General features: G+C 43.5%; 2 protein-coding genes and 1 pseudogene across 14 annotated transcripts in view; 2 read left to right on the forward strand and 1 right to left on the reverse strand.

The window, feature by feature from the left end:
* Positions 1-32,732: 32,732 nt before the first annotated feature.
* Positions 32,733-33,191, forward strand: LOC129023465 (small ribosomal subunit protein eS17-like; annotated as a pseudogene).
* A 3,172-nt stretch (positions 33,192-36,363) lies between these two features.
* On the forward strand, positions 36,364-107,155 carry SLC5A1 (solute carrier family 5 member 1). 2 transcript variants are annotated; one of them, XM_054470195.2, is made up of 15 exons: positions 36,364-36,669; positions 43,113-43,184; positions 61,193-61,297; positions 62,204-62,263; positions 62,730-62,834; positions 76,243-76,348; positions 77,455-77,535; positions 78,840-79,060; positions 79,301-79,436; positions 80,623-80,730; positions 85,958-86,108; positions 93,523-93,691; positions 96,190-96,405; positions 98,952-99,057; positions 104,124-107,155. In XM_054470195.2, exons 1-15 carry the CDS (start codon positions 36,535-36,537, stop codon positions 104,345-104,347), a joined length of 1,995 nt encoding a protein of 664 aa, XP_054326170.1. In that variant the 5' UTR covers positions 36,364-36,534; the 3' UTR covers positions 104,348-107,155. The 2 variants fall into 2 exon arrangements, with proteins under 2 accessions (XP_054326170.1, XP_054326171.1); XM_054470196.2 differs by lacking the exons at positions 36,364-36,669; positions 43,113-43,184 and adding an exon at positions 53,592-53,675 and having other exon boundaries at positions 104,124-107,122.
* A 23,169-nt stretch (positions 107,156-130,324) lies between these two features.
* C23H22orf42 (chromosome 23 C22orf42 homolog) overlaps positions 130,325-144,179 on the reverse strand; it is a 24,129-nt gene continuing 10,274 nt past the window's right edge. For 3 of the 12 annotated variants that reach the window (XM_054470107.2, XM_054470104.2, XM_054470105.2), the window contains one exon: positions 137,298-139,468. The gene's annotated coding sequence lies outside the window, so the exon portion shown is untranslated. Of the gene's footprint in view, positions 131,076-132,252; positions 133,165-134,599; positions 135,017-137,297; positions 139,469-140,269; positions 140,528-143,794; positions 144,152-144,179 lie in introns of those variants that run through there. The other 9 variants (XM_054470102.1, XM_054470112.1, XM_054470103.2 and 6 more) reach the window with 7 other exon arrangements.

Here is a 144,179-nt window from a genome sequence, read left to right on the forward strand (position 1 = left end):
CTACTATGCCTCGCTAATTTTTTTTTCTTTTTGTAGAGATGGGGAGATGGGGTCTTGCTATGTTGCTCAGGCTGGTCTTGAACTCCTAGCTTAATGATCCTCCCACATTGGACTCCCAAAGTGTTGGGATTATATGTGTGAGCCACTGCACTCAGGCTTCACACTTACATACTCTTAAACACTTCAAAATTCTTCAAATCTGTGTTGTTATTGTGAGGTAGACCTAGAAGTCTCAAATGCTTGACCTCATGATCTGCCCACCTCTGCCTCCCAAAGTGCTAGGATTACATGCTTGAGCCACCATGCCCGGCCATGCTAACATGATACTTAATGGTGTTCTTATAAGATCAGGAACAATACAAGGATGCCCACTCTTGCCACGTCTATTCAACAGAATACTGGAAGTCCTATGGAAGTCCTGGCCAGAGCAATTAGGAAAGAAAAATAAATAAAAGCTATCCAATTCAGAAAGGTAGGAATTAAATTCTCTGTTTACAGATAACATGATCTTATATATATAAAATCCTAATGACCCCACCAAAAAACTATTAGAACTAATAAATTTAGTAAGTTGCAGGATGTAAAATCAACATATAAAACTTAGTAGCATTTCTATAAGCTAACAATGAACTATCTGAAAAACTGATAAAACTGTCCCATTTACAATTGCTACAAAAAACAAAACACTAATAAATTTAACCAAGGAGGTGAAATATCTGTACACTAAAAACTATAACATTTAAGTGTTCTCACCACAAAAAATTAAATATATAAGACAATGGATATGTTGACTAACCTGATTTAGCTGTTCCACAATGTGTGTGTGTGTATGTGTGTGTATATATATGTATATATATATCAAACAACATGTTATACACCATAAATACATACAATTTCTATCGTCAATTAAATCAATAAATGAATAAATAAATAATCATAAAGACCAGAAGATATTGGAATAACATTTTCCTTTTTTTGAGATGTACTCTTCCTCTGTCTCCCAAGCTGGAGTGCAGTGGCACTATCTTGGCTCACTGCAACCTCCACCTCTCAGTTTCAAGTGATTCTCCTGTCTCAGCCTCCCAAGTAGCTGGGATTACAGGTGCACACCACTAGTAGAGACAGGATTTCACCATGTTGGCCAGGCTGTCTCAAACTCCTGTCCTCAATGATCTGCCCGCTTTGGCCTCCCAAAGTGTTGGGATTACAGGCGTGAGCCACCACACCCAGCTAGAATAACATTTTAAATGGATGAAAAAAAGGAACCACCAATTCAGATTTTTTTAAATAAAGATAGGGTCTCACTATGTTGCCCAGGCTGGTCTCAAACTCTTGGTCTCAAGCGATCCTCCTGCCTCAGCTTTCCAAAGTGCTGAGATTACAGGCATAAGCCACCATGCCCAGCCAACCCACAATTTTATATCCAGTAAAAATATTATTCAGGAAGAAGGTGAAATAAATATATGCTCAAGCTACGGAAAAGTTACAGAAATTTGCCAGCAGACAGATGCTTGGCTCACTGCAACCTCCGCCTCCTGGTTTCAAGTGATTCTCATGTCTCAGACTCTGAGCAGCTGGGATTACAGACGTGTGCCACCACACTCGGATAATTTTTTTGTATTTTTAGTAGAAACGGGGTTTTGCCATATTGCTGGGATTACAGGCGTGACACCTGGACAACAGAGCAAGACTTCGTCTCAAAAAAATTTGTATATATGACTTTTGTATATATATAAAATATATCTGTATATGTAAAATTATAAATTGTCTAGGGAGTTGCAATGTATATATATTTAACACAGATTACACCTATAATATAAAAGAAAAAGAGTAGATAAATCTATATGGTGGTAAGTTTTCTATCCTTTACTAAAATAAAACAGACTGTGAAAAGTATGGTATGTATATTATAATATCTAGAAAATTCAACATAAAAAAAGATATCAATTCTCCCAAATTCTCCCAAAAACATTACCTATAGATTTAATGCACTTCCTCCAACATTTTATATAGACAAAAATAACCTCATTCAAAAATTTATAGACACAGACCCTAGAATAGCTAAAACCAAACAAAACAAAAAACCAGTCTTGAAAGAGAACAAAGTGGGAAGAAACACTCTACCTGATATGAAGGCCTAACTATATAGCTAAGTAATCAAGGGGGTGTGGTACTGGCAGAGGTATAGTGTAGAGATTAATGTAACATAACAGACAACCTGAAAATAGGCCCACATAAATATGCCCAATTGATTTTTGACAATGGTGCAAAAGAAGGAAAGATAGCCTTTTACACCTCTTCAACAGATGGTGCTGGAGGAAATAATAAGCTATTACAACAAGGTTACAGAATACAAGGTTAATATACAAAAAGTTAATCACTTTCTTATATACCAGAAAACAAGTAAAATTTAAAATTAAACACATAATACCAATTTATATCAGCACCCCAAAATGAAATACTTAGGTATAAATCTAACAAATTATGTACCAAGAACTGTATGAGGAAAAGGACAAAACTCTGAAGAAAGAAGAACTAAATAAATAGAAAGACTCAATATTGTCAAGATGTCCAATTCTTCTAAGCTTGATCTATAGATTCAATGCAATCTCAATCAAAACCCAGCAAGTTATTTTGGGCTATCAACAAACTGATTTTAAATTTTATATGTAGACAAAAAACCTAGAATAGCTAACATAATATTGAAGATGAAGCGGACTGGCACTATAAAGCCATAGTAAACAAAACAGTATAGTGTCATGTGCTTCCACTTATATGCATTTTTAAAGCACTAAAAACTGGGTGAGCACAGTGGCTCACGCCTGTAATCCCAGCACTTTGGGAGACCGAGGCAGGCAGATCACTTGAGGCCAGGAGTTCAAGACCAGCCTGGCCAATGTGGTGAAACTCTGTCTCTACTAAAAATACAAAAACTAGTCGGGCATGGTGGCGTCCCGAGTAGTCCCAGCTAGTCGGGAGGCTGAGGCATGAGAATCGCTTGAACCCCGGAGGCGGAGGTTGGAGTGAGCCGAGATAGTGCCACTGCACTCCAACCTGGGCAACAGAGTGAGACTCTGTCTCCATAAATACATAAATAAAGCACCAAAAACTTTATCAATGTGTGTATGTGTTTTATGGATAGACAAAGACAGAAATAGAAGGTTCATGGGTGCAAACATATGTAGAAATGCAGTATAAAATGACCATAGGGATGATAACTGGTAACTTCAAGATAATAGTTACCTCCAGAGAGGGAGAAAGAAAAGTTCAAAAGCAGAATGTTAATTAAAGCTATACAGTGGAATTAATTGTTAAAAAGGGCAGAGAGATCTAAACTAAAAGGCACACACAAATAAGTAAAATACAAGGAGTGTGATAATGTCAGAACAGATGAAAACAGAGACAAAGAGAGAGAATAATGGACCTGAGAAGCTCCAGGAAGATTTCTTGGAGGGGGCAGCTTGGAACTGAGCCTTGAAGGTGGGTAGGATTTCCGAAGGCTGAAATTGGATGAGGGAGAGGTGAGCAATGGCACAGAGATGTGGACAGAGGCAATTGGAGAACACCAGGTCATACCAGCTAAGGTGAAGGTGGGAAGAAAAGCAGGTGAAGGGGTCCTCCCATGGGTAAGAGGAGTGTTACACTCTTTTTTGCTGGAAGGCTTCCCAGAAGGTATTATGAGCAACCTGAAGGCCAAGACTCAACTTTTCATGACCCCATTGCACATATGATAGTACTTTACATATACATATACCAAACATCATAAAAGGATTGAATGAAAGCAATGTCATCTAAGGGGAAAGAGGAGTTTAGGATTCCTAGAGTCTTGTAATAGAGTCTGATTGCAATAACCAGATTATTGTCTCTATTGTGCCTCTTACAAAGAACTCATAAGAGGGAACCTAGGGTGTAGCAGAAAGATGTGGGAAGTCCATACCTATAAAGCTGGGGTTAGGATTTTGAGCCCCGCCCTTTCTAGTGTAACACACTGCCATGATCTTAGAAGCACTGCAAGGAAACAAAATTATTTGTAACTGTTTGAAATCTCATAGAACTTGAGATAGGATAGTCAGTTACATCATCTATTAAAATTGTGGGCCGGGTCCAAGGCTCCCAGCATCTTGGGAGGCTGAAGCGGGAGGATTGTTTGAACCCAGGAGTTCAAGGGCAGCCTGAGCAACATAGTGAGAACTCATCTCTACAAAAAATTTTTAAAAATGAGCCAGGTGTGGTGACATACACCTGTAGTCCTAGCTACTCGGGAGGCTGAGGTGGGAAGATCACTTGAGCTGGGGAGGTTGAGGCTGCAGTGAGCCGAAATCATGCCACTGCACAGCCTGGTTAGTGGAGTGAGACCCTGTCTCCAACCAACCAACCAACCAACCAACCAACAAACAAAAACTAAAAAGAAAAAGAAGGCTGGGTGTGGTGGTTCATACCTGTAATCCCAGCACTTTGGGAGGCTGAGGTGGGTGGATCACCTGAGGTCGGGAGTTCAAGACCATCCTGACCAACATGGAGAAACCCCGTCTCTACTAAAAAAAAAAAAAAAAAATACAAAATTAGCCGGGCAAGGTGGCGTATGCCTGTAATCCCAGCTACTCAGGAGACTGAGGCAGGAGAATCACTTGAACCTGGGAGGTGGAGGTTGCAGTGAGTCGAGATTGTGCTATTGCACTCCAGCCTGGGCAACAAGAGTGAAACTCCATCTCAAAAAAAAAAAAAAGAACTGCTTTTGTCATATCCTATAAATTTTGGTATGCTGTGTTTCCATTTGCATTTGCCTGAAAGTTTCCCCTTTATTTGAGCCATTGATTGTTCAGAAACATATTATTTAATTTCCATGTATTTGTGAATTTTCTGAAATTCTGTTATTGATTACTAGTTTCATACCTCTCTGGCCAGAAAAGATACATATTTGATAGGATTTTAATCTTAAATTTGTTAAAACTTTTCTTATGACCTAGCATGTGCTCTATCCTGAAGAATGTTCTATGTGCACTTCAGAAGAATGTGTATTCTATTGCAGATGGGTGGAACATTGTGTACATTTCTATTAGGTACTTTAGGTATATAGTGTTGTTCAAGTCTAGTGTTTCCTTATTGATTTTCTGTCTGGGTAACCTATCCATTATTGAAGGTGAGGTACTGAAGTCTCCTACATATTGTTGCATTGCTGTCTATTTTTCCCTTCAGATCCCTTAATGCTTCTATCTAGGTACTGTGATGTTGGGCACATATATATTTATAATTGCTGTATCTTCCTACTGAGTTGATACTGTTGTCATTGTATAACGACCTACTTTGTCACTTGTGACAGTTTATTTGTTTTTTAGATGGAGTCTTGCTCTCTCACCCAGGCTGGAGTGCAGTGGCATGATCTCAGCTCACTGCAACCTCTGCCTCCAGGGTTCAAGTGATTCTCCTGCCTCAGCCTCCCGAGTAGCTGGGATTATAGGTGCCTGCCACCATGCCCGGCCAAATTTCGTATTTTTAGTAGAGATAGGGTTTCACCATCTTGGCCAGGCTGGCACAAACTCCTGACCTCAGGCGATCCTCCTGCCTCAGTGTCCCAAAGTGCTGGGATTACAGGCATGAGCCGCTTGTGACAGTTTTTGACTTAAAAGTCTATTGTGTCTAATATCAGTTCCCACAGTTGATCTCTTTTGGCTACCATTTGCATGGGTTTTTTTCCATCTCCTCGATTTTAACCTGTATGCTCTTATATCTAAAATGAAACTCTTGTAGATAGCACTTAGTTGAATCTTGTTTTGTTTTTTTAAGTCCATTCAGCCACTATATGTCTTTTGATTGGTGAGTTTAATTCATTTACATTTAAAAGTAATTATTGTTAGGTAAGGACTTCTGCTGTCATTTTCTTGTTTTCCATTTTGTAGATTCTTTGTTTCTTCTCTCTTTCTTTGTGATTTGATGATTTTTTTGGTAGTGATATGCTTTGATTATTTTCTCTCAATATTTTGTGTATCTGTTGTAGGTTTTTTGTGTTTACACTGAAGCTTGCATAAAATATAGTTATAACAGTTTATTTTAAAGCTGACAAAGTTTTTTTTTTTTTTTTGAGCCAGAGTCTTGCTCTGTCGCCCAGGCTGGAGTGCAGTGGCGTGATCTCGGCTCACTGCAACGTCTGCCTCCCAGGTTCAAGCAATTCTCCTGCCTCAGCCTCCCGAGTGGCTGGGATTACAGGCGCCTGCCACCATGCCTGGCTAATTTTTATATTTTTAGTAGAGACAGGGTTTCACCATGTTGGCCAGGCTGGTCTTGAACTCCTGACCTCAAGTGATCTGCCTGCCTCGGCCTCCCAAAGTGCTGGGATTACAGGCATGAGCCACCGTGCCCGGCTGACAAAGTTATTTTTATTCCCTTTTTAATTTTTATACTAGAGTTAGAAATAATTTATACATCACCATTACTTTATTATGTTATTATGTTTTTGACCATATATTTACCTTTACTAGCAAGTTTTGTACTTTCATATGCTTTCATGTTGATGTTTAGCATTTTTTCATTTCAACTTGAAAAACTTTATTTAGTACTTCCTATAAGGCAAGTCTAGTGGTGTTTAACCCTCTCAGTTTTTGTTTGTCTTTCCTTCATTTTTATAGGACAGTTTTGCTGGGTATGGTATTCTTGGTTGGTAGGTTTTTTTTTTTTCCCCCAGCACCTTTTATTTTTGTTGTTGTTGTTTTGAGACAGGGTCTTACTCTGTTGCCTAGGCTGCAGTGCAGTTGTGTGATCATGGCTCGCTGAAGCCTTGATGAAGGCTTGACTTCCTGGGCTCAGGTGATTTTCCCACCTCAGCCTCCTCAACATCTGGGACTACCGGCATGCACCACCACATCCAGCTAATTTTTGTATGTAGATATGGGGTCTCACTATGTTTCCCAGGCTGATTTTGAACTCCTAGTTTCAAGCAATCCTCCCATCTTGGCCTCGTAAAGTGCTGGGACTACAGATGTGAGCCACTGCACCCAGCCAGCACTTTGAATATGTTATCTCACTCTATTATGGCCTGCAAGGTTTATGCTGAGACATACTGACAGTCTCACGGGGATTTCTTTTTATGTGAAGAGTCACATTTATCTTGCTGCTTTCAAAATTACCTCTTTGTCTTTGAGTTTTGACAATACAATTATAATGTATCTTGATGTAGAACTCTTTAGGTTTAACTTATTTGGAGAATTTGGGCTTCATAAATCTGGATGTCAATTTTCCCCAGATTTGGGATTTTTTCAGTGATCATTTCTTTAAATAAGCTTTTATGCTTATTTCTCTTCTCTTTTTGGAGGTGCCATAATGCACACATTGGTTCCCTTGATGTTATCCCACAAGTTTCACAGGGTTTCTTTACTCATTTTCATTCCTTTTTTTTGTTCCTTTGGATAATTTCAAATGACCTGTCTCCAAGTTTGCTGATTCTTTCTTTTGTTTGATTAAGTCTGCTCTTGCTGCTCTCTATTGGATTTTTCAATTCATTCATTGTATTCTTTTTTTTTGAGACAGAGTCTCACTCTGTTGCAAAGGCTGGGACTGCAGTGGTGTGATCACTCCAGCCTCGACCTGCTGGGCTCAAGTGATCCTCCCACCTCAGCCTCCCAAGTAGCTGGGACTACAGGTGTGTGCCACCACACTCAGCTAATTAAAAAAATTTTGGGGGCCAGGCACGGTGGCTCATGCCTATAATCCCAGCACTTTGGGAGGCCGAGGTGGGCAGATCACCTGAGGTCAGGAGTTTGAGATCAGCCTGACCAACACGGAGAAAACTGGTCTCTACTGAAAATACAAAATTAGCCGAGTCTGGTGGTGCACACTTGTAATCTCAGCTACTCAGGAGGCTGAGGCAGGAGAATTGCTTGAACCCGGGGTCGGGGGTGGAGGCTGCAGTGAGCTGAGATCGTGGCATTGCACTCCAGCCTGGGCAACAAGAGCAAAACTCCGTCTCAAAAAAATAAAATTTGTGTGTGTGTGTGTAGATGAGATTTCACTCTGTTGCCCAGGCTGATCTGAAACTCCTCAGCTCAAGTGATCTTCTTGCCTTGGCCCCCCACAGTGCTGTGATTACAGGCATGAGCCACTCACTGTGCCAGGCCCATTTTTAAATAAAATTTAATAACAAGGAAAATCTTCATTAAAAAGTGCTGAGTAACAAAAACAGGCTACGAAACTACATGTATACACTTTGATCCCCAAATATGTATACTTGGTGTGTGTGTATGTACAAACAATAACATAAGTAAAACCTGTGAGGAAAATTATTAGTAGTGTTTACTTGGATGCTAGATAACTTAAAAATACTTTTCAATAATATTCATACTCCACACCACATAGAAACACTCAGGATAGTTTGAAATAAGTCAACATAGAAAAAGCAGAGATGAGGCCAGGCATGGTGGCTCACGCCTGTAATCCCAGCACTTTGGGAGGCCGAGGTGGGCAGATCACCTGAGGTTGGGAGTTCGAGACCAGCCTGGCTAACATGGCGAAACCCCATCTCTACTAAAAATACAAAATTAACTGGATGTGGTAGTGCTCATCTGTAATCCCAGCTACTTGGAAGGCTGGGGCAGGAGAACGGCTTGAACTCAGGAGGCGGAGGTTGCAGTGAGCCGAGATCCCGCCATTGCATTCCAGCCTGGGCGACAGAGTGAGACCACGTCTCAAAAAAAAAAGAAAAAGCAGAGATGAGATACAAAGTTAGAACAGGGAATTTTGACATTTTGGGTTTCTGGGTCCAGTCACATACAAATTCACCCCCATCACCCTTTTGCACAATTTTGTTGAGTATGCAAATATGTTACCCACACTTGGCTTTTTGTTTTGTTTATCCTTATGTAGGTTTAAACTGAGTTTCTATCACTTGAATTAAACTTGTGTAATTTTGAACCATCAAGTTTGTGGTGATTTGTTACGGCAGCGTAGAAAACTAATGCACCTGCCCGCCCTCCAGTTTCCCCTCACTTCCTTCTTGGAGCAGCGGGATGTTCAAGATGCTGCTTTTGCATTTGTGAATCACGATGTGGACTGTGATTGAGACCTGGTTTACTCTTTAGGACTATACACAACACTAGAACAATTAAAAAATGGAAAAAATGAACCAGATCTTCTGGTTAGATCATTTTGGATTGCATGATGCACATAATTCAGGTAAATTTTTTCATCAAGTAGAATGAGTTTTTTTTTTAAAGGAAGCAGCTAAATTAATACTGAATTGACAAAAGTTCACTATTTTTATACAATTTAATATTTTTACTTTCAATATGATTATTTCTAAATGTGATTTATTTGTTTTTCATCAGATGAATCACATTTATGCTCACTTAAAAATTTTATCCTTACTGGAATTGCTTATTTTTACCCTAAATTTAGTGATTGCTTCTGTTTCATGCCAGGTGTTCTGTGGATGGAATCTGAGGCCAGCTAGCTCAAAAACCAACCTCAAAAATCCTGTGGTCCCAACTGTTGGTGGGGAGTGGCCGGGGCTAAGGTGGGGGGATCACTTGAGCCCAGGAGGTGGAGGTTGTAGTAAGCCAAGATCGCGCCACTGCACTCAGCCTGGGTGACAGAGCAAGACCCAGTCTCAAAAAAAAAAAGAAGTAGGGGTGCAAAATGAACAAGAAAAACATAGTCCCGGCCAGATGCGGTGGCTCACGCCTATAATCCCAGCACTTTGGGAGGCCACGGCAGGTGGATCACCTGAGGTCAGGAGTTTGAGACCAGCCTGGCCAACATGGTGAAACCCCGTCCCTACTAAAAATACAAAAATTAGCCAGGCATGGTGACGGGCACCTGTAATCTCAGCTACTTGGGAGGCTGAGGCAGGAGAATTGCTGGAACCTGGGAGGTGGAGGTTGCAGTGAGCTGAGATTGTGCCATTGCACTCTAGCCCGGGCCGACAACAGCAAAACTCCATCTCAAACAAACAAACAAACAAACTATAATCCCTGCCTTTCAGGAGCTTAAAAACCCAAGCACGTACTTAATGGTCATGGGTTTTTTTTTTTGAGATGGAGTCTCGCTCTGTCACCCAGGCTGGAGTGCAATGGCATGGTCTCAGCTCACTGCAACCTCTGCCTCCCTGGTTCAAGTGATTCTCCTGACTCAGCCTCCCGAGTAGCTGGAATTATAGGTGCCCACCACCATGCCTGGCTAATTTTTGTATTTTTAGTAGAGACAGGGTTTCACCATGTTGGCCAGGCTGGTCTCGAACTGCAGACCTCATGATCCGCCGGCCTCGGCCTCCCAAAGTGCTGGAATTACAGGTGTGAGCCACTGCACCCAGCCATGGGGGGTTTTCCTTCGAGGATGAGAAAAATGTTTTAGATGGAGATGGCAGTTTCACAGCACTGTGAGTGTGCTAAGTGCCACTGTTCAGTTTACAATGGTTAGTTTTATGTTATGTGCATTTCACCTCTTTTTTTTTTTTTTTTTTTTGAGACAGAGTTTTGCTGTGTCACCCAGGCTGGAGTGCAGTATCATGATCTTGGTTCGTTGCAACCTCTGCCTTCCAGGTTCCAGTGATCCTCCTACCTCAGCCTCCTGAGTAGCTGGGACTCACCTCATTTTTATAAACAAATAAATAAAACATGCACACAGCACTGGACCAGGAGATGACCAAAATTAAATTCCCCACCCACGTAACTTCTTCCCAACCTGTTGACTGGCCCTAAAAGTTTCATGGGCTTCATTCATTGTTCAACGTGTCATTTAAAAAGGATTAAAAAGTGAATTTATTTCACCATCAAAAGAACACTCTCCCATCTAATGGCTAAGCCTGATAATTCTGCATTGAGAAACTCATTCATTCATTCATTCATTCATTTATTCAGAATATCCACTCTGCCAGGCACTGGGGTTGCAGACTTGAGTACAACACCATCTCTGCTTCAGGGGCCCTCTCGGTCAATCAGGGAAAGTTTACATGTGACATGCACACACGGTTCCCCGTGCAGGAATGCTTCCCTCTTACCCTTTGCTAGGCAAACTCTTGCAATCCTTTAATCTCAGCTTGAGAGCTTGAGTGTCTTCCGAGACACTTCCTAACCTGCACTACACCCCTAACCTAGATATCTCAAAGATCCCTGTTCTCATCCTTCCTAAACTTCTCCTAATTTTCAATTCACATGTATTTGTGTAACTATACTTTTAATATCTATGCTCCCCACTAAACTATAAGCTTCATGAGGACAGTGCCAGGCTATCTTAGCCATCACTGTGCCTAACACTGGGCTAGCACATAATAGATGCTGAATAAATATTAGCTGTGTGAATAAATGAATTAAAATAATGAACATAAACCACTATAATGTGATAAATGCTGTGATAGTGAGGCAAGGTGAGGCAGAACATGCTGAACTTGTTTAACATGTCTTGCTGAAGGAGGTAGAGAGAGAGGCAAAAGAGACAACCATTAAGAGAGAATATTTGCACTGAGTCTTAAGGGGTAAGTAGGAGTTTCTGAGTCAACACAGTTGGGAAAAGGTATGAAGATGTCAGAGCATGTGATATACGTATTCAGAGAACTGGAAGTGCTTGTGGTCTGCATGGCTGGGCAGAACAGCAGGAGATAAGGCCAGAGATGTGGGTAGAAACTGAACCACCAGGGAGGTTGGGCAGTTTGCTAAGCATACTGGAATTCATCCCATCGATCACTGAGGAGTGAGCCAGAAAAGCAAAGGTTTCTAATCTAAGACTCATGGATGGACCCCCTCAGAGGGGGTTTCAGACGTTCATTTACCCCTAAAACTGTATGCACAATTGTCATATTTGTGTTTTCTTGCAAAGAGGGCCCATGGTTTCTATTAGATTCTCAGAAAGATCAGTGACCCCAAAATAGGTTAAGAACAACCACCAGCCAGGCACAGTGGCTCACACCTGTAATCCCAGAACTTTGGGAGGCAGAGGTAGGCAGATCGTTTGAGCCCAGGAATTCGAGACCAGCCTGGGCAACATAGTGAAACCCACCTCTACAAAAAATACAAAAATGAGCCATGTGTGGTGGCACACACCTGTAGTCCTAGCTACTCAGGAGGCTGAGGTGGGAGGACCATTTGAGCCCAGGAGGTAGAGGCTGCAGTGAGCTGTGATCATGCCACCACCACCTTCCTTGGGCATCCTAATTAGAAAATCCCACCCCCACCCCAGTCTGTGACTTTCATAGTACTCATAACAAAATATAAATGTATTGTTTATTTATTTGCTTACTTGTTTATTGTCTGTCCTCTCCACTGTAAGACAAGCTCTGTGAAGTCTAGGACTTTTTCTTATTCACTGCTCTATTTCCAGTGCCTAGCACACATGGCGTGGAACTTACAGAAGCTCAATAAATCCTTGTTGACAATAAATCTTATTGTAGGTATTTTTTTTCATTCTGGTAAAATACACATAACATAAAATTTACCTTCATAACCATCAAGTATCCACTTCAGTGGTATTAAATACATTCATACTGTTGTGCTACCATCTCCACCACCCATCCACAGAACTCCCTTCATCTCACAAAATGGAAACTCTGTACCGTTTAAACAATACATATTAAAACAATAACTCCCCAATCTCCCACCCCCGCCCTGCCCCAGTTGCCCCTGGTAACCACCATTCTACTTTCTATCTCTATGAATCTGACTAACTCTAGATACCTATTATAAATGGAATCACATAGTATTTGTTCTTTTGTCACTGGCTTATTTCACTTTGCATAATGTCCTCAAGGTTCATCCATGTTTTTTTTTTTTTTTTTTGAGATGGAGTCTCACTCTGTCGCCCAGGCTGGAGTGCAGTGGCGTGGTCTTGGCTCATTGCAAGCTCCGCCTCCCGGGTTCACGCCGTTCTCCTGCCTCAGCCTCTTGAGTAGCTGGGACTACAGGCACCTGCCACCACGCCCAGCTAATTTTTTGTATTTTTCGTACAGACGGGGTTTCAACGTGTTAGCCAGGATGGTCTCGATCTCCTGACTTCGTGATCTGCCCGCCTCTGCCTCCCAAAGTGCTGGGATTACAGGCATGAGCCACTGCGTCCGGCATCCATGTTAAAGCATGTGTCCAAATTTCCTTCCTTTTGAAGGCTGAATAATATTCCATTGTATGTATATACCACATTTTGCTTATCTATTCACCTGTTGATGGACAATTGGGTTGCTTTCACCTTTTGGCTACTGTGAATAATGCTGCTATGAATATGGGTGCATAGGGATTTTTAGTCCTTTTTGAAAGCAAGCTAATCACAGAATTGGTGGGTGGATGGACAGATAACATGGTTACATGGATGGATGATAAATGAATTGATGGGTAGGTGGTTGGATGGATGGATGGATGGGTAGATGAATAATAGATGGATAGATAAATGAAAGCACTCCAAACCGAGAATTAGGAGAGCTGTTTCCTGTCCTGGTTGTGATACTTTTCACATGTGTGACACACCAGGCATCAGAGATACTGTGAGGTAACAGTGATCCCATTGTAACAATGGCAGTAGTAGTGAGTTAAAAGGGGTTTCAAAATATTTATAAAGATGAGTAACTCTGTGATAATTCATGATCACAGTTGTCATGTGTCAGTAAAAGGATTGTGTACTAGGACTTAAGGTATTGCTGACTAAGGAGAATGGGGTTTCCCTGTGTGATAACCCTGGGAAAGAAGAGAGTGACTCATGTTGGGTAAAACCACATTGAGTACCAAATATAGAACAATTGGAACATTAGTCAAAAGAACATAAACAGTATCAATGAAAATTCAGGAGCTTGCGCCACAGAGGATACTGGCAGTGAATGAGTACAAATGCCAAAGAAGCTTGTATAAATGAAGAGTGCAGAGAGAGGAGATCTTGAGGATATTGAGCTCTGTGCTGAACTGGCCCACAGGATTTGCTCAAACATAGTCTCACCATCCATGGCAACTATAAGAACCAATCTCAACAGAAAAAGGAAAGAAAGCATAAAACTCATATCGAAGGAAATACAAATGGCACACAAACATATTGAAATATACCAAATCTCTCTCTAATAAGATAAACACAATCAAAACTACAGTGAGATACTATTTTTTACTTACTAGACTGGAAAAGATCATTAACAAATTCATGACACATTACGTTGTGAGAGGAAACATGTACTCTCACACATCACTGTGGGGAGCATCAATTGGTACCACTTGTAACAGTAATCTGAGAACATCTATCAAAATTATATCAAGAGAATGAGAAGATAAGCCACAAAGTGGGAGAAAATATTTGCAAAATATGTACCTGACAAATGACTGTTATCCAAAATATGCAAAAAACCTCTTAAAACTTAACAATAAGAACATTAACAACCTAATTTAAAAATGAGCAAAAATCTGAATGTCTAGACACCTCACCAAAGAAGATATATAGATGGCAAATAAACATATGGCGAGATGCTCGATGTTATGTAATTAGAGAACTACAAATTAAAACAAAAATGAGATGCCACTATACACCTATTAGAATGGCCCAAATCTAAAACTTGACAACACCAAATGTTGGCAAGGATGTAGAACAACAGGAACTCTCATTCACTGTGAGAATGCAAGATGGTACAGCTACTTTGAATAAAAGTGTGGCAGTTCCTTACAAAGCTAAACACAGTCTTTCTATGCATACAATCCAGCAATCGTGCTCCTTAGTAAATGAGTTAAAAACTTATGTCCACACAAAAACCTGCACATAAATATTTATAGCAGTGTTATTCATAATTGCCAAAACTTGAAGCAACCAAAATGCAAAATGTCCTTCAGCAGGTGAGTGGATAAATGTACTATGGTATATCCATACAACAGAATATCATTCAGTGCTAAAAAGAAATGGTCTATTAAGCCACGAAAAAGCATGGAAGAACCTTAAATGCATATTACTAGGTGAAAAAAGCAAACTGGAAAAGGCTACATACTACATCATTCCAACTATATGACATTCTGGAAGATACAAAACTACAGAGGCAGTAAAAAGATCAGTAGTTGCTAGGGGCTAAGTAGGGAGGATGGGGTGAATAGACAGAACACAGAGGATTTTTAGGGAAGAAAAGCTACATTGTGTATGATTCTATAATGATGAATGCATGTCATTGTACATTTGTCAAAACTCATAAAATGTACAACAGCAAGAGTGAACCCTAATCTAAACTACGGACTTTGGGTGATAACGAAGTGTAAATGTAGATTTATCAATTGTCAAAGGTACCACACTAGTGTTGGATGATAGTGGGAGAGGCAGGGCATGGGGTCGTCAGGGGTATATGGGAACTCTTTTTACTTTCCACTCAATCTTGCTCTGAACCTAAAACTGCTCTAAAAGAATAAAGTTCATTTTTTAACAATTATACATTCACATATCCTTTGACCTAACTATTTTACTTCTAAGAATGTATGCTACAGGCTGGACATGGTGGCTCATGCCTGTTATCCCAGCACTTTGGGAAGCCAAGGCGGATGGATCTCCTGAGGTCAGGAGTTTGAGATCAGCCTGGCCAACATGGTGAAACCCCATCTCTACTAAAAATACAAAAATTAGCCCGGTGCGGTGGTGTGTGCCTGTAGTCCCAGCTACATTGGAGGCTGAGGCAGGAGAATCACTTGAACCTGGGAGGTGGAGGTTGCCCTGAGCCAAGATTGTGCCACTGCACTCTAGCCTGGGCGATAAGAACAAAACTCCATCTCAAAAAAAAAAAAAAAAAAAAAAAAAGCAATTTATGCTATAGATTGGCTCATGTAAGGGCAAAATGACCTATACTCAAAGTTATTTATTACGGCACTATTTGTAATTGAAAAAGATTAGAAACAATATAAGTATCCATCCATAAAGCACTAGTATATATTCTAATACATCCATTTAATTGAATAATACTATCCAGCTATTTTTAAAAAGGAAAACTCTTGTGTATTGATATGGATTGATCTCAAAGATAGTTTGTTGGATTCAAAAAGTAAAGTGTGGCCAGGCGCAGTGGCTCACGCCTGCAATCCCAGCACTTTGGGAGGCTGAGGCGGGCCAATCACCTGAGGACAGGAGTTCAAGAATAGCCTGGCTAATATGGCGAAACCACGTCTCTACTAAAAATACAAAAATTAGCCAGGCGTGGTGGTATGCACCTATAGTCCCAGCTACTTGGAAGGCTGAGGCAGGAGAATTGCTTGAACCCAGGAGGCAGAGGTGGCAGTGAGCTGAGATTGCGCCACTGCACTCCGGCCTGGGTGACAGAGCACGACTCCGTCTCAAAAAAAAAAAAGTTAAGTGTGCAAAGCAACATATAGTATGCTAACATTAGTGTAGAACATGAGGAGGTAGAGGGAGAATATAAGTACATACTTGCTTATATGTACATTTAAAAATCTCTTGAATACACAAGAAATTGACAAAATTGATTGCCTTCAGGGAAAAAATTTGGATGACTGAGAGGCTTTCTCTCTATATATGCCTATGTACCTTACGAACCACGTGAATGTATTATTTACTGCATCAATAGATGGTAGGAGGAACGGAGGGGAAAAATGATAAAAAGGAAAAGAAGAAGAACGAACACAACTCTAGGATCACTGGCTATCCAAGCAGTAAGGGACCTTACTTACAAGCAATCTTCTAGCTTGACTCCATAATACATTCACTGACTCCACAAATACATCTTGAGTGACTCATATATGCCTGACACTTCCAGGTGCTATAGATAGCAAGATGCAAATGTATAGGGGTAAACAATCTAATGGAGAAAGACCTTACAGTTTATCAGTAAGAAACTGAAGCCCAGAGGAAGAACAGGCCTTGGCCAAGATAACCAGAGACTTGGTGGGAGAGCTAGGGCTGAAACCCAGGTCTACAGTCTGTGATTTTATTACCTATTCTGGGCTTAAAGTACAGCAAAGGAAATGGACTTGATAATGCAGTCAATGTTTATGAGCATAATGATAACTGAACCACAAAACTGGCTTTCCTCTCCTACATCTACTTTCTAATCATCATAGTCACAGCCAATGGAAAGACCTTTCAGTACTAATTAACACTATTTCATCCTCTATCTACAGAAACTATTATTTAGGAGTCACTATAAATAAATACGCATGCACACACACCTTTCTGAATGATGGTTCATCTATCCCTGCTGAGACACGAAAAATGGTAAGACAAAGCATTAAGGCAGATACTCAGAGAATGATCTTCTGTTTGGGAATAGGGAAAAGAACCGAATCCACTGTCAACTGTCTCTGATCCCTGGCATTTTCTAAGGGTCTTAGTCAAACTCCTCAACAGGGTTTTTCCAAGTTTGGGAAATCTTACCAGGAAGTAAGAAAAGAAAAGAGAAGTGTCATTCTCATTACCTTGAATGACAAAGAGCAACAATCAACAGCCTAGGGCGTAGCCTAATGTATCCAATTAACTTTGATTTCAGTATTACATAATACACATGAAAATGGAATCATATACACACAAACACATATATAAACACTCCTATAAATATATGCCCACTTAGACACATACACAAATATCAACTCCAAAACAGAATAAAAGTCTGAGATGATGAAAAGCCGTCAGTTCTAAAGCCATGATTATCTAAAATATGAAATCATAAAATCTCTGTCTTTGGAGTGATTCTATTATTGGAGAAGGGGCTGCCGATTGAACTCCAGCTTCAAATTGGCTCTAATGGGTAGGGGTAAAGAGGAATAGATCCTTGCTGAGATATCAGTTGCTGATGGGAGAGAGAAGATGATTCAGGGTTGTGCTTGAAAAGAGCAAAGAAGTCAAATTGAGATTTTTTTTATATGGACTTAGGCTGTAAGTCCCAGCACAGGGCCTTTTTTTCCCCCCTTTTTCTTAGAGATAGGGTATGGCTCTGTCACCCAGGCTAGAGTGCAGTGGCACAATCATAGCTCACTGCAGGCTCAAACTCCCAGGTACAAGTGATCCTCCCACCTCAGCCCCCCAAGTAGCTGGGACTGCAGGTGTGTGCCACCATGCCCACCTAATTTTTTTATTTTTTACTTTTTGTAGAGACAGTCTTGCTATGTTGCCCAGTCTGGTCTTGAATTCATGGCCTCAAGCAATCCTCCTGCCTTGGCCTCCCAAAGTGCTGGGATTACAGGCATGAGCCACTGCGCTCAGCCAAGCCTCATTTTTAATGGAAGACCACTTCTTCCATTGGCAAATGGGCAAGGCCCATTTTCTCTGCTTTCCAAACAGAAGTCATCCTGGGTCTCAGTTTAATCTCTTGTTTTGACTCATCCTGAGTCACTCACTGCTTGCTTCCCACTCCTAGTCCTTGAGAAAGCACCTGGTCTGCAATGGCTTCCTTCAGTGCAAAGTATACTCCAAAGTCATTGTTCCATGTGAAAAGGCTATGGGTTCTATGGGGCAAAGGCCTCTTTAAACTGCAACTGTTATTAACATTGTGATTACCCCCATATATGCCTGATATGGGAGAACTGCCTGTACTTCTTGAGCACAGGTAGCTGCTGGTGAGGGGCCTTGAGGGCCAGTTCCTTTAATACCTGAGTCAGGTTTTGGATTTCCACAACCTCCAAGAATAACAGACTCTTCACACATAAAAGGGTTAAGCGCATTCAACCAATCCCCTCATTCTGCAGTGAGGAAACTGAGACCCAAGGAGTAAGAGTGACTTGTCCACGTTTATGCCCTGGTCTCTGAGTTCCTAATCCAATGCTCTGCCATCTCGAAAAACATTGTTCATCATGCCTGTAATCCTAGCACTTTGGGAGGTCGAGCTGGGCAGATCACTTGAGCCCAGGAGTTCGAGACCAGCCTGGGCAACATAGTGAGACCTCATCTCTATTTTATCAAAAATAAAAATAAAAGAAAACATTGTTAAAAAAAAAAAAACTCCTGCAATTTCTTCTAAATTTTAACCTACATCTACCCTATGACTCAGCCTTTCCACTCCTAAGTATTTACTCGGGAAAAATGAAAACATATATCCACAAAAGACTTGTACACCAATATTCATAGTAGTTTTATTCGAAGTAGCCAGAAACTAGACACAACCCAAATGTTCATTAGCAGGTAAGTGGACAAACAAAATGTAGTGTATCAACTCAATAGAATACTACTCATCAATTAAAAAACAGAACAAGCTACTGATGCATACAATGTGGATGAATCTCATAGATACTGAATTGAGAAAATAAGTCAAACATAAAAGAGTACACACTGTATTATTCTATTTACATGCAGCTCTATAACAGGCAAAACTAATTAGTCTACGGTGATAGAAAACAGAGTAGTTGTGGGAGTCAGGAGAGGGATGATTGGCTGCAAAGGGGTATGAGAGAACTTTCTAGGGTTCTGTCAATGTTCTACATCTTGACTGAGATGGTGGTTATGTGGCTATATTTGTCAAAACTCACCAAACTGGGTATGGTGGTTCATGCCTGTAATCCCAGTACTTTGGGACGTTGAGGCAGGCGGATCACCTGAGCTCAGGAGTTCAAGACCAGCCTGGACAACATGGAAAAACCCCACCTCTACAAAAAAATACAAAAAAGTAGCCAGGCATGGTGGTGTGCGCCTCTGGTCCCAGCTATTTGAGAGGCTGAGGTGGGAGAATCAATTGAGCCCGGGAGACCAAGGCTGCAGTGAGCCATGATCACACCACTGCACTCCAACCTGGGTGACAGAGGGAGACCCTGTCTCAAACAACAACAACAACAACAACAAAACCCACAAAACTATATATTGAGGAAAACATTCTTGTGTATTGATAACTGCCTCATTTTTTATCCAGTGGCCACTAGTATTCCATGGTATACATGTGCAATAATTGATTGTGACATTTACCTACATATGGGCATTCAGGTTGTCTCCAGGTATTTTGTTTTGTTTTGTTTTTTTTGAGAAAGAGTCTCCCTCTGTTGCCCAGGCTGGAGTGCAGTGGCATGACCAAGGCTCACTGCAGCCTGGACCTCCTGGGCTCAAATGATCCTCCCACCTCTGCCTCCCCAGTAGCTGAGACTACAGGCACATGGCCACCAGTCCCAGCTAATTTTTTAATTTATGGTAGAGATGAGTCTATGTTGCCCAGGCTGGTCTCAAACTCCTCGGCTCAAGCGATCCTCTTAACTCGGCCTCCCCAGGTGTTCTTCGAGAAGAATGACAACTCTGTTGGTGAAAATACATGTGAACTAAATTGCAGTGAACTGAACTGAACCAAACTGAAACGTGGACAGTACCAGGTTGGCAAATATTTAAAATGATTCTTTAAAAATCACACAAAAATATGCTAGCATCACTAATCATTAGGGAAATGTGAATCATAACCACAATTAGATACCTTTTTACACCCACTAGGATGGCTATTTAAAAAAAAAACAAACAGAAAACAACAAGTGTTAGTGAGCATGTGGAAAAGTTAGAACGCTTGTATGCTGCTGGTGAGATTGTAAAATGGTGCAACCACTGGAAAACAGTATGGCAGTTCCTTGAAAAATTAAAAATAGAACTACTATAGTATCCAGCAATTCTACTTCTGGGTATATATACTCAAAAGAATTGAAAGCAGGAACTCAAACAGATGTTTGTATACCCATATTCAAGATAGCATTATTCACAATAGCCAAGAGATGGAAATAATCCAAATGTCCATTGACAGGTGAACGGCTAAACAAATGTGGTATATACATACAATAGAATATTAGCCTTAAAAAGGAAGGAAATTCAGATACTACAACATGGATGAACCTTAAGGATATTAGGCCCAGTGAAATAAGCCAGACACAAAAAGACAATTTTTTTTTTTTTGAGACGGAGTCTCACTCTGTTGCCAGGCTGGAGTGCAGTGGCAAGGTCTTGGCTCACTGCAACCTCCACTTCCCAGGTTCAAGTGATTCTCCTGCCTCAGCCTCCCGAGTAGCTGGGATTACAGGCACCCACCACCACACCCAGCTAATTTTTTGTATTTTTAGTGGAGATGGGGTTTCAACATGTTGGCCAGGCTGGTCTCAAACTCCTGACCTCGTGATCTGCCCGCCTCAGCCTCCCAAAGTGCTGGGATTACAGGCATGAGCCACTGCACCCAGCGTAAAAAAAAAAAAAGACAAATTGGTATGATTCCACTTATATAAGATACCTAGAACAGGCAAATTCATAGAGACAGAAAGTCAAATAGTGGTTACCAGGGACTGAGGGGAGGGGAGAACAGAGAGTTATTGCTTAATGGGTACAGAGTCTCAATTTAGAATGATGGAAAAGTTCTGTACATAGATACTGATGATGATTGCACAACAATGTGTATGTACTTAATACCACTGAATTTTAAAATGGTTAGAATAGTAAATTTTATCTTATATATATTCTACCACAATAAAAAAAATTCCATCAAAATGAGTGTCATCTGGGACAGTCACCCCACAGGGCAGTTTGATGACATATATCAGTCTTAAAAATAATCAAGCCCTTTGATTAACATTCTGTACTAGGAATTTCTCATAAGAAAACAGATGAGTGTTAGAGGAACATTCATCTCAGCAATATCTACAGTAATACCTCTAGCTGCCCTAAATGTCCCAAAATACAGAATTTATTAAGTAAATATAAATATATCAATATGCTAGAATAATTTGTGGTCATTTAAAAATATGTTGTAGATCTACAAAATTCAATGCACAGTGCAATCCAGTTTTGCAAATATGTGATGCTTATTATTAATGTATGTAATATATAGCTATATTATATTTTATATATTTGTTTCTTTGTTTTTTGAGACGGAGTCTTGCTCTGTTGCCCAGGCTGAAGTGCAATGGCGCAATCTTGGCTCACAGCAACCTCTGCCTTCTGGGTTCAAGCTATTCTCATGTCTCTGTCCCCGAGTAGCTGGGATTACACGCACCCACCACCGCGCCCGGCTAATTTTTGTATTTTTAATAGAGAGACGGGGTTTCGCCATGTTGGTCAGGTTGGTCTCAAACTCCTGATCTCAGGTGATCCGCTTGCCTCGGCCTCCCAAAGTGCTGGGATTACAGGCATGAGCCACTGTGCCCGGCACTTTATTTTATATATTTTAAAGTCTGAAAGAACATATATTCCAAATGTTAACAGTGACAATTTCTCAAATGTGGCTTTAAGAATAAGACTTTCAGCCAGGCATGGTGGCTCACACCTGTAATCCTAGCACTTTGGGAGGCCAAGGCAAAATTGTTTGAGGCCAGTTGTTCAAGACCAGCCTGGAACATAGCAAGACCCCATAAAATTTTTTAAAAGAATAAAACTTTTTTATTTTTGGCTTATCTATATTGCCTTCTTGGGTTTTTTTCCAAATAGAATAATATATTTCAGGCATAATTAGAAAAAAACAAGTGAATTTGGGCAGAACTCATATCTAACCGTTCTTTATAATGCTGGATGTCAAAGAGGCTATCTGTGAAACAACAGGTGACTCTACTGGCAAGTTTTGCTTTAGTTTGTTTTTTTCTTTTTTCTTTTTTTTTCATTCAACAAGAGGGTAACTTGACATTTGGCTTACCAGTTCAAGGCTGCAATTTTTATAATGCATTATACAGAGATGTACACCTCCATAGTATAGGTGTAGATGGGAGATGACAGTAGCAGGTGATTTTGTATTCTGAGTTTAATGCGTTTAGCAGTATCATCTTCTTCTTTTTTTTAGAGAGAGAGATGGGGTCTCACTCTGTCACCCAGGCTGGAGTGCAGTGGCAGGATAGTAACTCACTGCAGCCTCGAGCTCACCTGTAATCCCAGCTACTTGAGGGTTGCTCAAGTAATCCTCCCATTTCAGCCTCCTGAGTAGCTGGGATTACAGGTGTGTACACTGCTCCTAGCATTATCTTTGAAGAACCAAGAAAGGCTTTACAGAGGAAGCAACAGTAAAATGTACATTTAATATATAAAGCCTTTCTGACATGACAGAATGAATGCATGGGCAAAGGCAGGGGAACCTGAATGGTCCAGTCTGGATGGACATTTACTATATATTCATACAATTCAATAAACAGTTATTGGACATCTAAGTGCCACACATGCTCCTCTAGGCACTAGAGGTACAGCAGTGAAGAAAACAGTCCCTATTCTGATTCTAATTGTGAAAGATAGGTTTTAAAAAGCAAGCAAATGAGAACATGATATGTCCGGCAATAATAAGTGTTAGGAAGGAAAATAAAGCAGAATAAGGAGGTAAAGAGGGCCAGGAAGAAGAAAGGTGACCAAGGAGGGTCTTTCCTGATGGTGTCAAAGGAAAGAGGAATTAATTGAGCCACATGGATTTCTGGGAGAAAGGCCTCCTAGATAAAAGAGCAAGTACAAAGGCCCCTGAGGGCGAAGCATGAAGGGAATGAGAATGAAGGTTGGAGAGACAGACCTAGGACTGTGTGATTAAAGTCCTTGGATGCCAATTAATCTAGCCATAGGAGTTCTTCCAGGAATATAAAGACCAGAACACTGGACTAGGAATCAAGATTTCTGGAATTAAGTTCTGAGTCTGCTACTAACTTGCTTCGTGTCCTTGGACAAGTCACTTCAAGTCCCTGGGACTCAGTTTCCCCATGCATAAAGTGCCAGCAATCATCTTTACTTATCTTCAGGTGAGGCTCAAAGAAAGGTGAAAGATGTGGAAGAGTTTAGAATGTGTGCCGTTCTCTTCAAGGGGGAAGGAGTATGACTGTTATGCCCATACAAGGGCTGGGAGAACAAGGGACCCTCACCATGTGGAAGGAAGCACTCTAAAAGGAAGGTATTAAACAAGGGAGCTGGCTATCCTAAAACTGGGAAAAAAAAGAGGTATCTTGGGTACCCTGAAAATCACTTTGGAGCCCCCTCCCAGGGTCAGGCAGTATGAGAGGGACTGTCTTTGGAAACCTCCTTCCAAAAAAATGCCTACATGACCTGAAGGTGACTTGAAGCTCTCTCAACTGGCCACTTTGTGTTTGTGAGTGTGTGTGTGTGTGTGTGGGGGTGTGTGTGTGTGTGTGTGTGGGTGTGTGTGTGTTAAGGGACAGTCAGAGCCAGGACAAGTCCAAAGTGGTGAGGGAAGGAAACAGAGTATACAGGACACTGGAGCAGGTCCAGGTAAGAAGGTGAAGTTCCGGACTTTGCACCAAACCTTCTCTCCCTTAGACCAAAGCAATGGTTCTCTAAGAGACCATTGTTAGAAGAAGAATAAAAGAGCTATCATTAATCAATTCCTTGCTAGCATTTATACAGCACTGCAGGAAGTGCTTTGCACACATTATCTCCTTTAATCCTCACAATACCCCTATGACATAGGTGCTGTCATCCTCAGTTTGTTGATAAGGAAACTGAGATTTAGAGAGATTAAGTAACTCGCCCAAGATCGCACAGCTAATGAAGGACATAACTAGATTTTGAACCCATTGCTCATAAATGCACATTAAAAATGTGCGTTGGCCAGGTGTGGTGGCTCATGCCTATAATCCCAGCACTTTGGGAGGCTGAGGTGGGTGGATCACTTGAGGTTAGGAGGTTGAGGCAGCAGTGAGTGGTGTTCACACTCCAGCCTGGGCTACAAAGTGAGACATGTGTATGTGTGTGTGTGTGTGTGTATGTATATGTGTATATTTTTTACATATATACGTATATATTTATTTATATATGTGAATATATTTACATATATTTTTTCAGACAGGGTGTCACTCTGTACATACACATACATATACATATACACATACATATACACACATATGTGTATATATATGCCCAGAGAGGGTGTCCTTGGGGAAAGAAAGAATAAAGAAACATCTGAGAAAGAACTCAAAACTCTGGCTTCCAGTCCTTGTTTCACCTGACTCACTGTGTCACCCTAACAAGTCCCTTCCCCTCTCTGCTTCTCAGCAACCTGCCTCCACCATCTTCCTAATTCCTCAGCCCATTGGCCTTTAAGCTTCTGGGATTCCTGCATCATGCTACTGGGGCCTCTTGCCACATCTCCAGCTGTATCAGACTCAGGTTCTGGATGGAACCTGAAGCCTTGATGGCCTGTGGGTGGAGGAACTGAGAGGAGACTCCGGGGAGTTGTCTAGATTTCTGACACTTTAGATCTTTCTCTGTGACCTTTTGCAAGTCCCATAACTTGAGCCTTATTGACTAGTGGGTTGGTACTTTGAGAAGTCAAGAAGCCACACACTCCCCTCTCCGGAGGTACACAATTTAGGCAATAATCTAAGTCATGCCAACATACCTCTGCTGCAAAAAATGCTTAAGGGAGCAGAGTAGCTAACACGGTTATTGTAGTTTCCTGACTATCCATGTGTAACAATATACACGGATACTCAGCTACCTCACAGAGGAGCTCAGAATCAGCTCACCACCCCAAGGAAGCCAGCTGGTCTGCACTTCCAAAATCTGCTTGCCTCAGTCACAACTTGCTCAGCATCTTTTGAAGACCAGGAAATTAGAGAGTACTTTGAACATAATCCCTGGAAAAGCCGCTAAACATGGCATAACTCATCCCCTACCTTTCACAAGTGGGACGGGGAGGCCCAGGGAGGCCATGTGACTCAGCTGGAATCAGAACTCAGGCCTTCTGACCCCATGCTGTTTCTTTGGCTCTTGCACGCGTTTCATCCCTTAGCCAATTTCTGGACCCCATGGAGTATTCCTTTGGAATGCTTCTTCTAGGCCAGGCCACATCATCCCTCCCTGGATTACTGCAACAGTCTCTTCTGGTCTCCCTCCTCCAAGTCTCTCCTTCCTTCACTCCATCCGGCATAATGAGCCATGTCACTCTCTGACCCAAAATTGTCAGGGGCTCCCCACATCCACTGAAGAAAACCCAAAGGCCCCAGCCTGACATTCAAGGTCCTCTACCACCTGGTGCCAACCTGTTTCTGGCTTCCCATCCCCCCACCTCCTCTCCTCACACATCCTTAGTCCAGCTCAGCTGGACTGGTTGCTGTTCCCAGGATCTCCCTTCTCCTGAATTTCATCAGTGCTGTTTCTTCCAATGAGTTTGCAGGACTACCTTGCCCACTGCCCCATCTGCCACCTTTACCTGTCCGAATCCTACTTGGCTTGGTTCAAATGCCCTCTCACCCCATTAAACTTCCTCACACTCCACTCCCAAAGGAAGAAATTGCTCCCTTCTCTGGACCCTCAAAGCACTATTCTGACCCTATTATGGGTGGATCTATATTAGGCCTTAGTATTTATGTACCTGTTTCCTCACCTAGCAGGATGCATTAGCAAAATACATAAACAACTGGTCTGTATGCTTCCCATAGGCCCAGTATGGTGCCTTTTGCTCACTGATTCATTCTTTCTTTCAGCAACAATTTCTTGAACAGAGGCTGGATGTGTTGCCTCACACCTATAATCTCAGAGTTTTGGGAGGCCACGGCAGCAGAATTGCCTGAGGACAGGAGTTTAAGACCAGTCTGAGCAAGATAGCAAGACCCCATCTCTCCAAAAACTTTTAAAAATTAGCCAGACATGGTGGTGCACACTTGCAGCCTCAGCTACTTGGGAGGCTGAGGCAGGAGGATCACTTGAGCCCAGTAATTCAAGACTACAGTGAGCTATGATCATGCCACTGCACTTTGGCCTGGGCAACACAGCAAGACCCTGTCTCTAAAAAATAAAAATAATAATTATTGAAGAGAGTTTTGGAGTCTGATAGACCTAAGTATGAGTCTAAGCTCTCTCACTTGTTAGTAGTATAAGTTTGAACAAATTAACCATTCTAAGACTTAGTTTTCTCCTCTGTAAAACAGGGGTCACAGTATCTATTTCACAAATTTATTGTAATGACTAATGATATAACATATGCACTGTGCTAAGCATATACCATGTTATCTCATTAGTATGTAATAGTATGAATAGTATTAACTACTAATATTGGCTTATTAATTGGATAATATTATCTCATTAGCATGTAATAGTATTAATAGTATTAACTATTACATATTGGCTTACTAATTGGATAACATAACAATCCAATTAATAAGCCAATATTACTAATAAATAATCATGCTCCTACTATGTGCCTGGAATTTCGAAGGGGCAAACTGGAAGAGCCAAACAGAAGGCACAACATAAGGAGCACAGAGGCAAGTTGGAGCACCACTGTACCCTGAAAACAGCTGGTGCTTGATAAGTTATTTGCCAAAGGAGAGGGAACCTGTGGTGGAAAGCAGAGCCCCCCGGGAGTCTCTGCCACTGTCATGACCTGTGACCTTGAGTAAGCCTCACCTCTTTCCTGGGCTCAGTGTCCTCAGATGATCCACTCATCTGCCCCAGTTCCGTAATTCCAAGACATAGGAAGTAACACTGGGCCTTTGGATGATGTTCCTTCATTCATCCAACTCAGGCAGGAGCATGTTTTTACCTGCTCAATTCAGGAGTTTGGCCTACAGAGGCTGGTACCACCCTCTGAAGAGGTCACACCTGTCTCTGAAGCAAGAAACACTAATCACTCTACAAGGTCCTGCCCCGTCATCCAGGCTGGAGTACAGTGATGCCATCATAACTCACTGCAGTTTCTAACTCCTGAGCTCAAGTGATCCTTCTGTCTCAGCCCCCTGAGTGCTGGGATTACAAGTGTGAGCCACTGTGCCTGGCCTGGTTTTTGTGTTTCTGGAATCCCAGCCTCACTGGCATGTTGACTGAAGCATGGTCAGCTGGCAGTGTGGGGGATGAGGCTCGCAGGTGAGTGCCGTGGTGAGGTCCTCAGCAGTGCCTGCAGGCCTGTGGGCCACCTCCTCTCAGGAGCTGCTTCTCTGCCTCATCTTACATTGCAGAGGGAGCTGAGTTCCATGGGGTAACAGTCACACTGAGACATGGCTCTCAGAGAGCCGACTTCTGCAGGTGCTGAGTGACATCTAACCTTCCCACTCCACCTGCTCTCATCCTGGGCTCTGAGTTTTCAGAAAACCAAGGTGTTTGGCAGACGATGATGCCTACATTACACTGCTGACTTTTGCCTGCATTTGTTATAATTAATGACTCACTGAAATGCCTCTCACTTTCGTACAGCTGGGTCCAAGTGTCAAACTGGAGGTGAAGTGGGAGAAGGGCTAGAGGGATGCTGGCTTTGGAGTAGCCTTAGAATCGGGACTAAGGCTTCACTTCTCCTTGCTGTATTCCCTCCTCTTCCTCCTCTCTGCACTAGTGGTACAGGCTTTGGTACAGGGAGTTGAGCGCCAGCTTGGCCATTTACCAGCCGAGGGATTTCGGTCAAGTAACTTAACCCTTTTGAGTCTCAGTGCTCTTGTCGGTAAAATGGGGATAGCAATAGGGTCATTGTGAAGACTGAAGCTGTACCACTTGTCACAAGACACAGTTCATATTCTTTTTTGTGTCTGTCTCCTGCTCTGTGAGGTCAGGGCCCCAGCTCAAGACTCCATCTTTTAGTCTAGATAAGGTGACAATAATAAGAAAGATAAAAGTGAATCATTTTATTGAGCATTAAATATGTGCTTGTCAGTGTGCTGAAACATTTTGCATATGCTCTCTCATTTATCTTAGATGTTATTATCTCCATTTTGCAAATGAGGTCCCTAGAAGTTAGATAATGTATTGTGAGGTTACCTAGATAATGAGAGGGTGAGCCAGAATTGCAGCCAAGTGTGCCCAACTGTGAAGCCCCTGCTGAGTCTACTCGGTGATGAGTGTCCAGGAAGAAGCTTGCTTCTCTACCAGAAATGATCATGTTCCCACTTTGTGCTTTTAGAAATGGTGGTGAGCAATAGAAAATGTCATCCCTGGGCCTGGCAGATATAGCAGGGGATGAAACTTAGGATGAAGTAAGGTTGACGTGCAACTATCCAGGGCTTATTGTCCCCAGTGAAACAGAGAATAGATGGAGGCCCAGAGAGCTTCAGGAGCCTGGTTAGAGTCAGAATTGGCACCAGGATCCTTCTTAAGAGACAAGTTGGTCAAATTCTGCCAAATTTGACAGGTGTGGAGATAGTTTCAGAGAGGGAAATGACTTGCCTAAGGCCAGAGGAACTGGCTCTTGAACCCAGGCCCCCGACTTCCAGCCAACACATTCTTCCTGTTGCCCCAGATTGAGGACAGTGTTGAGGCAGTTCCCTGTGAAGGGCTCTGGGGAAGGTAGGCTGGGTGTCTTGCAGCTTCTTACCCCATGGCTCCTCTCTGAAGCCAGTCTGGGATTTGAGGTCTAGAGGATAAGGCAGTTCCAGTAACCTGGGTTCTGGTTCCAATCCAAAGCTGACATGCATGGCAGGCACTAAGTAAGCCTCTATTACGTCAGATTTGATCTCCAAATTTGATCTGAGTAGAGGTGATACTCAGAGAACATAAAGGACTTGCCTAAAGTCACTCAGCATGTCAGGGGTTGAGCTGGGGCTCAGATCCACCAGAGGTCAACCTCTTATTGACTTCAGCTTTAGAGGAAGGGTCAGGAGCTCTTTGTCTCTTTCAGATTTCCATCCTCCCTCTTCACTGCCCCCATGCCTAGACATCAGCTCCCAAGGGTAACCTGAGGCCAGCTCAGTAGTTTCATTTTCTGGCCCCTCTCTTTACCTGGTAACTTTTCGGCTGTTACCCCTGGGCCTGGATTCACCCCCTCCAGCAGCTCCTTCCCCCACTTCAAAGCATCTCCAATTCTGCTTTCTCCAGCAAATCCTTCCCCATTCAGATGTCTGATTGTAATAGCCTGAATAATGGCTACTCAAGGATATCAAGTCCTAATCCCTGGTACCTGTAAATGCTACTGTATTTTGAAAAAGAATCTTTGCAAATGTGGTTAAACTAAGATTTTTTTTTTTTTTTTTGTCACATGGAGTCTCATTCTGTTGCCCAGGCTGGAGTGCAATGGCGTGATCTCGGCTGACTGCAACCTCCACCTCCCGGGTTCAAGTGATTCTCCTGCCTCAGCTTCCAGAGTAGCTGGATTCCAGGCACCTGCCACCACGCCCGGCTAACTTTTGTATTTTTAGTAGAGATGGGGTTTTGCCATGCTGGCCAGGCTAGTCTCAAACTCCCGACCTCAGGCGATCCGCCTGCTCTGGCCTCCCAAAATGCTGGGATTACAGGTGTGAGCCACCGTGCCCGGCCTAAACTAAGAATCTTGAGATAAGGAGAGATCATCCTGGATTATCTAGATGGGCCCTAAATGCCAACAAAACTGGCTTTATAAAGGAAAGGCAGAGAGAGACAGACAGACACAGAGAAGACGGTGATGTGAAGATAGAGGCAGATTGTGACTCCACTCATATGAGGTACCTGGAATGGTCAAATTCAGAGAGGCAGAAAGTAGAACAGTGGCTTCCAGGGGCTTGGAGGAGGGGGAATGGGAAGTAAGCATTTAACAGGTACAGAGTTTCAGTTGGGGAAGTTTTGGAGATGGATGATGGTGGTGGTTGCTCAACATTGTGAGTGTACTTAATGCTACTGAACTGTACACTTAAAAATGGTTATTATGGTAACTTTTATGTTATGTTTACCCACCAGCCCCCACAGAGACAAAGATTGGAGTGATATGGTACAAGCCAAGGCATGCTGGCAGCCACTAGAAACTGGCAAGGAAGGATTGTCCCCTAGAACCTCAGTAGTGTGGTTCTGCTAACACCTTGCTTTCAGCCCAGTGAAACTGATTTCATACTTTTGCCTTCCAGAACTATGAGAGAATAAATTTGTGTTGTTTTATGCCGCTGAGTTGATGGTAATGTGTTACAGCAGCCACAGGAAACAAATATAGCTGTGTACTACCTAACAACGTTTCCGTCAATGATGGACCATACATGCAACAGTGATCTCATAAGATTATAATGGAGCCGAAAAATTCCTGACATTGTAGCTGTCATAGTATGGCAGCACGACACATTTCTCACATGTTTGTAGTGATGATGCTGGTGTAAACAAACCTATCGTACTGCCAGTCGTATAAAAGTATTAGAAAAATGTGGAACCAGCCCAAATGTCCATCAACCAACGAGTGTATAAAGAAATTGTGGTATATATATATATATATATATATATATATATATATGATGGAATACTACTCAGCCATAAAAAGGAACAAATTAATAGCATTCACAGCAACCTGGATGGAATTGGAGACTATTATTCTAAGTGAAGTAACTCAGGAATAGAAAACCAAACATCGTATGTTCTCACTCATAAGTGGGAGCTAAGCTATGAGAATGCAAAGGCATAGGAAAGATACAATGGACTTTGGGGACACAGGAGAAAGATGGGGAGAGGGGTGAGCAATAAAATACTACAAATTGGGTTCAGTGTATACTGCTCAGGTGATGGGTGTACCAAAATCTCACAAATCACCAATAAAGAACATACTTATGTAACCAAATACCACCTGTTCTTCAAAAACCTATGGAAATATAAAAAAGTGCATTTGCACATTAAAAAAGTATAACACATAGAATTATCTATAGTATATAACACTTGATAATGGTAACCAATGACTATGTTACTGATTTATGTATTTAGTATGCTTTTTTCATTGTTTTATAGTATACTCCACTTATAAAAAAACAGTTAACTGTAAAACAGCCTCAGGTAGGTCCTTCAGAATGTATTTCAGAAGAAGGCATTGTTACCATAGGAGATGACAGCTCCTTGTTTGTTATTGCCCCTGAAGACCTTTCAGTGGGGCAAGATGTGGAGGTGATTCTGACCTTGTGTAGACCAAGGGTAATGTGTATGTTTGTGTCTTCGTTTTTAACAAAAAGTTGAAAATGTAAAAAAAAAATTTAATAGAAAAAAAGCTTATAGAATAAGGATATAAAGAAAGAAAATATTTTTGTACAGTGGTACAATGTGTTGTGTTTTAAGCTAACTTATTACAGAAGAGTCAAAAAGTAAAACAAAAGATTTGTACAGTTAAAAAGTTATAGTAAATTAAGTTTATTATTCAAGAAGAAAAAGTATTTTAAAAATAAACTTAGTGAACCTAGGTGTCCAGTATTTGTAAAGTCTACAGTAGTGCATAGTACTGTCTTAGACCACATTCACTCACCATTCGCTTACTGACTCACCCAGAGCAGCTTCCAGTCCTACAAGCTCCATTCATGGTCAGTGCCCTATACAAGTGTACCATTTTTATTTATTTATTTTTTTGATACAGGGTCTTGCCCAGGCTGAAGTGCAGTGGTGTGATCATGGCTCATGGCAGCCACGACCTCCCAGGCTCCCTCCCTCCCTCCCTTCCTTCACACCACCATGCCTAGCTAGTTTTCCTTCCTTCCTTCCTTCTTTCTTTCCTTCCTTCCTTTTCTTTTTCTTTCTCTCTCTTTCTTTCTTTCCTTTCTTTCTCTCTCTCTCTCTTTCTTTCTTTTTATTTCTCAGAGACGGGGTTTCACCATGTTGCCCAGGCTAGTCTTAAACTCCTGGGCTCAAACAGTCCTCCCACCTTGGCCTCCCAAACTGTTGGGATTGCAGGCATGAGTCACTGCTCCTGGCTCCATTTATTATCTTTTATACTGTATTTTTACTGTAACTTTTCTGTGTTTACATACACAAATCATTACCATCGTGTTATAGTTGCCTACAGTATTCACTACGGTAACATGCTGTACAGGTTTGTAGCCCAGGAGCAACAGGCTAGACCATACAGCCTAGGTGTGTAGGCTATCCCATCTAGTTTGGGTAAAGACACTCTATGATGTTCCCACAAGGATGAAACTTCTTATGACGCATTTCTCAGAACATATCCTGTTGTTAAGTGACATATGACTGTATGCTAATCGATAGCCTGCTTCTCTGGGCTTTCCACAACTGAACTCCCAATGAGAAAAAGGGAAAGAGCTCTTTTACCAAGGACCCGCCAACATGTGCCGCGTTCGCACCAAAACCGTGAAGAACGCGGCCCGGGTCATCATAGAAAAGTATACACACGCCTGGGCAACGACTTCCACACGAACAAGCGCGTGTGCAAGGAGATCGCCATTATCCCCAGCAAGAAGCTCCGCAACAAGATAGCAGGCTATGTCACGCATCTGATGAAGCGGATTCAGAGAGGCCCAGTAAGAGGTATCTCCATCAAGCTGCAGGAGAAGGAGAGCGAAAGGAAAGACAATTATGTTCCTGAGGTCTCAGCCTTGGATCAGGAGATAATTGAAGTAGATCCTGACACTAAGGAAATGCTGAAGCTTTTGGACTTCGGCAATCTGTCCAACCTGCAGGTCATTCAGCCTACAGTTGGGATGAATTTCAAAACGCCTCAGGGACCTGTTTGAATTTTTTTCTGCAGTGCTGTATTATTTTCAATAAATATGGCACAACAACAAAAAAAAAAAGGGAAAGAAGAAAAAATTATAGCAGCTCTCTTCATCCCTCATCTTTGCTGGTGTCTCATTGTCAATGAGGCCCCTTCACACCCATCATTTGAGAGAGTCATTGTGTCAATGCTGTATTACAGATGTTCAAAGGGAGGGTTGCAAATGCCCAGTGAGCTGTCAGTGGTCTACTCCTTGTTGGTAGCTGAGCTGAGAATCAAACTAGCCAAGTAGGTTCTCTCTTCAGCCCCTTTTTTCCCAAAACTCACAGACTCTGCACCTAGGCTGTTGATTTCTTTGTGTGACGAGAGTTCAGGAGCTGGCCATTCCACTGTGGGGTCCTTTGCCAAGAAGCACAGTTTAGCCAGTGAGAGGTGGACATTGTACCATTGGGTCTTCTGGGCAGAAGCTCCCAGGATGGTAGGAGAGGTGGAACCCCCAAGGGTCCTGGACAGATGAGTGTGGAGGGAGGAAGAAGAGACAGGACAGTTCCCACTTAGTGATGAGTCCTTACCCTGCATAATGCTGGGTTCTCCCTGCCATCTGTAGACACTAGTGACCTCAGAGTCATTTGAATATTTGTTCTTTTTCTGACAGTCAGGTATGGCTGTGTCTCTGTGGGCATCTCTTTTTAAATGTGGAACTCTCGTCTGACCACTGATTGTAAACCTATGTATACTTGGATAGGAAGGGGGCTGCTTCCTGCTCTCAGCTCTCTTTCCTTATCAGCCTCATCTTTCCTATGGCCTGAGTGTCTGGCTGGCTTTTTTCTTTCTTGGGTGTTCTGCTAACAAGGTCCCCTTTAGTGACCAGATCCTGGTTTTGATTGGCACCAATGAGGGCAAGAGAGAGTCCAACAGGATCCTACCAGTGAGCAGTGACCCAGCAGCTGAGGCCAGCTGCATGGGAGCAGGTGGGCATCACACTGTGTTCTCCTAGAAGCATCCATTCAGGGGAAATCGGGCTTGAAGTGTCCCTTTAGAAGAGACCAATAAGGAAGAGAGATGGCAAAAGGGCCTCAGGCAGCCTGGGGAATGACTGTAGTAGGCAGTTTCTTACAGGTGACATGCTTTTTATATATGTTTATTTGTAGCCCCAGCTAGTCCCTCCCTAAATATTGTAACCCCTTCCCTACTCCTCATGCTTGTCATCTCCTGGAATGTCCCTCACTCCCACCTTACTTGGCCTATTCCTCCTTTTCTTTCAGGTCCCTGTTCAAACCAGAGCTTTCACAGATCTTACTCGAACCTCACCTTATCCCCAGGTCAAATTCCTTGGTAGGCATTTGGGGTATTAGTATTTCTCCTTCAAAGCATGTGTCACAATGGTAATTTCACAGGTAGTTGTCTCATCTTTGATGCTGATCTATCTCTGTCATTGGTCAGGAAGCTCTGTGAGGGCAAGAGCTGTGTGAGTCTTTTCATAGCTGTATTCCAGGGTCGGTACATATAATCTGGCACATAGAAGCTTCTCTTTTGTTGTAAGAATAAATGAATGAATGAATAGATGCATTTTCTGACCTCTACCTGGGCACCATCCTTTCCTTTCTTTTCCCATTTATGTTTGGCTCTACTAAAAGATCAAAGAATGACTCTGTCCCTCCTTTGAAGTCCTTTAGTACTTCCAGTTCTCTCTCCTGCTCGCTTCACTTTCTATGCCTTGTGCTTTTGGAACTTGGCATGGTCTGGCTGCCTGCACCTGCACCTGGGTTCAGGGCTGGACTTTTCCTGTGGGTGGGTTCACTTCTAGACTAGAACAGAAGCTTCCTAAGGGCAGGGACTCTTCCTGGGATACATCCAGGTGAAAAAACTTGGCTGAATGCAGGAATGAATGAACACAGGCAAAAGGCGAGTTGCTCCAAGCTGCAGCTGACAGCTGAGCTCTAAGTCTTGGGAGGCATCCACAGCAGAGAGCCCCTGCTTTCAGGTTCCTTGGAAGAATTCCTGCTTCCTTTGGGCAGGCATTATACTGGCCCCAGGACATAGCCTTATATAGTTTGCAGTCCTGGGGGATGTGTGGGGGAAATGGGGAAGACCTGTGGGGATGCTGTCCAAATAATGATTCTTTGTCTGCAGCTTCAGTGGGAAGAACAGGTGCTGATACAGAAGGAGAGGAGGCAGACCTCTGAAGCATTGAGGGCAAAGGAACAAGATGCTCACATTTAGGCAGTGGGTGGTTGTCTAGCAGTGGGCAGGGAGGGCCTGAGGCAGACCAGAGCCTTGGCAGGGTTTCTGTGGTCCTCCGCCTCCCTGCACCTCCCCATCAGAGCAAGGCCCCCCTCTTTGGGAACAGCCACTTTTGGCTGCTCTGTGGCCTCTAGAGCCAGCCCCTGAGAATATCCTGCAACCCTCCCTCTGAACCCTGGCATGGGCTGCAGGGCCAGCTCTGCTGCTGGTTTCCTGTATGACCTTGGGCAAGTCATGCCTCCTCTCTTGGTCATCTCTGTTCTGAGCCCTGGCTTGCGGTTTAGACGTGTTTCCAGATGGGTGAGCTGAGTCCCCAGGAAGGTCAGGGTTTGATGAACTCCTTGGAAAGGGTTCTCTAGTATCTTCCCTTCTGCTGCCTCTGGAGGGCCCTGCATCAATACTGGGAGAGGGACAGGGCAAGGAAATAGCTCCCGGTGAGATCCCTTCCCCCAGTCTCAGTTTCTTCCTCTTTACAGTGGGGGTAACAGTGGACCTGGGGGCTGCAGGCTGTGGAGGGGGAGTCAGGAATGTGGGTGGGTGGGTGGCTGTCCTTGTGGCCAAGAGATTAGGATTGTGCTGGTTTTTTTCCAGTGACACCCAGCAACTCTCTGTCCAATCAAGGATGTTCTCCAGGGAGAACAAGACTTGACTGATTCTTCAGAAGAGTGCTGCACCCATTTTACAAGCGGACAAGCCAAGTCCTTAGAAGGCATGGGACTGGTCCAAGGATGGGTGGCAGGTGATCTGAAGCCTCTAGGCCCCTAGCCCCAGGTGGCCTGTTCCCTCAATGGAGCCACTCCAGCTCTGGCAAGGGCAGGTGCGGTGGCGCTGCTGGTGCCTGCTGTGGGAGTACAGTGGGCCTTTGTGCCATGCGGGCACCACCCCCTGGCTGGCCCCTCCCTATTCGCAGGACAGCTCTTACCTGCCGGGCCGCCGCCCCAGCCAACAGCTCAGCCGGGTGCTCCTTCCTGGGCTCCACGCCCGGAGCTGTTTCCCGACGGTGCAGCCGCAAGGCATCGCAGGGGCCCCGCGCTACTGCCCTGCTCCCTCAAAGTCCCAGGTCCCCTCCCCCGGTGCTGATCATTAACCAGGAGGCCGTATAAGGAGCTAGCGGCCCTGGCGACAGGGAGGGACGCAACGCTGCCACCATGGACAGTAGCACATGGAGCCCCACGACCACCGCGGTCACCCGGCCTGTTGAGACCCACGAGCTCATTCGCAATGCAGCCGATATCTCCGTCATCGTTATCTACTTCGTGGTAGTGATGGCCGTCGGACTGTGGGTATGCAGCGGGTCCTGGGATGCGGATGGGGAGCGTGCGCATGGAGGAGGAGCAACGGCCTCGCTGAGCTGCAAGCGGCAGTAGGCTTAAGTGTCGGTGGAGGGGAGAGGAAATGACTTGGAAGCACTTTAGGAGCACTCAGAGGCACAGCATTAAGGCAGGAGGGCAAGCAAGGATGAGCAGAAGTGAGAAGGGTGCCCAGGACAGCCTGCCAGGAAGGACCAAGGAGGATACTTGAGCCTGTGAGCAGAGAAGGAAGGTGGGGGTTTGAAGAGACCGCTGGAAAGTGTAAGGGGCAGGGAAGCGGCTGCTTAGAGCTACAGGGAGGGCTCTGGGGCTTGGGAGATGAGCCTCTAGCAGGTAACTACTGTCCTACCTTTTAGTCATCCAGTTTCAGATGGGAAAGAAATGGTGTGGAGTGGGAAAGCCACAGCCTCTGCCAGCCCCAGAGATGGGGATGCTGAGGTGGCAGACAGCGGGATGCTGACCATGCCCCCCTCCTGGGAGAGACTAACCCAGAGGCCTTGTGCATGAGGATCCCAGGGGCTGGAGCAAGTTAGAGATGAGAAAGATGGGTGGAAAAGGAGGAGGAGGAGGAGGAAGACCTGGGGGTGACTTGGCACTGGGGAGAGGGAAGTGTGTGTCTCCTTTTGGGACACTGGGGACACAACAAACCAGAGAAACTTGTTCTCAGCCACCTGGAACATGGACATTTCACTTATGACAGACTGTGGCACGCCCAACAACTAGAGGAGGAGATGTTTGAAAAGTGTGCAGGACCGACTGTGGTGGCTCACTCCTGTAATCCTAGCATTTCGAGAGTCCAAGGTGGGAGGATTGCTTGAGTCCAGGAGTTCGAGATCAGCCTGGGCAACATAGTGAGACTCTGTCTCTACAACAAATAAAAAAATTATTAAAAAAATATTTAAAAAGTTTGCAGATGTTCCAGCCACTCTCGTGATTGTTGTGGAGGTAGAGGTGATAAGCCCAGGGAGGCTGCTGTACTAGCTGATGATTGTGTTGAACTCTTTTGACTTAGAGGAGAGGGAGGTAGGCATGAATACTTCTGTGGACACAGAGCTTTTCCAGGGACAAAAGGAAGTGTCTTTTTTTTTTTTTTTTTTTTTTCCCTTCCCCAAAGGAATTGTAGAAACTAGATGTGGCAGAATGCCTCCCAAGAGTCACATGGGGTCAGTATGGCTGACTTTTCCTCAATACTCTCAGCTTCCCAGACATAGTGGAAACTGACCAACTAGGAACCAGTATACTCAAGTTCACTACTGGCTTTCACATGGTTCAAATCATGCAACGTTGGGTAACTTCCCTCAGCCTCCAGTTTACTCAACTTTAAAATAGGTACACTCTTATCTATTCTAATGACTCCCCCATGGTTGTGGTGAGGATACGCAGAGGTGAATCTGAAAGCTGTTTATGGACTCTAGGATTAAAAAAAACTACTATTGTCATTTACCTTCAATGGTATGATCTGGGCTCTGAACAATGTTTATCCTTTTAAGTAAAATGGGCAGCAGTGGTCAGGTGGGTAGTGTATTTTTACAAAAGCCACAAGACAGGGAAGGCCAGAATGCTAATCCCCGTTTTACAGAAGAGGAAATTGAAGCCTCATGTGGTTGTGATTTGCCTAAGGTTACAATAGATGAAATTGTTCCTGAAACTCAGATCTCTTGACTCCTGATTTTTTATGGTACCAGGCACTCTGCCACTGTGACTGACTTCCTCCTCGCACTCCACCCCAGCTTATAAGTGCTGGAGCCAAGGTGTGAGCCCATCATCTGCTGGCTATACAGTACTGCGTGTTTCCCGGACAATCTCTGATAATATCGGTTCTCTTAACCAATCTCATTTTAGCCCTGCCAGTCCAGTAGGTGTTTATACTTTTTAAATGGTGTTTACATGTTTCAAGTATCTGTGAATCAGTATCACTTGTCCTGCTAAATGCTACTTAATAGCCTGTTTAGTATTTGTCTATGTTTAATCTTCCCCCATTAGACAGTGCCTCTGGACCCTGGTCATTTAATGCGTTGGATTTCTTCCAGTTTATCCTCCTCTGTCTGCTATTAAAGTGGCAAGAGTGGCTTGATTCAGGGGTGGCCATTCTGACTGCTTCACAATCTCTGGGCTGCACAGGCAGAATGGTCCAGGCCCATTGTGTTTCTTCAACTTAGAAAAGACCCACACAGTCAATGTCCCTCTGTCACCTTCTCCATGTCTTCCAACATTATTTGGTTCTGTTTTGTTCTTTTACAATTCTGCCTCCTCCAATCATATTTTAGGATTTGGCTCCTTACTTCTTCAGAGTTAATTTCCATTTTTCTTTCACCACTTATCAGTTTGTTTCTTAGGGAATTTTATATCCTTTTAAGCTGGATCTCTGACCTTATTCTTCCTGGAAGGGTTCATCAAGCTATCCTGAAATCCCCTCAAGCCAGGGGTTGTTCAACTATGGCCCATGGGCCAAATCTGTCTCACAGCCTGTTTTCGTATGGTCCATAAGCCAAGAATGGTTTTTACACTTCTCAAGGGTTGTGAAAAAGAAATAATGACACAAAATATAAAGAATTTGCAGCAGAGACCCTGTATATTCCACAAAGCCTCAGTATTTACCATCAGGCCCTTTTTCTTTAAAGAAAAAAATTTACTGACCCGTCTTATGCAGTCATTTGAACTGATAGCATCATTGAATGATTGAATTGGAATGGTCCTTAGGGGAGCCCAACCTTTCTGTTTTACAGATGAGGATCAGAGAGGGGGACCAGAAGTCATTCAGACGAATCAGTCCCAGAGCTGGGACAAGAATCAATGTCTTATGATGCCAAAGCCAATGCTCTTTCCACTGTTCTACCTTTCCCACTCCCCAAGACACTTGTCTTTCTGGGAATACTCTCTCCATGGTCCTTACTATCATTGCATTGTTGTGACAGTGTCCTGGTGGTGGTGGTGCTGAATTCCTTTGCTCTTTTTTTTTTTTTTAAGTTGATGTTTTTCTTTAGATCATTTGACAAAATCATCTTGACTAGCTGTCAACAGCCTTCACCTGAACACTTTCAGTAGAAACTTTCCCAAGTGGCTTTATTTCCATCTCTGGACAGCTCTGACAGAGAGGATATTCCTTTTTGGCTCTGGGCTCAGACCTGATGTCCTGGAACTTCTCTCATTTTGTCTGGTTGTGTCCTATGTGGGTCACACCAAGCATCACGTCTGTCCCACTTTACATTTCAGAAGACAACAGGCCACATTTGAGGCTTCTCTTCTCCAGGCCCAACATCCTCAGGTTCTTAAGCTGTTCCTCATCTGGACAGAGGCCTAAAGTTCTTCCTTTCTGCTCAATGATATTTGTATTCCGTGGAGATAGAACCCAAGTAAACCCCAAACCACAACATTGTAGGTCAGTAATTGTCCTTCTTTTACCCCAGCAGCTTGGAGTTGTGAGTTCATTCTCTTCTAGTTGTAGAGTGGACAGGTGAATGTTAACACTGTGGTTTAAGTGGTGTCTGGAACTTTAAAGTTCTCCTTTGAGCATCTCGTGCTCACAGAACAATGATTTTCTGTGCACAAAGCATTATGCCCAAAGCATTATGTGAAATTAAAAATTTGTAATATGGTGACACAAAGTAAAAAAAAATTGTAATGGCTGTGAACAAGGCATAAGTGAAGTCATCTGGGTGTTCACAGACTTTCTTTTGGAGAAGGGAGGAGGCTGTAGGGAAGGAGGAGGTTTCCATGGGGGAGTGTCAGGTAGGGTTTCATGGGGGAAGTGGATTTTGAGGGGCCTTGAAGGATGAATAGGTAGAGTCTGGGCTTGCATAGATGAGGGGATGAAAATTCCAGAGAAGAAAAGACTTGGTGCATACACACCTCTCTTCACCTTTTGTCCATCCCCATCATCTTTCCTGAATTATTTCAGCTCCCCACTCTAGTCTCTGCCCTCATATTCTTCCTCTAAGCTCTTCATTTCTGAGACCAACTGGGGATATCAATCTTCTTCAACTTCACAGTGACCTTCAGAATGGCTTTCTTTGGTCAGTTGCTACAGACTGGGTCCTTGGGAATTTTTTCTGTTTTGGCCCTTAGCTACCTTTTCTGATTCTTAGGTCTCTTGCTATTCCCAAAAAAACTACTACAGAGGACTTCACAGTATCTCCTATGGGAGGAAGAACTCTGCCAGGAGTCCAGAAGGACCCAAGCCATGCTCTCTCGGGTACTGCCCAGCACATGGGGGTGCTCAAGAAATCTATGTTGACTGATGGGACACAATAATGGCCCTGCTTCCTAAAGGACTAAGTTCAATACATCGTTGCAGACTGAGCACCTAGCAAAATGTTATCTGTCTCAGGCATGTTTGATGAATAAATTACAAGTGTCTAAGTGCCTGAGATGTCACCATCAGGGGTTAATGCCTTTGCAATAGTGATTTGGAATAGTGATGCTTTTTAGCCTCAGTGGTCACCTATGAAAATGCAGACATCGGCTGGGCGTGGTGGCTCATGCCTATAATCCCAGCGCTTTCGGAAGCCGAGGCGGGCAGATCACCTGAGATCAGGAGTTCAAGATCAGCCTGGACAACATGGCAAAACCCTGTCTCTACAAAAATTAGCCAGGCGTGGTGGTGTGTGCCTGTACTCCCATCTACTCGGGAGGCTGAGGCATGAGAATTGCTTGAACCCAGGAGGCAGAGGTTGCAGTGAGCTGAGACTGCACCACTGCACTCCAGCCTGAGCAACAGAATGAGACTCCATGTAAAAAAAAAAAAAAAAAAAAAAAGGTGCCACCTCTGACAGGGTTAAGTCACTATCAGCTACTAACATTATTAGCAAGTGTCCGCTGAGAGAAGCCAATCATAGAAGAAGAGGGAAGATGGCCAGGGGCCAGGAACAGAGGCGCTGACCCCATTTTCTGCTGGAGGACTGGCCCTGGGTCTGAGCTGGACCAGAAATAATCCGAAGGTTTAGAGGCAACATCCCAAGGGATCTGTGGGAGGAGCTGGTCATCATATATTGAAGATACATGTCATTTTTCTCCTCATGAACCCTCAGTGGCTCCCTACTGCCTATGCAATAAAGTCTGCACTTTTTAGCCTGGCGTTTGAGAGTGGGTGTTCTGCCCCACTTCTCACCACTCTCTCCATTCAAATGCCTCTGCCAGGCTCACCAGGTAACACTGTTCGCCATTCTCTCCTTCTCCACGCTGGGTGAGGTTCCACCTCTAGATCTGCTGTTCCTGGAATCTTACCACATTCCTCCCTCTTCTCTATTAAAATTCCACTCTTTCTTCCATCAAGATTTGCTGAAATACTGCTCTCTCTGTAAGCCTTTCCTGGCTCCCTGGTCTGACAGAGTCCTCTCCTTCCCCTATACTAATACAATAGTCATGATATATTGGCTAGGTGCGGTGGCTCACTCCTATAATCCCAGCACTTTGGGGGGCCAAGGCGGGCAGATCACGTGAGGTCAGGAGTTTGAGACCAGCCTGGCCAATATGGTGAAACCTGTCTCTACTAAAAATACAAAAATTAGCTGGGCGTAGTAGCTCATGCCTGTAGTCCCAGCTACTCAGGAGGCTGAGGCACAAGAATTGCTTGAACCCAGGAGGCAGAGAGAGGTTGCAGTGAGCCAAGATCATGCCACTGCACTCCAGCCTGGGTGACTTGAGTGAGACTCTGTCTAAAAAAAAAAAAAATATATATATATATATATATATATATATATATATATGATGATTCCAGCAACCTGCTACCTATACCCTCAGAGAGGAAAGACTTGAATTTGTCTGGTCTTTTAATTAATATTTAGTACAAATGCCTTGCATTCTTAGAGCATTTTTTCACTTTTCTGGTAACAAAGATATAATTCACATCCCATGTGGTACTTTTTAAAACTATGCTATTTCTTTTTCTTTTTTTTTTTTTTTTTGAGATGGGTGTTGCTATGTTGCCCAGGTTGGTCTTGAATTCCTGGGCTCAAATGATTCTCCCACCTCAGCCTCCTGAGTAGCTGGGATTATAGGCACATGCCACCATGTGGCTGTAATCCCAGCTACTCAGAAGGCTAAAATAAATATAGCATTCATTAGGCACCTCAATATGCTTGTAAGAAAGGCATAAAAAGTTCCATTCCCGCCGTTTAACAGACAAGCAAGCAGATCCAGGTGGAGTGACTTGCTGGAAGCGATACTGGAAGCTAATTTCGCACTAGCTCTAGAGTAAGCTGTATGTATCTTCTGAGCTTCAGTTTCCTTGTCTGTCAAATGTAGGTTCCTGGCTCCTTCATCTAAGTCTTTTGAGGCTGCAGGGGAAGAAGGAATGTGAAAGTGTTTCAGAAAGTGGAGTGGGTAGAAGAAGGTGCACATATGGGGAGGTATGTCCTTTTGGTTGGCAAGGGCACTCTTCTAGTTTTCGATTACATTTTTGACCCTTTTCTCCTCAGGCTATGTTTTCCACCAATCGTGGGACCGTTGGAGGCTTCTTCCTGGCAGGCCGAAGTATGGTGTGGTGGCCGGTAAGTTTTCTCTGAAATGCTATTTGCATAACTGCTTAACTGATACTCCCTTTAGGAACTCATTTTCTTCTTGGCTTTGGGTGGTGATGATTCTAGGATTCAAGGATCCCAACCAGATACTTGACAGTGAGTCTCATGCTCATCGGGTCTCCTGGGCACCCTTAATCTCTTGTAGTAAGGGAATAGCCTTTAAATAAATCACCCTTAGAGTCCTTCAATAAAATACAAAGTTGGTTCAAAGCCTATCATTGGTCCATAAATCCATAACCAGAATATCAGTTCTCAAATGCGCTGGCCCAAGGAACGTTATCACAGGGGTCAGAGGCTCTCCACTGCTGACATCTCACTTGCCCTTTGCCCCTCCATCTGCCTTTATCCCAGTAGCTTTGTGACATAGGAAGAGTGGGCAGCAGAGAAGCTTCTGGAAGAAGGAACAACTTGTATTGACCTGGGTTGATATACCTGAGACAGAGAGGGTTTGGGTTGTCACCCACAAGAAAAGTAGGAGAAAATCAGAGCTCATAAAGTCTGAAAACATATTGGATAGAGGAGAGACTGGTTTTGGGCATTCCTGGGGTTTAGGGGGCTTTGAAAGGAGTGGTTATGACCTGAAACAGGTGAAGATTCAGAAACTCTGGAAACAGACTCTGTTACTGAAAACTGAATGAGGCCCAGAGAGAAAAACAGTTTGTGTGTTGGCTTGAGGATAGAAGCAAGGGACAATCAGAGGAAAGGAGCAAGGACTCCAGGATTGAAATTACAAGAAGAGTCAGTTTACGTAGGGATCCGGGCTGGGAGGTCCCCGGAAGCCTGAGTCATGCTTGAGGCAAGCCAAGGCAACTCATCTGAGTAACATGAAACCATGAAACTGTACCTTATGTAATTGTGGGCTGGTTGGTGGCCCAGGATTCCCTTTTTATGTGGCACCAGGGTTTGCCACGTTTCACTCACAGCTGTCTGTGTGGAGATGCGACAGTAGGAAAGCTGTGAAGCTCAGGCGCTGAGCTTCAAAGGGGAATTCCCCACTCTTTGGCTATTGGCAGCAGAAATTACACCGAGAAGTGAGGCCCCAGGTACACAGCCCAGTGAGAGACTCTTGTTTTGGAAGAGAGTTTGATCACACCTACCAGGACTACTGGCAGAGCCAGCTCCACGGGAGCAGCTCCCTTAGATTCAGAAAGAAAAATTCCAAAGGGCAGGGAGTGGGAACTGCACAAGGAGCCACAGGATTTGGCTTGTTCCAGCTTTGTGACATTGGGCAATTCATTAATCTCTGAGTCTCTGAGAGTCTCCTCTATAATGTGGAGCTGGTCAGATAAGGAATCTCAAAGGCTCTTCCAGGACTAAAATTCTAAGTTTCAGCTAGGCACAATGACTCACACCTGCAATCCAGGCATTTTGGGAGGCAGAAGTGAGAGAATTGCTTGAGCCCAGGAGTTCAAGACCAGCCTGGGCAACATAGCAAGATCTTATCTCTACAGAAAAATTAAAAACTAGCTGGGCGTGGTGGTGTGCACCTGTAGTCCTAGCTACTTGGAAGGCTGAGGTGGGAGGATCGCTTGATCTGGGAAGGGGAAGGCTGCAGTGAGCCATGATTGCATTACTGCCTTCCAGCCTGGGGGACAGAGTGAGACCCTGTTTCAAACAACAACAACAACAACAACAACAACAACAACAACAACAAAAACCCCAAAAAAACAAAAATAACAAGAACAAAAATCCCAAACCCAACAACAACAAAATAGTTGACAAACTTTTTCTGTAAAGGGCCAGATAGTAAATATTTTGGCTTTGCTGCTATGCAATCTCCGTCAGAACTACTCCACTCTGCTGTTGTAACACAAAAACATCCAAGGAAAATGGATGAATGAATGGATGTGGCTGACTTTATTTGCAAAAATAGGTGGAGGGCCAGATTTGTTGTTTTGAGGACACACACACACACAGTCTCAGAACAGAGCCTGGCACACATTAAACCCTCGGGTTTAGCTCTTGTTCTTCTTTGCAATTGAAACCTATTGAAGGACTGTCATATCACTTATCTGATTGAATCCTCAATGATCTAGTGAGGTAAGTAGAGTGAAGATGATGATTAACCCCATGGGTTGCCCACGTTTACACAAGATAATGATAGAGCTAAGACTTCCTCTGATCTTCTGGTTATTCAGGTCTCTTTCTCCTTGTCTTTTGAGATGGAAATTTATGAGGCCAATTGGTGTGGCCTGAAGATTGGTCTGAAAACCAAGAAATTATTTCATCTGGGGCCGACCAGAGACCCTGATGAAAATTTTCCCTGAAGAAAGAGGACAGGTTCTCAAACTTCAAGTCCTCTTGGGTAAAATATATCTGATTTTATCTTTATGTTTCTAAAACCTAATGATCAGATCAAAGTCCAGCCACTTATGATGTCACCAGCGGGGCCAAAGGGTGTCTTAGAAAAACCTGGTAGTCCCAATACATGGGTGGGGAGCTCATGAATTGGAGAGGAAGAGAGGGAACCAGGCAACTGGACATGAGAGAGGCAGGGATGCACTCCAGGAAGAAGTGAGAAGGAAAGATAAGTACTTGACTCTTCATAAGCCTGGGGGAAGAAATTCCTGCCTCTTCTGGCCCAGGTCCATTTGGCCCTCTCTTCCTGCTCTACTTGCTTTTTACCTGCATGTGCTCTTATTTATCCCAGTGCCCTGTGATGAGAGCTAGGCCTACGCTTTTCTTAATTTTTTTTAGGCCTCACAACACCAAGGCCTTGCACTGCAAGAAGGCACTTGACAAATATGGGCTGAATTAAAGAGAAAAGAGGGAGAAAAGGGACATGTCCCCAGACCCTCATGCTGGTCCCCCTTGGTGGTGTCACCTGAGGCCTGAGTCTATATTCTGGCCTCTGGTGCAGGAGCCACACAGTATAGACAGTGGTAAGAATTCAGGAGGTTACGAGGGTGCTGGGTCTAAGTCAAAGCCTGCCTCCAGCAGTGCTCCAAATTTCTGTTTTTAGGCACAGAGAAAAATTGTTGTTGTTTAGGCTCATGGGAGTAAAACTGGAAAAGCAAGCCCTAATCAGAGTTCCCAATTTCAGCCCACACTGGACTTCTTGGTAAAGTTTGGTGTGGCTATGTTTCCTCACTCTCAGGCCATTTGTTTTCTCAGTTTGAGTCGAGGTTTTGCGAAACTTGGCAGTTCCCCATTGGCATATTTTGGGTGGGAGCTTCTAGGTTATCACAGCAGTGTCTGCTTTGCTCTCTCTTCTTCCTCCTTCTTATTTTTCCTCCCTTTTCTTCTCTTCCTATTACTCATTCTCCTTTTCCTATTCCTCCACCTTCTCTTCCTCCTTTTTATTCTCCTCCTCCTTTTCTTTCCCTCCTTCCCTTTCTTCCTTCTCTTTCCCCTCTCTTCTCTTTTCCTCTTTCTCTCCCCTTCATCCTTCTCTCTTTTTTTTTGGTGGAACCACTTCCCTCCCATTCTTCATAGCTTAGTCTCTCCTCTAAGGAGCTTCTCTGATTAATACACAGCCACTCACCACTCCATGTATTCTTGGTGTTTCTAGGCATCAATTGATTGATGTGTAACCAAGTCCCTGCCATCTAGTTAGTACCTAAGCATCTGGCTTCTCCTTTCTCACTGACTACCTTCCCAGAATTTTCTCTTCTTTTCTTTTGGATGCTTTTAGCAGCTTTATTCATAATGCCAAAACCTGGAAGTAACCAAGATGTCCTTCAGGAGGTGAATGGTTAGGTAAACGGTGATACATTCAGACAATGGAATATTATTCATATAAGATACAATAAGTCTTTCTGAGTTTGTCTTCAAAGGGTTTAGCCTATTAACTTCCTTATCCTTTGTTCTCAGACTCAACTTTCTTTTTCTTCCTTGCCCCTAGTTACTGTAAACAGCCTACCCCCTTCCCGTCAGCTCTAATCAATAACTCACATCTGTTCCCTTGGTTACCTGTACTCATTGTTCCCCCAAAAACTGCACATCTCACACAGTCCACCTCTGTATCTCACGTCCCCCCTCCCCTTTTATATTTAGAAAAATATATACAAGTAGCCAATGGGGTCAGCTCAGATTGTGCGGTCCGACCCCAGCCCATGGGGGGTGACACAGAGATAGGGACTGTATTAAGGATAAAAACCCCCTGGTCTCCTTTGTTCTCTATGCTCTTGCCATCTTGATTGATGCAAGTGGCACCCTTCTGCAGAAGTAAATTGCCTTGCTGAGAAAATTAAACTTTTGCCTGAGTGCTGGTTTTACTTCGCGGCACCAAGCATTTATTCCTAAAGCGTTTTATATCCAACATTCAGCACTAAAAAGACACGAGCAGCCGAGCGGGGTGGCTCACACCTATAATCCCAGCACTTTGGGAGGCAGAGGCAGGGGGATTACCTGAGGTCAGGAGTTCCAGATCAGCCTGGTCAACATGGCGAAACCTCTTCTCTACTAAAAATACAAAAAAATTAGCCAGGCGTGGTGGTACGTGCCTGTAATCCCAGCTACCCAAGGGGCTGAGGCAAGAGAATTTCTTGAACCTTGCAGTGTTGTAGGAGTTATTAAGAAATTATTTGGCTGGGCACGGTGGCTCATGCCTGTAATCCCAGCACTTTGGGGGGCCGAGACAGGCGGATAAAGAGGTCAGGAAATCGAGACCATCCTGGCTAACACGGTGAAACTCTGTCTCTACTAAAAATACAAAAAATTAGCCGGCCTGGTGGCGGGCACGCCGATAGTCCCAGCTACTCGGAAGGCTGAGTCAGGAGAATGGCCAGAATTTTCTAACAGATTAGTGCTTGTGTAGACAGAGAAAAAAAATACTTTTTTTTGTAATCTGTATTTCTGATTGGTAGAAGTCGGAAGAGGCAGAAAGGTGGTGAAACTATCAGTTAAAATGAATTCTTTGTATTATTCATATTAGAAATATATCTGGGATTAAATTAGTTAATACATGTAAATCTCTTAGGACACTATATAGTTAATGCTATCTGAGGGATGCCTATCATGATTATCATCATTATAATTGTTTCTCGGCTGGGTGCGGTGGCTCACGCCAGTAATCCCAGCACTTTGGCAGGCCGAGGCGGGCAGATCGCCTGGATTGGGAGTTCGAGACTGGCCTGGCCAACATGATGAAACCCCGTCTCTACTAAAATTACAAAAATTAGCTGGGCGAGGTGGCAGGTGCCTGTAATCCCAGCTACTTGGGAGGCTGAGGTAGGAGAATAGCTTGAACCCGGGAGATGGAGGTTGCAGTGAGCTGAGATCGCAGCATTGCTTGGGCAACAGAGCAAGATTCCATCTAAAAAAAATAAAATAGTAATTGTTTCTCATCTCCAGCTTCTCCTCCTTAAGCTGTGAATTGAATCATTCATCTATTTATGTAGTATTATTCTCTCATTCCACAACTGCATGTTGATACCTACTATGTGCCAGATGCTATGTAGGTGCTGGTATATATCCGTGTGCATGTGTGTGTGTATGTCCCTCACATTCTTACAAAATATATGTAAAATTATCAATAATAGTTAAGTGCTCAGAAGAAAGTGTATTTGAGTCAAGGGTGAGGTTCAGTGGGAGGGAGAAGGGTCTTCCTTATTCAACACAGGCTCAAAGAGGGCCTTTCTGAGGATTGAGCATTCAGGTTGAGCCTTGAATGATCAGAAGGAGCCAGCCATGTGAAGATTCTGGGATGAGTAACCCAAGTGGAAGGAACAGAATGGCCAAAGGCCCTGATGTAGGAAGAAGCTTGGGATATTTGAAAAACTGAAAGGGGGCCAGTGTGGGGTAGAGATGGTATATATATTTATTTATTTGAGATAGGGTCTCACTCTGTTCCCCAGTCTGGAGTGCAGTGGTGCAATCTTGGCTCACTGCAACCTCCACCTTCCAGGTTCAAGCAATTCTCCTGCCTCAGCCTCCCTAGTAGCTAGGATTACAGGCTTGTGCTACCAAGCCTGGCTAATTTTTTTGTATTTTTAGTAGAGACGGGGTTTCACCTTGTTGGCCAGGCTGGTCTTGAACTCCTGGCCTCATGTGATTTGCCCACCTTGGCCTCCCAAAGTGCTGGGATTACAGGTGTGAGCCACTGTACCCGGCCAAGATGGTATATTTAGATCAGGTGCTTTGAGTGAGTGACCCTGAATTGCTGGTGATTCCAAAGATAGGCTCATCTCGATGAGAGGATGGATTGGTCTTCAGCCTCCTTAACCTCTAAATGCCATGGAAGACCTCACCTGGCTTTTGTGCCAAAAACTGGTGGGAAAATGTCAGTGGTTTCCTGATTTCTTGCCCCTTTGTTTCTTTGGGCAAGGAGAGAAGTTCATGAAGGTAATGAGTGAAAGAGGACCATTGTCCATGGGAATAGGAGTTGGCCGAGTAAATAGAGACTGTGATGACTCTGGAACAAAGCCTGTGCCTAAATATTTACTAGAGTCTCAGAAATAAAATACTCTGAATATAGGAGCTCCATCTGATTTTCTGTCCCAATCCAGGAAGTGTGATCCTTGAGATGGCAATGGTCCAAGGTTAAATCTTTTCAAACTTCCTCTGTGAAAAGAGAGCTTACTAAGAGAGACACTAATCATGATTAAAGACAAGTTCCTGAGAGGGTGAAGAAGGAATATGAAAACATGACACAGATGAGCACATGCCATTCCTGAGTTTACAGTGGGATGGGTAAGAGGTTCTCACCCCACTGTACCCCTTCAGGGACATTCAGAAGGGAATGTCCTGGGAAAAACCAGAAAGTCAGTGTGTGCCACAGCCTCTCCCTGTGCCCCTGGGACTTGAGTCACCTTTGGCTATAAGACCTTGGGCAAGTCACTTCAATCTTCTGATCCTTATTCTCATCTGTAAATGAAGATCAGAATAATACCAACCTCACAAAACTGCAGTGGGCATTAAATAAGAAAAAGCAAACGAAATACATGGTCCAACCCTTGGCCCAAAGGTGGTGCTTACAGCTTTTACAGAAATTTACAGAAATTACAGTAAGCATTCTCCTCTCCCTTTCTTATTCTCCCAGGATGGGGCTCTCAAATTGTGCTACCCAGACCAGCAGCATCAGCAAGACCTGCACTCTTGTTAGAAATGCAAAATTTCTAGCCTCAAACCAGACCTACTGAATCACAAACGCTAGGAAATGGGGCCCAGTAATCTGCGTGTATTTTTTTGTTGTTTGTTTGTTTGTTTGTTTTTTGAGACACAGTCTTGCTCTGTGGGAGTGCAGTGACATGACCATAGCTCATTATAGCCTTGATCTCCTGGGCTCAAACGATCCTCCCACCTTAGCTTTCTGAGTACCTGGGACTACAGGTGCGTGTCACCACGCCTGGCTAATTTTTGATTTTTAGTAGAGGTGAGGTCTCGCTATGTTGTACAGCCTGGTCTCGAACTCCCGAGCTCAAGCAATCTTCCCCCTTTGGCCTCCCAAAGTGCTGGGACTATAGGTGTGAGCCACCATGCCTGACCAGTCTGTTTTAAGTCCTCCAGGTGATTCTGATTAGGGTTGCCAGATTTAGCAAATAAAAATACAGGATGCCCAGTTAAATCTGAATTTCAGGCAAACAATACATACTTTTCTGTCTTTTTTTTTTTTTAGCATAAGTATGTCCCATGCAATATTCGGGACGTACTTATGCTACAAATGTATAATGAATATATTATCTGTGAATCTGCATATTCAAGATAGGCAGACTTAACTGTGTATCTTGTATTCTGATTATGTTAAAGTTTAAGGACCACTATTGGAGGATATCCCAATGGAGGAGTCCAGCACAGCCTAGAGAAGGCATGGAGAAGAGGCCTTGGGATCTCCTGATATCCCTTAAAGAGAAGGACAAAAGCAGGGAGCAGGAAGCCATCTCCAGAATTCTGGACATTCTGGGTCTTAGATGGTTCATTAACAAAGAAAAAGGTTTCCTGAAATTAGCTGAGTGCATTTTCCATTTGGGCTATGATGACCTTGTTTCCTCAAGGAGAAAATGATGACTCTGTTTCTTTCAGGAAATTCAGGGTGATCTATAAAAACATGGGCTGTGTAAAAGCATCAATATTTCTTCAGAATAGCATGTCTTTGTGGAGCAAAATTTTCTTAAATTTTGTCACATCATTAAAGTCCAGTAACACCCTTTAGGGTAGGCCAAAAAAGATTCTTATCCTTGGTTTATAGTGTAAGAGACTGAGGCTAAAAGCAGTAAAGTGACTGCCTCAAGGTCACATAATTTGCTATGGCGGAACCAGGATTAGAAGCAGGTTGGAAAGTTCACAGTGTGCTTTGAAGGAGTGGAGGAAAAAGATGTCCATGCCATTTAATTGTACTTTCAAGTATGATTATTGATACAGGATCCTTTTTAAAAATCCCCTGGCTACCTCTAATTGTGAAGCCAGTTGTCCATTGCCCTGGGCAATTCTTTTCATTGTTTTCTGAGATATGATCTCACTCTGTTGCCCAAGCTGGAGTGCAGTGGTGTGATCACAGCTCATCAAAGCCTAGACCTCCTGGGCTCAAAGGATCCTCCTACCTCAGCCTCCCAAGTAGCTGGGACTACAGACAGTGCCACTGCACCCAGTTAATTATTTATTTTTTTGTAGAGATGGGGTCTCACTATGTTGCCCAGGCAGGTCTCAAACTCCTGGATTCAAGTGATCCTCCTGCCACGGCCTCCCAAGGTGCTGGCATTACAGGCGTAAGCTACTGCACCCATCCCCCAGGACAATTCTTGATGCCTGGATTTGTGATCCTGAGTGTGCAGATGCAGCCTTACTGTCCTTAGGATGTGAAAGTAAAGATAAAATTAATGTGTAAACGTGAATCACTTTCTTCCTCTGGGCTACAATTTTATTTTCATTGGAAAATTACAAGGTCAGCTGTGATCATTTCCAAGGTAATTCCAGCTCTAACATCACATGAGCTGGGTTAAGATGTCAATTTTCTATTTCCAGGCACACAAAACATAACTGTAGTTAGCACTCAGTGACATTTTCACATCTTTTTCTACATCCCCCCAAAAAACACATAACTTACATGCCTACTTTGCTTTCAGTCCTCAGGCTCTGCTAGTGAATCTGAGACAGCTCTGGAATTGTCGTTCCTTATTCTTAAAGATTTTAAAGGATTGTGTTCTGATTATAAAATTATACAAACCCCTTGTGAAAAAACTGGAAAAGTATTTTAAAAATGCACTCATTGTTTTGTCTTCCCAAGATAATCATTGTTAAATTTGGATATATTTATGTATACACAGGTACACACACACATACACACACACATATACACACCTATGCATATATTTAAACATTTTGGGGCTCATATTGTATATAGGTTTGTATTTCCTCATGTCATAACAAATTCTTCAAAGCTATAATTTTAATGGCTGCACAATATTCCATCATATGGCTGGGTGCAGTGGCTCATGCCTATAATCCTAGCACTTTGGGAAGCCAAGCTGGGAGGAAAGCTTGAGGTCAGGAGTTCGAGACCAGCCTAGTCAATATAGCGAGATCCCATCTCTACAAAAATTTTTTAAAAATTCCATCATAAATATGAACTTGAATTTATCCAATTGTTTTTCTATTGTTGGGCCCTTACGTGGTTTCCAACATTCCTCTGTTGTAAATGACATAGCAATGAACATACTAATGAAATCCTTATATCTAAGTCTTTGTCTGCATCTCTGATAATTTGCTTAAAACCGAGTCCTAAAAATACGGTCATATAAGTGGAAGGAGACAAACTTTTAAATGATTTTAATGTGTACCAACCAACAACTTTCCAGAAAAATGGTATCAATTTACATCTCTACCAGAAATATGTGGGAGAGCCTATTTACTTGCCAACACCAAGTATTTAACATTTTAAAAAAAAAGCCTATTTGATGGACTAACCTGTAAGGTCAGTTCCCCTTATGGTCTTGTTCTTATGAACACCGAGCTTGTGGGTTGCCAGACTGACATTTCACAGAGCCACTTCATAGTCTCCAGTATACCCTGCTGTTCTTATGGGCCCTGGGTAGGCCTGGCAGGCTAGGTTTATTGCCTCTTCTTCAGGAGAGAGTGGTCCTTGGCATGTCCCTGAGAAGAGTCCTGACTCCATGCCCCAGTGGGAACAAATGCAACTCTCAGACATTTGGTTGCTATGGTTTCTGTTGTTTCCCCAAGTGGAACATTCAAGGATTTGATATCACTTACTCACTCAGCAGATCTTTACTGAGTCCTTGCCGTGTGCAAAGAATGTCCTCTGTTAAGTGGAAGCAGGACTGGATTGCAGAGAGCCTGGAGTGCCTGAAATTCCTCTTCTGAATTCATGCCACAGCTGAGAGGCAGAGGTTACAGTGAGCCGAGATCATGCCACTGCACTCCTGCCTGGGCGACAGAAAAAGACTCTGTCTCAAAAGTGGGCTCTTTGAAGGCTAGAAGGTATTTGGGGCAGCAGACTTGTGTGGAAGCAGTTATCAAAGTGGGGATGTGACACGCACTAGGAGAGGGGAACAGACAACACGTGAGGTAAGAGATTGGAGGGTGGAGATCGGCTCTGGATGGTGTCAGTGGAGAGGGACTGGGCTTTATTTTGCAGACGAGGGAAGTGTTTTTATAGACAGAGCTTGATGAAGAGGGCATTCCAGGAAAAAGGAAAATGTCATAAACAAAAGCAGGAGGCAGGAAAGCACAAAGCACATCTTGGAAATTGAGCCAGTGTGGTTTTGCCAGAGTGGAGGGGACATGGCAGGGCATGGCAGGGCTGCTGAGATTGGAGAAGGTGGAGCTGACTTTATTGCAGACAGCCTGGAGTGCCTGTAATTCCTCTTCTGAATTTCATGCCACAGCTGAGAGGTTGAAAAGTGCTCTGGTCAACAACCTTTGTTGTCTCTGGTGGTTGAGATCACCTCTGAGAACTCTCACAATCCCATCTCTTGAGGAGATAAATTGTTTGTGGAATGATTTCCCACTGAGCTTTTGAGTGGCTTCAGTGGATTTCCAGTCGAAATGTCTTTGCTTTCATAACTTTGCTGCGGCCTGATGGTATCCTGGAAGTCTTGATTCTACCAAGCCTTCCAGTTCCAGGGTCTCCCTGGTGAGATCAGTCAAAGTTTCTTTCACTCCATGGTCTATATGTTGGCATGTGGTTGAAGTGAAAATGCCGCCCACTGGGCAGCACAGGTGCCATGGTAATCTATATCTATATCTATATCTATATCTATATCTATATCTATATCTATATCTATCTCTATCTATCTATCTATCTATCTATCTATATATATGTATTTTTTTTTAAGAGATGGAACTTTGCTCTTGTTGCCTAGGCTGGAGTCCAATGGCGCGATCTCGGCTCACTGCAACCTCTGCCTCCCAGGCTCAAGCGATTCTCCTGCCTCAGCCTCCTGAGTAGCTGGGATTACAGGCACCTACCACCACATCCGGCTAATTTTTTTGTATTTTTAGTAGAGATGGGGTTTCACCATGTTGACCATATCTGGTCTTGAACTCCTGACCTCAGGTCATCTGTCTGGCTCATCCTCCCAAAGTGCTGGGATTATAGGTGTGAGCCACCGTGGTGCCCAGCGGGTAACAGATCTTTAAAACTCTGGCAGTTAAGCAGCGGATTTTGGAGAGAGCCTCTTTCACTTTTTGTCCTCCAGATCTTAGCATTTTTTTGGGGGGACACGGTCTTATTCTGTCCCCCAGATTGTAGTGCAGCAGCATGATCACACTCACTGCAACCTTGAATTACTGGGCTCAAGCGATCCTCCCACCTCAGCCTTCCAAGTAGCTAGGACTACAGGTACATCCCACCATGCTCAGCTAGTTTTTAATTTTTTTGTAGAGACGGGGTCTCGCTATGTTACCCAGGCTGGTCTTGAACTCTTGGCCTCAAGTGGTCCTCTCACCTCAACCTCCCAAAGTGTTGGTATTGCAGGCCTGAGACACCACACCACCAGGCCAGATTTTAGCATTCTAATTGTATAGTTACAGACTGCATCCCTGCTTCCAAAGAGCGATGAAAACAAGTTTAAGGAGGAAACAGTGGCTTTCAATACACTCTAGGGCAGGCTTCTTGAACTTTGTTGGGCATAAGAATCACCCGAAGAGCTTATTACTCTGATTTCAATAGGTCTGGGTGGGCCATTAAATAGAGTAACACCTGTCTTTGGTTCGAGAGACAGATGCAATTCCTGCCAGCTTCTGACTTCTAACATTAATTGTCAGTAGCGGCTGGCTGCGGTGGCTCATGCCTGTAATCCCAGCACTTTGGGAGGCTGAGGCGGGCAGATTACCTGAGGTCAGGAGTTCAAGACCAGCCTAGCCAATATGGTCAAAACCTGTCTCTACTAAAATTAGCTGATCATGCTGGCGTGCAGCTGTAGTCCCAGCTACTTGGGAAAATGAGTCAGGAGAATCGCTTCAGCCTGGGATGGGGAGGTTGCAGTGAGCTGAGATCATGTCACTGCACTCTAGCCTGGGCGACAGAGTGAGACTCTGTCTAAAAAAAAAAAAAAAGTCAGTAGGGAGAAATGATTTTGCCTGATGTTTTTGGTTTAGGTAGTTTTCCCTTTAGAGGAGGCACAAGGGGGAAACATTAAATTTGTGCCAAACCCTGGAGGGACTGAAGTAAAAAGAATTTAAGTGATAGAGCCACTGTCTTGTTAAGGCAAACCAAATTGGTCTTTTCAGGAATCTAAACTGCAACTGGAGGAAATCTGTTCTTGCTGAATGTTCCAAATAACAGAGAGGCAGATTCTTTAATAGTGATGGCAATTAGAGGGACTGGCCTAGGTCCTCCGTACTGCCAAGAACTCATGGCTGAGTGACAGGTTTCAAAGAGGATTTGAAGGTGGATGATGTTAAAATCTTACGGGAGGGGCAGCTTGCTTCATTCTGGATGGCTGATGTTTGGAATAGTCTATTCAGGTCGGAGGTCCACTTTGGGGACAGAGATGGGGCTCAGGGCAGCAGAGAACAACAATGGTGATGAGAATCAAGTCCATTGTCGATGAGGAACAGACACATGAGAAGAGGAACAGACACATGAGAAGAGGAACAGACACATGAGAAGTCTGGGGAAAATTTAAGCAGAGAAACCATCCCTGTCCTCAGATATTGGAAGGGCTAACTTGTGGAAGAGAGATTTGACTTGTTCTGTTGCACTATGAAGGGTGGAAGCAGGACTGATGGGTAGACTTCAGCTCAAATAAAGAATGACTTTTTAACAACTAGAGTTGTTCTACCACAGATTCAGCTGCATTGTAAGGTAGCGAGTTCTCTGTCACTAGAGGTATGCATTAAGAACTGACCATCACTTGGGAGGTGTTGCAAAGGGGACTTAAGCTGTGGCATCCACAGACCCATTCCACTCTGAAAGATTCAATGATTGGTTAATTTTTCCATACAACTCCCCTCCCACCAACCTTCCAGGATAGGACATCTAGGTAGTAAAATGTGATTATGAATTCCCTAAAATCAAAAGAATAAATAGGCTTTCTGCATTTTGTGATGTGACATTATGTTATTTTCCCAATTCCCATGCTCTCAGACATGTTGGGTTTGGTCAGACTCAGTTCATCTTGCACAACAAGCAGCAAAAGTATCCACATACTTGTAGTGGTCTTTCGAGTCCCATCAGAGGGTGAGGAGGGTTGGTAAAGTAGTGAGAGGTGAGGTCAAGTTGGGGAAATTTTAGATAAAGTCTGGAATCCTGAATTCACAGGAACATGGGGGAGAAATTCTAGAGAAGGACGTGATGATTCACGGCACTGGGTCACTCCCTGCATGGGAGTGGTGCCCATTCTCAAATGGGCATGAGCATGGGTGAGGAGTGGACAGAGAAAATGTTTGGGAAATTGGCATGATGAACGCATTGTTGGTGAGTTCCAGCAACAGGTGTGGCAGCGTAAAAACCTGGCAGGGGAGTATAGGTCATAAAACGATGGTGTCTGTCTTAGTTGGCTCAGGCTGCCACAACAAAATACCACAGACTGGGTGGCTTAAACAACAGGAATTAATTTTCTCATAGTTCTAGAAGTCAAAAATCGAGGTGCCTTCAGGGTTGGCTTCAGGGGAGGCCTCTCTTCCTGGCTTGTAGACGGCTGCCTTTTTGCTGTGTCCTCATATATGGCCTCTTTACTGTGCATGTACAGGGGGAGAGAGAGAAAGAGATTTCTGGTGTCTCTTCTTATAAGGACACCAATCCTATCAGATTGGGGCCCCACCCTTATGAGCTCATTTAACCTTATTATCTCCCTAAAAGCCCTATCTCCAAACACCATCACCTTGGGGATTGGGGCTTTAACATATGAATTTTGCAGAGAGGACACAACTGTCTATAACAGTATCCATTGTAGCTCTTGCTAAGTGTCTTTGAGGGTGAAGTAATTATCCTCTTGGGAGAAGAAAGGAGGGAAGGGACACTGATTGAGAATCAGCTGTGTCAGTCACAACTGGTTCATAATTTCATTTGACTCCTGCACCAACCCTGCCACGAGAGAAGACGGAGGCTTGCAGATGTTCTAATCACCCAGATAGTAAGAGGTCAAGAAAACATTCGAACTTGAGTTGTAAAGCTCATGCTGTCTTTGCACTTGAGGGAACTTGACCTTGAAACCTTGCTATATTCCTAAGACAGTGTTTAGGCCTGTAGCTGTCAGGAAGACCACCTGACAGGCCCTTTTGGGTGTCCAGGAGAGTCTCTGAATAGGTCAGTGTTACGATCAGAGTTGTGCTTTAGGGAGGTTGCTTGGCCATGCGGGTGGGTGGGGAGGTGACTGACGGAAAGGAGAGAATAGAGATCCTCTAGCAGCCCGTTACTTGGTCCTGTCGAGAGATAGTGACAGGCAGCACAAAGGCCATCTAGAAAGAGCTAGATGGCTATAATATTGTGAAGGCAGAGTCAGAGTTTTGGTAAGTGATTAAGTGTAGGTCATGGGGTAAAGAGAGGGAGTCCAGAATAAGGAAGGTTGTTCCCCTAATAGAAATGAATAGAACCTGGGCTCAGGACATTCTGATACCCCGAACTCTCCTGGCCTCATTCCACTCTCTTCTCAGATAGTGAGTGGGGACTTCAGGACAGCCTGACATTGCTTAAAGTACAATGTCCCTGTTTGGGAGAGATATTGGAGAGGACTTTTTGAACTTATGACTCATCTAATGCAGTTAATCATTTCTGGTAATTATGTCCTTAATAGTACAGCATTAGGCTTAATTATTTATCAAGCAAGAGGTGATAAATGAAAAGATAGTGGGTCAGGGCAGGTAGGCCACTTGCAGAATGAAACTTTTGATTAAAAGTGGACTGTTAGGCTGGGTATGGTGGCTCACATCTGTAATCCCAGCATTTTGGGAGGCCAAGGCGGATGGATTGCTTGAGACCAGGAGTTCAAGACCAGCCTGGGTAACATGGCAAACCCCCGTCTCTACAAAAAGTACAAAGATTAGTCGGATGTGGTGGTGCGCACCTGTAGTCCCAGCTACTTGGGAGGCTGAGGCTGGAGGATCACTTGAGCCTGGGAGGCAGAGGTTGTAGTGAGCTGAGATGGACCACTGCACTCCAGCCTGGGTGACAAGAATAAAACCCTGCCTCAGGAAAAAAAAAAAAAAAAAAAAAAGTGCACTGTTATCCCCCTCAAGCTTTGAGCAGAAGGAGGTAGATGTCTCTAAACAACCTGCCGTCCCCTAGTTTCCCCTTCTTAATGAATGGCGTCCACCCAGTTACTCAAGTCCCAAATCTAGGAGTTACCTTTGATTATTCTGTCCCACATTTCCCACATCTAACCTATCAACAGAGCCCGCCAACTTTGTTTCTAAAACATACTTCCTAATCTCTACACTTGCCTTTGTCTCAACTGCTGTCACCCTAGTCCAAGCCACTGTCCTCTCTCACCTAAGCCAGGGATAGTCTCCCACCTGGTTGTTCTATTTTCTCCCTTGCCCCCAACACTGCAATCTATACACAACTTAGAGCAATTTAAAAAAGCAAATTAGGTCCTGACCCTCTCCTGCTTAAAATCCTCCAGTGGCATCTCATCTCACTTAGAATAAAACTAACTTTGTTTTTTGAGTCAGGGTCTCACTCTGTCACTTCAGCTGGAGTGCAGTTGCACAATCATAGTTCATTGAAGCCTGGAAGTCCTGGGCTCAATTGATCCTCCCTTCTCAGCGTCCTAAGTAGGTAGTACTACAGGCACGCACCACCACGCCCAGCTAAGTTTTTACATTTTTTTTGTAGTGGCAGAGTCTCACTATGTTGCCCAGGCTGGTCTCCAACTCCTGGTCTGAAGCAATCCTCCTGCTTCAGCCTCCTAAAGTACTGGGATTAGAAGCATGAGCCACCACACCCAGCCTAAATGACTCTATTTTAAAATATTAAGATCACAAATCATTATCATACATCAACCTTCTTTTTGCTTCTCAACTACGCATACCTTTCCCACTTGTGGGGTGTCAGGAGGTCTTTGCTTAGGTGGAATGCTATTCCTGTGGTCTCTGAATGATTCACTTTTTTGTCATTCAGATCTCAGCTTAAAGGTCTGAATTATAATTCTTTAATATTAGAGAAAGTGCATAGAGAGACCTTCTCAGACTCTTCAATCTAATCACTCTATCACACTCTCTATTCTCTTCATAGCACTTACCACTCTCTGATCATTGTTTTTGTTGTTTATTTATTTATGTTTACAGTATTTGAATATAAGCTTCTTGACAGTAGGGATTTTGTCTGTGTTATTCACAGCTGTTATTAGTGTTTGACACGTGTAGTAGATGCTAAGTTAATATTTGTTGAGCAAATGTATTAATGCACCTGCACCAACCACTGTCTCCTCATTGTCATTCTGAGAACTTCTTCTGGCTAAGCCTTCAGAAATCTCCCTCTCCCCTGACTTAATATTTGGCACTAAGCACCAGCTGCCTTATACTGGGAATAGGGGCTGGTACAGTTAGAACAGTTTCTTGGCATAATCTGTCTTTTGGGAAATAAGCATTTTGTTCCAGGTTTGGACCATCTCTGGGACATTAGATAAATAACTACAAGCCTCTCCCCAACTGCTTAGCAAGAATGGGGATAATTACACTTGTTTGGTTCTTATCAAATGCTGCTGCACCTTCTCCTCTTGGATACAGAAGGACTTTAGAACTTTCTGGAGTTCTTTTTGGCCTCAAATGCAATTGAATTGCTGACACAGTATTATGGTTGGTTAGTGCAAGATCCCTCTCTTGCTTTACCTGATATTTTCTTTTTTTCTCTCCCACTCACAGTCCTATTCTCCTTTCCCCTTCCAGTCTTCCACTCTTGGGTATTTGATATATATGCTTCCAATCTGTCTTCTATAATCTGTATTTAGACATGTGCGTATCCTTGAAAAATGCAGTGTTTTGTGCATGTGTCCGTGTGGTCCCTAGAACCTTTGTAAAAAATATCAATACTATATGATCTAGAGAATTATTATTATTATTAATATCATCTCTTGTTACTTGGGAGTTCATGGAGTCACATAATTTAATAGCTAGGAATCACTTGCAAATCAGCTCCATGCCCCTCCTCATTTGACCAGGTAACTAAGGTCCAGAGGCTTCCTTTCTTTCAAGAAAATTGTCAGTGTTTACTGAGAGCTTGTATTGGGCAAGACCCTAAGCCACCAGGCATGCTGGGGGATGTGGAGATCAAGGGCTCATGCTCCTAGGCACACAGCCTTGAAGGAGATTTTTAGGGAGGCCTGGTGGCTGTGGGACTTTCCATATCTTCTTCAGGATTGGACATGGGGCCCACAAAAGACTCACAGATGATCTGGTTTGGGGATACATCCCACTGCTCCTTCTCCAATCCTCTCCTTTTCATCTTTACTATTTTCCAAGTTTCCACATCTGCCTTCTGAACCAGCTGTCCCTGATGATTCCAGCACAGTTGTGCTTCCCAGCCCGCCTCTGCTCTTTCTTGTCCTTCTCTTGGCTGACATGTCTCCTCTCTCTTTGACCCACTCTGAGTCTCCTGGTGGAGCACAGAGCCCTCACCTGACTTTCTTTTGCTTTTCCAGATTGGAGCCTCCCTCTTTGCTAGTAACATTGGAAGTGGCCACTTTGTGGGGCTGGCAGGGACCGGAGCAGCTTCAGGCATCGCCATTGGAGGCTTTGAATGGAATGTGAGTAACACTGCAGCCATGGTGCACTGGGGCTGGAAGGAGCCTTAGCAGTCAACCAGTTCAATCTATACTCAGAGGAGCCGAAGGTGTTAGGGAACCCTTCAGGGTCACCCCAGGGTGCAGACAGAGGAGGGGCATGACTTCAGGAGCCTCAGGGCCCTGCTCCCCTTCCACCAGAGTGGCATGAGAAAACCACTGGTATGACAGCAATACTATTTTTTCTGTTTTCTCTTCATGTGGAAAAGCCAAGGCCCTTCTAGCCATGTTTGAGGTTTGGAAATGCTTACCACCAGATTTCCCTTATTATTATTATTATTTCTATTATTTTATTTCTAGAGACAGGGTCTTGCTCCGTTGCTCAGGCTGGAGTGCAGTGATGCAATCATAGCCTACTGCAGCCTCAAACTCCTGGGCTCAAGCGATGTTCCCACTTCATTCTCCCAAGTAGCTGGGACTACAGGCATGTGCCACCATGCTTGGCGAATTTTTTAATTTTTTGTAGAAGCAGGGCCTCACTATGTTGCCCAGGCTGGTCTTGAACTCCTGGCCTCTAATAATAATAGTAGTAGTAATAATAAATGTAATCATTTATTATTATTATGATTAAAGCTCTCTAAATGGCATTTTACTCTATGTAAACCAGGGAAGAGGTGAAGGAGAACCCAGTGCTCTAGCTGTGGCCCAGTGCTGTGATGTTGATGAGCAGCCTCCTGGGCTCCTCTCTGCTGTTTTCTAGCTGCTATTTCCATGGGTTAGTTAGGCAGCAAAGGCCTCCTCCAGTCTCTAATGGCTCCTTAGGGGAGAACATGCTGGGTAATTTTTCTGCAGCAGCTGAGGGGCCCTTCAGGTGGCAGGGATGGGCTAAGGTTCCTCCTAATTTGAGTCCACCTTTTGTGTTCATTTCAGGCCCTGGTTTTGGTGGTTGTGCTGGGCTGGCTGTTTGTCCCCATCTATATTAAGGCTGGGGTAAGTATCTGCTCTGTTATTTCATTTTCTGCTGGCAAATGCATCTGTCAGCTTGGTCTTCCTAGAGGGCAGAGGAGACATTATGGGATAAATGGCAGAAAAATCTGTGGATTGGCTTTCACTCCCAGGTTATGAAATTCCCGACTGTCTGCAGTGGCATTATGTGTATATATTCCTCCTCCTCCAGGGCGAGGGTCTGGCTCCTTAGTAATGCCCAGTGACAGGTTTATTGGGCTGGGATAACACCTAGCTACTCCTACAGTGGTAGGGCATATGGGATTAAAACGAGCAAACGGCTGGAGGTCAGGTGCCATCTGGCCACCTCGCAGACTTCTCCGGCCAGCAAAGGTTATGAATCCTTGACCACACTTCTGTGGCTCTGATATTAGGATGGTGTCACTGTTCTGTCTGCTCTGGGCCCTCTGGTCACTGTGGCTGGCAGTGACCTCCCTCGCACCCCATGCAGGTGGTGACGATGCCAGAGTACCTGCGGAAGCGGTTTGGAGGCCAGCGGATCCAGGTCTACCTTTCCCTTCTGTCCCTGCTGCTCTACATTTTCACCAAGATCTCGGTGAGTCCACTGCCCCAGGGGGCTGGGCTGTCTCAGAAGCTGCCACTCTCATTCCTCATCACATGTTGCCCACCAAGAGGCGGCTCTATACATTTCTATTAACTTGGCCCCTTAAGCTTTCTTGCGCCTTGGAGTAAAGTCCTATTTCTGCATCGAGGAGCCAGTGGAATTCAATGGAAATCTGTCCTCCACTGTGGTGCAGGTTGAAAACACAAACAGGTTTGTGAAGGTTCAGGGAAAGCAGTTCTTAATAGAAGATTAAAAGGGAGTTAGGGATGGAACTCCCTATGATCCAGCAATCTCGCTATTGGGTATATATGCACAAGAATTGAAATTAATATATCGAAGAGGTATCTGCACTCCCATGTTCATTGCAGCACTATTCACAATAGCGAAGATATAGAATCAATGTAAGTCCCATTAACGGATGAATGGATAAAGAATACGTGGCATATATACACAGTGGAATACCACTCGGCTTAAAAAAGAAGGAAATGCTGTCATTTGTTGTGAACGTGCTGTCCATGTTCATAACATGGATGAACCTGAAGAACATTATGTTAAGTGAAATGGCTAGGCACAGAAAGACAAATACAGCATAGTGGAATCTAAAAAAGTCAACTCAGAAGCAGAGAGTAGAATGGTAGTTACCAGGGTCTGGGGGTGAGGGGGTGGGGAGGTGGGGAGATGTTGGTCAAAGGATACAAAATTTCAGTTAGATAGGAGGAGTAAGTTCAAGAGATCTATTGTACAACATGGCGACTACAGCTAATAACAACGTGTTTTGAAAATCAGAGAAAGATTTTAGCTGGGCTTAGTAGTGTGTGCCTGTAGTCCCAGCAATTCAGGAGGCTGAGATGGGAGCCCCAGGGGTTTGAGGCCACCCTGGGCAAATGTAGTGAGACCCTGCCTCTTTGGAAAAAAAAGATTTTTAAGTGTTTTCACCACAAAAAAGATAAGTATTTGTTTGAGGTAATGTATATGTTAATTAGCTCAACTGAGCCATCCCATAATATATGGTTTAAAATATCATGCAGTACATGATAAATATATACAATTTTTATTTGTCAATTTAAAAAAGGGGGGGAGTTAGGGATATCTAAGGGTTGGCCCCAACTTTAGAGGCAGGCATGGGCCTTTGTGCCCTGCCAGGGTAAAATCTGACTCTATGTGACATTTCTCATGCACTTAAACACAAGCAGCCAGTGCCAACTCTGGAAGGCACTCTGGAAGATTCTGTCTTCTTTCATGGACAGAGAAATGAAAACCCTGGAGTTGGAATGAACTTCTCTTGAATCAGGAGTAGAATCCAGGTCTCTGATTCTCAATTCACTGTCCTTTTCCCTGCACAAGGCTCCTGCTTTTTCTTGGAATCAGCTCTGTGGGCCTTTAATTGCTAACTCTCTGGGGGATTTTTACTCTCTCTGAACCCAACCACTGGGGCTGCCCCTCTACCATTTAGCCTGCTGTCCTTGCCAACCTGGAGCTGTAGGTCCACCTTGCAGAGCTGAGATTTCTCAGGGATTGGAGGGCCACTGGGGTACCTTTGAAAGCTGGGCAGAGCTCTTGGCTGGCCTACTGGAGCAAACATTGTGTTTCTCTTCTCCCCTCCCCTCCCCTCCCTGCCTCCCCCCCACCTCCCCTCCTGCCCTCCCCTCCCCTCCCCTGCCTCCCTCCCTCCCCTCCCCTCCCCTGCCTCCCTCCCTCCCCTCCCCTCCCCTGCCTCCCTCCCTCCCCTCCCCCCTCCCTCCCTCCCTCCTTTCTTCTTCATTCTTCTTCTTTCTTCTTCCTTCTACTTTCTTCGTCTTCCTTTTTGTGAGATAGGGTCTTGCTGTATTACCCAGACTGCCAGACTGGAGTGCGTGGCATGATCATAGCTCAGTGCAGCCTCTATCTCCTGGGCTCAGGCGATCCTTCCACCTCAGCCTCTTGTGTAGCTGGGGCTACAGGTGTGTTCCACCATGCCCAGCTAATTAAAAAATTCTTTTGTAGAGACAGGGCCTCACTATGTTGCCCAGGCTGGTCTCAAACTCCTGGACTCAAGCAATTCTTCTGCCTCAGCCACCTAAAGTGTTGGGATTATAGGCATGAGCCACTGCGCCCGGCCTTGTGTTCCTTCTTTACTTCACGTTTTCTTCCTTGAAAGTGTTCAGGTCAATTCCTCTTGATTGTAAAACAAAACAAAGCAACAACAAAAAAACACAAAACAATCAGGAAACCACTAAACTTCTGAGATATCTTTCTGACAGCCCAAAAGATGGTAGGAAGAGAAAACTTTGCTTATAGATTTTAGTGTGCATTTTTTTTGTCCCCAAGGTGACTGTCAGTCTGATAAAGGTTAAAGCAATGGTATGAAAAGAAAAGAAAAGAAAATGTAAATGATAAGGAATAAGAGAAAGAAAATAGGACTTTAGTAAGAAAACTACCTTGGAGAATAATTGAAGGAGCTGGCTCCTAGTCTGTTCCCCTGCCCACTAGTGGGTGACCTGGGGCAAATGTCATAAAAGCTTAGCTTCTTTATGAGTAAGATGGGGATAATAATTCTTGCCTTGCCTAGATCACTGGGTGTTGGTGAGCATCCAGTGAATTTATCTGAAAACACAAAGTGTTCTTGAAATGTAAGATATAATGTTAACGAGGCCAGTTGCAGTGGCTCATGCCTGTAATCCCAGCACTTTGGGAGGCTGAAGCATGAGGATTGCGTGAGACCAGGAGATTAAGATCGGCCTGGGCAACATGGCAAGACCCTATATATACAAAAAATAAAAAATATTAACCAGGCATGGTGGTGTGCACCTGTTGTCACAGTTACTCAGGAGGCTAAGGCGGGAGGATCACTTGATCCCAGGAATTCAAGGTTGTGAGCTATGATCGCACCACTGCACTCCAGCCTGGGTGACACAGTGAGATCCTATTGCTAAATAAATAAATAAATAAATAAATAAATAAAGATATAATGATAATGAACATGGTTAATTGAGAGCCTTCAGCACTCTCTGCAAGAAGCTCTCTGGGTTGCAGTAGGGCAGAGAGAGAGAGGTGGTGTTTTCTGAGATCACATAGGGAGTAGCTCCAGCTTTTCCCCTTAGCCAGCAGTTGCAAAGTGCTCATCGCTCTATCAAAAGGGTTGTCTCGTTGCCTATGATCAGTTTTTCTCTCTCTTGTTGTTCTCCCCTATCCAGCACCAAAGGCGAGATTGGTCCAATCTCAGTATCTTGCAAAAGATCTGCCCTGGGTGAGATGTGAGTTGGATTGGATCTGAATTGAGCCATCTACTCTAGCTAGGTAGGGTTCTGAAAATACAGTTGCTAGTGTTTCTGTTTTCCTGATTACTTAAAGTTGAGACAACAGCAACATTAAATAACATTTGCATTTTTTTTATTATGGAAAATTTCAAACATACATAAGCAAAGATAGAATAGGATAACAAGCACTCACGGACCTAACACTGATCACTTAGCTTTAACAATTATCAACATTTTGCCATTTTTGGTTCATCTATCCTCTTCCAATTTTTTTCCCAGCAGTATTTTATTTTATTTTATTTTTTCCAACTTTTATTTTAGGATCAGGGTACATGTACAGGTTATATGGTTAAATCGCATGTCACGGGAGTTTGGTGTACAGATTATTTTGTCACCCAGGTGATAAGCATAATACCCGATAGTTTTTTGTTCCTCACCCTTCTCCCATCCTCCACCCTAAAGTACGCCCCAGTGTCTATTGTTTCCTTCTTTGTGTCCATGTGTACTCAGTGTTTAGGTCTCACTTATAAGTGACAAAACATGCAGTATTTGGTTTTCTGTTCCTGCATTAATTCAATTAGGATAATGGCTTCCAGCTCCATCCATGTTGCTGCAAAGGATGTAATCTCATTCTTTTTTATGGCTGCATAGTATTACGGTGTATATGTGCCACATTTTCTTTATTCAGTCCACCACTGATGGGCATTTAGGTTGATTTCATAACTTTACTACTGTGAATAATGCTCAGCAGTATTTTAAATCAAATCTCAGATCCCATGTGATTTCACTGTAAATTCTTCAGAATGTACCTTTGACTTTAAAAAAATATAACCATTGTGCTATTATCATATCTAACAAAATTTACAGTAATTTCTTAATTTAGGTAGTTTAATACCTGGCCCATATCAAGATTTTCCTAATAATCTCAAAAATGTTTTCTTAGTTTGTTTGAATCAGGATCTGAACAAAGTCTAGATCACATCACATTTGGTTCTCTCTTTAAAGGGAATATACATGTATAGGTCTTCAGCCTACTACAGTTATTTTTCCCTTTTACATTATTACCTTCCTGTCCTGGCCTACATGAATACACATTTTTTTATTGGGTTATATGTCTATTTGTTGTTCAGTTGTAAAAATTCTTCATATATTCTGGATGCTAGACCCTTATCAGATATATGACTTGCAAAAATTTTTTTCCCATCCTGTAGGTTGTTTTTTCACTTTCTTGATAATGTCCTCTGATGCACAAAGGTTTTAAATCTTGGTGAAGTTCAATTTATCTATTTTATCCCTTGTTGCTTATGCTTTTGGTGTCATTTCTAAGAATCCACTGCCAAATCCAAGGTCATGAAAATGTACCCCCTTGTTTTCTCCTTAGAGCTTCATAGTTTTAGTGCTTATATTTAGGGCTTTGATCCATTGTGAGTTAATTTATGTATATGGTATGGCCATGTGCCACCATGCCCAACTTCATTCTTTCGCATGTGGATATCCAGTTCTCCCAGTACCATTTTTTTGAAGAAATGATTGTTTTCCCACTGAATGGTCTTGCACGTAAGTTTTTACTGAACCTGCTGAAAACATACTCTTGCTGATAATGCTGTTAAGGTTTTGTCTTGGAGTTGGGGGCAACACCTAGGAATAGTGCTGCCTCCTTGTGTAGCTTCCTGACTCACACTGCTTCTGCCCTTGACCCATGCCTTTGTGCTTTCTCCACTAATGTCATGACTCAGCCTCCTTTACTTTCTCCTCCTCTGCTTCAGGGTTGGTATTTTTTGTTTGTTTGTTTGTTTCATTTTTTTAGATATAGTTTCACTCTCGTTGCCCAGGCTGGAGTACTGTGGCGTGATCTTGGCTCACTGCAACCTCCACCTCCCGGGTTCAAGTGATTCTCCTGCCTCAGCCTCCTGAGTAGCTGGGATTACAGGCATGCGCCACTATGCCTGGCTAATTTTTGTATATTTTTAGTAGAGACAGGGTTTTACCATGTTGGCCAGGCTGGTCTCGAACTCCTGACCTCAGATGATCCGCCCGCTTCGGCCTCCCAAAGTGCTGGGATTACAGGTGTGAGCCACTGAGCCCGGCCCCCGGGTTGGTTTTTAGTTATAAGATGAAAGGCCTGGGCTTTCCCATTTTATTTGATTAGAGACCAGTGTGCAGAGCCTGGACTGGAAAATGCTGGGAGGGCTAGAGAAATCGGGCTTTGGCTTCCTGAGAAAGGGCAGTGTGTCTGTCTAAGAAGAGAAAAGGGAATGTGAGCAGGAGGGTGAGGAGGTCACACTGCAATGAGCAGGAGGGTGGTACCTGTCTACTGTGCACGTAGAGAAGGGTGCTGGGCCTCCCCTTCTCCCAGGCAAGTGTCCTCCAAGTCCACAGTTCGAGCAGGTGAAAGTCTGTGGACTGTAGTTGCCATGGTAAGAGCACTCTTTGTCCTCAGAGCTGGTGCAGGGGTGGCAGGGGTGGTCATATAAATAAATTAGGTGCCCAACCTCTCTCCCTGCCTTCTCTATTGCCTCACCTATTTTTCAAGTTACTGATTAAACCTTCTTGGACTTGGGAGCCCCCAGGGAGCCGAGGGACAGCCTCTTTCAGCTCAGATCTGGATGGAGCCCATCCCCTAGGAGCCCGCTTTTTCTAAATTTGGCTTTTGAATTGTATGTGTTGTGTGCTGCTCCCTCTCTGTGTGATTTTTGAGGCTCCTTACCCTCCTCACCCTCCTGCTCACATTCCCTTTTCTCTTCTTGGACAGATGCACTGCCCTCCCTCAGGAAGCTGAAGCCTGATTTCTCCAGCCTTCCCAGCATTTCCCAGTCCAGACTCTGCACACTGGTCTCTAATCAAATAAGACTGAAAAGCCCAGGCTTTTTATCTTATAATTAAAAACTAACCCTGAAGGAAAGGAGGAGAAAGTGAAGGAGGCTGAATCATATTAGTGGAGGCCATGACCAACATTATACTTACTTCATCCATTGTCCAAGACCAGGGATCCCTTGACAAATACATAAGAAGTTTGATAGCTGCCCTCTATTTAGTGCCGGTCTCTTCATTTAGTCTCCAACAGGTGTTTTACTTACACCCTCTCCAGTTCTCAGAAGAGTACAGCATGGGTAGGGATTTCTATTATTTATTTGTTTGTCTACTGAGATAGGGTATTGCTCTGTTGCCCAGGCTGGAGTGTAGTGGCATGATCATGGGTCAATGCAACCTTAAACTCGTGGGCTCAAGTGATCACCTCCTGAGTAGCTGAGACTACATCCATGTGCCACCATGCCCAGCTATTTTTTACTTTTTTTTTTTTTTTTTTTTAGAGATAGGGTCTCACTATGTTACCCAGGCTGGTCTTGAACTCCTCGCCTCAAGTGATCCTCTTGCCTTGACCTCCCAAAGTGCCGGGATTACAGGTGTGAGCCACCACATCTGGCTGGGATTTTAATTTTATTTTCCATTTTATGGGAGAGAAAACTGAGTCTCAGAGAAGTTAGGTAATTTCCCCCCAATTACACAGCTAGTATGTGGCAAAGCCAGAACTAGGAGCAGGGTCTCTCCAGTGCCAAAGTCTGTTCTCAGTGTTCTGCCCTGTGCTTGGATGGGATGAAGGCATAGAATGAGGGGATGGGATAGATCATGTGGTCTTATGTCCTGCGCTTTCATTTTACAGATGGAGAAACTGAGGTCCAGACAGGGGAAGGGACTATGAGGGGTTAAACAGGAGCAGAACTGGGATGAGAAGCAGATTTCCTGACACTGAATCTGAACCTTTTGACGTTATATGCCCCCTACCTTCTAAGTCTTTCATTCTTCCAGTACAGAGTAGGTTAGAATTCAAGACCCTGGGAAAAATGAAGAGAGCCAGTAAATGAACCTCACAATATAAATGAGTTGCCAAGAGTAGGATTTGAGAGGACTGTGAGGAGAGAACATCAGCTGCACACTGGGTATATGAAGGATCTGAAGGAGGGACATCTGGGCAGGCGGTAGGGTAGGAAGGGTTGCAGACAGGCAAGGCTTTGTCTTCGTAAATTCGGCTGGTTTTAGGTTCAACATGGGTCACAGAGCATTGAAATTTTAAAAAGAATTACGCCGATATCAACTGTACCTGCTAGAAGCTCACTTCAAGACACACAGGAATGCAGGGCTCATGGACAAAGAAAATAACTGTTCATTAACAAAATACGGTGATAAGGCATTTATATTCCACACAAACCAAGATTCACCAATTGTATGTGTGTGTGGAAGGGCACGGATGGTTTGTGATGGGTGAGAAGAGAGGAGGGATGGTGTGAGATTCCTGTCCAGAGAGCGAACAACCAGGGACCTGCCACGAAGGCTTGGGGAGAATGTAGGGATCCAGTGGGGTTGTAATTAATGGGAGAGAGGAGAAAGTACAGGGCATTGTAGGTGCAGAGCCCAGATGTGGCCCAGGCCATTGGCAGCTGTGATGTGGAGCCTTGGCTATGGCTACCATCTTTTGGTCATGTATTTTTGGGCTCTGAGACTCAGAACTGATTGTCCTTCCATGAGCTCCTGAATTTTATTGGCTCCCTGGAGCACCTGCCTTATCAAGCTCTGAGAAGCATTCCATTCTGTAAAATTTCCCGGCATGTGCATCTTATGCAAATGTGCACAATCCCTGGAGATAAAGCCTCAGATTTTATGACTTACACGTGATGACTGAATGTTTATGTCCCCGTTTGTGTTTCCTAGGGCTGTTATCACAGATCACAGCTATAATAAATGTTTACAGCAATTCTGCTGTCCATTTTGGATCCTTGGGTGAAAAGAAGAGCTTTTGCTTTTGCTTAAGATTTGAATGCTCATTCCCAGGGCCACTCACTTTCACAAGTGGAAAGAGAAATTTGAGTAATGGGGCTTCATCATCTGAAACCGCGAGGCTAGGCAGGATTTATCGAATGCTCAAATACATCTTGGTTACGACCAGAATGGACAGCAAACACACACATATAAAATCACTGGATCTCAAAATATCAGAGCCAAGGTGAAGCAACATGCCCAAAGCTCCCAATCAGAGACTCAGTTACTTGCAGATGCTTTCCAACTGGGATCTGTATTTTTATTCCCCATGAGTCCCATGGACATTGTTCAGCCACATTTTCAAAGTGGTGGGAACAACACCCCTGGGCTAAATCCAACACATGATCTATTTTTGTAAGTAAAGTTTTACTGGAGCCCAGCCAAGCCCATTGTTTGTGTTGTCTGTGGCTGCTTTTATGCTTTAACGACAGAGTGTGACAGAGACAGTAAACGCAAAGCATAAAACATTTACTCCCAGGCCCTTTACAGAAAAAGTTCGCCAATTCTTGACCCAGAGGACCATAATTTTTTATTTCACTTCCAGTTGGTTTTGCTTAGCAGCATTGGAGAAATTTTCTTCTTTCCCTTCCGCCTCCCCTTTTCCTCTTTCTTTCCTTCCTTCTTTCCTTCCCTCCCTCCCTCCTTTCCTTCCTTCACTTCCTCCTTCTCTCCTTTCTGTCTCTCCCTCTGTTACTTTCCCTTTCTTTCCTTCCTTCCCTCCCCCTTCCTCTCTCCCCCTTTTTTCACTCTCTTCCTTTCCCTTCCTTTCCCCTTCTTCCTTCCTTTCGTTCTCTCTTTCCTTCTCTCCCTTCCCTCTCTCCCTTCCCTTTCCTTTCCCTCCCTCCATCCTTTCCCCTACTCTCTTTTAAGGGCTAACATTAACTTAGGGAAAGAGCAATCTGGGATAAGCTGTGAAACAAATGGTCTCATAGGATTACAGGACAGTTCTTTTATATCAAAGCTGGTGCTGTATTCCCTATATAGTCCCCTATTTTTATGATAAAAAATTTAATGAAATACTTCAAATATACAGTAATGCAGAAAGAATATAGCAAACACCCTTATATCCACCACTCAGATTTTATAGATCTTAACAATGTATTATTTGTGGAAAAGAAATAAAACATAACAGATATAGCCAAAGACCTATTTATACCGTTTTCTTGGTCTCATTTTCCTCTTTCCTAAAAGGTGAATGCTGTCTTGAACTTTGTATGGATTCTTCTAGTCTATGTTTTTATATTTTTACTACATATATATAGGTACCCGTATAGCCATAAAGAATATATTCTGTTTTAAAATTTCTGCTTCCTGCACTTTTGAAACTGTAGGAAAAATGTAACATTGGCATTTAAAAATCTTGGGGTGGGAGATGCGCACTGTAACTCCAATACCAATAGTTTCACATTTTGGCCTTGCTCAAATTGTGTGTATTCTTTCACGAAGTTGCAATTAGAATATGCGCACCATTTTGTTGTCTTCTCCCCACCCCTACCATCAAATTGTAAATGTTGTTCCAGTTTCAATTTTCGTCATTATTATTTTTAGGGACTGCAGAACATAACTGTTGACATATAATTTTTAGAAAGCCACTTAAAAATCCTCTGATGGACAAAAATCTCTTGACAGTGGTCACTTTTGGGCTACTTTTACTTTTCAGTGTGTAACTTCTGTGGTTATTTATTTATTTATTTATTTTATTTTATTTTTATTTGTTTTTTTTTTTTTTTTTGAGCAAAACTCTGTCACCCAGGCTGGAGTGCAGTGGCACGATCTCGGCTCACTGCAACCTCTGCCTCCCAGGCTCAAGCAATTCTCCTGCCTCGGCCTCCCAATTAGCTGAGATTACAGGCATGCGCCACCACACCTGGCTAATTTTTGTATTTTTAGTAGAGATGGGGTTTTACCATGTTGGCCAAGCTGGTGTCTCAAACTCCTGACCTCAAGTGATCCGCTTGCCTCAGCCTCCCAAAGTGCTGGGATTACAGGCATAAGCCACTGTGCCTGGCCTGTGGTGTTTATTTTAACCCCCCACACATACATTATTTTATTTGAGATTTTATTTTAAAAGTAAATTTAAAACTTTTTCTTTGTTGTTAAAAAAGACCTTGCTGGCTGAGCGTGGTGGCTCAGGCCTGTAATCCCAGCAGTTTGGGAGACTGAGGTGGGTGGATCACAAGATCAGGAGATTGAGACCATTCTGGCCAACAGGGTGAAACCCTGTCTCTACTAAAATACAAAAAAAATTAGCCAGGCATGGTGGCATGCACCTGTAGTCCCAGCTACTCGGGAGGCTGAGGCAGGGGAATCACTTGAACCGCGGAGATGGAGGTTGCAGTGAGCCGAGATTGTGCCACTGCATTCCAGCCTGGCGAAAGAGCAAGACTCTGTCTCCAAAAAAAAAAAAAAAAAAAAAAAAAAGACCTTGCTCTCTGTAGAAAATATTCCAGAAAGCAGAAAGGAGGTCCCTTACTTTTCAATGTTGTTTCGAGCATCAAAATAATGCATGTGCCTAAATGTCCTTGGTAAACTGTAAAACTCTCTGAACATGAAGAAAAGAAAAGAAAAAAAAAAACAAAAACAAAACAACAACCCTAGTGGGTTTGTTTGGCAGCTAGGAAGGACCAAAGACCAAACGCTAATGTCAGAGCACCCAGACTAGAGTGGCCTTGCTCAGCTGGAGTCACCTACATAAGCTTAGCTAAGGTATTCCCAGCCTGGCCTTTGGCATGCCAAGGGCAGAATTCATCTCTGAAGTTAGAATGACTCATGTGAGGAAGAATTTGTCCTAGGTTTCTTCAATTCACCAGGGAGGTTTCCTTAGAATCCTTTATCTGTACTGTTAGAAGGAAATAGAATATCATAAAAACAAGATTTCTATTAGCCCAACACTTTTCAGAAGTCTTTATAGAGGTCATTTATAGCATTATCTTATAACTTATGTGTTACTTCTTTGTGACTAATGACAGCAAGGCACATATTAATGAGGGTATCACAGTCTACTATGGCGTGTTGTCATAAAGCATTAAAAATTAACTACTCTAGAAAATCAACCAAGGGCAGTTTAAAGGCACTATCAGCTTTGTAATCTTTTCCTAGCTTATTTACACTTATTAGCTAATCCACCAATTCAAACGTGTGTGCATTTAACAGAATTTCACTGCAATCAGTGAATGGGGCCCCTTGAATTTAAGTAACTTTATGTGACTGTGTAGAGGCATGAGAGGAGAGGGACCAGCATTATAAATATTCATTACAATTTCAAGTGGCCCAGTGTGCAGAGTCAGGAAGAAGTGGCCATTTCACTTTTGGCAAGACTTTTATGCACAGCAGGGCCCCCTTCCTCCTCTTGGGCTACTGCAGAGGGCAAGGCAGAACGGAAGCGGTCCAGGACCCGGGAGAAGAATGCTTTCCTCACTGCAGACCTTTCCCACTTCCAACCACTGAGAATCACAAGCCCCTGGAGCCAGGACTTCCTGCATAAACACAAGGACACTGAGAATTAGAGAGGGGAAATGTTTTGCCCAAAGGTTTGCAGGCCTAGAGTGGCGGCACTGGGGCTAAAATGCTGGTTCTTCTGACTGCTAGCTCCAGGGAGAGAGCAGTTTCTTTCTAACTCACCATCTCTCCTCCCGCCTCCTGGCTCTGCCTCCCCTCCTTCACCAGGAAAGATGGTGACATTGGGTCCCCTGGGTGAGAGAATCTTCAGGGGAGGTCTGGGCAGAGGGGAACTAAGGCATCAGGTCCTCAAAAGGCCCACCTTGGGGAAGGGGGTCGAATCACCCTCCAGGGCTCACGTGTTAGCTCAGAAGCATGGAGCTGGTATTAGATGTGCTCTTTGCTAACTAATGGAGGGAGGGAATAGGAGATTCTCATAGGAGGGACAGGCAGGTATGGTGGGAAACTTAAACACTGGAGGGCCCTCAGGAGCAGCAATGGGATAGGGAATGGGAAATGGGACCAGAGAGGAGATGCAAGATGTAAGAGGAGATGTGAGAAGTAAGAGTCCAACCCTGCTAGCCCATCCCCAGGGCTCTGTCTCAGCACTGTTTGTATGCCGTGAAATGTTAGGGTTTGTGCAGTGAAACAGTTCGTGCATTCATTCCATCTAGGGGAAGTCCAGTTTCTTCCACATCTGGAGATTTGAAAACAAAAGACTCAACTGGGCGCGGTAATCCCAGCACTTTGGGAGTCCAAAGCAGGCAGATCATGAGGTCAGGAGTTCGAGACCAGCCTGACCAACATGGTGAAACCTGTCTCTACTAAAAATACAAAAATTAGCTAGGTGTGGTGGTGCGTACCTGTGATCCCAGCTATGCAGGAGGCTGAGGCAGGAGAATCGCTTGAACCCGGGAGGCAGAGGTTGCAGTGAGCTGAGATCATGCCACTGCACTCCAGCCTGGGCAACAGAGTGAGACTCCGTCAAAAAAAATAAAATAAATAAAAAAGACTCACCATGATCATCCCTTAATACTACCTTCCCTGGTATTGTTTTGGAGATGACATGAACATGTATTTGGGGTGACCCTGGTGCTCTCTGCTGGTTTATATGAGCAACTGCACCATCCAGCCAGGTAGATTAGTTCATGTAGTTCATTGGGAGAAGGTAGTTCATTAGGAGGTAGGTAGTTCATTAGGAGATGGCCGAAAGAGACAGGAAGGAGGAGAAAGGGTGAAGGTGGAAGAACTGCATCAAGAATTAAGGAGTGAGGAGGGAGCAATTCTCCCAGAAATTACATGAAATAATCTAAATAAAACCAGCAAGTACCAAGCCTGCTATGTAAGAGGTGCTTGGTGACGTTCTGGTTGTGTCTGAGTCAAGATGGACTGCATCCGGGTTGGGGAGTTAAAATTACAAACTTGCTAAGTTTCTCCCCGCTCCTGGGTGGGGGTGGGGTTTCTCACTTATGGACTCTCCAGCACTCAGACTTGCTTTTGGAAACGAGCTCTGATAAACCTGTGTACACTGAGGTGCAAAAGATGGACAATAGCTCAGAGCAACAGTCTACAGGTGACTTGCAAGGAACCTCTAAGTGTTAATAGCTGTTCCTTGGCAAAAAGAGTTCAATAGTTCAGTGATTTTGTGAGATGTCATGTACCACGTTCCCTCCCTGGGGATGACTGTACATGGCATATATTAAAGGCTCAGAAAAGTTGTGTGGCAAAGAAACTGCCTTAACTCTGTTTAGCATTTTATAGACCTTTTTGACCATGGAATTCTTTTTCTTATGGAATACCTATTATCATCTTGAATAAAGCTTGCTTGGAAAATCAGGAGTAGAGAGACCATAGGCCCTGTAGGCAGCTGACCTCTCTCCCTCCTAACTCCGCCTCTCCTTTCCTTCCAGGCAGACATCTTCTCGGGGGCCATATTCATCAATCTGGCCTTAGGCCTGAATCTGTATTTAGCCATCTTTCTCTTATTGGCAATCACTGCCCTTTACACAATTACAGGTGAGTCCATTCAAATAAACCAGCACCTCAAACCCAGCTCGGGATCAGGCACTAGTGAAGGATAAAGGGAAGTAGGAGAGGTGGTTTCTCTTCTTGAGGAGGAGAGATACACTCAGGTAAGAGTTTGGGAGTGAGGTATTTGCTTAGTCCCAACTCATAGACCCTCCAAGTTATATGAGTGGTTTTGGAAAGCTGTGGTGTTGGCTGGGATAGTCAGGGCAGCTTCTCACAGGAGTGCATGCAGAGCTGGGCCCTGTGGGTTGTGGAGATGACTTAGCTAAGGTGGGAGAATCAGAGCAGTGGCAGGTGCAGAAATAAGTGAGCACAGGGGAGTGGAGGCAGGGTGGGCACGCAGAGGCTCCTGGCTGGAGGAGGGTGGCCATTGAAGGATCGTGGGGGTTTGTGGGGACCATACAGCTTGATAGTTCAAATGAGGTCACAGTATACTGTGTGTTTTGAACACAGTATACTGGGGTTTGGAAAGCCAGGCAGAGGCCTTGGATTTGATGTGTCAGGGACTGGGAGCCCCTGTAAGGAGGGAGAAAGGAAGTGACTCACACACAGAGGTATTAGAAGAAGACTCAAGTGGCCACCCAAGAAGCTGGTGCACAAATAGCAATTGGGGCTCCTTTGCAGAGGGGTCACTCTGCCTCCTTGGTGGGGGTGGGAGGGATCAGCTTTAGAACTTGCTGCTTGACTGGAGCCCCACAGCTTTGGGGACTAAGAAAAAGGTAGACATATGTCCCACCATCTCCACAGCCAGCTCTTTGCTCCTCCCTGCCTTGTGTGTGGAAGATGCTTCTTCTTACCACAGAAGAGTCATCTCCTTTGAGCCATCTTCTGGCTCAAAAGGGTCACACCAGACTCTTTCCCCTCAAGTAGGGAGAAACATTCGCCACTTCTATGACAGATGGAGCTGTGGGAACATGCTGAATAGCAGAATACTGTAACAGGACAAGGGAGGGAAGGAAGGAGAGGCAGGCAAACGACTGTGGGGATGTTCTCAGAAGGCCAGCAGGAAGTGGAGGGTGAAGAGTGGAGAAGGAAGCAAGTAGACAAGTCACCCTCCACACGAGGTCAGATGTGTTGTCTTCTTGCCTGCTTAGGGGGCCTGGCGGCGGTGATTTACACGGACACCTTGCAGACGGTGATCATGCTGGTGGGGTCTTTAATCCTGACTGGGTTTGGTAAGTGGGGCCAGGGCAGGCTGAGGAGGTGGGAGCAGAGGTAGAGGGCCTCAGGAAGAGAAAGGCAAGTCCAGCCTCTCTACCTGTTGCCAGACTAGGCAGTGAGCTGAGGTGTGCTCTGCCCTTCCAAAGGGAGGATCCAGCCCAGATGGGTTGTCATTGTGGGTATGCAGGGATTACACCCCAAATACAGCTTCCTCATCCCTGGAAGGCTGAGGTTGGGGCTGGTCCTGGATTTTCTGCTGCCCTCTCTCACCAGTCTGGGCTAGTGGTTGTGCTGTGAGCCTGTACTAACATGGTGTTCTGTTTGCAGAGAAACTGGACAAAAAAGGATAAGGCTAAATATCCATCAAGCTAAATCTATTCAAATGTTGCATCTTCAATCTTAGGCTACATCTTATCTACATTTTGATGTCAAATGTCCTTTCTTTTATGAATTGTTGATAGTGGGTGATAATGTTCCTTTTAATGCCCCTATTTGGCAAAATTAAAAACTTGGCTCCTCAGTGTTGGCCCTCCAATTTTTTGTTTTTTGTTTTTTGCAATTTTACTTGTCTATGAAATCTTAAAGACGAGACTGGAGAACCTAGGTAAGGGTACTTATTATGGGAGGATAGAAAGTACATTTTATTTCTAGGTGCTCTCAAGGCCCACTGTGTATCCCGCAAAAACTTGTATTTGCTCTCCACTCTTCTGTTTTCTAAGGACTTTCATTTGGTTCTCCCCAGCAGGCCTTGGGTGTTAGCCAGGCAGGCAGTAGAATGACTTATTCAAGGACACACAATTGAGAGGTGGCAGGTTCCGGATTTCTCACCCATTCCCTGTCCATCCCACCACACTGCTGGGTCCAGGAGTGGTAGGTGTGGGTCCGAGGTCCCAAAGGCCACTGTGTGTGTGTCTAGGTCTGTGTGTCTCTAGGCCTGAGTCCAAGGCTCCAAAGGCCATGGCTGATGGCAGAGGGTGAGGGAAAAAACAGAGTCTTTGTATGTGGTCCCAAACCAAGGTCTTTCTTTGATTAATAAAAGTCCCCTCCCTTTTATAAAGAGGTTTACAGTTGGAGCACTTTTACAAGTTATTGCTTTGGTCCTCATAACAGCCCCCAAGGGGGCTGGGCAGGGCTACTAATCTCATTCTATGGATGACAAAGCTGAGACCCAGAATGGGAAGGTGACTTGCCCAAGGCCACTCAGTGAGGGCTCTGTCTGTGGGTTGGGTCCTCTCAGTTTCTCAGGCATCTATGGAAAGAAGCTGCTATGAAGAGTTGAAGATTTCAGAATGTTCATTTCTGTACCGATGTTTTCCAGCTTTTCACGAAGTGGGAGGCTATGACGCCTTCATGGAAAAGTACATGAAAGCCATTCCAACCACAGTGTCTGATGGCAACACCACTGTTCAGGAAAAATGCTACACTCCAAGGGCCGACTCCTTCCACATCTTCCGAGATCCCCTCACGGGAGACCTCCCATGGCCTGGGCTCATCTTTGGGATGTCCATCCTTGCCTTGTGGTACTGGTGCACAGATCAGGTACCCAAGCTGGATGTGCGGGATAGACAGAGTCTTCCCCAGGGCCCTACAGGAACTCCTGTCTGTCTGTGGTTTGTAGGGTTGGGACAGGGAGGGGAGAGCTCAGGTGGTCTGTGAGTTGCCACGCCCCAGTGATACAGGAGTGCCAGGTCAATGACCCAAGATGGCGAAGCTAGGAAGTACAAAGGTGTCACAGGGTCTCTGGTCTGCACACCTCCCTTAATGGGCTTTTTCTGGCAGGTCATTGTGCAGCGCTGCCTCTCAGCCAAGAATATGTCTCACGTGAAGGCCGGCTGCACCCTGTGTGGGTATCTAAAGCTGCTGCCCATGTTCATCATGGTGATGCCAGGAATGATCAGCCGCATTCTGTACACAGGTAATAACTTCTGCTGGACCCGCAAACCACTCTCCCTTTTTCTGTCTCCAAGTCACTTCTAAAGCTCTATAGCTTCCCGCTTCCTCCTTTTTTTTTTTTGAGACCAGGTCTCACTCTGTCGCCCAGGCTGGAGTGCAGTGGTGTGATCATTGCTCACTGCAGTCTCCAACTCTAACTCCTGGGCCCTAGTGACCTTCCTGCTTCAGCCTCCTGAGCAGCTGGGACTACAGGTATGTACCACCATGCCTGCCTAATTTTTAATTTTTTTTTTGTAGCGATGGGATTTTGTTATGTTGCTCAGGCTGGTCTCGAACTCCTGGCCTCAAGTGATCCTCCTGCCTTGGCCTTTCAAAGTGCTGGGATTATAGGCATGAGCCACCACGCCTGGCCCTCTTCTTTATTTGTTATGGTCATATCCAAGCATTATTGTTCCTGTGCTAGACAGTGAGCAACTTGAGAGAACTTTTGGAGTTGTCTTCCCTGGTTTCTTACGTTGACAATTGTTTCCTCCTTTTTTTTTTTTTTCAGATCTTCTAAAGTTATGACATGCCTCCAGGTCACTTCTCCCTAATAATATTTGCTCAATTGTTGCTCAATCTCTTGCTCTCTCCCTTCCACCCTGAATGTTTCTTTGATTTGTTTCCTCCTTTGCCTAGAAATTGTCTTTCTTCCTTAGTCAGAGCTCGTCAATGTGTCAGGGCCAGCAGGGCGGGGCAGGCACCAAAGGGTTCTCTAGAGAGCTGCACTCCTGAGAAACCATTTCAGGGCCTTGGAAAGGAATATCCTGTTTGAAACCTTGTTTTAAGAAGGTGAATTTTGGCCGGGCACGGTGGCTCACGCCTGTAATCCCAGCACTTTGGGAGGCCGAGGCGGGTGGATCACGAGGTCAGGAGATCGAGACCATCCTGGCTAACACAGTGAAACCCTATCTCTACTAAAAATACAAAAAATTAGCCAGGCGTGGTGGCGGGCGCCTGTAGTCCCAGCTACTTGGGAGGCTGAGGCAGGAGAATGGCATGAACCCGGGAGGCAGAGCTTGCAGTGAGCTGAGATTGCGCCACTGCACTCCAGCCTGGGCTACAGAGCGAGACTCCGTCTCAAAAAAAAAAAAAAAAAAAAAGAAGGTGAATTTTGGAAATATTTCCCCAATGTCTGCTTGCTGACGTGGCTCTCCATCTCTTCCCAGACAAAATTGCCTGTGTCGTCCCCTCAGAATGTGAGAAATATTGCGGTACCAAGGTTGGCTGTACCAACATCGCCTATCCAACCTTAGTGGTGGAGCTCATGCCCAATGGTGAGAGTCTTTCTTGGGAGGTTGGTAGGGTCTTTCTTGGGAGGCTGATTGGGTTTAGGCACCACCTAGATTCCTGTGGACCTTCTGGGCAAAGCCATTTCTTAGCCAGGGGGTTAGAAGGGAAAGCATCATTGTGGGTGTCCTCAGTTTGTAGACATGTCCTGTCTCAGTGAGAAGGAGACATATGACTTGGTTGGGTTCTATGAGTTCTGGGACTTGCCCATCCGTCAGGCTTGGAAAGGAGATGATCTGAAAACTTGTTAGAGAAAAACATGACTTTCCATACTTATACAGAAGGTCTTTCAAAGCTCTCCAACAGTGGATGTAAATTAGCACACCGATTATGGAAAACTGGATGGTGGTCCCTCAAAAAATTAAAAATAGAACTACCATATGATCTAGCAATCCCATGACTGGGCATATAGCCAAAGGAAATGAAATCAGTGTTTTGAAGAGATATCTGCTCTCCCATGTTCACTGTAGCATTGTTCACAGTAGTCAAGATGTGGAATCAATATAAATGCCTATCAATGAATGAATGGATGAATGGATAAAGAAAATGTAATATACAGTATATACACAATGGGATACTATTCAGCCTCAAAAAGAAGGAAATTATGTCATTTATGACAACATAAATGAACCTGGAGAACATTATGTTTAGTGAAATAATTTAGATTCAAACAAATACCACATATTCTCACTTATATGTAGAGCCTTAAAAAGTCAAATTTGTAGAAGCAGAGAGTAGAACGGTGGTTACTAGGGGTTGGGGTGGGGATCTGGGAAGATGTTGGTCAATGGATACAAAATTTCAGTTAAGAGGAATAAGTTCAAGAGATCTATTGTACAACATAGTGACTATAGTTAATAGCAATGTATTTTATACTTGAAAATTGCCAAGAGTAGATTTTAAGTGTTCTCACCACAAAAAATGTTAAGTATGTAAGGTAATGCATATATTTGCTAATTAGCTCAATTGAGCTAATGTATAGATATTTCAAGACATCATATTGTATACCCTCAATACACACAACTTTTACTTGCCAATTAAAAAATATTTTTAAAAAGCCCTCCAACAGATGTTAAAATGAAGGCTTGAACTAGGTCCAAGGGGTTTTACCTGGAGAATGAATTGACTTTTATGCTCTTCCAAGGAAACACATGGGGAAAGAGGCAAGATTTCAGCTCTAGAATGAGGGAGTCTGAGACAGGAGATGGATGGCATTCAAGGCGGCTTGTCACCATAAAGAATCTGTTTTCCTAGGAGGTTGAGTGAGTACTTAGCTCTGACTCCCGAATAGCTAGAGTTTTGTAGTTGACCTGTGGGATTACAGTCATGTTTCAGAAAAATCTCCTAATTCTGGCTCAAGGGATACAAATCTGGCTAGGGGGTTAGGTTAGGGGGTTTCAGGAGAACAAAACTTCAAAGTTATTACCTAGAAAAATTTAGAATAAACCTATAAAATTGTATTACTGAAAAGAAACTTAGAGACTAGTCAAATTCTTTCATTTTACAGTTGGGGAAATGGAAGCCAACAGAGGGGAGGTGAGTTTTCCAGGGCCAGGCAGGAACATGGTGTCTGGCATTTGGCCTGCTTAACGCTGCTCAAGGCTGGAATTGAGGAATTCGGGAGAGTCTTTTAAAAAATTAAAAAACTACAAACTTCATGCATGACTTTGGGCAAACCATTTGCATTCAAATTATATAAAAATGGGAATAATACTTAACTAGCCTACTGAGCTGGGCTGCTTATTCATAAGGTTACAATTAGCAGGAGGCACAGTGACTCTTCTAGAAAAGTTCTGGCATGGATTGCACTGGCCTCTGTGGAGTGTTTATGTTATTCCTTTAGGTGGGCAGACCCTCCTAGTGAGGACTAAACATTATGCGGGAGTGGACTGTGCACAACAGAAAGATGTGTGGCATGCAGAACAAAATGCCATGCTTCCCTGTGCCATTGCTAGTCCCTCCGCTTGGCTGTAATCTGGCTTCAGGAAATACTGCATTCCTTTTTTTTTTTTTTTTTTTGAGATGGAGTCTTGCTCTTATCACCCATGCTGGAGTGCAATGGTGTGATCTCGGCTCACTGCAACCTCCACCTCCCCAGTTCAGGCAATTCTCCTGCCTTAGCCTCTGGAGTAGCTGGGATTTCAGGCACCTGCCACCACGCCCAGCTAATTTTTTTGTATTTTTAGTACAGACGGGGTTTCACAACGTTGGCCAGGCTGGTCTCAAACTCCTGACCTCAGGTGATCCACTCGCCTCAGCCTCCCAAAGTGCTGGGATTACAGATGTGAGTCACCATGCCCAACCTACCGTATTCCTTAATGACCTCCCTGTGCTAGACTAAATAGATATTTTCCATTCCTCACCTTACTGGACCCCTCAGTGGCATTCAGCATTATTGATCACTCATCCTTCTTGAGTTGTTCTCTTCTCTTGGATTCCATCATACTGTATTGTCCTGTTTGTCTTTTTAAATTTTCCCCATCCTCTCTGGCTGCTCCTTTTCATTCCATTTGCAGATTCAGCCTCCTCCACTCAGCAAGTAGGTGATCCTCCCACCAATCCATACCAACTTGTGTCTATTTTGTCTCCTAATGCACATCTCTCTATTTTTACTTTTGTTACCCTAGTCTGGTAGACCATTATTTTTTGCCTGGACCACTGTAAAATTATGTTCAGCAAGTATTTGTTGAGTAATTAAATGAATGGGGTCTGATAAGAGTGTCATACAGTGGGGAAAGTTCTATCCCAGCTTACCAATTTCAAGGCAAAGTAATCTTGAACAAACGGCAGAGCTAGGGCTGAATGCCCTTCCTACTAACTCCTTGAAATGGACCTTTAACAACTGAAAAATGAGATAATTGGACTTAATGATCTTTTTAACTTCTATATCTCTGATAGTTTGTGATCCACGCCACACAAACTCAGAAAAAGCCATTAAAAAAACCTCCCAACAAATGACAAAATAATTAGAATAGGCAGCCTTTATAATTCATCTTGCAAGGCTGTAGGTGAGACCGTAAATTATTTAAAGATATAAAACCTAGAGGAATGACAGAATTGTGTTCCCAAAAGATCTCAAGAGGCATGAATGCTGACTCAGATCTAACAAGCTGAAGTTTAATGGAGGTGTAAGTGAAGTTCTAAACACTTGGGTCTCCTAAATGCAGTTAGATAGGAATATAGAGAAGAGAGAGTTCAAAGGAACATGAGTTGTCTTTGAATATATGAAAGATGGCAAAATGGATAAGGAGTAAGACCTGTTCTGTTGGGTACCATGAGGACTACATTTGATGCTATAGAGAGGTAGATTTCAGCCTACTCAGAACTGTCTGAGGGCAGGTTCCATGTAGGGTAGGAGATTTCCTGTTGCTATAGAGTTGGGCAGAGGAATGTTGTGGAAGGGATTCATGTATCAGATGGATGATAGGTCTAGGTGATCCTAAGGTTACTTTTACTCCTGAGACTGTAAAACTGTTGTTAGTGGGTCCTCAGCTTGGCCTGGCCTTCTAGCCTCAGCAGGTGTCCCTCTGTGCACTCCTGGGTATGGCAAGAATAATAGAGATTATAGCCAACCAGGCTTGCCATAATTGAGAAAACTTTAATAACAAGAGTTCTGTATTCCTATTTGGGAAGGTGTAGTATTCCGTATTCTGATTTGGGAAGGTATCCCTGTTTAACACATCAAGAAATGAGGCCTAGAGCTTGACGTAACTTGCTTAGGATCAGAGTTAGAAATACAGCCTTGTCTTTCAAAAAAAAAAACAAAAAACTTAATTGAGCTTAAATTCACCTACCCTACAATTCCCTCATTTAAAATGTGCAATTCAGTGGTTTTTAAAGTATATTCACAGAGTTCTGCAAGCATTGCTGAAATAAATTTTAGAAAATTTGTGTCACGCCATAAAGAAATCCTATACCTGCTAAGGAAATGAGCAGTCTCTCCCTATTTCACCTCAACCTCCCAGTCCTTGGCAACCACTAACATACTTTCTGTGTTCCTAGATTTGCCTATTCTGGATATTTCATATAAGTAGAATCATATAATACGTGTTTTTTTGTGACTTGCTTCTTTTACTTAACATAATGTTTGCAAGGTTCATCTGTGTCCTAGCATGTATTTGTATGTCATTCCTTTTTATTGATGAACAATATTCCATCACATGTTTACCCATTTGTCAATTGCTTATGCATTTTGTTTATCCACTTATCATTTGGTGGACATTTGTGTTGCTCCTCCTTTTTGGGTATTACAAGTAATAATATTACAAACATTAATGTATAAGTTTTTGAGTAGACATATGTTTTCATTTCTCTTGGGTAGAGCGAAATGAAATTCCACCTAGGAATGGAATTGATGGGTAATACAGTAGCTGAATGTTTAACCATCTGAAGAACTGACTGACCCAGACTATTTTCTGCAGTGGCTGTACCATTTTGCATTCCTGCCAGCAATATATGAAGGTCCCCATTTCTCCACATCTCCACTCACACTTGTTATTTTTGTTTTTTAAAAATTTATTATTATAGCTATCCTAGTGGGTACAAAGTATTATCCCACTATGGCTTTGATTTGAATTCCCCTGATGTCAAGCATATTTTCATGTCATTATTGGTTATTTGTATAGCTTTGGAGAAGTGTCTATTCGGATCCTTTGGCATTTTAAATTGGGTTGTCATTTTATTATTGAATTTTAGGAGTTATTTATATGTTCTATATATTAGACCCTTATCAGATATATGATTTGCACGTATTTTCTCCCAATCTGTGGATGTCTTACTTTCTTGAGAGGCCCATCTTTTGAATCATAGTTTAAATCTCTTTCTGTTATATCATAAATATTTCAGGTGAGAGACCTTATAAAAATCCCCTCAGATGGAAACACACACACACACACACACACACACACACACACACACACACACACACCCCACCACCTTCGCCATCACCACCACCATCATCATCGTCCAGTTGCAAAGTATTCACCTCAAGTATGTTGTGTCTCCGGCTCTTTGTGGCTGCTGTGGGCTTATAATGGGCTAATAAATTTAAAACCATAGGACCACTTCTTAAAGCTTCTAGTCTTTTTGGAGAGAGAAATTGGATAACATGGCATGGTTTCAGAAGGCAAACAAATCTTGAGTCCTCATATATTTTTCAAGTACAAAAGAGCTGAAGGTGCTGTTATGTGCTACTCAAAAATCCTTCTCTTCCAGGACTGCGAGGCCTGATGCTGTCAGTCATGCTGGCCTCCCTCATGAGCTCCCTGACCTCCATCTTCAACAGCGCCAGCACCCTCTTCACCATGGACATCTACACCAAGGTCCGCAAGAGAGCATCTGAGAAAGAGCTCATGATTGCCGGAAGGTAAATGCAGCTTCCCCCAACCCACAAAAGCTTGAATGATCAGAGAGGTTCCATCTGTGTTACCCCCTCAAGCTAGGGAAGGTTGACAGATGCCTGGGTAGAATGGGAATAATTTCTGTGGCTGGTTATATTTGCCATTCAGTGGCATTTAACTTTATTTACTTATTATTTTATTTTATTATTTTTAAATTTTTTATTTCCATTCATGTTTGGGAAACAGGTGGTATTTGGTTACATGAGTAAGCTCTTTAGTGGTGATTTGTGAGATTTTGGTACACCCATCACTCGAGCATTATACACTGAACCCAATTTGTAATCTTTTATCCCTTACCCCCCTCCCACCCATTTCCCCTGAGTCCCCAAAGTCCACTGTATCATTCTTATGCCTTTGCAACCTCATAGCTTAGCTCCCACTTATAAGTGAGAACATATGATGTTTGGTTTTCCATTCCTGAATTGCTTCACTTAGAATAATAGTCTCCAGTTTCATCCAGTTGCTGCGAATGCCATTAATTCGTTCCTTTTTATGGCTGAGTAGTATTCCATCATATGTATATATACACCATAATTTCATTATCCACTTGTTGATTGATGGGCATTTGGTCTGGTTCCATATTTTTGCAATTATGAATTGTGCTGCTATAAACCTGCATGTGCAAACATCTTTTTTGTATAACGACTTCTTTTCCTCTGGGTAGATACCCAGTAGTGGGATTGCTGGATCAAATGGTAGTTCTACTTTTAGTTCTTTAAGGAATGTCCATACTGTTTTCCACAGTGGTTGTATTAGTTTACATTCCCACCAACAGTGTAAAAGTGTTCTTTTCACCACATTCACACCAATATCTATTGTTTTTTTTATTTTTAAATTACAGTCATTCTTGAAGGAGTAAGGTGATTATTTTTTCCTTGCTAATTTGTTTGAAATTTTTTGTAGATTCTGGATATTAGTCCTTTGTTGGAAGTATAGATTGTGAAGATTTTCTCCCACTGTGTGGGTTGCCTGTTTACTCTGCTGACTGTTCCTTTTGCTGTGCAGAAGCTCTTTAGTTAAGTCCCACCTATTTATCTTTGTTTTTGTTGCATTTGCCTTTGGGTTCTTGGTCGTGAACTCTTTGCCTAAGCCAATGCCTAGGATGGTTTTTCTGACGCTATCTTCTAGAATTTTTATAGTTTCATTCGTATTCTTAGATTTAAGTCCTTGAATTATCTCGAGGTGATTTTTGTATAAGGTGAGAGATGAGTATCCAGTTTTGTTCTCCTGCATGTGGCTTGCCAATTATCCCAGAACTATTTGTTGACTAGGGTGTCCTTTCCCCACTTTATATTTTTGTTTGGTTTGTCAAAGATTAGTTGGCTCTAAGTATTTGGGTTTATTTCTGGGTTCTCTTATTCTGTTTCATTAGTCTCTGTGCCTATTTTTATATCAATACCATGCTGTTTTGGTGGCTCTGGCCTTATAGTATAGTTTGAAGTCAGGTAATGTGATGCCTCCAGATTTGTTCTTTTTGCTTAGTCTTGCTTTGGCTATGTGGGCCCTTTTTTTGGTTCCATATGAATGTGAGTATTGTCTTTCCTAGTTCTGTGAAGAATGATGGTGGTATTTTGATGGGAATTGCATTGAATTTGTAGATTGTTTTTGGCAGTATGGTCATTTTCACAATATTGGTTCTACCCATCCATGAGCATGGGATGTGTTTCCATTTGTTTGTGTCGTCTGCGATTTCTTTTAGCAGTGTTTTGTAGTTTTCCTTGTAGAGGTTTTTCACCTCCTTGGTTAGGTATATTCCTAAGTCTTTTTTCCTTTCTTTTCTTTTCTCCTCTCTCTCTCTCTCTCTCTTTCTTTTTTTTTGCAGCTATTGTAAAAGGGGTTGAGTTCTTGATTTGATTCTCAGCTTGGTCACTGTTGATGTATAGCAGAGCTACTGATTTGTGTACATTAATTTTGTGTCCTGAAACTTTGCTGAATTCATTTATCAGTTCTACGAGCATTTTGGAGGAGTCTTTAGGGTTTTCTAAGTATATGATTGTATCATCAGCAAACAGCGACAGTTTGACTTCCCCTTTACTGATTTGGATGCCGTTCATTTCTTTCTTTTGTCTGATTGCTCTAGCTAGGACTTCCAGTACTATGTTGAATAGAAGCTGGTGAGAGTGGGCATCCTTGTCTTGTTCCAGTTCTCAGAGGGAATGCTTTCAACTTTTCCCCTTTTGGTATTATATTGGCTGTGGGTCTGTCATAGATGGCTTTTATTACATTGAGATATGTCCCTTTTATGCCGATTTTGCTGAGGATTTTAATCATAAAGGGATGCTGGATTTTGTCAAATGTTTTTTCTATGTCTGTTGAGATGATTGTGTGATTTTTGTTTTTAATTCTGTTCATGTGATGTGTCACACTTATTGACTTGCATATGTTAAACCATCCCTGCATCCCTGGTATGAAACCCACTTGATCATGGTGGATTATCTTTTTGATATGTTGCGAGATTCAGTTAGCTAGTATTTTGTTAAGGATTTTTGCATCTATGTTCATCAGGGATATTGGTCTGTAGTTGTCTTTTTTTGTTATGTCCTTTTGGTATTAGGGTGATACTGGCTTCATAGAATGATTTTGGGAGGATTCCCTTTTTCTCTGTCTTGTGGAATAGTGTCAATAGGATCGGTACCAATTCTTCTTTGAATGTCTGGTAGAATTCAGCTCTGAATCCGTCTGGTTCTGGACTTTTTTTGGTTGGTAATTTTTAAATTACCATTTCAACTTCGCTGCTTGCTAATGGTCTGTTCAGGGTATTTAATTCTTCCTGATTTAAGCTAGGAGGGTTGTATCTCTCCAGGAATTCATCCATCTCCTCTAGGTTTTCTGGTTTATGCACATAAAGTTGTTCATAGTAGCCTTGAATTATCTTTTATATTTCTGTGGTGTCAGTTGTAATATCTTCTGTTTCATTTCTAATTGTGCTTATTTGGATTTTCTCTCATCTTCTCTTGGTTAATCTTGCCAATGGTCTATCAATTTTATCTTTTCAATGAACCAACTTTTTGTTTCATTTATCTTTTGTATGTTTTTTTTTGGTTTCACTTTCTTTTAGTTCTGCCCTGATCTTGGTTATTTCCTTTCTTCTGCTGGGCTTGGGTTTGGTTTGTTCTTGTTCCTCTAGTTCTTTGAGGTGTGACCTTAGATTGTCTATTGTGCTCTTTCAGATTTTTTGCTGTAGGCATTTAGGGCTATGAACTTTCCTCTTAGCACCACCTTTGCTGTATCCGAGAGGTTTTGATAGGTTGTATCACTATTATCATTCAGTTCAAAAAATTTTAAAATTTCCATCTTGATTCCATTGTTGACCCAATGATCACTCAGGAGCAGGTTATTTAATTTCCATGTATTTGCATGGTTTTGAAGGTTCCCTTTGATGTTGATTTTCAGTTTTATTCCACTGTGGTCTGAGAGAGTACTTGATATGATTTCAATTTTCTTAAATTTATTTAGACTTGTTTTGTGGCCTATCTTATGGTCTACCTTGGAGAATGTTCTATGCACTGATGACTACAATGTATATTCTGTGGTCGATGGGTAGAATGTGCTGTAAATATCTGTTAAGTCCATTTGTTCCAGGGTATAGTTTAAATCCTTTGTTGCTTTGTTGACTTTCTGTCTTGATGACCTGTCTAGTGCTGTCAGTGGAGTACTGAAGTCCTCCACTATTACTGTGTTGCTTTCTATCTATTTCTTAGGCCTAGTAGTAATTGTTTTATACATTTGGGAGGTCCAGTGTTAGGTGGATATATATTTAGGGTTGTGACATTTTCCCCTTGGACAAGGCCTTTTATCATTATATAATGTTCCTCTTTGTCTTTTTTAACTGCTGTTGCTTTAAAGTTTCTTTTGAAACTTTAAAGAATATAAGAAAAGCTACTTGTGCTCACTTTTGGTGTCCATTTGCATGGGATGTCTTTTTCCACCCTTTTACCTTAAGTTTATATGAGTCCTTATGTGTTAGGTGAGTTTCTTGAAGGCAACAGATACTTGATTGATAAATTCTTATCCATTCTGCAATTCCGTATCTTTTAAGTGCAGCATTTAGGCCATTTATATTCAATGTTAGTATTGAGATGCTATTTGTTGAAATACTTCTCCCGTGATCTGGACCTTCAGGTTCCCCAGTGAGGGTCTGTGTTTGGGGGCGGATGATCTGCCTTTCCCACATTCACAGTTTGGGCTCTCACAGTATTTGGGCTGTCTCCTGGGTCCTGCAGGAGCAATCTGCTTCCTTCAGAGGGTCTGTGAATCCTCTTGGCTTTCCTGGTATATTCCTGCAGCAGTTCTTGGAGCAAAAGTTCATGATGCTAGTCTCTGCATGATGCTCTGTCCATCTGAGTGGGAGCTACAATTTAGTCCTGCCTCCTATCTGCCATTTTTTCTAGATCCTCCAGTGGCATTTAACTTTAAATTGGAGATCATTGAACAATGCCCCTCTGGAGTTAGAAGGGACATAAGAGACACCTAATTTACCCCTCAGGCTGTCATTTGGGTTGAGGCTCATCCTGCCTAAATCCAAACAGTCCGGACAGTGGCAGAGACAGGACTGGAATCTGCAGCCAACTGAGCCCTTGTCCAAGGCTCTTTATACTGCCCCACACTGTCCTCAGCCCCTCACACTGCAGCTCTCCACACTGGCCGTCTTTGAGGCCCACACGCCTCTGATGCCTTGACCCCTTGATGCAACATTTTGCAGAACGATTGTGAAGGTTCAATTGTGCTTGTGAATATACTCTGTAAAGTCAGTCTAAAACACCAAGCGCTGCACACATTTCTTGTTGTCAAATGGGCTAATAAATGCAATAGGGTCCTGAAAGCATTAAAGTATCAACACCTGGGTCAGGTGTGCTCATTATCATGATTATCCATGGAGCAGATGCTCTGGACAGAGGATCAACAGGAGCCTTGCTTGTTTTTCTATGGGGCTAATGCAGGTCAACCTCCTTAGGGCAGATGGACCAAGTCCCTGTGATGTCAGTCAAGGGAAAGTTTCCCAGTGAGTGCAGGAGGGATATAGGCTGCTACCTCATAGGTCTCATTTTCAAGATTGGAATGAAGGAAGCAAAGCAAACATGGTGGGCTACTTTCAATTGACAAGATACCTGGCACCCAAAGGAGATCTGACTGTGCCAGAGGATCTTTACTCCGAGCCATAGAAAGTAGCACTGTTACCTTGATTGATTTTTCCTTAGAAAGGCACTTACTGACTTTTCCAGTTATTTAGGTGGATCAAATGCAAAATGCTACAGAAAACGTTTTGTTGCCTTGTGTAGGGATGAATCCCATGGCCCTGAGACTATGTTGGGGCTCACATTTTTGTGCATCCTGTAACTACTGCCCTGGGGCTTGTCTCAGTCCTGGATGAGCTCACAGTAATGTGAAACCATTCCAAACTCTGCTGTGGGGACTGTAAGATCAACCAGGGGCTCAGATAAGGGAGTGATGGGTGTGGCATGAGTGGCTGGGAAAGGCTCCTGGGGAAGGGAGAACCTGGGCTAAGTCCATAATGGTGGGTGGGATATGGAAAAGGGGGACAGTGGAAAGGCATTCAGAGGGAGAAATGTGTGAGTGAAAACATTGCTTTGTGGAGGTCAATTTAAGTTGCAAGTAAGTGAGAAAGGGAATCACAGTCATCTTTCTAATTCAATCAAGAGCACAAGTAAGAAGAGCTTGCAAGGACATCTCCAGTCTTTTCAGGACTTGAAGTGAAACTCAGCAGGAGGAGAGGTGGAAATACCTGGTAGTGTTTCTTCCTATCTAGACCATTCCTTTATAAAATCATCTTGCCTAGTGTTTTTATTAATAACTTCATTATTATGAAGAAGAAGACAAAAGGGAAGAAGGAGGAGAAGAAGAAAACAATAATAATAGTTTTTACTATTTATTAAGTGCCTGCTGTTGGCAAGGTTTTACCCTTAGTTAACTATCACTTAGATTAGTTTTACTATCACTAATTCTTTTTTTTATCAGAATTTAAAACTTCTGTTTATCAAAGACACCATTAGTCAAATGAAAAGGGAGAAAATATTTGTTAAACATATATCTAACAAAGGATTTATATCCAGAATACGTAAGCAGCTCAATAATAAAACAACCAAATTAAGAAACACCCAAAACACTAACAAAGCACATTAAAAAAGTATTCAATGCCATCACTAGGCATCAGGGAAGTGGAGATCAAAACCATACACACTAGAGTGACTAAAATTTAAAAGATTGATATCAAATGTTGGTGAGGGTGTGGGTCAAACAGAATTCTTATGCATAGCTGCTAGCAATGCAAAACAGTACAGGTACTTTGAAAATCAGTCAGGCAGTTTCTCATAAAGTTGGATGTCCATCTACCCTATAATCCAGCAGTATCACTCCTTGTGTATTTACACAAAAGAACGAAAAAATATGTTTGTAAAAACACATGAATATTCTTGCTCAAGTATACTGCTGTAGATCTTAGTTTGTATTGTACACATGATCATATATGGCCTTGTATTGAGGTCACTGGTGTGTATGTCATGTGACTCCCACAGAATATTCTCTCAGTGCATGACTGTGTTTGTATCACTACTACTATCACTAATTCTTATTCCCACCTTGCAACGTCAGTCCTATTCCCAGTTTACAGATGAAGAACTTGAGACTCAGAGAGGTTAAGAAATGTCTCCTATGTCACACAGAAATATTAAGAATTTGAATCCAGGACTATCAGACTCCGAAATTCATACCTTGTTCCCATACTCTATTGCCTCTCAAAATGAGATTCTCTTATGGTGGTGAGTGGGCCTAGGCTACTATTGAAAGTCAAGTGTGTTTCACTAATTCATAGGCATGAATGACTTTCCTATAGGCAAAAAAAGCTTCAAGCATACATTTTTAAATTATTTTTTCTTGCTGTGGTCATATTTGCTGCTGGTAGTGGTGGTGGTGGTAGTGTGTATATGTATGTATGCATATGTATAATACATAGCAATATATACTCATGTAGAGGGCCGGGCACGGTGGCTCACGCCTGTAATCCCAGCACTTTGGGAGGCTGAGGTGGGCGGATCAAGAGATCAGGAGATCGAGACCATCCTGGCTAACATAGTGAAACCGTCTCTACTAAAAAAATACAAAAAATTAGCCGGGCGTGGTGGCGGGCGCCTGTAGTCCCAGCTACTCAGGAGGCTGGGGCAGGAGAATGGCATGAATCCGGGAGGCAGAACTTGCAGTGAGTGGAGATGCGCCACTGCACTCCAGCCTGGGTGACAGAGCGAGACTCCATCTAAAAAAAAAAAAAAAAAAAAAAAAAATATATATATATATATATATATATATATATATATATACCATGTACAGCTACTTATTGACACTTTGTTGTGGGGGCTTTAATTTCAGGTTGTTTATCCTGGTGCTGATTGGCATCAGCATCGCCTGGGTGCCCATTGTGCAGTCAGCACAAAGTGGGCAACTCTTCGATTACATCCAGTCCATCACCAGTTACTTGGGACCACCCATTGCGGCTGTCTTCCTGCTTGCTATTTTCTGGAAAAGAGTCAATGAGCCAGTAGGTATCATCTGGGCATGTCCAGAAAAGTCATTCTGGCATAGAAGTTTCCATGTGGGTTTGCATATTCTCTGTGGGAGGGATTCTATTTCCCAGAGATCTTGAGCAGACACAGATGTGCTGCTGAGGGTTTGTAGGGAAAGCCTCCAGGGACCATGGGGCTCTCTGTTGGAGTGAGCTCCTCGGGAGTTGGTATGGGGGGGTCCACGTTCTCTCTGTCTCCTCTGTCCAAGATTAGATTTTCTTATTTTTTTTTTAATAGAGGTGGGGACTCACTATGTTGCCCAGGCTGGTCTTGAACTCCTGAGCTCAAGTGATCCTCCCACTTCGGCCTCCCAAAGTACTAGGATTACAAGCCAAGATTAGATTTTCTATCTAATCTTGGTGATTTTGACCTGACTGCATGGCACTCCCTAGGAATTCTGTAGCCCCTAGGTGAGCAAGAGAAAGTGCTAGCACGAGGTACCTCCAGTGCTCTACTGTGAACTCGGCTTTCCAGCCAGCACCTCTCAGGGCCCAGTGAAGACAAAGTCCTGGTGCACAAGCAGTTTATACATAAAACAAAGTGCGTAAGAAGTAAGGGATACAATACAGCACATGATATAAGCAGGAAGGGATTTAGGAAAGGCTTTATTAGCAGGGACTGAAACTGTCAGGGAAGGCTCCTTGGACCAGCTGGAGCTGGAAGAATTTGAAGTTGGAGAGGGAAGACATGGCATTCAAGTCAGAGAACAGTACTGTCCAGACCTTTCAGGCAGAAGTAGGATAGGAGTGAGGGTGAAGGACTTGTATGGAATCTCACCTGGCTCAAGGAGAGTTTGTGAATGTGAAAGATGGAAGATGTGGCTGGAAAGGTAAGTCAGGGTTTCATTAACAGTGACCCCTTTGGTGGAATCTTTAGGTTTTTCTAAATATGAGATCATATCATATGTAAATGAGGCCAATTTGACTTCTTCTTTTCCAATTTGGATGCCCTTTTTCTCTTGCCTAATTGCGCTGTCTAGGACTTCCAGTACTATGTTGAATAAAAGTGGTGAAAGGGTATCCTTTTCTTTTTCCAGATCTTACAGGAAAGGCTTTCAATTTTTCCCTGTTCAGTATGATGTCAGCTGTGAGTTTGTCATATATAGCTTATAAACTTTATTGTTTTTGAGGTTTGTTACTTCTGTACCTAACTTGTTGAGTTTTTATTATGAAAAAATTTGAATTTTTAAAAAATTATTTCGTGGCAAATTTATTGATTTTTTTTGAGACAGGAATCTCACTATGTTGCCAAGGCTTATTTCTTCATCTAGAAGTCACTTCCAGATGCCAGCATAGGGTGAGGCACTAGCAACACAAAGTAAATGAAACCTGCTTCCTTCCCTGGGCAACCCCCTGGTTCAGATTGGGAGACAGAGAACTGTTGTGATTCCATGGCAGTGTGGTTGGTGCTGGCCTGGATCTGTGTCCACAGTGCTGTGGCCACAGCAAGAAAGGGTGCACCCACCCTGTGTAGCTTGTATTATTTAAACTAGAATGAGGTTACCAGGAAGAGAAGAGCCTGTATTCTCCCAGACAGAATGAGCTGTGCAAAGACCTGGAGACAAAAACACATGCCATGCCATGTGTGGGGGATAGCTGATAATTTGGAATAGAAAGTGTAGGGATACCAATGGCTAGCAAAGGGGCTGACCAGCACCTGATAAAACTGTGAAAGCTCTTTTGGGCCACCCTTCTAAGAGCACATTCTATTTTGTCACTGGCCTGCCAGACTCAAACCTAGTCCTTTAGGTGAGGACTTACCTAAGGGAAAGGAAAAAAAGGAGGGAAGGAAGGAGTAAAAAAAAACCCTGAAAAATCATCCCCTCATGTTTCTGGTTTCTTAAAGTCTTCCATATTCTAATATGCAGACCCAAAATTTAATGTAAAAACACAGTATAATTTTATGTTCTCAAACTAAAAATGGTTCATAAAATAAACTACAAAGAGGGCTAAAAAAGTGTTATTTATATTTTGATGGAAAAGTTTCTTTCTCCTTCGTCTTCCAAAGACCCAATTTCTTTTCCCATGTCTTTGTGAAATACAAATTACCTCACAAGTAATTACTTTTCATCTGAATATGCCTAAATCTGGAGATTGGTGTTGACAGTAGCTGCAGGTGGAGAGGCTCAAATTATTTTTCAAGTTAAAGGGAATTTTTGGAATCAAGCCTGTAGGTTGACATTCTATTCCAGTTATTAGACACTTTATCCCATTATATTATGGCTCCTTGTTTAATGATCGAGGTGAAATCATGTTGCTGAAACATGATAGACAGACACACTGAGTGTGTCTGTCTGAGTGCATAGCACTCCTAGCCATATTCTGAACTTCAGTGTTCTGGGTTCAGACAGCCTGGAGCTACCACTTCTCCTACCTCTGTTCCTTTGCCTCTGCCTATGCCCCTCCAAAGAATGTTAGAAAGGCCATCTGTTTTGTGTGTTCAGCATGAGTTAACCCAGGGTTTTCTTTCACAGGGAGCCTTTTGGGGACTGATCCTAGGATTTCTGATTGGGATTTCACGTATGATTACTGAGTTTGCTTATGGAACCGGGAGCTGCATGGAGCCCAGCAACTGTCCCACAATTATCTGTGGGGTGCACTACTTGTACTTTGCCATTATCCTCTTCACCATTTCTGTCATCACCATCGTGGTCATCTCCCTCCTCACCAAACCCATTCCGGATGTGCATGTGAGTATCCATTTAGGGGATCTGTCCTTGTTTCATGTTCACACTGTAATTTTCTTTAATTTTTTAAATTTTTAATTATTATGGGTACATAATAGTTGTATATAATTATGGGGTACATGTAATGTTTTGATACAGGCATACAATATAAAATGATCAAATCAGGGTAATTGGGGTGTCCATTGCCTCAATCATTTATCATTTCTTTGTGTTAGGAACATTCCAATTCCACTCTTAGTTATTTTAAAATACAGATTATGGTGGCTTATGCCTGTAATCCCAGCACTTTGGGAGGCCAAGGTGGAAGGATCGCCTGAGTCCAGGAGTTTGGGACCACCCTGACAACATAGTGAGACTCTGTCTTTAAATTATATGTATATAATAAATTAAGTATAGCTACCCTATTGTGCTACCAACTACTAGATCTTAATTCATTCTAATTGTATTTTTGCACCCATTAACCATCTCCATTCTGTCCTCCATTCCCTGCTACCCTTCCTGGCCTCTGGTAACCATCAATCTACTCTCTATCTCCATGAGTTTGGTTTTTAAAACTTTTAGCTCCTATATATGGTGAGAACATGAGAAATTTGTCTTTCTATGCCTGGCTTATTTTACTTAACATAATGGCCTCCAGTTCCATCTATGTTGTTGCAAATACAGGATCTCATTCTTTTTATGGTGGAATAATACTCTACTGTATATTTGTACAATATTTTCTTTATCCATTCATTTGTCAATGGACACTTAGATTGATTCCATATATTGGCTATTGTGAATTGTGCTGCAGTAAATATAGGAGTACAGGTATCTCTTTGATATACTGGTTTACTTTCTTTTGGATATATATCCAGTATTAGAATTGCTGGATCATATGGTGGCTCTATTTTTAGTTTTTTGAGGAACTTCCATAGTGTTCTTCATTGTGGCTGTGCTAATTTACATTCTCACCAACAGTGTTTGAGGATTCCCCTTTCTCCCCATCTCACCAGCATTCATTATTGCCTTTTTGATAAAAGCCATTTTAAATGGGGTGAGATGATATCTCATTATAGTTTGATTTGCATTTCTCTGATGATTAGTGATGTTGACATGCCACAACATTCTTGGTCAGCCTCAGCAAAATTGTACGTCTTACATTCACATTCACATGACTTGCCATTGGTTTCACGTGGAAGGATACATGCTAGGAAACATGGTGTGCCAGCAGGCTGATATCAAGCCCATGTCTTTAGTCAGAGTCCTCACAGTTGTCCACCCTTTATTCCAGGGCTTATTCTCTGAAACCTGCTCCCCAAGTGACAGCTCAGGTGTGCAAGATCACATGGGTGGTACAGGGCTACCTGGCTTAGAAGCCTATGTTCCAAATAGAAACTGGTATTTCTTTTGACAGTCCCATGGTCAAAGCTTTCAAAGGTCCCAGCAAAGCACATACCTAGTTACAAAAATCAGTCTACTCAGGGAAACCCAAAATATAGTTTGCCTCTTGATTTTTTTTTCCAAATTAGTCCACCAAAAATTGACCATAAGATGTAAAACATTTCTAACAATATCAAAGTCTAATTGATCCAAGACTTCAAAAGTTGCAATTACTCTTCTTTAACTCTAGATGCCCCCATTGGTTTAGAATTCATTCATAGCTCTCCCAATTTAGATAAAGATGACCAATTATGAGCCATTTTTATTAGTAGTCTGGTAACCCAACACAGATTTCCAGGTTTCCAAGGGAACAGAGCGAGAAAGTTAACCCAAGGTCATATTTATTCCTAGAAAACAGAAGGATTTTGTTAATCATTTACTTTACTCATGCATGCACAGACTATGGAATCCCTAAGAGACCTTCAACTTCATTGCCAAATTTTTAAGAGCTGTGACAAACCTGATGTCAAACAAAGACTGCTTTTATAGCAGCAGAACTGAATCACATCTATTGGCTGGACCTGTCACAGGCTTTCTTTGTGTTGTATCAACTGCTTCCTCATGTCTCAAGTCTTTGAAAGTATCACAACCCAAACACATTTCTAGTTCATGCCCTAGACCGAGTTCATGCTCTAGATCAAGTTTTTGGTTCATGCTCTTGACTATGTCAATAGAAACTGTGCCTTCAGTTCTACCATATTCTATTATGGCTCATGATTCTAGTTTCTTATCCACATAATGTGACATAGTGCAAAAATCTGAACTTACACTCCTAACCTGGACAAATGGCTGTCTTGTTGCTTCCTACTGCCAGTGCTAAAAGGAACAAATTATTTATCACACACACACGTAAAAGAGTTCATTCAACAAACATTTCCATATGAGGCAGTCTTTTGGCTCTGAATATGCATATATCATAAAGGCTAGTATATACATGTATATTACTTTCGTCTAAGTTACCAATGTTTTTAGAGATAATGTTATGGATGAGAATCGTTGTGTATGTTCTTCTTGGTACTGAGACGCCACATTCCCTTCCCCTCCTTGATGCATATCTCTTTGCCCCCCCAACTTCTTGTCCCAAGATGCTATTTGGATCTTTCTGTTGACCTGTTCTGCCTTCTCTGCAGCTCTACCGTCTGTGTTGGAGCCTGCGCAACAGCAAAGAGGAGCGTATTGACCTGGATGCGGAAGAGGAGAACATCCAAGAAGGCCCTAAGGAGACCATTGAAATAGGTGATTTATGACCCAGAGCAGATCCTAAACCATAAAAGTTACTCCTACAACAACAAGACAACTTTACTGCAGCTATTCCCTAAATAATTTTATCAGAGCTCAGATGTCTCCCCTCCAGGGCAGTGAGGCGCAGGGTGGGGATGAGATGGATAAGTGGGTTTGGGGAAGTTAACTCTGAGTTCAAGGGGAGGAAAGGGTACAGAATCATTCAAGCTCCCTCACCCCTCATATTTAAAAAATTTTTGTGAGTACGTAGTAGGTGTATACATTTATGAGGTACATGAGATGTTCTGATGCAGGCATGCAATCATGCCTGCAAGCAAGCACATCATGGAGAATGGGGTATCCACCCCCTCAAGCATTTATCCTTTGAGTTGCAAACAATCCAGTTGCACTCTTAATTTTTTTTTTTTTTTTGAGACCGAGTTTCACTCTTGTTGCCTAGGCTGGAGTGCAATGGCGCAATCTCGGCTCACTACAACCTCCACCTCCTGGGTTCAAGCGATTCTCCTGCCTCAGCCTCCTGAGTAGCTGGGAATACAGGCATGCGCCACCACGCCTGGCTAATTTTGTATGTTTTTAGTAGAGATGGGGTTTCTTCATGTTGGTCAGCCTGGTCTCAAACTCCTGACCTTAGGTGATCTGCCTGCCTTGGCCTCCCGAAGTACTGGGATTACAGGCATAAGCCACCACACCCGGCCTTGCACTCTTAATTTTAAAATGTACAGTTAAATTTTCATTGACTATAGTCACCCTGTTGTGCTATCAAATAGTAGGTTAGTCATTCTTTCTATTTTTTTATTGTACCCATTAACCATCCCTACTCCATCCCCAGACCCTCACTACCCTTCCCAGCCTCTGGTAACCATCTTTCTACTTTCTATGTCCATGAGTTCAATTGTTTTGATTTTTAGATCTCACAAATAAGTGAGAACATGAGATGTTTGTCTTACTGTGACTGGCTTATTTCACTTAACATAATGATCTACAGTTCCATCCATGTTGTTGCAAATGACAGGGTCTCATTCTTTCTTTATGGCCGAATAGTACTCCATTGTGTATATGTACCCATTTTCTTTATCCATTCATCTGTTGATGGACACTTAGGTTGCTTCCAAATCTTAGCCATTGTAAACAGTGCAGCAACAAACATGAGAGTGCAGATATCTCTTCAATATACTAATTTCCATTCTTTTGGGCATACACCCAGCAGTGGGATTGCTGAATCATATGGTAACTGTCTTTTTAGTTTTTTGAGGAACCTCCAAACTGTTCTCCATACTGGTCATACTACCTTTCATTCCCACCAACAGTGTACATCCTCACCAGCATTTGTTATTGCCTGTCTTTTGGATATAAGCCATTTTAACTGTGATGAGATGATATATCATTGTAGTTTTGATTTGCATTTCTATGATTGATGATGTTGAGCACCTTTTTATGTGCCTATTTGCCATTTATATATCATATTTTGAGAAATGTCTATTCAAATCTGCCACCCTGCCTTGATTTGAGGAATGGCCGGGGATAAGAGAAGAGTTGGAGCTCTTCTGACATAGCCTGTGAACTGAGAGCAGATGGAACCAAAGCTATGGCCAGTTCTAGTGACATCAAGATGAGGGGATAGAAGCCCTTGGGATCTTATGTCGTACCGGCTTACAATATCAAATGTAGAAAATCAAATTTCTCTGGAAGACCAATGAAATAACGCTTAGTCAGTGCCCAGAGACTTATCCTGTAAGTTAATACTTTCTTCTACTTCAGTATTGCAACTTTTCCTCTCTATGTGGGAAACGTGCACACGTGGAGGATGGTTGTAGAGGTGTGTGGTGTGCAGAGCTATGGGGGCTCAAGGTCATATGTGCTTTACCTGGTGCTGAGCTGGAGGCCTCATATCACTCCATCTGAAGGAGAGCACAGGTGTAGCTCAGAACAGTTTCTCAATCTGGCCATCAGGAACATCATAGAATCCTAACTGGGGAAAGAGCCCTAGAGATCATTTGGTCTTATCACCTCATTTTATAGACATGTAAATTGAGGCTTAGGGAGGGAGAAGCTGTGCCTAAGGTCTCAGCTTTGTTACAATCTGCTCTTGATCTCTGAGGACCTTTCAATTCTAAAACTTGGGACTGCAAATACTGGAGGGAGCCTGGAGCCACAGCAGCTGGCCATGGTGCTGAAAACAGCCCCTTCCTGCTTCCCTGGGGCAGGCGGGCAGCAACATGCCCTCTACTTCTCCTACCTCCAAAAATGTCTCCACACTGTGTAAGAATATCATAGATTTTAAAGGGACATGGGTTAGGAGTATTTTGAGTGTCAAAAGGTCTTATTGTGGAAGAAAAGATTATTTTTATGCCAGAAGGCAGACAACACTGGTGGGTGAAAAGAATTCATCAAATTTTAACTCTGAGTAAGGAGGCAAGATAGTGCAGAGATAGACTGTGAGATTTGGAATCAGGAAGAACTGGGATTTAATCATCATCAATTTTCTTCCTAATACTCTGGGAAAGTGATTCCATTGTTCTAAAGCTCAGATTTGTCACATAAAAGTATTCTAAATGAAAACTCATGCCTCTTATGCTCTGCTGTAAGAATTAGCTATATTTACCATCATCATGATTGCTTTGAAGGAAGAGTTTTCTAATTGAGTTGGTCTGGACAGGGATGAGCAGTATGTGTACATCTGTCAAGAATTCTGTAGCGGGAACTTCCATACTGGCTAGAGATTTGACTTGGTGACCTCTGAGGTTCATGGCAGCACTCAAATTCTGTTGTGTCTTCATGAACTTAGGGTGAAATCAGACTGAACATCCTACCCTATTAAAGCACAATAAACTAAGCTATCTTGAGGGATTTTACAGACCATGAATGTCACATTCACCATTCTCTGAGAAACAGCAACACAAGGAAGCTTTGCAGGTGCATCATTGTCCCAGTATCATCATCCTCACCACCACCGCCACCACCACCACCACCACCATCATCGATAATGATATGATTATAACATGTTTTAATTATAAACACTTTAGTGATTCATTTCAGCAATGCATCATCCTCTTAAGGCAGATAATGCAAGTACAATTCTTCCAATTTTCCTTTCTTTCCAGAACAGGAAAATGTGATACAGAGAATTTCCTAAGGCCATTCAATTTTTTTTTTTTTTTTTTTTTTGAGACAAAGTCTCACTCTGTCACCCAGGCTGGAGTGCAGTGGCACAATATCAGCTCACTGCAAGCTCCACCTCCCGGGTTCACGCCATTCTCCTGCCTCAGCCTCCCGAGTAGCTGGGACTACAGGCACCCGCCACCATGCCCTGCTAATTTTTTTGTATTTTTAGTAGAGACGGAGTTTCACCATGTTAGCCAGGATAGTCTCGATCTCTTGACCTCGTGATCTGCCCACCTTGGCCTCCCAAAGTGTTGGGATTACAGGCACGAGCCACCGTGCCCAGCTGGCCATTCAACTTTTTATTGACCCAGAAAGCCATGTATTTCTCACTTGAGGTCGTCAGTGATCCTAGCTTATTACTCCTTCTTCCCCACTCTGCTATTTTGGTGTAGTGAGTCAAAGGGGAGAGATGTGAGTGTGTGAGACGAAAGAGAGACTGGAAAGAGACCTACACTTTTTGACATCTACTGTGTCAAGGGACATGGATTAGGAGTATTTTGAGTGTCAAAAGGTCTCATTGTGGTAGAGGCTCTACCACAATAAGAGAGGCTCTACCACAATAAGAGAGGCTCTACCCCAATAAGAGCTAGAGGCTCTCTCATTAAATCATTAAATTCTTCATTAGTACAATGAAGAAGGTATTATTTATCCAATTCTTCTGATACCTGAAGATAAGGGAGGTGAATTAACAAGACCATAAAGCCAGGTTTTGGCCCCAATTCTGACTCATGTGTGAACTTGGTCACTGAGATTCTTTCCAGTTCTAAAATTCTGTGATGTTTTAAAGCTAAAATTCTGTGATGCTGGCCATGGTGACCTACATCTGTAATCCCAACACTTTGGGAGGCCGAGGTGGGAGGATTACTTGAGTCCAGGAGTTCAAGACCAGCCTGGGCAACATACTGAGATACTCTACAAAAAAAAAATTTAACTGGATATGGTGGCATGCACTTATAGTCCAAGCTTAGCTACTAAGGAGACCGAGGTGTGGGGGATCATTTGAGCCCAGGAGTTCATGGCTGCAGTGAGCTATGATTACCCCACTGCGCTCCAGCCTGGGCAACAGAGCAAGACTCTGTCTCTTAAAAAATAAAGATAAAATTCAATGACTTGTAAAAATGGGAAAGTGCTTTGCAGGGTCTGTGACTGTGGTGCTGAAAACACAGTGGGCTTGTTCTCTTATCTATTGAGTGGCAGAGTGGGCATTTGAAACCAGGTTTGTTTACCTCCAGGGCCACACCTGGGCTCAGAGGAGGGAATCAGTTCCCTTGGTGGGTATTCAATTTGAGCATCAGGGCCAGGTGTGGACAGTTTGATTAAGCAGTGTTGATATGTGACATTAGATCCTAAGCCTGGGAAGTATTGCTCATTGCTGCACCGCATCAGGAGCTGTTCAGACCAGTTCTTACCACCTGGCTGGGTCTGTTGTGAAGCCTTAGAATGGACAGATGTAACCAAAGCACTCCTGAATCATGCCAGCCAGACTGCTTTCTGGTGATGTAGTGAACAGATATGAGATTTTGTGTTTCAGAGTTGAGTTTTCCTTCCTATGGCACAATTCCCCAGCCTATTATTAATGTGCCTTTATTATAAACTATTATTTGATCTGATTGTTCCAAATCAAAATGAATTTGCATTGGGCCTGATAGAGATAAAACTTAGGTTAGCTGATCCTAAGGATGCAGATAGTAAGATCGTTTTGTCATTAAGTTTGTTGGAACATTTTCTACCGTTTTCATTCCTTAAAACAAGAAAATATGGGGGAAATTTGGGGAAATTTCTCATTTTTGGGAAATTTCTGCAGAATAGCAGATGCTTCATGTTGTGGCTTCTCCCCTGAAAACTTTTCTAGTCCGTCCTGCTTCTGTGTCCAATAATTCTTCTATGCCTTTGCCCAGAAACACAAGTTCCTGAGAAGAAAAAAGGAATCTTCAGGAGAGCCTATGACCTATTTTGTGGGCTGGAGCAGCAGGGTGCACCCAAGATGACTGAGGAAGAGGAGAAAGCCATGAAGATGAAGATGACGGACACCTCTGAGAAGCCTTTGTGGAGGACAGTGGTGAACGTCAATGGCATCATCCTGGTGACCGTGGCTGTCTTTTGCCATGCATATTTTGCCTGAGTCCTACCTTTTGCTGTAGATTCACTATGGCTGGACTCTTACTCACCTCCCTTTAGTCTCGTTCTGTGGTGTTGAAGGAAAACCAGCCAGTTGTAAATTTTTCCCAGGAGGATAAATGTGTATATGTGTAATTATAGGCTAGCTGGAAGAAAACCATTAGTTTGCTGTTAACTTATGCATTTGAAGCCATTGTGATGCAGCCATCTGTACCTACTGGAGCTGCAGAAGGGAAGTCCACTCAGTCACATCCAGAAAAAGGCAGACTAAGAATCAGAAGCCATGTGATTGATGTCTGATGTGAGTCTGTCTCAAGTAGATTCCGGGTGTCAGTGTGGTTTGTAATCCTTGAATATTGTTTTAAGAACTTTGGTCTCCCTGATTCCTGCTACTTTTCCTGTCTGTCCTCCTCCCCATTTTTTTTAAAGAAAGCTATCTTCCCCCCATCATATGCCTCTTGAGTTTTGCCTGGACTTTCCCTCTCAAGTGTGTCAATCAGGTAAACTGAGGAATGCATGGAAGCTGAGGATGGAGCTTGATGGGCTCCCTGTCCTGGGTGTTTGCTTTCTGAAGTGGAGGCCTGAGGAAGGTAGTACTTCCACAAAAGGGAGGGACCCGGGCCCCAGCCTCAAGCTAGTGGGGGAGGCAGATAGCCTGAGTCCAGGGGATTTTCTGGGCTTCTTAAAATGTCCATTGTGAGCTCCCTGTGTTTGGAATTCCACTCATTTTGGCATTCACAGGCCTGGAATGTCTTAGATTTTAAGCAATGCTTGTTGAATAAATGAATGACACAGGCATTTATTTATAAATCCTTGCTTTCTTTTTACGTGAGCCTGGCCCTTAGTTAAACTCTTCTTGTGGCTACACAAAGTACGCCCACTGGTTACTAATGACTTGGGATGCATTTGTCAAACTGATTATATCAGTTTTCTAGGGATGCCTTAACAAAGTAGCACAGACCAGATGGCTCAAGCAGCAGACATTTATTTTCTCACAGTTCTAGAGGCTAGAAGTTGGAGACCAAGATGTCAGCAGGGTTGGTTTCTTCTGAGGCCTCTCTCCTTGGCTGCAGATGGTCATATCTCACTCTGTCTTCCATGGCCTTCCTTTTGTCTGTGTCCTAAATCTACTCTTCTTACAAGGACATCAGTCATATTGGATTAGGACCCACCCTAATGTCTTCATTTTAATCACCTCTTTAAAGCCCCTACCTCCAAATACAGTCACACTGTGAGAAACTGAGGGTTAGGAATTCAGCAAGTGAGTCTTGAGGAGATATTAAACAAATCCACAACACAGATAAAGTATGCATTTTGGAGATTTCCAAGCCAGAGTCTCCCATGAAAAAGGTAAACTGAAGCAGATATTATGCAGCAAAAGGAAACAGAATTACAAACTGAACGTATGTAGGTGAGGCAAGGCAGGGTGGGGCAGGGCCTTTGGGTAGGCTGATCACAGGGTTTTTCAACAATAAATCAATGGGAATGCGTTTGTTGCTCCCAGGACCCTGGCACCTTGACTCTGGGACTATAGCATGTCAGCAAATAAAAGCAAAGCCCAACACTCTGATTTGCATTTATGCCAATCTAAACTATCCGGTGTTTAGTTTGATTTTTTGAGTGCAGGTTCATTCAAGGACCAGGTTCCCTTGTGCTCAGGGTGAAGTAGAACCAGAAAACATTGTTATCCATCCCCAGAAGTTTTGGAAGAGTCTTGGTAGAAAAGCAGAAGCTGCTTTGACCGTGAAAATATTTGATTCCTATCAGTTTTTGGTCAGGAGAAGATATCCACCTAGACCAACCCGAGGAGAAGGCTCAGAGTACAGATATACCCCGAGCAACGTGATCAATGTCCTTGAACCTTCATTTTTCATCTGAAAACAGTTATAAATGCCTGGCTGACAGATTTAAATGTTATACATTGACAGCATTTATCAATATAACGTTTATTTAAATGAGTAGGTGCTCAATAGGTGTTGGTCTTCTAACTTGTCTACATCCCATCACCATTCCAGGATCTTCAGAAATGAAGGAGAGATGTTGTATCACTGTTAGAAGGCTGCTTTGGGACATTCTGCAGCAGGCAGGAGGGACTGTCAACCCCTACACCATGACCACCAAGTTCCTCACCTTGGCTGAGTCCCTAAATCTCTCCGAACCTCAGGTTCCTCCAAGCATAATGCAGACTTCACAGAGCTGCTGTAAAGATTAGGTGAGGTCAATTGATATTGCTTAAAAGGCCTGGTCCATAGAAGATGCCCAATAAACATTACTGCTTTCCCCCTCACCCTACTGCCTGAAAAAATATTACACCTGTGAGACTGACTTTGAGGACCAGTGGGGGTGGGGAGTTGTGCATATAAACTATTTAATGAGTACCAAACACAAAAGTCAAGCTTGTAAAATATCAGGCCTTGCCCCAGAAAGACAAATACCACATGATCTCACTGATATGTAGAGTCTTAAAAAGTCAAACTCAGAAGCAGAGAGTAGAATGATGGTTATCAAGGGCTGGGGGAGGGAGGGACTGGGGAGATGTTGGTCAAATGATACAAAGGTTTAGTTAGGTGGAATAAGTTCAGAAAATCAATTGTACAATATATCAATTATAGTTAATAGCAATATAACGTATACTTGAAAATTGCTGAGAGCAGTGTGAGTGTTCCACCACAAAAAAATGTGCAGTAATAGATGTTAATTACCTTAATTTAGTCATTTCACAATATGTACATATATAAAAATATGTTGTATGCCATAAGTATATATAATTATTATTTGTGAATTTAAAAAATAAAAATAATTTCCAAAAAAAGTGGCAGGCATTGGACATGTAGAGGACGGGCCAGAATTAAGCAGATGGGCCCTAAAAGTCAATGGGGTCAGATTTTTCTTTCCCTGGGTGCTGTAATGTGCCTCAGCCATACCTACACACCTTTGATTTCAGAAAAGACTTTCGGTCCTAACACAGCTCTACAAATCTCAAAGGAGGAATTGGGGAAAAGGTTTCTCCATTCTTCCAGTGTTGGTGAGGAAATGAAGCCCCTTTAGAAGTTAACTCTAAATAGTGGTTTTCAAAATGTGATCTTCAGACCAGCAGCCGCAAAATCATCTGGGAACTTGTTAGAAACGCACATTCTCAGGCCCTATTCCAGACCTACAAAATCAGAAATGTCAGAGGAGGGGGTGCATCCCAAAAATCTGTGTTTCAACAAGCCCTCCAGGGGTTCTGATGCAAGCTATAGCTGGAGAATCACTACTCTAAGCAGCCCTTAGTCTGGTTCTGAACTGCATGTGTGTGAGCTGCCAGCACTCTTGTGTGAAGAAGGTCCCTTTATCAGATGGGTTTTTGCTACCAGTTTTCCAAGCATGGGATAACATGGTATTAAATTGCCTGTTCTTTCACTGAGTGGCTCTCAGGACTTCAAAAGCTGGCTGGGTTAAGGATGCAACATGGGGCTCTGGGGCTGAATGGTACTTACCTGAGTCCCTTGGAGCCAGTCACACAACACTGGCCCCACTGACCTCATCCACACCTCCCTAATCCCATCCCTACCAAACTACCAAGACAATGCCACCTCACTGAAACAATTTCATCCATCAAATTACAATTTGGAGGTTAGGTGAGATTTTCTTTGGACAGGATAGGAAGGATGTTAAGAAACCCCTTTCTTCCAGGCAAGCTCACTTATGCTTTTCTCTTGAGGTTCACTTTTGTGAAGGAGGACAAGAAAACACAAGCTGCAGCACCTCTTTTAGGAGATGGTGACTTCAGCACTAGGAAAGAGTGCGTTCCAGTGAGTTCCAAAGTAGGAATGTCACTGAGGGAACAGCAATGCCGGGCACGGCTACACAGAAGCAAAGCAGTGCTCTCAGGTAGGTCAAAGGCCCCAGGACCAACTTCACTCTGTAGGGACAGAGGCCAGGCTTTGCATTTTGAGAGATTCCTTTTGAAATAGGCATCTATATTTAAAGAAGTTTTTTTTTTTTTTTGCCTGATAAAGCATGATTTTTCAGTTCTATAAATTTAGGACTGATAGGCAGTCATTCATGGAGAATACCATCTTTTTTTTTTTGAGACTAAGTCTCACCCAGGCTGGAGTGCAATGGCATGATCTCGGCTCATTGCAACCTCCACCTCCCGGGTTCAAGCGATTCTCCTGCCTCAGCCTCGCAAGTAGCTGGGATTACAGGCGTGTGCCACCACGCCGGGCTAATTTTTCATATTTTTAGTAGAGATGGGGTTTCACCGTGTTAGCCAGGATGGTCTCAATCTCCTGACGTCATGATCCACCCGCCTCAGCCTCCCAAAGTGCTGGGATTACAGGCGTGAGCCACCGCGCCCAGCCTAGAATACCATCTTCAATTTGAGGAAATGAATAGTGCCCCTGAAATTATTGTAGCATAATTTATCATTTGCTCACCCTAAGTAGCTCAGTCTATTCTAACAGGGCATTGTACAGGCAGAATTACTCACCTCATGTCTACTAGTGGCTCTGCAGTTGTTCAAGTTGCTAGATCCAATTATCAACCATCCTGGCCTCCTGCTTCCTGACTCATATCTTGTGCCAACTAAGCTCACCGTAGATATATTTAGTATTTGTCCAGAATCTCTGGAGAACAGGGAATCAGGATGTTATGGGGTTTTAATGTTTTTATTTTTATCAAAGGAATACATTTTAATTTATGGGACTATAATGCAGGTTAATATAGCATCTGTATGGTATTTTTCGCATATGTAGCTCTCATCCCGTTTTCAAAGTGTCCTCATCACAACCACAGGAGGTAGGTAGATGCTACAAGCACCAAGGTCCTCATTTTTCAAAAAAACAAAATATACAGTTGAGACAAAATAATTTGCCAAAATATACACAGCAAATCACTGGCAAAACCAGAAACCGAATCCAGGACAGTCTAGACATTTTCCACTATCCACTCCATCCAGTGGCTTTTCTTCCTCTCTCCCTTTAGCCTCTCAAAACTCAAAACGTAACACAAGCTTCATGTCAGATCCAGTCCTCTAGGGAACGCCAGCCAAGTGAAATTCTCCACTTTTCCCTCTCCTCTGCCTCGCTTCAGGAGACTGAGAAGGCACTACAAACAGTTTCCTTCCTTCCATGAGAACAAGCCATCCCTTTACCTTTTGAACCATGTTTATACCCAGGAACCACTCTCAGCTCCTTTCTAAGCTACCCTGAAACCAGTCAATACTAACATCATGATTTTTTCAATGGGATTATATAACAACATAATTGAGATTTCACAGGTGTAATTAAAAGAATTAATTAAATTTAAATAAAAAGAATTTCTTCCTAAGAAAATGGTTCAACAAAAAATACACATCTGTCAGCTAGAAGTGTTAGGTGCTACCACTTGGAACAGAGATCACCTACCCTAACCTTTGTCAAACTGATTAGATCCTGTTCTGTGTTTTCTTAAGATTCTTTATTTGTCCAGTTTGTATCAATTTATCACAAGGCCAATGAACTGTATGTTTATTATTTTCTGTATTCTTGATGCTCTGGTATTTAGGGGATCTTGCAGGCTCAGGAAAAGACTGCTCTTCCCAGGGAGGTCAAAGCAGCTTCTGCTTTTCTACCTTACAGATAGCAATGTCTGCTTTTCTATCTTACAGACAGTAAAGGGCTTGCCTGGGAGCATGTCTTTCATATACAAACCAAGTCTTTCATATACAAACCAACCAATCCCAAGTCTATCACCCCAAATCACCTCCATATCCAACTTCCACACACCAAGCCAGTATTTCCTCTGCACTGAATAATCCTAGGGCCAGGCACCAGGCAACTAGAGACCAATTCAATAGCCCAAAGCCCATTGGAATTGTTCAAACTAGTCAATCCTAAACCATTTACTCTACCCTGTTCTGCCTTTCCCAAGGAAACTCCAATTAAGGTGCTGGCCCATTCCTTTACTCCTTTCTGCCTCCTAACGACACCAGTGCTTTCCCTATGTCCCTGTGTGACATACGACTATCCCCTCTCTGGGATCTGAGAGTATAATAAACTTCTTCCTTTCAGACCTTGTTCTCTCCTCCTGGGGCCATACCAACTTGACCATATCTTACCCAACATCTACATGCTTAGAACAAATCCCTTCCACTTCCTATCGTTAGCTCAAAGGGCTGCAGGACACCGTCAGACAGCCTGTTGATCAGGAATTGCACCATCATTTCCTTAAAAGGCCATCCATCTCTTTCTCAACCTTTATTCTGGCCCCTTTACCTTCTCTTATTCTCTCTTTGTGCCCATTCTTCTCCCCTCATTCCTTATTTCCTGGTCCAGTTATTTTATGGACCTCAGTGAACACCACCAGTCTCCATCTTCACTTTTCGTCCCTTTTCTCCCCTATGCCCCACAGCCCTCTGAAATTATTCAAACTAGCCAATCCTGCTTACCTTGCTTTATGCATTTCTTCCCACAAAACCATAATAAATGCTCTTGCCCATGTTTTTCTCCCATTCCCCTGCCTCCTGAGCAACCCTGGGGCTTCCCCATGTAGATTTTTGTGATGTGGCGTGCCCCTTCGCCTTGGGAACTGTAAGTTACAAACTGTCTTTTCAATGGCAGTTGTCTTCTGATCTGCTGGCCTCACCATACCTCAATAATGTAAAAACTACATTAAAAAAAGAAGTGGAGTTCTCTATGCTTCTGAAGTTAAGTTGATATCAATTTAAAAGAGATTGTGGTAACTTTATGATGTTAAATCTAATCCCCTTGTTCATCACAAAGGATATATCTAAAAATATACATAAAATGAAATGAGAAAATAAAAAGTTTACTATAAAAAATCAACTAAACACAAAAGAAGGCAGTAATGGAGGAAATAAGAGACCAAAAAGGTATAAAATACAGAAAACAAATAGCAAAATGGCAGAAATCAGTTCTTTCTTATCAGTAATTTGTTTGAATGTAAATGAATTACATCAAAAGGCAGAGATCATCAGAATGGGTAATAAAAACATGATTCAAATGTGTTATTCATGAAACCTTCACTTTAGATCCAAAGACACAAACAGATCGAAAGTGCAGGGATGGAAAAAGAGACTCCATGATAACCAAAAGATAGTTGGGCTATATCAGAAAAATCAGAAAACAAGACCTTAAATAAAAACTGTTGAAAGAGGGCTGGGCGCAGTGGCTCATGCCCGTAATACCAGCACTTTGGGAGCCCAAGGCGGGCGGATCACTTGAGGTCAGGAGTTCGTGACCAGCATGGCCAACATGGTGAAACCCCATCTCTGCTAAAAATATAAAAATTAGGTGAGCATGGTGGTGGGCACCTGTAGTCCCAGCTACTTGGGAGGCTGAGGCAGGAGACTCACTTGAACCTGGGAGGTGGAGGCTGCAGTCAGCTGAGATCCACTCCAGCCTGAGTGACAAAGCGAGACTCCATCTCAAAACAAAACAAAACAAAAACTGCTAAAAGAAACAACAACATTATATATTGATAAAAGGGTCAGTTCATTAAGAAGATATAACAATTATAAACATATATTGATAAAGATCCTCTCAAACAAACTTTAGTCAGGCTCCTCTGAGCCCTCTGTTTGACTAGGCCCAAGCTTTGGGCTTTTGTGTTCATCTTTGCATCACCCAGTTTTAGCAAGAATCCTGTCAAGTTGATTTAGCCAGACTCCCCCATCCTCAATATCAGATCACCTTTGATATGTGATCATCCTCCTCATCTCCCACCATTCTTCAGGTAATATCTGATTACTTTGGCCTGTCTTCAGCAAAAATCCTGTTTAGTTAGTTTAGCAAGCATCACCTTATGTGCTTAGTAATTTTCCATCTACTGATTCGCCAATGCTCTGTTCCATTTTTCCTTGTTGTAAAGTTGAACCCAATCTCTCTCCCCTACTGCAAAAATCCATTGCAGTAGTCCCTACACCTATTGCAAGAGTGACAAATAAGGTCTGCCTTACTGTTTTAACAAGTGCCAGAATAACATTTTTTCTTACACAATATGCACCAAACAACAGAGCTTCAGAATACATGAAGCAAATACTGACAGAATTGAATAGATGATGATAGAAGAGTTAGGTAATTCTATAATAATAGTTGGAGACTTCAATATACCACTTTCAATAATGCACAGAACATCTAGAAAGATCAAGAAGGAAATAAAGGACTTGAACAACATTATAAACCAAGTCTATCTAACAGATATTCAGACGAGTCTACCCACCAACAGCAAAATGCACATTCTTCCCAAGTGCACATGGATATTCTCCAGGATTGACTATATGTTAAGCCATAAAACAAGTGTCGATAAATTTTAAAAGATTGAAGTCATCAAATTATCTTTTCCAACCACCACGGAGTGAAATTACAAATCAATAACAGAAGAAAAAACTCAAAAATTTACAAATACATGGAAATTAAATAACATGCTCTTAAACGACCAATGTGTCAAAGAAATCACAAGGGAAATTAGAAAATACTTAGAGATGAATTAAAATGAAAATGTAACATACCAGAACTTAAGGGATGCAGCTTAGGAAGTGCTCAGAGCACAGCTACTCAAGTATCTAAATATTTATACAACTATTTTTTTCCTCATCTTTAAAACAACAATGGACCGACAATTTTTAAAATACAACACACTGGGCAGGGCAAGGTGGCTCATGCCTGTAATCCCAGCACTTTGGGAAGCCAAGATGGGCGGATCACGAGGTCAGGAATTCGAGACAAGCCTGGCCGATACGGTGAAACCTCGTCTCTACTAAAAATACAAAAATTAGCCAGGCATGACGGTGTGCGCTTGTAATCCCAGCTTCTCAGGAGGCTGAGGCAGGAGAATTGCTTGAACCCGGGAGGCAGAGGTTGCAGTGAGCCGGTATCACACCACTGCACTCCAGCCTGGGCACAGGGCAAGACTCTGTCTCGGGGCGTGGGGGAGGAGGGGGGAATACAACACACTGACAAGTAGTCTATTTTTAACTCAGTTTTGGATTGTTGTTTGCTAAGGCTATTGCTTGGGATAAATAAAACAAAGGGAGGAGAAGGAGAAACAACAGATACAAGAAATAGAAGCAGCAGCATAGGAAAATGAAAAGGAACAAGAAAATGATAAGAAGAAAAACCAGACTAGAAAAAAGGAAAAAGAACACGTAAGGGAGTCAGGAGGCCTATTCTAGCTTTTGACCCCTCCCTGATTCATGAAATTTGAAAAAGTCCAAGACTATCCCAACAGAAAACAAGGAAAAAGATACACAAATAGTCACCCCTCAAACTTTAATAATGACACAATGGTGCCACTCACGCCTGGCTCAGGCCCCAGCAGGAGGAGGGCGCCCTCTGGGAAGACTCCTCCTTGTCCTGGCTGCACCTCCACTGCTGCCACAGAGGTCCACCGTACAGCATCCACAGTTTCCTACCCAGCCCGGGCCGGCCCTGCAGTGCTCCTACCCGCCTTCCCAGGCCCCAGACTTGCTACTGCTGCCACCACTAGGAACGATGCCAATACAACCACCACCACCACTGCTGCCGCCCTCAATGCACTGGCCCGCCCTACAGGGCTCCCACCACCTGGCCACCGCCGCAGCACTGCCCCGGCCCTGGCAGCAGCCAGCCACCCTCCTACCTCTCTGGCGCTCTGCAGTCTCCATTGCTGCCACCACACCAACCACAGCGAGGCGAGCCGTGGTGTCCCTGGCTCCAGCCTCCAGCATGTACAGGTGGCTACTCCTTCTCCTGGCACAGAGCAACTGGGCGGGCAAAGCCAGAAAAGCCTAGAACAGGATGCATAGTAGTAGTGTAAGAGACTTACTTTGTCATGTTGGCCACTGGGTGGCAGGGGCTGGTTTCAGCAAAGGCACTCAAACCCACCTTCCAAAGTCCAGCCTCTCCTTTTGGCCCAAGCTGGCCAGGAACTGGGGCCTGGGGTGGGAACTGGAGACACCACAGTGCCCAGGCTTCCCACTCCACAGGAACCGCTGGACTCACCCGGGTTGTACTCCTTGGGGAGCAGGAGCAGCAGAAACTCAACCCCAGCCAGCCTTCCCCACCAAAGTGCCAGTTCCCGTTCCTGACACCTCCACCCAAAGGGCCCTGTTGCCCCATGGTATCAGCTACTGTGTGCCTGGGCATCCCAGGCGTCTCTGCTAAACAGAGCAAGAAGACGTGGGTCCAGGAAGCACAGCGGGTCTAGGGTCCCTACCATGCTCAGTATCCCCGCGGAAACACTGTGCGCCCGCCACACTTGAGCACAAACAGGAGGAGGTGGCCGTCTAGAGTCTGGAGTCCGGGGAGAGGACCGCTCCTCTCTTGGAGACCACCGCTGTCACTGACGTGTCCACCACCCACCACCGGCAGTGCAGCCCCCGATAGTGCCCCATAACTCATCCCCATCTAGGATACTGCAGCACCCGATGGCGCCCACAACCTGCCCCCTGCCACTGGCAGAGCAGCCCAGGTTAAAGCCCCCAAACCACTCCCTGATGTTGGCAGTGCAGCCACGGAAAGCGCCCCCAACCAGCCTCCCACCACGGGAAGTGGCTCCCGGGATAGCGCCCCCAAGCAGACCCTAGCCCCGGGCAGTGACGCCTGGGTAGGTCGCCCAACACCCCCCCGCCCCGTTGCCGAGAGTGCAGCACCAGATAGCGCCCCTAACACGCCCCCCGTCACTGGCGGTGTAGCCCAGGATAGCTCCGCCAACCCCTCACTTGACGTGGCAGTATAGCCCCTGATAGTGCACCCAATCTGCCACCCACTGCTGGCAGTGCAACCCCGGATAGTGCACCCGACACACTCCCTGCCGGCCAGTGCAGCCCCCATATAGCACCCAACCCGTCCCCCCACCCCTGCCACTGGCAGTCCGCCCCCGATAATGCCCCCAACACGTTCCTGGCTGTGGGCAGTGTAGCCCCTGGATATCGCCCCGAATCAGCCCCCAGCCATGGGCAGTGACGTCTGGGATATCACACCCAACAAGCTCCCCGCCATGGGCACCGATGTCCCAGATAGCGCCCCGAACTTGTGCCCTGCTGCGACCAGTGCAGCCGTGGATAGCCCTCCAACAAGCCTCTCTGCCACTGTGGGAAATGACGCCCTGGATAACGCACCCAACCCTGCCCCCGCCGTGGGCAGTGCAATACCCAATACTGCCCCTAACACGCCCCCCGCCACTGGCAGGTGTAGCCCACTATGGCGCCCCCAATCCTCCCCCTCGCCTCTGGCACTGTAGCTCGCCATACTGCACCCAACCCAACCCCCCGCCCCTCACCCCCCGCCGCAGGCAGTGCAGCACCGGACAGCGCCCCTAACACGCCTCAAGCCACCGGCGGTGTAGCCCAGGATAGGGCTACCAACCCCTGACTCGCTGCAGCAGTGTAGCCCCTGATAATGCACCCAATCTGCCACCCACCCCCGGCAGTGCAACCCCGGATAGCAGACCCAATACACTCCCTGTGGGACAGTGCAGCCCCTGCCATAGCACCCAACCCACGCCCCCACTCCTGCCACTGGCAGTCTGCCCCCGATAATGCCCCCAACACGTTCCTGGCTGTGGGCAGTGTAGTCCATAGATAGCGCCCCAAACCAGCCCCTAGCCATGGGCAGTGATGCCTCAGATATCACACCCAACCAGTTCCCTGCCATGGGCACTGATGTCCCAGACAGCACCCCAACCCGAGCCTCGTGCGACCAATGCAGCCACAGATAGGCCCCCAACAAGCCCCCACCCCACCACTGCTGCAGGAAATGACGCCTGGGATAACACCCAACCATTCCCGGCTGTGGGCAGTGCAACACCCAGTACTGCCCCTAACACACCCCCACACACAAGATGGCGCCCCCAATCCCCCCCTCGCCTTGGGCAGTGTAGTTCGCGATAGTGCATCCAACCCTTGGCCCCCGAGCTCGCGGCCCCTCGCCCCCAGCCGCAAGCCCCTGGATAGCTCACCTACTCCACCACTTTTCTACCACTTTGGCTGCGCTGTACTCTACCTCACTGCCACCAGCCACAGTGAAGCGAGCCGTGCTGCTGTAGGCTCAAGCCTTCAGCATGGGACCGGTGACGACTCCTCTAATCTGGGGTCGGAACAGACGGGCAGGCAGACATAGAAGAACCTGGAATGGCAAGACTCTCGCTTACTGAGGTTATGCAAATTAGGTTCCTGGACTACATGTTCTGATTGGATGAGAGAAAAATCTCTAGGTCTACTATGATTGGGCTTTATTTTCGTGTTGTGACTGCATGAGACGAAGTCTTGGGATAACCCATCAGAACATGATAACAAAGTCCAATCAGACTAGGCCTAGAGATTTCTCTTATCCAATCAGAACATGTAGTCCAGGAACTTCATTTGCATAAATCCCACATATAAAGGATGCCAAGTGAGGAGGCTCCTCATTTTAGGCTCTTCTGTGTCCAATGGTGTAGCTGCTCCATTCCCGGCTTAGAGGAGGAGGAGGAGGAGACACTTGCCACACACGCTGGAGACTGAAGCCTGCCTTGGCTCGCCTCACTGCTGTGGATGGTGGTGGCGAGGAAGATGACAGTGCAGCCAGAATGGTAAAAAGGTGGTGGGATAGGTTCGTTATCCCAGGCGTACTGCCTGTGGCATAGGGGGCGGGTTGGGGGCCCTATCCAGGGTGTCACTGCCCATGTTGAGGGGCTGGTTGGATGTGCTATCTGGGGCATTACTGCCTGTGGAGGGGAGTGGGTTGGGGCCCTATCTGGGGTGCGCTGCCCGTTCCTGGGGGTGGGTTGGGGCACTATCCCAACCTGTACTACTAGCGGCAGTGGGGAGTTTTGGGGCACTATCTGGGGATGCACTGCCTGCGGCCAGGGAGCGAGTTGGGAGAACTATCAGATGCTGCAATGCCCTTGTTGGGCACAGGTTGGGGGCGCTATTGGGTGCTACTCTGTCTGCAGTGGGTGGGAAGTGTGATATCCAGGGCATCATTGCCTGCATCTGGGAGCTGGTTGGGGGCACTATCCATAGCTGCACTGCCCACAGCAGGGAGCGGGTTGGGCGCACAATCTGGGGCTGCAATGTTGATGGTGGGGGACGGGTTAGGGTCACTATAGGGCGCTACACTACTGGCGGCAGGGAGGGGGGTGTTGAGGTTGCTATTGGGGCTACACTGAGGCAGAGGTAGTGGGGTTTATTGGGAGTGCTACCAGGGACTGGAATGCCGGTGGAGAGGGGGTGGGGGGTTGGTTGGGGGTGCTATTGAGGATACACTGCCCGTGGTGGGTGTGGGGGGCAGGTTGGGTGCTATCAGAGATCTGTACTGCCTGTCAGGGAGCCAGTGAGTATGCTAAATGGGGCCACGCTGGCTTGGGGGGCGGGGGCGGGTTGGGTGCGCTATTGGGGACTACACTGCCAGCAGCAGGGCGTTGGCTGGGTGCGTTAACCATGGTTGCACTGCCCGAAGTGGGGAGTGAGTTTGGGGTGCTAGCCATGGCTGCACTGCCGGAGGCAGGGAGTGGGTTGGGGGCGCTATCCTGGGCTGCTGCTCCCAGTGGGAGCAGATTGGGGCACTATCTGGGGTTGCACTGCTTGCAGTGGGGGGCAGTTTGGGTGCCATATTGGGGCATCACTGCCAGCGGCTGGGGTCTGGTTGGGGCCGCTATTCATGGCTACACTGTCTACAGCAGGGAGCGGATTGAGGTTGCTACCCTGGGCTGCGGTGCCCATGGCTGGGGGAAAGTTGTGGGTGCCATCAGGTGCTTCAGTGTCTGAGGCAGAGGCAGGCTGGGGTTGCTATCAGGTGCTGGCGGTGGGGGGCAGGGTGTTGGGGGCGCTATCGGGGGGCTGCATTGTCATCCTGGCAGCAGGCAGCGGAGGTGTCAGGACGGCAGTGGTCAGAGGAGCAGTCCTCCTCTCCCTGACTCAGGCTCTAGAGGGCCATCTCCTCCTGCTCAAGTTTCCGGGGGAATCCTGAGCACGGCCCAGCCCCCAGACCTGAGGTGGTTCTGTGCCCTCGCGCTACGTGTTGCAGAGACCACCTGGGACCCCCGCGCATACAGTAGCGGATACCATGGGGTGACCGGGCCCTGTGGGTGGAGGCATCAGGAATGGGAACCGGCACTTGGGTGGGGAGGGCTGGCTGGGGTTGAGTTTCTGCTGCTCCTGCTTCCTGAGAAATGCAGCCAGGGTGGGCCCAGCAGTTCCTATGGAGTGGGAAGCCTGGACACTGTGGTGTCTCCAGTCCCCACCCCAGGCCCCAGTCACTGGCCAACTTGGGCCAAAAGGAGAGGCTGGACTTTGGAGGGTGGGTGTGAGTGTCTTCACTGAAACTGGCACCTGCCACCCAGTGGCCAGCATGACAAGGTGAGGCTCTAACACTACCACTGTCTGCATCCTGTTCTAAGCTTTTCTGGCTTTGCCTGCCCAGTTGCTCCTTGCCAAGAGGAGGAACCACCTGCTGCATGCTGGAGGCTAGAGCCTGCGACACCGCAGCTCGCCTCGCTGTGGTTGGTGGCAGCGATGGGGAGTGCCGAAGCGGTAGGAGGGCAGTGATGGAGACTGCAGAGCGCTGGAGCGGTAGGAGGGCAGCAATGGGGACTGCAGAGCGACAGAGCGGTAGGAGGGTGGCTGGCTGCTGCCAGGGCACGGGTAGGGCTGCGGCAGTGGCCAGGTGTTAGGATACTTATAGGATGGGCTGGTGCATTGAGGGCAACATCAGTGGTGCTTGTATTGGCATTGGCGCTAGCGGTGGCGGCAGCAGCAAGTCTGGGGCCCAGGAAGGCAGGTAGGAGCACTGGGACTGGCCCACCTGTCCCAGCCTGGCCTGGGGTGGGTAGGAAGCTGTGGGCCTCTGTGGCAGGAATGGAGGCATAGCCAGGGGAAGGAGGAGTCTTCGCCACTTCTGCAGAATCTGAAGGGTGCTCTCCTCCTGCGGGCACCTGAGCCAGGCGTGAGTGGCACCATTGTGTCACTATTAACAAAGTTTGTGGGGGTGACTATTTGTGTATCTTTTTGCTTGTTTTTACGGTAGTCTTGGACTTTTTTAAATTTCATGAATCAGGAAGGGGACAAGATGTATAATAGGCCTCCTGATTCCTGTATCTGTTCTTTTTCTTTTTTTTCATTCTGGTTTTTCTTCTCCTTATTATCATTTTCTTGTTCCTCTTCATTTTCTTATGCTGCTGCTTCTATTTCTTGTATCTGTTCTTGTTTCTCCTCTTCCTCCTTTTGTTTTCTTTATCACAAGCAATGGCCTTAACAAACAACAATCCAAACCTGAGTTAAAAATAGAGTACTTGTCAGCATGTTGCATTCCTCTCCACCCCTGCCTCCCAGACAGTCTTGCTCTATTGCCCAGGCTGGAGTGCAGTGGCAAGATCTCCGCTTACTGCAACCTCTGCCTGCCGGGTTCAAGCGATTCTCCTGCCTCAGCCTCCCAAGAAGCTGGGATTACAAGTGCACACCACTGTGCCTGGCTCATTTTTGTATTTTTAGTAGAGACGGGGTTTCACCGTGTTGGCCAGGTTGGTCTCGAACTCCTGACCTCCCTCATGATCTGCCCATCTCGGCCTCTCAGAGTGCTGGGATTACAGGCGTGAGCCACCTCACTGGCCCAGCATATTGTATTTTAAAAATAATTGGTCCATTATTGTTTTAGTGATGAGGAAAAAAATTGTTGCATAATTATTTAGATACTTGAGTAGCTGTGCTTTCATGATCCTGTTAATGCGTTGTAAGTAGTTATTCAAGGAATGAAAAAATGAAGCATTGAATAAAATATTGGCAGCAAACAGCCATTTCATGTCTGTCACATATTAGTCTGGAGATACTCAAGAGGCACAGGGGTAATAAGTTCCAATTTATGAGATCGTTAAGTGAACTATATTCCCTTCATTTTATTTCTCTGCCACCATTTTCAAGAGTATTGTCATTTGCATGAGCAAATTTGGTTCATCACCACATCTTTGCAACAGGAAAAGGAAGGGGAGGATCATGTGTATAATGTTTTTAAGCCAAGATTCTCTACCAAAAACAAGGCTTCACTAACTTTTGCCTTTAAGAGCCTGCAGTGTTGAGCCCTGTTTTATTCCTAATAATACTATCTTTGGTATGAACTTTTTTTTTTTACTGATTACTCTAGAAATTTGTGCATCTTATTGACTACTTTAAAGAAACAATCTATATTGTATCATTTTTTTCAAGCCAACAGAAATGTATAAGGTCTGTAAGTTTTACACTTTTTAATTATTTTTGAGGCCATGAATATGTAAAATATTGTTGATATATGTAAAAATATGCATAAGTACCACTATACAGCTTATTTTGAAGAGATGGTTTCTAAATTTTTGTCCAGAGTAGATCAGTTGCAGTTTCTTAAGTGTGTTTCTCAATACATTCCCTCAATGTTTTAAAGCATTTACAAAAAATTTGAATACCATTAACTTCAGGTAGTCCTTTGTTTATAGGTTAATACTTCTACAGACTAAAGGCATCACAGCCTCCTTTAAGATTCAGTCATATTAATAAAATTTGAGAGATTTAGGGGTAGAATCCAACAAATTCAGAGGAAAATTGTTAAATTATATAGCTGTAGATCAGGACATGAAACCCAGGTTCTAAGCTCTAAGGGGGCCGTGAGCTACCATACCAAGTGCATCAGTGACTGGGCGTAGCATTAGCACACTTACAGGATGGTTGAGTGAGCTTTGGAGCCTAACTCTGCGAACATGAATTTTTAAACTGCATAGTGCCTCAGTTTATCCATCTTTACAATGGGGACAGTACTAAGTTTTTCTTTTTCTTTTCAGTTGACTGAATTATTTCCCTAGTCTGTCTTGTCGCCACTCTTGATGGCCACATGAGAGGAGCTAAGGTTATTTCTGGGCAGCCTGGGACTCCTTGGGAAAAACAGAAGGTGTCACAGACCCCGTTTTAGGAGGAGCGTCTGTTTTCCTCCTGGACCCCAAGAAGTGTAAGCAGACAGGTCCCTCTCAAAACCTGGGGAAGGCTCTGCTTTGTTTTGCCTTGCTTTACCTGATGTTTTGGATGTGGGTGGACATCAGAAATTAGTAGGGGAGAGAGAGCTAAAAAAAATTGTGGATAAGAAGTTGTATTTATGGTAAGGAAGGTTATGAAGGAAAGAGATTTTGTGGGAGAGAGGATCTTGTATTACAAATTCTTGTTCTAAAGTAGAATGACTAATTATTTAGAAAAGAGGGAGGTAGGCCGGGCGCGGTGGCTCACTCCTGTAATCCCAGCACTTTGGGAGGCCAAGGCGACCGGACCACCCTGAGGTCAGGCATTTGAGACCAGCCTGACCAACATGGAGAAACCCCATCTCGGCTAAAAATACAAAATTAGCCAGGTATGACGGTGCATGCCTATAATCCCAGCTACTTGGGAGGCTGAGGCAGGAGAATCGCTTGAACCTGGGAGGTGAAGGTTGCAGTGAGCCGAGATTGCACCATTGCACTCTAGCCTGGGCAACAAGACTGAAACTCTGTCTCAAAATAAAATAAAAGATAAAAGAAAAAAGGGAAGTATAGGACAAGTCAGAAAGTCATAACATAGGAAAGAAAAACTTAGAACTGCTCTATCTTGTCTGGAAGTGCTGTGTATGATGTTTATATAAAGGAGCTTTAATTGGCTTCAAAGAAAATGAAAGCTCCCAAATATTTCATCAGAAAAATAGTTCTCATACTTTTTAGTTCATGTAACTTCAGTAATCTTTGGGAAATAAAGGCTTTTAAAAGTTATTGGTAAAATGAAAATGTCTTCAAAATTTAGACATTTGGTTTAAATTAAGTCAGAGATTAAATTCGCTAAGTGCTTTAATGTCATAAACTGCTTCTTTGACTTTGGAAAATTGTTCAGTTTACCTGGTTTGGAGCCATTAGATTTCTAGCCGAGGCCAGGGGACAGGTGGAGTTAGCCATGCCTGCTAGCTATGCTAGAAAGAGTCAGACTTTATCTGCAGTTCTGTCTTGTATCCTAGACTCCGCACCTGGTATGTAGTTAAAATTGCTTACACTAAAAAGAAAAATTATGTATTTTTGACATGGGAAAATGGTTTTTTCAAAAAAAATGAGTTTTTTCTAACTTCGAAAGTTTAAGGATTATTTTTAGTTGAAAGAAAATGAAGTTTAAGCAAGTTATAGGAGGTTTATGAAACTTTGTAAAGAATTCTGTGAGCAAGTTAACTAAAATGAAAGGGTATTATTTAATTCTTCCATAAATTAAATATTAAACACAAGAAGCTGAAACAGAGCCAGAATCTGGGCCCATACATCAAAATAATAGGGTTTTTGGGAACATTGATCTGTTCTTTAACAAGAAAAAAATTATAAATTGTTATGAAAAATCTTACCTTGTAGTCAAATTAATTAAAACTGGATAGATTCATAAAATTTTATTAAAAAGTAACTTTAGCATTAAAGATGCACTAATGCAAAAATAAAATTTAGTTTTATGTTGAATTCTTTCTTTTGAGAAATCCAAGAACTCTCTCTTGGGGTCTGGATCGGGACCCCTTTCTGGTAATACCACCACTCCCAGCCCTCCCTTCCTTCCTAGCCTCCACTGGGAGGCGCTCTTCTGGAGGAGGAGCTGCCGCTGCCCCCCACCAGATTCAGCACAGAAGGCCAGGCCTGGGCTGCTGCTCTGCCCGCACCTAGCCAGGAAATGAGATGGATAAACACAGGAGAATTGGCCTGGATCGGGAGGGTGTTCTGAAAATCTGCCTTGGCTCTCTGGGTCTGTGGCCAGTAGCCACAGAAATGGAGACTCAGTTCCTTCAGCAATCTGTGTTCCTACTGTGTGTCTGGCACAGAGCGAGGCCCTGGGGGTGGGGCCCTGGAGGGGTCCCGGAAAAAACGGGACACCTCCCTGTCCTCCAGGACCTCACCCTACGTCACAGAAGCACATTTTTATGGAGGATTTACTATGCAGATTGTCTCCTTTAATTCTTAACCACAACCCAGTCATCAGTGCTATCATTATCCCCATGTGAAGTACACAAAAAACAAGGTCCAGAGAGGGGAAGGGATTTGTCCAAGGTCACACAGCTCATCAGTGTTGGAGCTGAGAGCTGAAATTCTCTTCTTTGAATTGAACCATTTATTAATAGGCATTGATGTTCTTTTTTTGTTTGTTTTGTTTTGTTTTTTTTTTGGAGACAGAGTTTCACTCTTGTTGCCCAGGCTGGAGTACAATAGTGTGATCCTAGCTCACCGCAACCTCTGCCTCCCAGGTTCAAGTGATTCTCCTGCCTCAGCCTCCCAAGCAGCTGGGATTACAGGCATGTGCCACCATGCCTGGCTAATTTTGTATTTTTAGTAGAGATGGGGTTTCTCCATGTTGGTCAGGCTGGTCTCGAACCTCCGACATCAGGTGATCTGCTGACCGCAGCCTCCCAAAGTGCTGGGATTACAGGTGTGAGCCACTGGTCTGGCCTAGGCATTGATCTTCTAAAGACAAAATAAACCACGTTGTCTTCAAGCATGTTGAGTTTGCTGTTTATCACCACAGCCACATCACCTTTCTGTTTCATGAGTGTTTGCCTGGCATATCTGCCCAACATCTCTGTGTATTTATACTTCTGTGTGTCTTCTACAGTTTGTCCAATCTTCATTTCTAAACTCTCCTGTGAAGTCCATTGAAATGAAGTATGAGTTTCTTGTACTGTAGAAAGTTGTGCATTCCTTGGGTAGGTATTGTTTAGGTACACTGGCCTTGTTCTGTCTGCATCTTTTCTGGGTCACCCTTTGCTGAAAAGTGTCAGTCTTTGAGAGGAGGGGGGTGTCCTTTCCTGCCAGGTGGCTTTGTGTAGATGGAGACGCAGACACAGTGTTGTGTGACGGTGAGGGGTCACAGTGGGCTGTGGAGGTATAAAGGCGGCCTGCAGGCAGGTCCAACCAAGGTAGAGGTTACAGAAAGGACGAGCAGATGTGAGCAGGTCCCTGGGGCATTGTAAATACAGTGGCCCCTTCATCTACTCCCTTGGAAGATGGATTTGTTCCAGGATAGACCGTGTCTATACAAAGGCAGAACAGTCAGTAGTCCTAGGTGCCCCCAACCAGTCCTCAGTGCCCTCTGTGGGAGTCCAACAAAAAGAGCCTATGGGGACAGTGCTTGCCCATCTACTCATGTGGACGAGGACTGGGTGCTTTGTGAGGAGTGAAGAAGACAAGTATGGAGGAGTTCACGGAGTCCGAGGGACTGGACATTATCATATCCCATGGCTCAGAGCAGCACGCATGGGACATTCAGCATCTGTAAGGGGACCATGTAGCAGAGGCTGACAGTGGAGAGTGTAGTGCACACAAAGACACGCCAGTGTTTGGTGAGAGGGACTTGATCCAGATCAGCAAAAGAGAAGTGACTGATGTGCACAGTGGTGTGCAAATGGTGACTATGGGATAGCAATGGCTGGTGTCAAGCTGCTGGCAGAGAGCGCAAGACATGACTGAAACACCATCGGCCACAAGTCTACAGAGGTCTTGGAGCTGATCTGGATGCTTCCTTTGAAGCTGGTAAAGTTGTCCATTTATAACTATGATATTGGCTGCTGCCTTTTTTTTTTTTTTTTTTTTTTGATGGAGTCTCGCTCTGTCGCCAGGCTGGAGTGCAGTGGTGCGATCTCGGCTCACTGCAACTTCCGCCTCTCAGGTTCAGGCAATTCTCCTTCCTCAGCCTCCCGAGTAGCTGGGACTACAGGCACACACCAGTACGCCCAGCTAACTTTTGTATTTTTAGTAGAGATGGGGTTTCATTATGTGGGCCAGGATGGTCTTGATCTCTTGACCTTGTGATCCACCCGCGTCGGCCTCCCAAAGTGCTGGGATTATAGGCATGAGCCACTGCGCCCAGCCAAGCTGCTGGATGCTCTTATTACCTGCAGATATGCCCCCACTCCCACAGATGCAAGAGATCTGTTTGCCTACTGAGAAGACCTGATATACCTCCTGAGAGGCTAACAGAGGTGCTCAGGCTCAGCCAGCTTGTGACACAATAAACATATCCACGTTGGTGAGAAGACAAGAAGAGCCCAGTGGACATGGAGCTCCGTGGAGAAGGAGACCAAGGTCAGGTCAGGATGGGGAACCTTCCCATGGTCAATAATGTGTCTGGGGCCACCTCCTGTGCTCATGACAGTGGGGAAACAATTCTTACTGTCTCACACAAACTCTGTGCACGTGGTAACACATGCACTCGCTTAATCACGGCATCTACTGGGCCTGACCAAGAGGCAACAGCCACAGCCACAACACCAGAGGGCCACATGACTGTGCTTGCAGGAGCTGAGATGATGCAGAAACCCTGTTGCCAAGACTTCTGGAGGTCCAGGATTGTTTCAGTCTTGAAGAGTAGAGAAGACACAAAATGAACAGGGCTGTGGCCAGAGAGTCTCCCAGCTCAATTATGAAGTCACAAAGAAAATGAAGAATGGGCCGGGCGCGGTGGCTCACGCCTGTAATCCCAGTACTTGGGAGGCCGAGGCGGGCAGATCACGAGGTCAGGAGATCGAGACCATCCTGGCTAACATGGTGAAACCCCATCTGTACTCAAAATACAAAAATTAGCTGGGCGTGGTGGCATGCTCCTGTAGTCCCAGCTACTTGGGAGGCTGAGGCAGGAGAATCGCTTGAACCTGAGAGTCGGAGGTTGCAGTGAGCCAAGATGGCGCCACTGTACTCCAGCCTGGCAACGAGCTAGACTCCGTCTTAAAAAAAAAAAAAAAAAAAAAGACCAAACAGCTGCCTGAGGCTGGATGCGAGTGGCTCACGCCTGTAATTCCAGCAACTTGGGAAGCTGAGGCAGGCAGATCACCTGAGGTCAGGAATTTGAGACCAGCTACTAGAAAGGGCCCACTAAGGCCTGGCCAACATGGCCAAACCCTATCTCTACTAAAAATACAAATATTAGCTGGGCATGGTGGTGCATGCCTGTAATCCCAGCTACTCGAGAGGCTGAGGCAGGAGGATTGCTTGAGTCCAGGAGGCAGAGGTTGTAGTAAGCCAAGATTGAGCCACTGCATCCCAGACTAGGCAACACAGAGAGACTCCATCTCAAAAACAACAACAACAACAAAATAGGCTGGGTGCGTTGGCTCATGTCTGTAATCCTAGAGCTTTGGGAGGCCGAGGCGGGAGGATCGCCTGAGGTCAGGAGTCTGAGATGAGCCTGCCCAACATGAGGAAACCCCATCTCTACTGAAAATACAAAAATTAGCCGGGCGTGGTGGTGAATACCTGTAATCAATCCCAGCTACTTGGGAGGCTGAGGCATGAGAATCACTTGAACCCAAGAGGTGGAAGTTGCAGTGAGCTGAGATCACACCACCGCACTCCAACCTGGGCGACAGAGCAAGACTCCGTCTCAAAAAAAACCAAAAAACAAACAAAAAGACAAAACACCTGCTCTAGTGGAAGTGGATTGAGGGCCTGGAGCTTCACCTGGCAAGCCCCTCTTCTCCAGCCCCCATCCACTCCCAGTAGCCTCGAGGAGCTCTGCAGGAATCCCCTAGCTCTGAGAAGCACAGCTGACAAGCATTGAAGTGAGCTGCTGTTGCTGGTAGACACGCGCTGCTGTGTTAGGAAGCTGGGAATGCTTTCTGTGGCTAGGCACTTGGAGTTAGGTCTTTCTTGTTTTTCTAAATGGCAGGCACACTTGTTTTTGTTCCAGTTTGCAGAGGAGTCAGCAGAGTGAGTGCTTGGATTTGGTCTCATTGCAGCTCCAGACCCTCCTCGTTAGGTCATATTCCTTTCAGGATATTTGACTTCTGACCAGCCAGCATCATTATCCCACTGCCCCCTGGCCTGTGAGCAGCACCCCCAGCCTCTGCCCCTGCCACCCTCTCAACCAGGTGGTGGCCAACGCAGTGGCAGCGCTCTCAGAAATCGCCGAGTCTCACCCCAGCAGCAACCTGCTCCATCTGAACCCACAGTCCATCAACAAGCTGCTGACAGCCCTGATTGAGTGCACCGAGTGGGGCCAGATCTTCATCCTGGACTGCCTCGCCAACTATACGCCCAAGGACGACCGCGAGGCCCAGAGGTGAGCGGGCTGCCCCTTGCTTGCCAGCCCAGCCTGAGGACCCTGGTCCTCAGGGGCTCCAACCAGGCACTGGGCCTCGGGCCTTAGTGGGCCCTTTCTAGTACCTTGCCCCACAACCCACCCTCAGACACACCTAAAGGGAGGCCTGCCTGCTTCCCTCCTCTCCAGAGCCAGGTAGGCAGGAGAGTTGCCTTGGGCAGCTATGGGCATAGACATGGCCTGGCCTGGGAGCTCGCAGAAGCCCAGGGTACCTCTTTTGAGTTCAGTAGGTGTGTAGCACCAGAGCCACTGCTCATTGAATTCTCACTGGGTGTCTGGGGCTCTGCCGAGTGCTTTCCACACTTTAGAGTCTTTAATGCAACTTTCAGCATCATCCCCCACTTTCCAGATGAGGGAGCTCCAGCTTAGAGAGGTGGAGGGAATTGTGCGGGTCCCCTGGCTGGGGCTCACCTGACTCATGGTCTTAACCAACAAGATACCCTCCAAGTCGGAGGAAGTGAGGAGTTGCCATCTGTACAGTATGTACTACGTGCCAGTACTGTGTTTGTTCTTTTTTTTTTTTTTTTTGAGGCAGGGTTTCTGTCCCCCAGGCTGGAGCTGCAGCCCCAACCTCCTGGGCTCAATCAATTCTCCCAGGTAGCTGGGACTACAGATGCATGCCAACATGCCCAGCTAATTTTTATATTTTTTGTAGAGACAGGTTTTCACTGTGTTGTCCAGACTGGTCTCACCCAAACTCCTGGGCTCAAGCAATCTACCCACCTCAGCCTTGCCCGGCCTTGTTTTTTACATGCGTTATGTCCACGGCCCCAGCAACCCTGTGAAGTAGGCATCATCATCTTGATTCTATAGATGAGGAAACTGAGGCTCAGAGTGATTTCAACTTGCTGGGGGTTAGCAGGCAGCAGAACCAGGATTTAAATCTTTCTCCTACAAAAAACATGTTTGTTTTTTGTTTGTTTGAGACAGGGTCTCGCTCTGTCGCCCAGGCTGGTGTGCAGTGGCACAGTCACAGCTCACTGCAGCCTCAGACTCCCGGATTCAAGCAATTCCCCTGCCTCAGCCTCCCGAGTGGCTGGGATTACAGACATGCACCACCATACCAGGCTAATTTTTTGTATTTTATTAGAGACGAGGTTTCACTATGTTGGCCAGGATGGCCTTGATCTCCTGACTTCGTGATCCGCCTGCCTCGGCCTCCCAAAGTACTGGGATTACAGGCATGAGCCACCGTGCCTGGCCGATCCTCAGCCTCTTAAAGTGCTGGGATTACAGGTGTGAGCTACTGCACCCGGCCTACAAGTTTCCATCTTGTTAATTCCTGTCCTAACAGTCATCCCTCACTGTTGCCTGGCCCACCTGAGGCCAGGCGCCTGAAGCTGCCCTCAGCCAACAGCATAGGATGTCTTACGTGCCTCCCTCTGGTTCTTCTGGAAGTTAGATACCAGGAATTGTCCCCTGCCAGGGTAGGGAGGGATCACTCATGCTTGCCTCCTTTCCTTAGGGGAGATCTTCGAGCTGAAGGCAGAGCTCAACAGTGACAAGAAGGAGAAGAAGAAGGAGGCAGTGAAGAAAGTGACTGCATCGATGACCGTGGGCAAAGATGTCAGGTGTGCAGGAGTAGGCCTGGTGGCAGCTGGAAGCTGGCTGACAGGGGAGGGTTTATAGCTTGGGTCCACTTCAATCTCTCCTTTAGGGTGTCTAGGGACCCATGTCTCCCCTCATACAGCTCCCTTCATAAAACTTTCTTCCCAATAGAAGGTTTTGTTTACACAGGAATCACAAGCCCAGACACTGACAGGTCAGGTGGTGATAGAGTGAGTTAACTGGAGTAGGTGGGAAAGGCAGCAGGCGATGGAGTGGGTGTGGCATGAACCCTCTCAGAAACTCCAGAGGATCACTACTGGCTGGGGAAGAGGACCCTGTGTGGCCAGGTCTTCTGGTTTTTAAAAAGAATGGGAAATCTGGGCCAGGCGTAGTGGCTCATGCCTGTAATTCTGGCACCTTGCGGGGCTCAGGCGGGCAGATCACGAGGTCAGGAGTTCGACACCAACCTGGCCAATATGGTGACATCCCGTCTCCTCTAAAAATACAAAAATTAGCCAGGCGTGGTGGTGCACGCCTGTAATCTCAGCTACTCGGGAGACTGAGGCAGGAGAATTGCTTGAACCTGGGAGGCGGATGTTACAGTCAGCCAATATTGCACCTCTGCACTCCAGCCTGGGTGACAGAGCGAGACTCCGTCTCAAAAAAAAAAAAAAAAAAAAAGAAAAAGAATGGGAAATCTGGATTTTTCATTTTAGATCTCCCTGTCTTAAGTGGCCAGATGATATTAAACAAACACTGTGTGGTACAAGTAAAACATACATGCAGATTGGATTTCTCTAATTTGTCACCGGTGTGCAGCCTCTGTCACACCTGATGGCTAAAGCAAGTCGTGTGTAGAGTGGCTGCTGCACCTTGGCTCATGCCTCCCCTGTGGGAGCGCCCAGTGACCCATCTTTAAAAACCCATTCAAGGCCAGGCATGGTAACTCACACCTGTAATCCTAGCACTTTGGGAGGCTGAGGAGGGTAGATCACGAGGTCAGGAGTTCAAGACCACCTGGCCAAGATGGTGAAACCCCATCTCTACTAAAAATACAAAAATTAGCTGGGCGTGGTGGCAGGCACATGTAATTTCAGCTGCTCGGGAGGCTGAGGCAGAGAATTGCTGGAACCCGGGAGGCAGAGGTTGCAGTGAGCTGAGATCACGCCACTGCACTCCAGCCTGGGCAGCAGAGCGAGACTCCCTCTCAAAAAAATAAAAAAAATTCAAGGTCTGCCTTTCCCGCATTCCTGCCTTCCCTCATCACCCCAGCCCACTACCCCAAACTCAAAGCATTTGCTCTCTGTTCCCATCACCCAGCACTAAATGGAGACTGTTCTCTTGTTATGTGTACTTGTGTTTACCTGCTCACCAGATTGTAAAATCTCAAAGGCAGAGACTGGATTTTACAACAGTTTAATATTTGCACAATATTTGAGAGTCTGCACAGAACATTTTGAGATTTGTTTTCTCAGTAGTTCCTTACAATTCCCATATTGTAGGTAATGACAGTTTTACTGCCAACGAAATAAAAACATAAAGTGACTGCCTAAGAGTCACATGGTTTATGGCAGAACTAGGACTCAAGCCCAGTTCTTCTGAAATCCAAATCCATGCTGCTTTCACCCATGCCCTCGTGGTGCCCAGCCCTGTGCCTCATAGCCCGGGTGCTGAGGTGGAGCAGCTCCTGTCCAGGTCCCAAGATAGGCTCCCACTGCTCCAGATGTCCCCATGGATCACCCCCCAGCAAAGGACCTCCTGCCAGCAGCTCCGGGAAGGAGCTCTGCAGAGAGCTCTTTGGAAGCCAGAGCAGAAAGGGAGCAGGCACCTGCTGGACAACTGGGCCTCCTTCCAAATCAGATTCCTTCCACGACAAAGCTGCTCTCCTTCACCCAGAACACCACTGTCACCTCCTCACAGAGGAGAAACATCTTTGTTCTTCCATCTCAAAAGAGCTGGCTTTGCTGATATGATGGTCCCCAAAGAGCGAGTCAGCCTCATCAGCAGTTTTTCCTCCTCCCTCCTCCCCATTCTTCCTGGTGCGTCATCTTGCAAGGTGACACATACATTTTGGCTTTGGCAGGACTCCTGCCTGTTGGGAGTCAGGAAGTTCACTTTGTCCTCTTAAGTCTCTATGTTGACACGTCCTTGCCTGTAAACACAAGAATTGAGAGGGGATATGATGATTCCAGAGATAGAAAATAGATCTCTAATCAAATTTCACATCTTAAGAAGGCCTGTGACGCTGGGACCACGGGTACCACGTTGAGAAGGGTTCCACCCAGTGGTCATGAGTACGGACCTTGTTCTCAGACCTGACTCCTCCAGGCAGGTTATTTGACATTGATGAACCTCAGTATTCTGTGAAATGGGGATCATCCTCTGATTTCTAAGGGCAGTTAAATGAGATCAAGCATGTAAAGCTCTTAGCACCAAGCCTGGTGTATGGTGTGTGCTCCATGCATGCTGTGTTTGTTCTTAATGGGTGCCAGAGCTTGTGGTGAAAGCAGCGTGAGTCATCCTGCTTCCCTGCGACCCTCCAGAACTAGCAGCCCAATGTAAGGGGCCACGTTAAGTATCAGAGAGGGAGAAAGGATCATTTTCATTTACTCAGCATCTCTCAGATATCAAGGACCAGATACCTAAGTATGTTGTGTCATTCAGTTATAAAGGCCCTGTGAAGTGAGTTTCGGTTGCACCTTTCTTTAGGACGGTCAGCTGGGTCTCTGCTAAACATCAAGCACTGTGACACAGGCTCATACAAAAACTACTCCCTAGGACCCCCTATGCCCCCCTCCCCAGCCCCCACCTGCAGCTGTGATTCAGGAAAGCTGAACCATTGACTCCGGTGGGCATTTTTGCTCAGCAGAGTGTCCACAACTCTGCCTGCCCTTCTGAAGCTGAGATGAGACAGTCAGCCCCACGCATGCAATGACAGGATGTCTGGAAATGCAGAGGCCCAAGGAAGTTCATGTCTGGATCAGGTTTTCCCTTTGATTGTGGCCCAGGAATGGGAATGAGCTGGGAGGGCGTTTGCTTCCCTAAGGAGCGAAGTGGCATGGAAGGGGACAGGGATTCTCTACGTTATAGGGTTGAGGTAATCCTGATCTCTTGGTGACCACAAAATAAGAGCAGGGAGGTATCCTCAGGTGTCCCCAGTGCCCCAGGGTCTCAGCAGCCATGGGAAGGTCCAATCTGACCACAACCACAACTCCAGGGGTCTCCCTTCCATCCTCTCTGGTGTTGCTTTAGCCTGTAGGCTAAAGATTAACCCCCACCCTAATCGCTTGTGCTATCTATAGATCACAGACAATGGTGTGGAGAAATACTTGCCTTGCTTACCCCCACCTAGTCACGTACCCCATGCTTGCTCAGTCTATCACGACCCTGTCATGTGGACCCGTTAGAGTTGTAAGCCCTTAAAAGCGCCAGGAACTCTTTCTTTGGGGAGCTCGGTTCTGTTCTTATGATGCAAGTCTGCTGACCTCCCGGCCTAATAAAGCCTCTTCCTTCTTTAACCCGGTGTCTGAGGAGTTTTGTGTGTGGCTCATCCTACTACATTTCTTGGTTCCCTGACCGCGAAGTGAAGCAACCCCTTAGGTGGCTTATGCTTGCCCTGTGGAGCATCCCTGCAGGGGACTCCGGCCAGCTTGAGCTACGCGGTTCCTGAGAGTGCTCCTGGGTAGGCATTTGCCCCGGTGGAATGCCTTGTCAGAGCAGTGCACGGCAGGCCCCCGCAGAGGATCAATGCAGTGGCTGAGCACCAGGAAGGAACTGGCGCTAGGAGTCCGGATATCTGGAATACGGTAGGACTGGTCTTGGGAACTTGCCCACTCCATTTGAGTGGAAGCGTGGCTGATCACCCACGGAGTGCCTTTATCGGCACTTTGGTTTTGCTTTTGATTTTGACTTGATTTGAATTACTTGACAAATGGGCGTGTCTTTATCGGCACTTTGGTTTTGGTTTCGATTTTGACTTGAATTGCTTGACAGGACCGGTCTTGGGAACTTGTCCACTCCATTTGGGTGTAAGCGTGGCCTGATCACCCACAGTGTGCCTTTATTGGCACTTTGGTTTTGGTTTTGGTTTTGATTTTGACTTGGTTTAAATTGCTTGACGAACGGGCGTGCCGTTATCTGCACTTTGGTTTTGGTTTTGATTCTGATTTGGTGTGAATTCCTTGAACCCAGTAACCCGCGGATGGCCCAAATGCATTCAGTCTGTAGCGGCAACTGCTTTGCTGACAGAAGAAAGTAGAAAAATAACTTTTAGAGGAAACCTCATTGTGAACACACCTCACCAGTTCAGAAGTATCCTAAGTTAAAAAAAAAAAAAAAAAGCAAAAAGGTAGCTTAATAATTCAAAAATCTTAAAGTATGGGGCTACTCCGTTAGAAAAAGATGATTTAATATAAACCCCTGAAAATTCCCTTAACCCAGCAGATTTCCTAACAGGAGATTTAAATCTTAATTACCATACAAAGATCCGACCAGACCTAGGAGGAACTACCTTCAGGACAGGATGATAGTTCCTCCCAGGTGATTAAGGAAAAAAAACACAATGGGTATTCTGTAACTGAGGAAAACTCTTGTAGAAGCAGAGTTAGGAAAATTGCCTAATAATTGGTCTGCTCAACTTTGCCACTCAGCCAAGCCTTGAAGTACTTACAGAACCAGGAAAAAAAAAAGCCATCTATACCAATTCTAAGTTAATTTGGACTAAAAAAGGTCTTACTAATAGCAAAAGATAATTGAAATCCCACACTTACAAGGTTTTCAACAAAAGTAAAGTTGTTTTGCTAAAAATTAACAGTGTAACATGTATGATAGTAACTTCTAATCTGTGGCCTTAGACAGTCTAGTCCACAGACCTGAAGGAAGTTTGCTTTGGAAAAGAATGGTTATCATCTTCGAAAAAAAGAAAAAAGAAAAAAAGTGACGGTGCAGAATTTATATAAAAAGGAATGTTATATGGAAAATTCTTGTCCTGAAATAAATTAACTAGTTGTTTAAAGAAAGGGATGTTTGCAATAAGTCAGAAAGTTGAGACATGTCGAAGAATTGTCTGAAAAATCATGAAAATAAGTGTTAGAAAAAGAAATTTATGCAAGAAATGTTGTATAATTTAAATGAATTAGTCTTCCTGAATGTAAAACTATTGAAGAAACAGTTTATGTGCAAGGTGTATAAGGAAAGTAAAATATGCCTTTGGTAAAAGGATTATAAGGAAGCATAAGATTGTGGATTTTTACCTACATTAAAAGGTTACAAAAATTGTTTTGAAGGTTTAAGCAAGTTTTGAAACATTAATTGTAAAGAAAATTCTGTGTGTAAACATATTGGCTAAAGTTAAAGGGGTATCATCCAGTTTTGCTGTGAACTGGACATTAAAATAAAAACACAATGGGTTCTTCTTAAAGCGCTAACCTGCTCTTTGACAAAAATTATAAAAGGTTAAAAAAAGTCTATAAAAATCTTATGGTCAGACATTAAAAATTGAATAAATATGTCTACAAAGTTTTATTAAAACTGTTTAACATTAATAACACTAATATAAAGGTGAAATCTAGCTTATGTGGTATAAACATGCAGGAAGCGTTGTCAAATATAAAATGGTGTTTGGCTTTCTTCGGTCTAAATGTTGTGCCCGAGCCAGTTAGAAAAACGCCACTCTTTGAGATGAATTAAGAGTCCTTTATTAGCCGGCGACCGAGAGACAGCTAACGCTCAAAATTCTCTCAGCCCTGAGGAAGGGACTTGATTAACTTTTATATCTTGGTTTAGGAAGGGGGGGGGTCTAGTTAAAACAATTTTACAGAAGTTAAGTAGTCAAAAAGTTAAAAGGATAAATGGTTACAGGAAAGTAAACAGTTCCAGGTGCAGGGGCTTTAAGACTATTACGAGGTGATAGACGCGGGGCTCTGGGCGTTATCAATCAGACGAATTCTTGGGTACTGTGGATATAGCTTGTCACAGTATCTTATCAGTTAATTGCATTCTTGGATGTGCTGGGAGTCAGCTTGCACAAGTTAAGTCCTTGAGGAAGGGGCTGCCAGTGAAAGAGCCAAGATGGAGTTTGTCTGGTTCTCTTAGCTAAGGGAGAAAGAAACAAGGCCAGGTGAATAAGGAAGAAACAAGGTTGAGCATTATATAAAAACTAATAAAAGTAGGTGCTAAAGGAAATTTCTCAGTAAGAAGGCACCAAGGACTATAAAGTCCACTGCTGATGTCCCCACATTTAAAATAAAAGGCCCATTTCTTAAAAATTATATACTTGGTTTATCTCCCACTTTCCTTTCCCTCAAAACTAAAAGTCTTTTAGCACATGTACCACCCCTAGAATTTCCGGTAACAGCACCAGCCTGAAGATTATGTTCTCATCAAAGGGTGGAAAGAAGGAAAACTTGAGCTGTATAAACATGTGGCAGCTGGGTCATTGCATGGTGGCTGTTGTGATGAGGTTCTGAATTTTTAATTGTGTATATTTAAATTTATTTAACCATGAAGAGGCACATATATGACTGAGAACCACACTAGACGGGACAGCTCCAGAGATCCAGAAATGAGGAAGACAAGACTCCCCTATCCTGGTGTTTTTTTTCTTTTGCAGAATCGTTTGCTGCTCTGATCCTAGCATACATTTAAGGTTACTTCCTGGGCATCTGCACAAGGGCCAGTCACTGTGTGGGGCTGGGGATATGACCATGAGGACAATATCCAGGTCCAGAGGGATTCCAGCAGGGGGCGGTCTTGCACCCAGTGGAAGAGCATGGCCCTGCTCACCCTGTCTAGACAAGATCAGAATGGCAGGAGCAGAGAGGTAGGGGCAACTCGCTGTCCTCAGGAGTTCACCCTCATCTCCAGGGACCCTGAATCATAAGCTGGGCAGGCTCCAGGATGAGTGTGGGGCTCAAAAGGCTGGACAGGCTGTGAAGAAAACCTTTCCACACCTGCACTAGATCCCAGCCCAGGGGTGATCTAGAACTCATCCCTGGGGTGTGTTCATTAAAACATCCATGGGGCCTAACGTGTCTTCACTGGGACTGAGCTCTGGGGTAAGAACAAATGAGGAAGAGACAGTCACTGCCCTGGCAGTAAACACCCATGGCCAGGTTTCCTCTATCCATCTGTGAGAAGACCCCAAGTTTGATACTGAAGATGTTAAACCATCTCCAAAGTAAGGGGAAACTGAGGTGTTGTGGATTCCACAGAAGAGTTGCAAGGATGACCTGGACTCTAGGGTCAGTCCCCACCCCTTTGCTGAGCTCACCCTGCACTGGAACTCGTGTCCCTCCCCACCTCCCCTGCTACTCGGAAGCGCTGCCACTGCCCTGGCCAAGAACTAGGGGGCTACGTCTAGTTGAAACATATTTCTGGGCCAGACAACCATTGGCCAACAGTGTCTACTGAAGGACCATTCCCCAGGTGACTTCCAGAAGAGGTGAAAAATGAAAACTTATCTGTCCCAGCCCCAGGAAGATCAGGTCCGGGACATCTCTGTGTCTGGCCTGACCCTGAAGTCCATCCCTACTGACTCGTGTCCTGTCTGCTCTGTGTCAGAAAAGTGGGGACCTGATTTCTGTTCTGCCCCTCTCACCAATTTCTACTGGTGTCATTGCCATCATCACACAAAGAGATGGGGAAGACATGGTACAATAAGGAAGCTGCTTTCTCGAGGCACTTAAGATGATGTTCACACCATACTCTTGGCAGACAGGAAGGCCAGGTCCTGCTCACTCCGACTCAGAAGGGGTCTTATATCCTGCCTGGGCCCCGGTAATGATGTTGAACTGATGCCCCTAACCTTGCAACCTTGAGCTTCTCCTCCAACAATGTCCCAATATCCTCATTTTTTTTCCTTCTGATCCTCTAAATCATGTTCCCCTTCAGGTCTAGCACGGGGCTCTCTCTTGCTCTCTCCCATGGAGCCCACTGGGCAGCTGTCCATGAATTCTAAGAACCTCAGTGTTGGTAACACTGATATTTTCCTTGAATCACACATAGCAGGGCCCCTGAAGCACCATGGGGAAACTATTCTCTAGAGATGAAAGATGTCTAGGACAATCTGGTCATGAGAAAATAACTTCTTGGGTGAACAAGTGACATTGCCAAATCAAACAGTTTCATTGTTTTGTTCTGTTTTGTTCATTGAAAGATACTGACACATACAGGACAATCAAATTCTACTGAAAAGCAATGTATTTCCATAGAATGCCTGCTCCAAAAGAAACCTCAAATCATCATGTGGTCCACTTTATTCATATTCATCGTGACTTAAAGCAACTACCTTGGCTTTCTGTGTGTGAAGGTTTTCAGAAGCAAACAAAAACCTATTTCTTTTTTTTTTAAATTTTTTAATTTTATTATTATATACTTTAAGTTTTAGGGTACATGTGCACAATGTGCAGGTTAGTTACATATGTATACATGTGCCATGCTGGTGTGGCTGCACCCATTAACTCGTCATTTAGCATTAGGTATATCTCCTAAAGCTATCCCTCCCCCCTCCCCCCACCCCCCAACAGTCCCCAGAGTGTGATGTTCCCCTTCCTGTGTCCATGTGTTCTCATTGTTCAGTTCCCACCTATGAGTGAGAATATGCGGTGTTTGACAAAAACCTATTTCAACGGTAGCATCAACAGGGCATGATGGAGATTCTCCTCTCCCAGTGTTGAGTTTGTCTTTCCCCACCTTGTGAAGCTTGACCTACCCTTTATCCTCTTAGGAAGGAAGCCAAGAGCTCAGCCTGATGCTCAGTCCCTCAAGCAAACCTATTGTACCCTTTGCATTTTACAGGATTTCCTGAGCAGAGCACACAGAAACTATGACTAGGCTAAGTGAAAAGAGACTGAGTCTCCACATAAACATGGCGTTTCCTATCTCTAGTAACATTATCTGAAGACAAATGTTAGATGTCTTTAGCTTTTTCCTTCCCAGCTTCCTACCACAACTGAGTGTCACATGTGGCTGGGCCAGGGTCTAACTTCAGAGGAACAAGCCCTGCCCCACTCTCTATGCTAAAGATGGCTTGTGGAAGATGAACTCTGAGGCCTTTCCTAGAAAAGGTTGGTGAAGGAGAGAGGTGGCAGGAGTAAAGTATACAGATGAGTCAAATGCTGTGAGGAATAGAAAGGCTAATCAAGAGGTGACATTTCTTATTAATGTCTTAAATGAAGCTATTACTGTGTCTTTTTGTATTAACCTATTCTTTAGGTGACTATTTCACATTGACTAGGTTCCCCTAGTTGGAAAGCCAAGGCTCAGTCATCATTTCTTTCCGCCCCTCTCTGCTTGCCTTCCTTCACCACCAAGGAGGATGGCTCAGCAGCAGCTCAGTCCCTGCTTGTCAACCACCGACCTCCATACACTCCAGCCCCGGTCCACATCCCCCAAGGCTCCTCATGGGATTCCTAAGCAGCACCAGTGCACTGACTGTCACTCTACTCATTTATTGAAAGAATGGTAGGCAAAATAATTGTATTATATCTTTACTAATCTTTTGTTACAAAGACAAATAAAAAAAGCTCTTAAAATGCTGCATTTCCCTATTATTTAGAGATAGTGAGTGCTAACCCTGTGATATTTCTCTTTCTGGTCTTCCCTTTCTTTACACTGTCTGTGCGTCCATTGAGTCAGTGGCTGTTCATGTTCCCACCAGCCCCCGGCAGTGAGACGGTCCATCATGGGGATCAGCACATGGTGAGTGCTGAGCCTCACTACGCTAGCTATGCAGGAGGTCTCCAATGAGGGTGATGGGCGCCAGGCTAACAACAACGTTGTCCTCTGCATTCTGATGTGGCACTGGCCCTTGTCTGTCTGCTATAGATTGGAGCATTTCTGAGGCTTGAGGTGGTCTTGTTATTAAATACAATACAATTATCTTCCTGATTTTCCCCTGCTTTGACCAAGTGCTGAGGAATGACCCCAGCTCTAACAGATGTTGATGTGCACTGTTCTATGTGGTATCTTACACTTCTCAGAATCTGTGAGCTGACCAAAAGCCTGTGGGCTTTCTATGTGTATTTCACAGTAATGCCCATGTTAACGCCTGCTGTTCCAGTATCTTTTGCTACCCTGGGTTATGTGACCACTGAGGCCCCCTTGGATGATGGTCAATGTTTGGCATGCTTTATAGGCCATTACGGTTTCAAGTGTACACATAAGTGCTGGAACTCCCTGGTGTGGGGACACCTTATCTCATGCCTGAGTGACACAGTTGAGTAACACAGAGCATCAACACTGGGACCCATTTCTGGGTTCATGTTTGCCTCTTCCATTCAGGAGGTCAAAATCTGGGTTCATTCTTTTCTGTACCCTCTCCATCCCACAATATCTAAGTAGGATATTCAACTGGCCTTCCGGTACAGCTGTGATGAGGGAGGAAAGAGGTGATTTATGTGAAGTGTATGGTGGTGGTGGGATTTTTTCTTCCTTTCTGTTAGATGAATGACATGACTCGGGAGGCTGAGGTGAGAGGATCACTATAGGCCAGGAATTCAAAAACAGTGACACTTGTACTGTGTTGTGCATGTGGGTCCACATTTTCTGGGGGAAACACACATTGACAAACACACTCACAATCACTACATATTAACTCACTACTAGTTACCTCCCAGCCCTTCTGCACACAAACCCACACCATCTAAATGATATGGCTGTTTCCAGAGACCCTAGCAGATGATCACAGTTCTTCAGTGAGCCATCTGTTTCTCACATCCTACCCCAGGTCCTCACACCTATCAGGAACCTGAAGCCAGGGAGGTTCTCCAGACAAAAGCAGGCAAGAGAATCTTCCCTGACTCATCACTTAGATTTGTCATTAGGAAGGGAGTGGTATTAAAATATGTACAGTGTTAGAGAGGGGAACAATACACAGTGGGGCTCTCGGGGGCTGAAGCAGGAGGGAGGGCATTGGGATAAGTAGCTAATGTATGCAGGGCTTAATAGCTAGATGATGGGTTGACAGGTGCAGGAAACCACCATGCCACACTTTTACATATGTAACAAACCTGCACATCCTGCACATGTATCTCTGAACTTAAAGTAGAAATTAAACTAAAAAAAAAAAAGAAATTGCCAAAGTAGGCAAATCTAGAAAAACAGGAAGTAGATGAGTGGCTGCCTAGGGCCAGGGGTATGGGGGTTGGGGAAAAGAGAGAAGTGACTACTAACGGCTATGGGGTTTCTTCAAAGGGGGAATGAAAATATTCTAAAACTAGATTCTAACAATGATTGCACAACCCTGTAAATGTCGTAAAAACACTGAATCACCCATATTAAATAGGTGAATTGTTTTGCATGTCAACTATGTCTCAATAAAGCTGTTTTTTAAAAAATAAACTTAACCTGGCCAGGCACAGTGACTCACGCCTGTAATGCCAGCACTTTCGGAGGCTGAGGCGGGCAATCACAAGGTCAGGAGATCGTGACCATCCTGGCTAACACGGTGAAACCCCGTCTCTACTAAAAAAATGAATAAATAATACAAAAAACTAGCCGGGCGTGGTGGCGGGCGCCTGTGGTCCCAGCTACTTGGGAGGCTGAGGCAGGAGAATGGCGTGAACCCAGGAGGCGGAGCTTGCAGTTGCGCCGCTGCACTCCAGCCTGGGGGACAGAATGTGACTCCGTCTCAAAGAAAACAAATATCTATTTATTATATATATAAAATATATTTATATATATAATATATATTATATATTATATAATATATATTATATATTTATATACATAATATATATTATATAATATATAATATATATTATATATTTATATACATAATATATATAATATATAATATATATTTATATTTAATATAAATAATAATATATATTATAAATATATTATAATATAAATATAAATATATTTATATAAATATATAATATTTATATTATATTATATATATTAAATATATATAAATACAAATCTAAATATAATAAATAAATATATTATATTATATAATTTTATATAATATTTATATTATATAAATATAATATTTATATAAATATATAATATTTATATATAAATATAAATATAAATATATTATATATTTATATATAATATACATTATATATAAATATAAATATAAATATATTTATATTTATATATAATATACATTATATATAGTTATATATAATGTATATTATATAGTTATATATAATGTATATTATATAGTTATATATTATGTTATATATAGTATAGTTATATATATTATATAGTTATATATAATATATAGTTATATATATTATATAGTTATATATAATATATAGTTATATATATTATATAGTTATATATAATATATAGTTATATATATTATATAGTTATATATAATATATAGTTATATATATTATATAGTTATATATAATATATAGTTATATATATTATATAGTTATATATAATATATAGTTATATATATTATATAGTTATATATAATATATAGTTATATATATTATATAGTTATATATAATATATAGTTATATATATTATATAGTTATATATAATATATAGTTATATATAATATATAGTTATATATATTATATAGTTATATATAATATATAGTTATATATTATATAGTTATATATAATATATAGTTATATATTATATAGTTATATATAATATATAGTTATATATTATATAGTTATATATAATATATAGTTATATATTATATAGTTATATATAATATATAGTTATATATTATATAGTTATATATAATATATAGTTATATATTATATAGTTATATATAATATATAGTTATATATTATATAGTTATATATAATATATAGTTATATATTATATAGTTATATATAATATATAGTTATATATTATATAGTTATATATAATATATAGTTATATATTATATAGTTATATATAATATATAGTTATATATTATATAGTTATATATAATATATAGTTATATATATTATATAGTTATATATAATATAGTTATATATATTATATAGTTATATGTAATATATAGTTATATATAATATATAGTTATATGTAATATATAGTTATATATAATATATAGTTATATGTAATATATAGTTATATATAATATATAGTTATATGTAATATATAGTTATATATAATATATAGTTATATGTAATATATAGTTATATATAATATATAGTTATATGTAATATATAGTTATATATATTATATAGTTATATGTAATATATAGTTATATATATTATATAGTTATATGTAATATATAGTTATATATATTATATAGTTATATGTAATATATAGTTATATATATTATATAGTTATATGTAATATATAGTTATATATATTATATAGTTATATGTAATATATAGTTATATATATTATATAGTTATATGTAATATATAGTTATATATATTATATAGTTATATGTAATATATAGTTATATATATTATATAGTTATATGTAATATATAGTTATATATATTATATAGTTATATGTAATATATAGTTATATATATTATATAGTTATATGTAATATATAGTTATATATATTATATAGTTATATGTATTATATAGTTATATATATTATATAGTTATATATAATATATAGTTATATATATTATATAGTTATATATAATATATAGTTATATATATTATATAGTTATATATAATATATAGTTATATATATTATATAGTTATATATAATATATAGTTATATATATTATATAGTTATAGTTATATATAATATAGTTATATATATTATATAGTTATAGTTATATATAATATAGTTATATAATATATAGTTATATATATTATATAGTTATATAATATATAGTTATATATAATATATAGTTATATATTATATAGTTATATATAATATATAGTTATATATTATATAGTTATATATTACATATATATGTAATATATGTTTTATATATTACATATATATGTAATATATGTTTTATATATTACATATATAACATATAATATAAATATATATAATATAAATATATATTATATATTATATATAATATAATATATATTATATAATATATATAATATAATATATATTATATAATATTATATATAATAGACTTATATATTATATGTATTATATAGTATATAGTTTTATGTATTATATGTTATATATAATATAATATATTTTATTATATATATAATATAATATATTTTATTATATATTTAATATAATATATATTTAATATATATAATCTGTATTTATATATTATATATATAATATATTTATATATTGTTGCGGGAAGTCAGGGACCCCAAACAGAGGGACCAGCTGAAGCCATGACAGAAGAACGTGGATTGTGAAGATTTTATGGACATTTATTAGTTCCCCAAATTAATACTTTTGTAATTTCTTGTGCCTGTCTTTACTGCAATCTCTAAACATAAATTGTAAACATTTCATGGGCACTTATCACTTCCCCAGTCAATATCCTTGTGATTTCCTATGCCTGTCTTTACTTTAATCTCTTAATCTTGTCAGCGGAGGAGGATGTATGTCGCTTCAGGGCTATGTGATAATTGCATTAACTGCACAAATTGTACAGCGTGTGTGTTTGAGCAATATGAAATCTGAGCACCTTGAAAAAAGAACAGGGTAACAGCAATTGTTCAAGGAATAAGAGAGATAACCTTAAACTCTGACCACCAGTGAGCCAGACAGAACAGAGCCATATTTCTCTTCTTTCAAAAGCAAATGGGAGAAATATCGCTGAATTCTTTTTCTCAGCATGGAACATCCCTGAGAAAGAGAGTGCGCACCTAGGGGTAGGTCTCTGAACTGGCCCCCCCAGGGGTGTGGTCGTCTCTTATGGTCAAGGCTGCAGAGATGAAATAAACTCCAGTTTCCCATAGCGCTCCCAGGCTTATTAGGAAGAGGAAATTCCCACCTAATAAATTTTGGTCAGACCAGTTGATCTCAAAACCCTGTCTCCTGATAAGATGTTATCAATGACAATGGTGCCCGAAACTTCATTAGCAATTTTAATTTCGCCTCCGTCCTGTGGTCCTATGATCTCGCCCTGCCTCCACTTGCCTTGTGATATTCTATTACCCTGTTAAGTATTTGATGTCTGTCACCCACACCTATTCGCACACTCCCTCCCCTTTTGAAAATCCCTAATAAAAACTTGCTGGTTTTTGTGTCTTGTGGGGCATCATGGATCCTACCAACGTGTGATGTCTCCCCTGGACGCCCAGTGTTAAAATTTCTCTCTTTTGTACTCTGTCCCTTTATTTCTCAAGCCAGCCGACACTTAGGAAAAATAGAAAAGAACCTACGT

The sequence above is a fragment of the Pongo pygmaeus genome, chromosome 23 (assembly GCF_028885625.2).
Source record: "Pongo pygmaeus isolate AG05252 chromosome 23, NHGRI_mPonPyg2-v2.0_pri, whole genome shotgun sequence".
NCBI lineage: Eukaryota > Metazoa > Chordata > Mammalia > Primates > Hominidae > Pongo > Pongo pygmaeus.

What these genes read in the sequence shown, in the direction of transcription:
- SLC5A1 (XM_054470195.2), top strand. Translation starts at nt 36,535, where the DNA reads ATGGACAGTAGCACATGGAGCCCCACGACCACCGCGGTCACCCGGCCT. An exon ending in TTGGAGGCTTTGAATGGAAT is followed by an intron (nt 61,298 to 62,203) that starts GTGAGTAACACT and finishes TGTTCATTTCAG; the next exon opens with GCCCTGGTTTTGGTGGTTGT. An exon ending in ACATTTTCACCAAGATCTCG is followed by an intron (nt 62,835 to 76,242) that starts GTGAGTCCACTG and finishes CTTTCCTTCCAG; the next exon opens with GCAGACATCTTCTCGGGGGC.